General features: G+C 36.7%; 4 protein-coding genes and 1 long non-coding RNA gene across 26 annotated transcripts in view; 3 read left to right on the forward strand and 2 right to left on the reverse strand.

Moving 5' to 3' along the window:
* The first annotated feature begins 19,587 nt into the window (after positions 1 to 19,587).
* ptger4c (prostaglandin E receptor 4 (subtype EP4) c) lies at positions 19,588 to 24,068 on the forward strand. Its single transcript, NM_001281996.1, has 2 exons — positions 19,588 to 20,481; positions 23,475 to 24,068. Exons 1-2 carry the CDS (start codon positions 19,615 to 19,617, stop codon positions 24,066 to 24,068), a joined length of 1,461 nt encoding a protein of 486 aa, NP_001268925.1. The 5' UTR covers positions 19,588 to 19,614.
* Positions 24,069 to 35,105: 11,037 nt separating this feature from the next.
* Positions 35,106 to 73,910, reverse strand: artnb (artemin b). Of its 2 annotated transcripts, XM_087240643.1 has the most exons (5): positions 73,751 to 73,910; positions 38,840 to 38,932; positions 38,527 to 38,713; positions 38,069 to 38,421; positions 35,106 to 36,445 (listed from the first exon to the last, which is right to left on the reverse strand). In XM_087240643.1, exons 1-5 carry the CDS (start codon positions 73,898 to 73,900, stop codon positions 36,434 to 36,436), a joined length of 795 nt encoding a protein of 264 aa, XP_087096769.1. In that variant the 5' UTR covers positions 73,901 to 73,910; the 3' UTR covers positions 35,106 to 36,433. The 2 variants fall into 2 exon arrangements, with proteins under 2 accessions (XP_087096769.1, XP_087096768.1); XM_087240642.1 differs by lacking the exon at positions 35,106 to 36,445 and having other exon boundaries at positions 37,535 to 38,421.
* A 27,989-nt stretch (positions 73,911 to 101,899) lies between these two features.
* LOC147837060 (uncharacterized) lies at positions 101,900 to 105,073 on the forward strand. Its single transcript, XR_015478375.1, has 2 exons — positions 101,900 to 102,802; positions 103,479 to 105,073. It is a non-coding gene; the product is annotated as an uncharacterized LOC147837060 (long non-coding RNA).
* The window catches only part of st3gal3b (ST3 beta-galactoside alpha-2,3-sialyltransferase 3b), a 165,918-nt gene continuing 125,944 nt past the window's right edge, over positions 104,206 to 144,179 (reverse strand). For 17 of the 18 annotated variants that reach the window (XM_087239188.1, XM_087239199.1, XM_087239198.1 and 14 more), the window contains 3 exons: positions 122,775 to 122,921; positions 111,488 to 111,634; positions 104,206 to 105,782 (listed from right to left, as the gene is read on the reverse strand). In XM_087239188.1, coding sequence (XP_087095314.1) covers positions 105,693 to 105,782; positions 111,488 to 111,634; positions 122,775 to 122,921 — 384 coding nt within the window. In that variant the 3' untranslated portion in view covers positions 104,206 to 105,692. The remainder of the gene's footprint in view (positions 105,783 to 111,487; positions 111,635 to 122,774; positions 122,922 to 144,179) is intronic. The other variant, NM_214785.2, reaches the window with a different exon arrangement.
* LOC147837061 (uncharacterized) lies at positions 126,113 to 130,301 on the forward strand. 4 transcript variants are annotated; one of them, XR_015478374.1, is made up of 3 exons: positions 126,390 to 128,733; positions 128,996 to 129,130; positions 129,252 to 130,293. XR_015478374.1 is itself a non-coding variant. In XM_087240644.1 (2 exons), the coding sequence occupies exons 1-2, from the start codon at positions 128,358 to 128,360 to the stop codon at positions 129,368 to 129,370; spliced, it is 495 nt and encodes a 164-aa protein (XP_087096770.1). In that variant the 5' UTR covers positions 126,390 to 128,357; the 3' UTR covers positions 129,371 to 129,885. The 4 variants fall into 4 exon arrangements, 1 of the variants encoding a protein (XP_087096770.1); XR_015478373.1 differs by having other exon boundaries at positions 126,113 to 129,130; positions 129,252 to 130,301; XR_015478372.1 differs by having other exon boundaries at positions 126,113 to 129,151; positions 129,252 to 130,290.

Here is a 144,179-nt window from a genome sequence, read left to right on the forward strand (position 1 = left end):
GTACAACTTTTTTTTTTACATATTTGCTCCACAGCAGGCTCAGAGGACATGCTCCTTTCTCTTGCACCTCCAGCCTTTTTACAGGATCCAGGGAGGAAGGTAAGAGCTAATCTCTTTTTTTTTTCAGCTCTTCCTCGGGACACACCACTTCCCGGGGTGAGCACTCCCCACCCAGGAGCTGCCTCACCAATGTTGTCGCTCCTTTGCTCTCTGTCAGTCTGGTTAGCACTGCCCAGCCCATCATAATGGCTCTTCTGGACAGACAGATTCAGCTCTGCCTCCTGTTTATTTTTGGTCAATGCTGCAGCCGCCCATGTCTTGCGCAAGGAGATTGTTGTCCTGGTGAAGGATGCTCGGTCCCTCCAGCCAAGATGAAGAGCGGGTTTTACAGCATGTACTTCATTGTACTCAATAAGTGGTAAAACCCCAGACATGCCAGATCAGTTTTATGCTCACCTTCTTTGAGGATAAGCTGGAGCAAAGGCTGTAACCCTCCACACTGAAGGTTTTACATTGCTGCCATCTCCTCTCACCATGACATGGTGGGTGGCAGCATGCTGGGAAAGCATAACCCCATCATTCATTTTTCAAAGGGGAGAGGCATGAGGTGATACATCCTCCTGCCCTCTTTCTTATGCCCTCTTATAATCTGTCTTTAGCCCCAGTGGTCTGCAGTAAGGTCTGTATAAGCAATTCATGTCTGGATTTCTTTCCTTGAAGACAGCTCCACTGCTTACGTTGGCATCAATCAAGAGAGGGTGGTGGATCCAGTGACATTTTCAGTCAGCAAAGCATATTAGGAACTTTCCAGTTATCCTAAGACCCCAGCCCAGCTATGTACCCAAGGTTTCTATGAGACCAGGTAAGACCTTTGATGCCTAGTAGTAAACGTGAGCACAATCAACAGGGAGCATTGCCTCCTCCTAGGTGTAAGCACATGGAACCTCTCTAACAGACATCTGATGACATGTGGGCTGGGTGAAACCTAACACATTCGTGAGATCCATAATCTTTGGGTGGAGGTAGTTTCCTCCTGGTTACTGGGTAGCTCCAGTCAGTTGGGAGGAAGCTAAGCTCTGTGTTAAAACACGCTTGCAACATCATTCTTCCTAACCAGGAGATGCGTGCACTTATTTCCATTCTGATAGTTGGTTGCTCATCTGGTGAACCCTAGAGAGTTCCTCTGAGGCCCCCTACACCTGACTAGGCAGAGGAGATGGGTGCTTTTTCCATTACTTTATTGGTATGCCCGCTTGGTCAGCCCGAGTTCTAGGAATTAGTAACCAGCTATGTGTAATTCCTGATTGGCTATCCCATACGCATCATTCAGCAACAATGCAGTTCTCCCTTATCAGGCAGACCTGTGTCTTACCTACCCGCTAACCAACTTGTATGTATATGTAGGGCTTTCCCTACTTAGGGCTAGCCTATATGTCCATATTGTCACAAGGTCTCCCCAGATGGGAAGCAGGTGGCCTCCGCAGTGTCCTTCCTCTTTGGGACTGGCATGCTTTCCCATTGTACTGTCATATCATATAATCTCTAGTCTACATCCAGCTAGGTAAAGACTCATACGACCCCATTAAATTTTAATCTAAAAAAATGGCATATTCTGGTAAGTAAGGGCCTGGGACATTGGAAGGCTGTACCCTTGGTAATGATTGTGTGTTCACGCTTTGGTTGCTAAACTTCTCACCAAAGAGGGAGTGAGGCCCAGCTACTATGGTGCTTTCCATACACTTTCCCCAAAGTGTCATACCAACATGGCATTGGAGTTCTTGATCTGAAGGGGAACATCCTGATTATGAATGTAATCCATGCTCCTCAAAGGAGGGGAAAAAAACGCCATGTCTTCCTATCTCAATAGCTGGGTCTCCAGCTGATAGCTAAATGTTTGGCTTCTTCAGTGATAAAAACCTGGCTTGCTCTCCTACTGTGCTCAGCAAATTCATAAGCATTCATTAACCCATTTTCAAACTAGAAATTCCAGGAGTTCAGTCAAAGCAGGGTGAATCTGCCCTCAGCCACTATGCCCCTCACTGCTGGAATCAGCTTCCAGAAATGATCAGATGTGCTCCAACATTAGGCACATTCAAATTGAGACTGAAAACACATCTGTTTAGCTGTGCCTTTACTGAATGAGCACTGTGCTGCGTCCGATAGATTGCACTATTATGTTTTTTGTTTTCTTTTTCATTCTTTTATAACCTATTTTAACTCATTTTAATTTGTTTTTATCTGTTTTAATCATTTTTATTGTCTGCATTTTATGTTCCTAAACTTTTCTTTTTTATTCCTGTTTATGTAAAGCACTTTGAATTGCCACTGTGTATGAAATGTGCTATATAAATAAACTTGCTTTGCCTTGCCTTGCCTTTATATAAATTCAGCCTAAATATAAATACATTTTTTTTTCAAATATAAGCATAGGATATATAGGTCATATATAGACATAGATATATATAGACAAGGAAACCAAGCATGTTAACATAAACGAACTCGCCTTAAAGGGAAGTTGCAGTTCCCTGAGCAATAGTCATGGCACAATAAGCAAATCTGGATTTGTCACATTTTTGGGTCCTCTTAAAACATTTCCGCTGTGTTCCATGTTATTTGCACGTGTTGCACTAGAAATTGCAGGGCATTTTCATAATTTGTTTGTGCTGTGTGTTTGCTGGTGTTTTTTGTAATTGCATGTGTTTTTTTTTTAAATTGTGGCGCATTAACCCCTCTAAGCTGACAAATGAAAACCGTTCGACTAGTAATATACCAAATTAACAATACATTTTAAAGCTAATCCTAAAAATTGTATAGCTTGGTTTACCAAATGGCCCAAACTATGATGGCAAATTAACAGAAATTGGTTTTATTACTAAAGTCAGTATCCAAAGGAGATGTCCATTCATGTTTAATTAGAAATTGACTTCCAGGAATTAATCACTAGGACCAAACTGGAATCACTTTCACACATTTGCACCATCATTTATTTAGACAAACTTCAGGCACTGGCTGACATTTAGAAATGGATGCCACAGTTCATGAAGAAATAGCTCAGCAGGGATATTGAAGCTCTGTCATTAGAGAAGTACATCAAGATTATTGACCACTGGAGACATTAAATCAAATGTCTGCAGTGTTTAAGTTAAACAAGTGTGTATTTTAGCACACATAGTGACGGAGGTCTTCAATAGACTTTATGCAATCTAATTTAAACAAATCAGAGCTCATGTGAGCCGTTTAGCTGCTAATGTGCAAAACAGCCGAAGAATCACTAACTCATAAAACATTTGAGCTCAATGTTTTTGTTTTCTTTTCTTGAAAAAGTGTTATTAAAAACATTGCTCAATCAAAAAAAAATAATTGACTTACACTTCATTTTTTCCAAATTGACACTGACTTTTTGCTCTGTTAAACACAAATGAAGATATTTTGAAGAAAGCTGGAAACCTGTAAATATTGACCTCCGTATCCGTTTTTCCTACCATAGAAGTCAATACTAGCAGGTATTGAGCTTCGAAATGTAATCTTTTGTGCTCAACAGAATAAAGAAACTCATAGACGTTTGGAACCACTTAAGGGAGAGTAAATAGTGCATATAATTTAATTTCTGAACTCTTATGTTCACTGCAGCCGCATCAATTTGATCAAAACACAGTAAACAAACGGTAACATAGTGAAATATTGTTTTAATCTAAGAGAACGTTTTTCTCTTGTAACTTACTCCTGAGATCGTAAAGCTGATTTAGTAATCAATTCTTTTTAATGTTGAACATTGTTCTGCTTCATAGTTATTGTCCATATTTTTTTGATGAATAAAGCAACATTTTATTAAAGAAATTAAAATATGTTGTAACAATTTTCATGTATTTACTGTAACTTTATGAAGTTCGCCCTCATTTCATTTAATTTCATTTTCTTGTCGGCATAGTCCCATTATTAATCCGGGGTCCCCACAGCGGAACGAACCGCCAACTTATCCAGCAAGTTTTTTTAAGCAGTGGATGCCCTTCCAGCCACAACCCATCTTTGGGAAACATCCACACACACATTACGTTAAATTTAGCTTACCCATTTCACCTGAACCGCATGTCATTGGACTGTGGGGGAAACCGGAGCACCCGGAGGAAACCCACACAAAGGCAGGGAGAACATGCAAGTTCCACACAGAAACGGCAACTGAGCCGAGGTTCGAACCAGCGACCCAGCGACCTTCTTGCTGTGAGGCGACAGCACTACCTACTGCGCCACTGCCTCACCCCCACCCTGCCCTATCATCCCTTATTCTTTCTTCAATCCCAAGAAATACTGATGCCTGCTGTCAAAGGCTACATTATTTAAGAGCTTTCTTTACAACATTGATAAGATCAAAGTATGTTTCCTTTTTAATATTAAAATATTGTAATTTTAAAAGTTATATTAAAATTAGTATAAATGTACTAAATGTATATTTTCCTGCCAGGCTTATTTAAACACTGCCTTACCTGAACTTGCTGCGAGTGAGACGAAGACAATGAAAGCACATCAGCACAGAGTAAAAATCAAATGCTCAAGACGGAATCTTTAATATTATGCCATAAATTTTGCAGGCATCACGATGGCACAGTGGACAGCTCGATTGCCTCAGAGTAAGAAAGTTGTGTTCCTGTGGGTTTCCTCCACGTGCTCTGGTTTTGAATTAGTGTGAATAAGTGTGTATGGATGTTTCCCAGAAATGGGTTGCAGATAGAACGGCATCCACCGAGTAAAACATATGCTGCATAAGGTGGTGGTTCATTCCGCTATGGCGACCCCTGATTAATAAAGGGACTAAGCTGACAAAAAATGAACGAATAAATAAAAGATTTGAAAAAATATGACAAAGTTTGTGATAGGCTACAGCAATTTCAGTGAAGCATTAATTAAATCCTTACTGTCCACTGAATGAGACAAATCCACCCGCACAGCTGCGTAGTGGACAGACTCAAACAAAACCATAATTCATATAATTTTCTTGGAAAAATTAATTTTTATTTATTTAATTTTATTTATATATTTTCTTTTCATTGATATATTTTTGTGGGTCAGTTATCTACTAGATAAAAAGTAGAATGAATATTATTTGAGTTGAAATGCTTTTAAAAAAAAAAAGTCAGCTATATGGTTCAGTGCCAAAACAGGAACTGGTTTGTTAAATAAAATAATAGTGTAGCCCAAATAAAATTAAAGAGAAATATTCACTGTTTCAAAGAAGCCTATATTAAGCTGTTTTCACTGTTTATGACAAAATCATACATTGCGCTGGTCAATTACAGTTGAATTTATTCATTCATTCATTTTCTTTTCGGCTTAATCCCTTTATTAACCTGGGGTCACCACAGCAGAATGAACTGCCAACTTATCCAGCATTTGTTTTACGCAGCGGATGGCCTTTTAGCTGCAAACCATCTCGGGAAAAATCCACACACACTCATTCACACTCATACACTATGGACAATTTTAGCTTACCCAATTCATCTGTACCACGTCTTTGGGTGAAACCAGAGCACCTGAAGGAAACCCATGCGAACACAGGGAGAACATGCAAATTCCACATAGAAACGCCAACTCACCCAGCTGAGGCTCGAACCAGCGACCTTCTTGCTGTGAGGCGACAGCACTGCCTACTGTGCCACTGCGTCACAGATTGAGTTAATTCAATCAAGTAATTTAAATAAGCAGGTCAAGCGTTTACAAAGTATTTACAGCAGCAAAAACAATTGGTAGCGGCTCCATGCGAGGAGGCTGCGCAGCTGGCAACTTGATCTGAATTTTTGGTAAAAAAAAAAAAAAAGTAGACTGCGATCTCCACCCCGTGTGGGGATCAATATTTGTCTCATTAGTCTTAGGCCTTTTGTCAAATGTCTCAATTAGGTTTAGCTGTTTTAAAGAGCGTTTACTCATTTTAAACCCTGTTTTAAATAATAGCTATCTGAATTGTCATTCTGAATGTGTGGAAAAACCGTCAGCATAACTAAAGCCAATAGATTTCAATATCCATCTCCCAACATGCAAGTAGATACACACTTTAAAACACACAAACGCACTCCTTAACTTATTCTCAATCTTTCTTGCTTTGTCAATATACCATAATGTATACTGTTTCATAATCAATTTAAATGATGTAATAAATAAATAAAAATTGACACAGATTTGTGCCCTCTCATTGTAGGTATGCACAATGTGTACAGCCATATAGCTGCAGGCGCCACTGCTACAGCATATTTGTATTATTAACTTGTGATCTGATAAATAGTAATAAGTACTGTAGAATACTTTTAACTACTGTAAATTGTGGTGTATTTTATTTTTTTATTAGTTCTACTCCCCCTTTTGCCTAGATTAATTCAGAACAGGGCGGTATGGCACCTCAGTGGTTATCACTGTTGTCTCACAGCAAGAAGGTCGCTGGTTATAGTCTCGGCTGGCCCAGTTGGCGTTTCTGTGTGAAGTTTACATTTGAACTCAAACGGTTTGTTGCAATTGGTTTCCTCTAACAGTTTGAGTTGCCTTAACTTATTTGGTTTTATAGTACTCAGTTATGAGTTCTCTTTATTTATTGGGTTTTACCGTGCTCTAATTGTTTCTTTTACTCTAATAGATTAAGTTTACAGTATTCATTTGGATTCATTTTTTAACTTAAATGGTTTGTTGCAATCATGTTCCTCAAATGTTTTAAGTTATCTGAACTGTTTGGGTTTTACAATGTAACTCATTACTGCAAGTTCACAGTACTCATTTGTGAAGTTTATTCATAAACTAATTTCGAGAGGAGCACGTGATTATGATTGAACACGGCTGGTTCTGCATTAGCATGCATGATCCACCAATCAGGCCATTCCTAACCCACCATAAAGAGCCAGGGTTTTTACTACAGTCATCTTCGATTTGAAGAATCCCCCCTTCCTCCCCTACCTTTTCACCTTTCCCTCCATAGGGCAGCACGGTGGCCCAGTGACTAGCACTGTCGCCTCACAGCAAGAACGTCACCGGTTCTAGTCCTTCAACAGGCCGGTGGTGGTTTCTGTGTGTACTTTGCATGTTCTTCCCGTGCTTGCGTGGGTTTTCCCCGGGTTCTCCGATTTCCTCCCACATTCCAAAAACATGCACAACAAGTAAATTGATAAATCTAAATTTGCAATACAGGTAATCTTATAACGCAGCAAATCTTTTAATAGCATTAAATTTTTAGTCATCAGCTCTTATCAAGGGGGAGTTGTCGAGATCTACCTGAGCTCAAGGCTCCCCTCTCTTCCTTCAAACGGGAGGGAGCCCAGGGCTCAAGAACCTTCGAGCTCAGGGCTCTCTCCCGGGACAGCATGCCAAACTTGCTTATAATCAATCATCAGCTAAGTGTGAACTCTTGAAAGATTTTTTTTTTTAAAGTCAAATGGTTTGTAGCAATCGGTTTCCGCAAATGGTTTGAGTTGCCTTAACCTATTGGGTTTTACAGTAATCAATTAGTTTTAGTTCTCTTCATTTATCGGCTTTTACTGTGCTCAAATTGCTTCGTTTACTTAAATGGATCGAGTTCATAGAACTCATTAGGATTAGTTTTTATCTTAAATGGTTTGTTGCAATTGATTTCCTCAAATGATTTGATCTTAACTTTTTGGGTTTTACAATGCATGCTCACGTGGGCTTCCCCTGGGTAGTTTCCTACCACTGTCCAAAGATATGCACTATAGGTGAATTAAATAAACCAAATTCGCATGTATGAGTGTTTTAGTACTGGGCATTTGCCGCATATGCTTGTATAGTTAACAGTTCATTCCGCCATAGCAAACCCTAATAATCAATGAATAGGCAGAACGAACAAATTCGGGGGAGGTCTAGAGACCCACCTGAGCTTAGACTCCTCTCTCTCCCAAAGAAACAGGATGGAGCCCCAGGGTTTTCTAAGTTCAGGGCTCTCTCCCGGGGCAGCATGCCAAACACTTATCAATCATCAGCTAAGTGTGAACTCTTGAAAACATGATAGAAACACGTGAAGGATAAGTAAAAGATGACAGAATTTGAATTTTTGGGTGAGCTGTCCCTTTAAATGATGCTTAACAAAGAGATGTGGTTTTTAAACCCGTTTAACAATGAGTTTTAATAACTTGTCTAATTCATTTTTATTTTGTCTTTGCCTGTCTTTTGCCAGCATATAATATTCTTCTGGTTATTTTGTAGGACACTAGTATTCAGCTTAAAGTGCAATTTAAAACAGCTTGGTTAAATAGGTTAACTTGGGAAGTTTGGTTGATTATTGGACCAACAGTGGTTTGTGGAAAAAGATAAAAAAAAAAAGAACTCTTAAGAGGGCTAATAAAATTGACTATTATTTAAAAGAAAAATAATCTATATAATCTAATAATCTAATTTCTCAAAAGTGCTAATAGTTTTGCCTTCGCTATTTATGAAGAAAGCGTATAGCCACGACCAAATGCATTATATGAAAAATTCAGGACGCATTTCATGTCAATTTCCTTTCCATTATAGGAAGGAAATTGCTCCACAGAAATACGTGTCGTGTCTCGGGTCAGAGGTCATCTTCATTTCAGCCCTGTTTCTCTGAGTGTCAAAACAACTAAATGGTAACAAAAACATGATGCAAGCGGGCTCAGCTTCGTGATATTTCTATAGCAACAGCTAATCTTGTAATTTGTTGAAACGTTCTCCATTTATGTAATAGATTTTCTATCAGCATTCCTTTAGTTAAGTGATTAATCACCTTTTTTTCCTCTCAAGGGAATTGACAATCACAACAAGAAGGCAACTCAAAGGATAGCAATAAAAATAACTATTATAAACTATTAAAAAATAAAGAATATTAAAGATGTTTGTCAGGATTTGAGCACCCTCACTGTCATTTAAGTTTAAAAATAGTTTATATTTTTAACAATAATCATTTGATGACTCAATGTGCTGCCACAAATTACTGATTAACTGTCATTTTTCATCTTTATATGCTTTTTAAAAATATGATAACATTTATTATGATCATTTATGAGTATATATACTTAATACAGGGTTTCTGCAGATATCACAAAGTCAAATTGAAGACTTTAAAGACCTTTTTAAGACCACTATCAGTGAAATTTCAGACTTATACAGGACAAAATGCTGAGAGTGTTTTTCTAATGGCCAGTGAAAAAATGTTTTACTTGCCCCATTAAAATACAAATTTACTTAATTCTTAGCCACACTCTTTAAATAAATAGTGTAAAAACAAGCAAACAATTATATTATATACATATACTCTCTTCAGCAATACTGTTCTTAAACAAGTAAAGTTTAAAAACAATAATAAACTAAATTTACTAAAATTTAAAACCCTGGGTCATTCTGATAACATACCACCATAAACATTTATGTGAAATACATCTCAAGAACTAAGTTTTTTTTTTTTTTTTGCACCAATTGTACAGTGTCCACCCACTTCCCTAAACCCAACCGACAGTATTTTAAAAAGCACCAATTGACCAGCGCTTACCACCTTCCCTTAACCCAACCGATAATGTTTTGAAAAGCAATCCAGAAAAAGAAAAGCCCTCGCGGCAGCCAGATTTTGACCACATTATCACCCACTTATTTACTTGTCTGTTTTATTTGTCACCTTTTTTTTTTTGTCTTACCTGCTTTTTGGAACCATTATTACCAGACTCGAACCCCGTCGTCACGGTCAACTCTGCTCTGTGTCTCAAATCCCCATAGTGCGTTATTCTAAAGACGTATTATAGTGCTCATTTTAAAGACGAAAAGCAGCCATACGTAATTCTGGCTCCATAATTCACGATCTCCAAAAATGTTGCCCACATTTGGTACCTTTAAAGAGATAGTTCACCCAAAAATGAACATTAACTCTTACTTACGCACCCTCAAATGGTTTATTTCTTCTGTTAAACACAAACAAATGTATCTTAAAGAAAGTTGGAAAACTGTAACCATTGACTTACTTAGTATTTGTTTTTTCTACTATGGAAGTCAATAGTTAGAGATTTCCAGCTTTCTTTAACATATATTTTGTACTCATCAGAAGAAAGAAAGTCTAACAGGTTTGAGACAAGTGAAGGAAGAGAAAATAATGACTATATATGACTACATGACTATAAAGACTATAATAATGAAAATAATGACTATAATGACTAAATAATGATTTGTGTTTTTGGCAGAATTTTCCCCTTTAAATGTTTTACCTTTATGGTAAATATTAGAACCAAAACAGTGTACCTTGTTGTATACTTTAAAGGCTATAATGTGTTCCCTAAAAAAATTAATCAGGTAAGAGATTTTATTAAGAGCATTACAAAAAACTTCTTAACTGACAACAGCGCCGTGCACAGACCTTTTGAGAGTCATGTGCTGACACTGAAAAAGAGCTAAAAAATATATGTATAATTTTATTTAATTATGAATATAAAATTTTAATTTATAACAAATTAATCTGTGATTACACTTGTGATTACACAATTACAAGCATTTTTCTGACCAGTATCTTCTGACTAAAGTCACTCTGCTAATTGGAGAAGCTTATTCTGGATACACATCACAAAGCAGTTTAGCCGATTTCTCCCCTTTCAAAAACCCTGTCCTCAGTATTTTGGTAAATCTAAAGACTATCTTATCAGATATTATTGTTGTATGAGGTGTGTTAAGATTGAGTTAATCTTCTGGGAAGGATGTCAGAGGCAGGCACTCCTATCACAACATGTTGAATATTTATATTGGGGTGGAACCCCATGGACAAACACGCATACGAGCAGGAGATTATGACATGAAACTTAATATCTAATCAGAAAGCAAGCTGACAGCAACACAGTCATGGCACATAATTCAAATGAATTTATACAGCAGAGATGGAGAATCAGGTTGTCGATTTGTGGAAACAACACTGTGTCATGTTTATTCCAGCCTGATCTCAAGAAACATAACTATTTTACATTTTGTCAGGTTAGCACAAAATATTATTTTTTTAAAGGAGGAATGGTACCAAACCCCACCCCTAAACCCAACGGTCATTGGTAGATGAGCAAATCATAATAAATTCTACAAATGATATTGTACAAATTCAAATGAATTAGCCACTACATCAAGAAAATTGCCATGCGATCTCAAGGTTTTAATTTGGTAAGATATCTTGTGTTCATATTCAGGACTGAAAATCTGTTGGTGTGTGTTGTGCACTGTCTTTGTTGCAGTACACTACACACGATAGCAGCAAAAGATTATGTTTGTGGTCTCCAAGTTGTATCATTTTGAAAACCTTAAAAGATATTTTAAAAAAACACTTATTGTGTTCCCAGCATTATGCATTGTGCAGCAGGCAGCAACACCACATATGACCAAAATATATAAATACATCAGTGGTCCCCAACATTTTATCATTGTGGACTGGTCAATGATTGACAAATTTACTGCTGTCTGGGGTCCATGTATGTATGTAGATTGCTAGGCGACCATTAACAGTTTTGTCAGAGGATGACAAGCAGATAAAATATTGCTGCAGCCCTGACATAAGTTTTGTTTTTACAGAAAATCAAAAAGCACAGCAGTGTTTCAATAGTATCTGGATGCAGCCTTTATGATGCAAACTGAGTTTGTGTCACTTAGACACAAAATCTCAAATCTCAGACACAATAAACTCAATGGAGTGAGTGACGTCACTGCAACGGGTAGGGTTAGGGTTGGGGTTAGGTAAGCGCATTAAAAATCATTGGATGCAGCTCAGATTGCACTGCACACGGTCTGCATCCAGACCCCCCTCCTGTGTTTGGGTGTTCTGTGTTTGTGTGAGAAATGTGTACATTCCATACAAAGTATGAAGCTGATCAGTCAGTTCTTGACATGGGTATTCTGTAGAGATATTTTCAACTAGGTGCGCCTGGAAAGTTCAAGCGCATTGCGCCGCTTGCATGTGTCATTCACCAACATGTGTGCAAGCCACGTGCCCTTATAAAATGATGAACCTCCGAACAGAAAAGATGCAATATGTGAATGGCACTTAAGACCTCCAGCAGTTGATCTTTTTGAACAGACATGCAAACAGACACACGTGTGTCCTTCACTGGGCCTTTTCCCCTTCGCAAAAAAACTTTTCAAAGATGTCTGTTTTTTATTCATTTTGCTAGCTTGTAGGTTAAATTTTGGTTCACAAGCGAAAATACAGCAATTTTTCAAAATAAAGGATTTTTCAAAATAAATGATCATTTAGACTCAAATATTAAATAAAACGGAAATAATTAATGATTGTTTGTGCGACCGGTACCGGTCCCCAACACTGTGATTAAAGGACCACTAAAATACATAACCAGTAAACTATAACGATTAATTTTAAGCCCACATTCAGCACATTTAAAGTACAGCTAATGAAAACCTGCATCAAGTTTCAGTTTTTGTTATTCTTGTTGTAGTTCCAAGGTTGTAACCTGCACCAGCATCTAAATAGTTAATCTAGCTAAAGTAATTGATCTTTTCTTACAGAGAATTTAGATCTCATAGTGAAAAAAACAGCACAAAGTTGTTGTTGTTTTTTTCTGTGAAAACTTTAAGGCAGGCACGGCAAAGATAGCAAAACTTACTGGATGTAGAGTATGAGTATTTTTTTGTTCTTTGGTGCACTTAGATAGTGTCTTTAAAACAAACAAAAAATCTTTGCTTTCCAACAATTTCCTCCTTTTTTCAACACTCTTTGGGTTGCTTAACTTTATTTAAACTTTGTTTACTCTGTGCACACTCTGTCTGTCAATCAATTTAGAGCTTCTGCACTAAAACAATTAATAAAACTGTCCAACAGTTGTGGTTTTTGGGGGTGCCAGCCAGCCATCAATTTCAGATCGACCAAAACAAATGACAGTCCACTTGTTTGTTCATCACATCAATTTTATTCTCACATGATCTCTTATAACATAAACACATGATATTTCTTTTATGCATGTGTTCCATCAGAGTTTATGTACAATTTTTCTTATCGAATGAAAACTTTGTCCTACTCAGTTGTCTGCTTACATTTTTGGTCACACTTCATTCAATGTTTAATGATTTTTTAAAGTCACACCATTAACAACAAACCATTAACTGAGACTTTTAGCTTAATAAACTAATAATTAACTGCTTATTAATTGTTAGTAGGATGTCAAATATGATCACACTTTATAAGTGACTAGTACAGTTAATATCCTTAAAAAAAGACTGGTTATAAGCCATAATTGGTGTGAATTATTAACTTAACGGAAGTGTTAACACTTTTTTAGTGAGCATTTTGAAAAATGTATGCACATCTTGGCATTTCTAGTAAGCATTATTTAAACAATGAACAGTAATGACAGAAATATCATACGATTATTTTTTTTGTCAGGAATTTAAATCGTATTTTTGTGATTTTGATGGTCCTGGGAACTAAATGAATGATTTCACTCCAAGTGGGAAATGAGCAAGGTTAAAGATTTATGAGCCACTGTTTCTGCTATAAATGATTCGCCATAGACATTTATAGTATGTGTCTGCCCATAAAACAGATATCTGTGTATACAGTTTCCACACACTCAGCCAGTCAAACTCTAAACGTTAGGGCATAAGTGCCTCCCAAGTCCCATCCGCCTGTGATGTGGGTGTGAGAGTGTTGGCGTGTTTGGCCAAAAGGTTATAATAGTAAGAAAATATAAAGGCCCTACGGTGCCAAACGCTCACACACTGACTGACCACCGCCTGCATCACAGCACAATCTACTTACACAGACTTAAACTCCCTTAGGATGATGTATTCTTTCATTACCTCAAATTAGACCCGGAGCCCTGGCTTCACGCGGCTCTTGGATACCTGTGGTGGACAGACGGGGAGCTTTAACGAGATGCTGTGTGGATGCTGTCATCTTATCAACTCCCATAAGTACAGCAGCATATAGATCGCTACTGATTCATAACCCTCCCCTGCACTTAAAGCTCCCACATGGATTAGGAGATAGACGCAAAGATTTTCAGAGTCCAAACACAGAGATCAATACCTTCTACTGCTTATATGTCAGCATGCAAGAGACTTTTGTTCAGCTTTTTGAAATTTGCTAATAATTTGCTGAGTGAAATCACGACTGATTATGCGAGAAGACTTTATTCGTGACTAACAACAACATGTTTTCTTTGCTTAAAACGATGCCATCTGATTTAGTACAGCATAAACCCTTGGTTTTTGCAGGTGCAGTGATGGATGATGCAAGCACTGGCCTTGTCAGAGAGCTATACAAAAGATTTGTAATGTTAAGAGTTTTAAAGACAAAAGAAAAACAAAAGAGGTGAAAAAAAAAACAATAATCCTGTCTGACAAAAAAAGGCCCACAAAAATCAAAACAAAAATCAGTTCTCTCAGTTTGTTGCTAACTTTAAGATTGTGCTCAATGCATGAAATAATTTGAAATGACCACATACATACATATTGTTCATCTAATTTATAATTTTTTCATTTGACTTGCTCAGAGAGAGAAAATGTTTTTGTTAGATTTAGTCAAAAATAATTGTTTTGTTCAGTTAAAACATGAAATATTCTAAATAATGTGATGTTATTCAAGACCATTAAGTTGCATCAATAAGAGCAACAAATAACTTATTTATTTGTAAAAGTGGTAGAGGGTGTTTGTGCGGCCAATTACATTACAAACCACAGTAGAGGGCAAATTCTTCATCAGTATAGCGCTCCTTCTCATACTTCAACCTCCACATCAAAGTTCCCAAAAGTAAAGAAGATCAAGGTGCTCCAGGATTGGTCAGTCCAGTCACCAGACATGAACATTATTTAGCATGTCTGGGGTAAGATGGAGGAGGCATTGAAGAACTCTGGAAATCCTGCAAGAAGGCTTTCTTTGCCATTCCGAATGACTTTATTAATAAGTTACTTGAGTCATTGCAAAGATGTATGGATGTAGTCGTCAAATATTAATTATTTTTCCACTGCACTATGACTTTATACTTTTTATACGTTTAGCTGTGCCTTTACTGTATGAGCACTGTGCTACGTACGACAGATTGCACTATCATGTTTTTTCGTTTTCTTTTTCATTCTTTTATAACCTATTTTAACACATTTTAAATGTTTTTTTATCTGTTTTTAATCATTTTTATTGTCTGCATTTTATGTCCTAAACTTGTTTTTTTTTATTCCTGTTTATGTAAAGCACTTTGAATTGCCACTGTGTATGAAATGTGCTATATAAATAAACTTGCCTTGCCTTGCCTTGGCTTGCCTTTTCTACTCTACATTTTTTTTGTTAAGTGACAATACTTTTGTGTAAGCTAGATCTTTCTGTTCTAATTAAATCATTAAAAATCATGATTGTATTTTGATTTTGGTAAAATAAGCATAATCTATAGGCCTTTGCCTTTCATATAAGCCACTTCTGACACCAAATGATCAAAGAAGTCAAGTTATTATTTGTTGTTTCTAAAATTTGGATAGGCAACAAGACTTTTGTCAGGTAGTGTACTATTAATAGTGTATATATGACAACACCAACCTCATAAAAGTCTGATGAGGAGGAAACAGATAGAAACAGAATCTATTACCATTTACTTTTCTTCAGCTTGATCCAAACCCCTTTCTTCGGTTGGATCAACAAAACTTGTTTTCAAGAAATTTCCATAACCAATTGTAACCATTGATATATTATATATATATATATATTTTTTTTTTATTAACTATTATAATGGCAAATTATGTAAAGATCTGCACACATTTCATCAAGTTTAATTTTATGAGATTTTTTTTTCAATATAATCACACATTCTCTGTTGAGCTTGGCCAATCAGGTGCATTTACTGCAGATTAGTAACCACTAAAAACACTAGAGTTTTATTGAGTGCACAAACATTCACTGACCTAATTTTATACCCTCATAAATTCTATCATCATCATAAACAAAGGGCAGATGTGATGTAAGTAACAGTATATTTTTGCAAACCGATTGATTTTTTGGGAATCAGTTGGCAACACTGGAGCAATAGTGTTTGTCTGTGTAGCAGCCTAATTTGGACCTCTTGTCAAATGAATACCCTCTCATTGTGACTGTTTGCTGATTGCCTAGGGATTTTCAAATGAGTGTCTATAGGGAGCCACAAATCTTATAAATAATCTGTTTAATCTATATGCTTAAAACCACAAAACTCTTTAATAAGATTTGAAACAGCAACAATTTATAAAGAAATAAAAAATACATGTGTATACAGTTGAAGTCAGAATTATTTGCCCCCCTTTGAATTTTTTTCTTTTTCTTTTTAAAATATTTTCCAAATGATGTTTAACAGAGCAAGGAAGTTTTCACAAATTGTGAAGTGTTCAGATGCAAAAACCACTAAATGCCATTTGAATTTTTTTCCTAAAATGAGAATTTTTCACAGCCTCATATGTTTGTGCAATTTTTTTTTACTTTAAAAGCAATGAAAAGAACCTATTTGTCACTATAAACATACAATTACTGAGCCTACATACAGGAATCAGAGAAAGATACTAATTTTAAAAGAAACCATCAAACGACTTTTAGAGTTTTTGTTGCATCTAAACTCTTCATATACAGTTGAAGTCATAATTATTAGCCCCCCTCCCACCTTTTTTATAAGCTTCATCTTAGGTCAGACATTAAAATACACATAACATAGATACATATAGATATACGCACTGATACAATTCACCAAACAAGAAGTATATCACAATTATACACTAAATAAGTATATAATTAAATGTAAAATACCACATTTATACACAAAAATTCATTAATTTATTTTCTTGTCGGCTTAGTCCCTTTATTAATCTGGGGTCGCCACAGCAGAATTAACCGCCAACTTATCCAGCAAAATTTTACACAGCAGATGTCCTTCCAGCCATAACCCATCTCTGGGAAACATCCACACACACATTCACACTCACACTCATACACTACGGACAATTTAGCCTACCCAATTCACCTGTACCGCATGCCTTTGGACTGTGGGGGAAACCGGAGCACCCAGAGGAAACCCACACGAACACAAGGAGAACATGCAAACTCCACACAGAAACTGCAACTTAGCCGAGGTTCGAACCAGCGACCCAGTGACCTTCTTGCTGTGAAGCGACAGTACTACCTACTGCGCCACTGCTTCGCCCCTACACAAAAATATACATAATATAAATAAACAAATAAAAATAAATACATAATGCAAATAAAAGAATTGTAAAAAGGCAATTAAGATAAAAGTGTCTCCTTAATTTTTTTTTATAAAAGGACTCCAGAATTTCTGGAACTGTTCTGCTTTTGTTTTATTACACACCGAATCTTTTCCATCTGAAGAGCATGTAGGAAATCAAAATCCTTTGCCGATAAGAAGGGGGAGCTGCTGACTTTCAATTCATAAAAATAAGTTGTCTAGCCAGTAAGGTTACAATGGCTACACTATTGGCCTGTAATGAATTTAATTCAGCAAATTCTGGCAGGATCTATTGACAATAAAAAAAACAGTCGAAAAACACCTGAAGATTTTCCCCCAAAAATCAGACAGTTTTAAACACGACCAGAAAGCATGTAACAGTGTGGCTGGTTCGGTTATACAGCGAAGGCAATTTGGGTCAAGATCAGAGAAAAGTTTATTAATTATTAGCCGCCTTTTGAATTTATTATTATTTTTTTAAATATCTAGTCAAATAATACTTACTGTCATCATGGCAAAGATAAAATAATTCAGTTGTTAGTGATGAGTTATTAAAACTATTATGTTCAGAAATGTGTTGAAAATATCTCTGCATTAAACAGAAATTGGGGAAAAAGTAAACAGGGCAGCTAATAATTCTGACTTCAATTGTATCTATCATTTAATTTGTCACTTTTAGGGGGCACACTTTAACATACATCACAAAATGCTTAAGCAGTTATTCACTCTGCAGTCTTCATAAAAATGTATTTATTCATTTTCTTTCCGGCTTAGTCGCTTTATTAATCTAGGGTTTGCCACAGTGCCCTTCCTGCTGCAACCGATCACTGGGAAACACCCACACAACACAGACAATTTAGCTTACCCAATTCACCTGTACCACATGTTTTTGGCTTAGGAAACCCTCGCCAACATGGGAAAACCATGTAAACTTCCCAAAGAAATGCCAACTGACCCAGCCAGGGCTCAAACCAGCGACCTTCTTGCTGTGAGGTGATTGTGCTACCCATTGCGCCACCGTGCTGCCCTGTCTTCATAAATAAACTAATTAAATAATTTAAACTCAAAATAATCTTCCATGTTTATTTGACAAGTAACTGTCACTTCTAACATTCAAGTACATCAAGGCACATTTTTACACGTTTAAACTTTAACAGATGAAGTTGAAGTTAACTTTTTTTAACACAAATAAAACACAAATAATTCTTCTGAAGTCATAAGTATTATTTCTTGCAGATTATTTCTTGAATAAAAGCAGTTTTTAATAATTTAAAAAAAACTATTTTAACTCTGTTTTTGTTAATTCTATTTTTGATATTAGCCTCCTTAAGAAATTTTCACTGTATAGTTTTTGATTGTCTACACAACATACAAGTTATTCAATAACTTGACTAATTATTCTAACTTTCCTTGTAAACATAACCTAGTTAAGTCTTTAAATTACACTTTAATCTTAATCAAAGACTATAGAATACTTAAAGGGACTTTGTCTGTATACAACTATCTTGCTAAATAATTTGTAAAATATTATGCACAGACTGTCACCATGCAAAAGATAAAAAAGTAGTTATTAGAAATTTGCTAATTAAACTATTATAATTAAAAACGTGGCGGTTCATTCCGCTGTGGCGACCTCAGATTAAAAAGAGACTAAGCCGACAAGAAAAATGAATAAATGAATGTTGAAAAACGTGTTGTTAAAAATCATGTGTTTGAAGACTTGTGCGTTATGTCACGAGTAAAATCAAAAACGAATGAGGGCAAAATTAAACGAGTTGAATATTATTTTTACATGAGCGTGATTGAAAACTGGATCAAAGTTTTACATCTGTTCTCTGGTACTTGCCGACTATTTGTACGTTCAAGACTGCATTTGGGGTTAACTTCGGACGAATGCGGGGAACTGGAGTGCGCAGCAGAGCGAGAGAGCGCAAAAGCAGAGAGATATCGCATAAGACTAATTTTATATATCCTATTTTTAAAGAAAAATATGGTGAATCTCCAGAGAATGATCTTTATTTGGCTAATTTATCATTTCGGTTGAAAGCTCAGTTATTGAGCTAATCACTCACAAGAAACAAATACTCATTCAGGACACACTCTGTATTATTATTGTCCTCACACACACAAGCAAGCCACAGACAAAGATGTTACATGATGATGCACTTAAATATGTAAAACATTCGCCACTACTGCAATTCCTCCTTGAACTGAACTTGTTACATTAATAAACCCCACACCTGCGTTTACAGAGTGAGCTAAATCGGGATGGCTGCAAGTGACGTCACTCCTCATCGCTGACATCACACTGTGGGAAGAGGAGCTGAGGATTTCTATAAATGCACTGGCACCTGTGAGTCCTACGAGTCCAACCAAGGCCATGCGAGCAAACTTAAGAAGTAAACCAGAGACTCTGTCTTAAATATTTCGTCCACCGCACTCTGCACAAATGGAAAAACGAAGTGTAGACTTTGCGGAGCCACTTGTCAACCTATCCTACATCAACGACTCACTGCTGAATGTGTCCGAAGTTTTTGTGAATTTCTCCAACAGTTCCTCTCGTGCTTTGAGTCTGGACTTTCGCTCTCTCGTCACTTCGGCCACTATGTTTGGCGTCGGAGTCCTCGGAAACCTTGTAGCTATCGTGGTGCTTTGCATCTCCAAGAAAGAGCAGAAGGAGACCACCTTCTACACTCTGGTGTGCGGGATGGCCATCACAGACCTGCTGGGCACCTGCTTCACCAGTCCGGTTGTCATCGCCACTTATATCGCGGGCAGGTGGCCGGGTGGAGCGCTCCTGTGCCATTTCTTCTCCTTTTCCATGCTGTTCTTCGGGTCTGCTGGGATGTCTATTCTGTGCGCAATGTCCGTGGAAAGATATTTGGCCATAAACCACGCGTACTTTTACTCTCAACACGTGGACCGGGCTATGGCTCGGTTTGCGCTGATGGCAACCTATCTGGCCAATATCGTGCTGTGTATCATGCCCAGTTTTGGCTTCGGAAAGCACAAGAGACACTTTCCGGGAACTTGGTGCTTCTTGGACTGGCGCGCCATGGACTCGGTCGGCGCCTCGTACACGTTTCTGTACGGTGGTTTCATGCTGCTGCTGATCGCCGTTACAGTCTTGTGCAATTTCGCCGTGTGTCGTTCACTCGTCGGGATGAGTAAAATGAGTCGGATGGTAAGAGCAGAGGTACCCGGACACGCAGGGTCAAGGCGCGGATTCAGGTTAACATCTGCAGCGGAGATCCAGATGTTCTGGCTGTTGATATTAATGACTATTGTGTTCCTGATATGCTCCATCCCTTTAGTGGTGGGTGTTCTGCATGCTTTTCGTTATGTTTGAGCTGTAGATTAGATTGATAATCCTAGTCATGCTGCTGGGTTATAAACTACAGTTTATTCATTCATTATTTTCCTTCGGCTTAGTTCCTTTATTTATCAGGGGTCGCCACAGCGAAATAAACCACCAACTTATCCAGCGTGTGTTTTACACCGCGGAAGCTCTTCCAGCTGCAACCCAGTACTGGGAAACATCCTCACACACGCACACATACACTATGGCTAATTTAGTTTATTTAATTCGCCTATACTTCACCTTTTCCTTTTAAAAGTTCATCTAACAAAGAAAATGTGGGTTTCTTTTTTTACGTTTTAAATGCAAAGAGACACAATAACATCTGTTAGACGTTTGTCACTTTTTTCATCATCTTTATTTTTCATTCATTCATTCATTCATTCATTCATTCAATTAATCATTCATTCATTCATTTTTTTCGGCTTAGCCCCTTTAGTAATTTGAGGTCGCCACAGCGGAATGAACCGCCAACTTATCCAGCACATGTTTTATGCAGTGGATGCCCTTCCAGCCGCAACCCATCTCTGGGAAACATCCATACACATTCATTCACACACATACACGATTTAGCCTACCCATTTCACTTGTACCACATGTCTTTGGACTGTGGGGGAAACCGGAGCACCCGGAGGAAACCCACGGGAACGTAGGGAGAACATGCAAACTCCACACAGAAACGCCAACTGACCCAGCCGAGGCTCGAACCAGCAACCTTCTTGCTGTAAGGCGACAGCGCTATCTACTGCGCCACCGCGTCATCCATCATTCATTTAAATTTGAATAATAATAAACACACACAAAGTTCCTCCTGACAGAAACAGATAAAAACATCAATGTGAGTTTCAAATGAAAGGGAATTGTGTGATACAAAATATAACTATGTTTAAAAAAAACTGCTAAATACCTGTTGTTCAGCAATGTTAAATAATTTATTAATTTTCTTTGAATGAAATGTGTCATTCATTCAAATACCTCACTCTCCTTAAACAAATCTCAAAAACATACACTAGTCATATTTCTCTTAATCTATATTACCTCATTTTATATGAACGAGCTTTTCAGTCCAACATAATCTCACGAGAATTGATAACCTTTTGATTTAGTGGCAAATTTGTATTTAATTCATCCCACTCATTCATTTTAGTGTCATCCCCCATTGAGTAGTGTGTTCAGGGGTAGGGTTTGCCTCCTTTTAAAAATCTCAATTCAAATTAAATCATATAAGTTAGTACAAAAATTAGTATTATACAGTATGTAAAATAGTGTCATTTCTTTGTGAGATTGGGCTGATTATGATAGGGCAGTGTGATTTAATCGAGGTGATGTTCATGTGCATTTTGTCAGTAAAGCCACTCCAGGTAAACACATGCATTTAGATGGAGCACATGCTGGGTTATAAACAGCTGTTTATGACCGTGATAATTCTTTTCCGAATCAACCTCAACATCAGTTTAGTTTAATAGCCTGTCTGGAAATCAATTACTGCCTTCATTAGTGTGGTCATCATTAGTTCAGTATGAGAATCAGTGGCATCCCAGACCTCAAACAAAGCAAATAAACCAATATAATGAGAGAGCACTGACAACATTCTCTAAATTCATTGTATTCACTGTGATTTCAAAACAAAATATGCCTTTGCTGGTCATGATAACAAATGCTTTTATTTGTTGATTGATGTTGTACCCCAACATAGTGGGACTTTGCAGTTTGTTTGGAAATGAAAATTGGGTCGATGTCAGAACCCAAAGTCAGGCGGATGTCAATGTCCAACGTCGGACAGATGTCATATTTTGGTTATTTCCCAATGCAACCTAAAAACAACCAAGTATCAACATCTAATGATGTTACAGTTTGACATTATGTGGACATTACCACTATGACGTCTGTCAGACATTAGATTTTGGTTGCCATATCTGTCAAATAAAAGTCAGTATTTGACGTCAATATGATGTTGGTTGAAGATGTTGGCTGGACAACGAATTTTGGTCACTTTTCAACACAACCTAAAATCAACCAAATATCAACGTCATTTCACGTCATTATTAGATGTCCAAATAACATTGTCCACAGATGCTGGTGACCTAAATCAAACCTAATATTAATGTCTTATGACATAGTGTGTCTGCTGGGTCTTCAGAAGTCTAAACATTAGAACTGTTTTGTCTAAAAACAGATATATACATGTCTTAAAACATGGCATGTTTTTTAGAATTTAAAACATATAATTTCAATGCTCTAAATTACATTTATTATTTTAAATAGGGAAGAAATGTAGTTAGCAGAATAAAATAAACATTATATTTTACACAAAACACTTGCAAGAAGTCTGTTTTGCATAACTTCATCATGCACTTTCAAAGCAGTTTCACCTTTTCTTGAATCCCTGAGCTGTGTTTTTAATAAGTGTTTATCTGTACTATTTTAGAACTGTCAGAACTATCTCTACCACTGTAACAGCTTTTGCTGTTACGTGAAAATGAATGAAAGAGTGTCACTTCACAGCATTAGATCTTCACATTGCTTTCCATTTCCTTTTTTCACCTTTTCTATTTTGACAGTACCGAGTCTCCCCAGCTCACACGTCTCTGTTGAGCTTATTAATGCAGTATAACACACTGTAAAAAAGTTATATGAACAATTAGTCCTGGCAGCAAATGTTTTTAGGTCATTGTAACTTATTAAATTAATCCTCTTCTAACCTAATTTTATAAGTTACGCAAGCTGTTTTAAGGCAGTTTAACATAATATAAGTTCAGTGGACTCAAAAGGTTCATTTGATTCAGCGTAAAAATTTAAGGCAACCAATATTTTTTACAGTGCAGTTAGGGGTGTTCAGATTAGTCACTGTGGAGTTTGTATAGCGCTAACTGACCGTGAATCCTTATTGATTTTATAGTGTCGTGACCTTTTTTTGTGACCTTTGGACGATATTTCTGTTTAATTCACAGGTGCGCATCTTCGTCAACCAGCTGTACGATCCTGCTTATATTTCCTCAGGCAAAAGTCCAGACTATCGCAGTGATCTCCTGGCTATACGATTCGCCTCCTTCAACCCCATCCTGGATCCATGGGTTTATATTCTGTGCAGAAAAAATTTGTTAACCAAAGGCTGTGCGCGACTCAAGCGTACCATCAGACACAGGAAAGGGGATCACAGTCGTGTTTTGGGTTGGACGGATGGTCAACACTCACCTCCATCGTTGGTACAAAGCAACTGCACCAGTTACGCGTCACTACGCACAGCAATCTGTAGAAATGACGTGGGTAAACAGAACTGCATGAACACTAAATCTTATCTAGACTTAACCCTTCGCCAGGCGTGGGACTTTGATACAGCTCTCGCTCAGTTTCATCCTTTCAGTGTCGAGCAAAACACTGTAATGGGTTTTGATGAAGATGAAGCAACATCAAGTCCCAAACTCATCGCCAAGACTGTTATGGCATTACCAGCCACTCAAATATTAGAGAATAAAGCTGAAATAGTGACCTGCACATTCAGTACACCTAGTTCTTGTCTATCAGAAAAGTGCATGAGACAATGACCTAGACGTCAATTTAGATTTCTTCTGTGAAGCACTATGAGAGAAAAAAAGAGACATTTGTGCTTTAGGTAACATTCACAAATAATTCTGTGAATTTGCTTAATTTTGAACTGGATTGATCCGATTTTAGGATTAAACCATAAACGGAGGCACTTGTAATGTCTGTTTTGACATGAATGTGTTTGATGTGTGGTAAAGGATTTGATGCTTTTTCTTCAATACTGTGCCATGTTGCATGCTGGGTTTTACTTGTAAAACTGTGAATAATTTATTAAAGGTGCAATTTATTTTATCACAACCAAGAGTACAACTGGCCTACAAATGTCCACTTCAGCAATCTTAATATTCTTGAATTCTTAAAAAAAGAAATGCAGCTGGAAATATGTGTAGTCTTTCTGATTCGCTCATTCATTCATTCATTCATTCATTCATTCATTCATTCATTCATTCATTTACTTTTCGGCTTAGTCCCTTTTTTAATCCGGGATCGCCACAGTGGAATGAACTGCCAACTTATTCAGCACATGTTTAACACAGCGGATGCCCTTCCAGCTGCAACCCATCTCTGGGAACCAGTCTTTTAGATTCAATAACAAAAATGAATTCAATTTAGCAGAAATTCACCCACAAATGGTCAACAGTGCTCAGCATATATAAGTACACCTCTTACAAATCTATCTCCTAAATTCATCTTTATAATAGGAATCTATACAATATTATATATTTGTGCAGATACATTTGATTAATCAGTATTGAAGTATATTTGTTGAAATTTTGTAGTTTTTTTTTCTTTTGCAATATTTTGCTTGGATTTAATTGTATTATCTTTCAATTTCTAAATATGTTTGGTGACTAAAACATTATTTTAATAAATATATCTGTTTAATAAATATGTTTTGTTTAAATACACCAAAATACATTTCTATATTCACTGAAAATTGGATAAAAATGTTCAGTTTCAAAATGGGGTGTACTCAATTATGCTGCACTGTACATATGAGCCATGCATCTTTTGCCAGTTTAGTTACTTTATAAACATTTGTTAATATTTAAATTGCTTTGATTTATTTAAATATATGACTAAAATAAAGCATATAATACAATTATTACACGATATTTATTATTCTATTTATGCTAAATTATTAGTGTATGTATTTATATTAATGTTTTGATATTTAAAGCCATCAACCTATTGTATACAGATGAAGTCAATCATTATGCCCCCTGAATTATTAGCCCCCGGTATATACTTTTTTTCTAATTTCTGTATAAGGGAAATAAGATTTTTTTTTTTTACATATTATTAGACATAATAGTTTTAATAACTAATTTATAATATATATTTTATCATTGCCATGATATATTTGCCACTAGATATTTTTCAAGATACTATTCAGCTTAAAATGCAATTTAAAGGCTTATTTTTTACTTAATATTAAAGTTGATTTTTAGCCACACCATGTTGGTGTTTTTTAACATTTGTAACTTAATTTTTTACTATGTGGGTCGTTAGCACAACACTCAACCCCCAATCTTGAGGACCAGGACATACACACATACACTAGAGACAATTTATCTCACCCAATTCACCTATACCGCATGTCCTTTGAAATTACGGGGGAAAACTGAGCGTCAGAAGATAACCCACGTGAACATATGGAGAACATGCAATCTCCACACAGAAATGCCAAAAATTTAAAGGCTTATAGGGTAATTAGGCAAGTCTTTGTTTAACAGTAGTTTGTTCTGCTTTTATTCCAGCCAAAATAAAACAAATAAGAATTTCTCCAGAATATTTTTCAGGTATACTGTGAAAAATGTCTTGCTCTTTTAAACATAGTTTGGGAAATATTTAAAAAAGAAAATTCAAACGGGCTAATCATTTTGACTTCAACTGCATACGTGTGTAGGTTTTTTTTCTTTTTTAATTTTTTAAGACATTTAAAGTCTATTGGTTTTGATGGATTTTCAGTCAAGAATCAAGACATAATCAATCATTCTGCAAGAGTGAAAACAGACACCAAATTAGAAATCTTGTGAGATGTGTTTTGCAGTGTGTGTTTTGTCAAGATCACAAAAAGATTTGAGTAGTGTAGTAAAGAGATTCCCATATGGAATCTGTGTTGATTTTTGAACCTGTCATTTAATCTATTTATTCACCTTTGTAAATGTGAGTAAATATATAATTATCTATCAGTTTTTAACTTGAGTTTTAATCATATTATTGAATGATTTGCAAATGTTTAGATCATTTTGCACAATATAAATATTTAAGTAATATTTTTTTTTACTTCTAATGGATGGATTCTGTCTGGCTATTATTTTTTTACTATTTCTGCCACATGTTTTAAGCAGCAGATTCCCTTCCAGCTGCAACCCAGTGCTGAGAAATACCCATACACTCATATTCACACATGCACTCATACACTTTGACCAATTTAGCTCAGCAACCTTCTTACTGTGAGGTGACAGTGCTAACAACTGAGCCACCATGCCGCCCTTGCTATTACAATATAAAGCCTATTACTAATTGTTTTTATTTGTTTTCGTTAATTGAATGAAGAACATAAAGTATATGTTTATAAGGGTAAGAGTATTTGCACACACCTTTGTCACCCATTTTCTGGGTTTCTTCTTCCACCAAGCACGAATAAATGCCTTTGGCCAGTATTTATTATCTACTGTTTTTCGATTTTTGATGAAAATACTGTATTTTAATTGCACCAAGAGGATATTTTCCTACAAGGCAGCTTCAAAGTACAATAGCATACCATATACACATACATACATACATACATGCATACAGTACATACATACATACATACAGCTAAATACTGTAATTTACAATGAAATACAAAGCCCTTCTTCAAGCCCTTGCTTTGTTTAAGTGATACTATACTGTAAACAGAGTGGTCGGTCTCATATCACGCCAACATGCATTAAATATTTAAATCCATTAGCATGCAGCAGTTTTTCCTTTAAAATCAGTAGATTTTGTCAGTAAGCTGGAGGAAAAACTCAATGTGGGTGTTGTACATAAAGCTGAGGCAGAGCTACCTATAACGATCACAGTAAACTGTATTTACTTTGTAGTAGCACACTGTTCTGTTATACTGTAATACTTTTCAACCTTGTCTTTACATTTTTAACAAGTGGTCAATTATAATTGCATCAGAATATATTTTAGATGACCAAAGTGATTCATTCTAATATTAGTGTAACTTATATGGTTTATAGGTGTGCATACACCTTGCAAAATATGCAAAATGTTAATACTTGTAAGTTAAAAGGATCGTTAAATGGATTTATTTAGTATCTGTCACATAATGCTCATAAATTCAATAGTTTCCAGACACAGACTTGTATTTGCAAGCTGAGACTGCATATTTTAAACTTGCAATGTCAGACACAATGCAATTAATAGAGCTTTAGTGACATCACTGTGAGGGGTAGGATTAGGTGTGGGTGTTAAAGGCATTGCATGTAGCTCAGCTTGCAACTCCAGCAGGTCCATAAATTAGTTATACAAAATATCTAAAAATATTATGGGTGACAGTGGCTCAGTGGTTATCACTGTCTTCTCACACCAAGAAGGTTGCTGGTTCGAGTCCTGGCTGAGTTTGCATGTTCTCCCTGTGTTGGCGTGGGTTTCCTTCAGTTGCTCCGGGTTTCCACCACAGTCCAAAGACATGCGCTATAGGTAAATTGAATGAACTGGCTAAAGTGCATGTGTGTGAATGAGTGTAAATGGCTGTTTCTTAGTACTGGGTTGCAGCTGGAAGGTCATTCGCTGTAAAACATATGCTGGATAAGTTGGCGGTTCATTCCACTGTGGCAACCCCTGATGGATAAAAGGACTAAGCCAAAGAAAATGTACAAATACTCAACAAAATAAAATAACCCATATAAAAATGATTTTGGCAGATGATATCCATTCCTGCCACCAAATTTGGACTAAAATGCTATTGTTTATTTATTTTTTTAAAAACAATTTTTTTTAACATGGTTAAAATAAAATAAATTTAAAAAAAAAAAAAAAAGTTTTTTTGGTCACTGTTTTTATAGTAAGTTGCAATAAATTTTCACAAGGGGCCGTATGTATTTCATTATTAGTTTGTAATACACGTATAAGCCGTCCGCCAATTTTGCAACTGTCAAATCAGGTGGAACCCATGAGAGAGTATCGTGGGGGGACATACACACTTTAATCTTATTTAGACCGTTTACAGTGATTTTGTGCCAACAGGTGGCAGTATAGGGCTAAATTATGGCGCTACATTGATTCTATGTGGAATTACAGTGACACTACCGTGTCATTTTGTGCTTTAATGACTTTGGAGGGAAATTATACCTTACCTTACAGATCACACCGATCCCAAGCCTTCATTAACACACAAATGGAGGTCTTGGCCTCAGCGTGTCTATTGATTTGAGAGCTGTGTGGGAAAACACGTCACTCTTGGTACAGTAGCTCATTCACTTTCATTATATGGGAATATGCAAGATTAGCCTTTTTCCCTTCTTCTCCTTCTTTCTCCTCAACAGACTTCAAGATTTATGACAACATGAATATGAGTAAAAGAAGGCAGAAGGAATCATTTATTTGGGGATTAAATATTCATAAATATTCTTGCATTTTTCTTATTAGTGCCCCCATGTAAATTATGTAAATGTCAGTCTGTTTTTTGGATGAAACAGCTGTGTAAACTGCTTCTATGGAATTTTTTTTGACGCATGACGGTATATTTTATGACCCTTCATTAACACGAATGGAAGCCTTGCAGTCAATGTGTATTGATTTTTCTGCTGCTGTCTAGTCAAACATGTTTCTCTTGGTTACTGTATCTGGCAGGATGTGAAATGACTGTCTTGCTGAATGAGATATGAAGAACACTTATTGTTAAATGTCACAGAGGTCACCAAAATTATGTTTTCCCTTAAAGTTGTTGTTTATATGTAGAGTATTGGCTATTGTTATTTCTGGCTATTACACTGTCAGAAAAAATGTACGGGTGTTGTCATTGGGGCAGTACCTTTTGAAAAGATACATATTTGTATAAAGGGTCCTCTAGCATCTTAAAGGTACATTTAGAATGATTACTTTATAACTTTGAGGTATTGATAAATCCTTTGGTTACAAATTAGTACCTCTTGAAAAGTTACTGCCCCATTGACAGCTCCCTTACCTTTAATTCTGTAAGTGTACAGTAATAGAAGTAGAAACTGATGTTATGGGTTTATTATGTGTGGTTTGTCTGTTAAGTCTTATTATATCATTTAAGTAGATTTGCTAAGCTAAATTCTCAATATGTGATGAATGCCCAGCTGATAATAACTCACAGATATAGTATGTTATAGACCTATTTTATTTGGTTAAAAAATATAACATTTTTTGGTATTACTTTATTTTGAAGGTCCCTTTAACGAATGTTGTTGAATTTAAGTTATGTTGCATCCAGCGTTGCCAGCTTTGCAATTTTGTTGCTAGATTTAGCAACTTTTCATATTACCATAGCAACCTTTTTAAAAAAGCACCTAGCAACAATATTAGCTATTTTTAACAGTCATTTGGCTACTTTTAGCAATTTTTTAAAAGTGACTCAAAAGAGCAGTGGCTGCAGGCTTCACTCAGTAGAGTAAATTGCTAGCTCAGATTGTTTTTCATAAATGTTCATTTGCTAATATTTGTTAACATGTATAATTGTGGGTAATTTAGGTAGCAATAAATTACAATAGTGCTATAATTGTTGTCACTTCCACAATTGTATTAATTTCAAATATTAAAAAGAAGAAGTACACAAGCTGTGATTGTTTAAAAGAATGTAACTGTTCATTATCAGTCATATATATATATATATATATATATATATATATATATATATATATATATATATATATATATAGACTAATAATTGTATTACTTTTACAATTAGTCAACAATATTTTTCTATATTTGGCAAAATATAGTTTACTATATTTTTCATACAAATCTAAATGGACAGATTTCAAATAGTGTTTTTGCTGAGATGGCCTGTCAATTTGAGAAAACATTAATGATTTTGTATACTACATAAAGATGTAGTTTTATGTAAATAAGAACCTATTTATTGTGCATCTAGATGTAAAGTTTTAATATAACATAATACATGGCGCCTCAGACATGACAGGGTTACGCTTGTCAGATACTTTGTGATGACATCACTGATATGCAAATTAGTGTGTGCCGTCATCTGGAAACATTCAGCAACTTTTCACGCAGGCTTTAGCTCCTTTCATTGAAAATTGATTGCATCTACATGCCAACTATCTCAATAGATTATAATTAGACTGTTAGGTTGGGCTTAGGTTTAGTGTAAGTTGATATGTACTTACAAAGTTTCTTATAATCAGTTAAATGTCTTTTGAAGGAGCAGTATCAACAGATAATAAGCAGACAGTTTACTAACACTCAAATGAGAAGTAATTGGCATGTACTGTAGTTGCAATGCAACTTTTAGTCAACACAATGTGCAAGAGGGACCATCAAAACAAAGTCTTACCTTTTTTTACTATCATTTTCATTAAGTTTTGAAAACAAAATGTAATTTTTTTTTGTTTTAAATTTCAGGTAAGATTTTTTTTGTTTATGTGAGCATTTGAGAAACTTTCAGTTCTATAATTTTCTACTTAAAGACCATTTCGTCACATTGGAATTAAAAGGTTCTATCTGCATTCTGAATGATTTTGAGATAATGAGCTTTAAAGTATTTGCTTTCCAAAGCAAACAGCATGTGTGTAACTTAATTTTTTTAAGTAAAAATGTAAAAAAACTTAAAAAAAAAAATCCTATAATGTAAATAAGATGTCATACAATAAGAATATGTCAATAACTAAATTTTGACAAAAATTTCAGATAGAACCTTATAATTCTAATCTGACGATTTTTCTAGATTATGGGATAATTTGAGAAACATTCACACTTTTCAATTGTACAACTTTCAATTCGCATTTTCAATTTAAAACCATTTAAGCATTTTCTATATTAAGATTTTTTCTATTTTATATGAACATTTAAAAGGCAGTCCAATGTACATGTAAAAACACCATGAGATTTTTTGTTATGTTTGAATGTTTTCTCTACACTGAGATTTATTCGATATAGCTGATTGTTTTTAGACAATTTATTTTTCTTTGTAATAATCCATTGTTTGATTTTCAAAACATTGTGAATGTTCTCGGGAGATTTATTTTTTTATTTAAAATTCTCCTAAGATTTTATGTTGTTTTAGGAACTTGTTTAAGTTTTTGTTGTTTAAGTTACTTGTTTATGCGTGTGTTTAAAGATCATTGCAAATTTGAGAAACATATTTAAATGTTACATTCAATTGTTCTCCCAATATGTTATGATTTATTTATTTCATATTTTCTCATGCTTTTGCAAATTTTAGATGAATGTTACATTCTATAATTTTGGTAAACATAAGTAAATATAGGAATTTTATTTATTTATTAAGTTAACATTAGAGGACCATTTTTCCCAGTTATGTGAATGATAGTTTACAGTATTTATTTTATCATTTAAAATATATTATGGGAGTTCTGGCCTTTTATATAAACCACATTATTATTATTATTATTATTATTATTATTATTATTATTTATTTATTTATTTTTTTTTTTTCAGATTTTTTCAAAACTTTATTTGCACCAGGAACATTTCTTCTTGAACGTTAGGCCTGCACAATAAAATGAAAAGTAGAGGAGAGTGAGTTGCAGCAAGATGTATTCCTCTATTCAGGAATGAGCTAGAACAATACTATTCATACTACATATTTTCAGTTAGACTCTTCTTCAATCTGAGAGAAATCAGTCATATGTGACCATTACTTCAGTATACAACACATTTTTAAGTAAAAAAAAATTAAAAATACAGTTTTTTTTTAATGTTCAAAAAATGTTTCATACTGTCTGATCTATTTTTGTGAAATATTATTCATTCATATGATTTAAATCACTGTTTACTTAGTTTCAAATAGGTATAGCTATCAAGCGTTAAAGCTATTGTGCCTACCTAGCATAAACCGTTTAATCAGGGTTGACAGAGTTGGGACAGTTGCAACATGCTGTTGCATCTTTCCACAATTACAAAATTCACTTAAACGCTTGACATATTAACAATGTACAATTGTTAATTTTATCAAAGTTTCAATGTAATTTAATTTGAAAAAATGAACTATTTTATTAATTAATTAATTTCAAAATTCATAGGCGTATCTTAGTAAAGGTTCAGTCTAGATTTTCAGTACAAAATACTTTTGTTCAGTTTTTTTTAGGCCTGATAATTGGCTATTGGTTGTTCTTTTAATAGTCTGTATTTATATGGTCACTTTAACATATTTAACCAATTTATACTTAGTCTGTTTACAGAAAAATGAATTTTAAAAAAATCCAGATCTAATGTTTGCAACGTTTGACTTTAAGTTGAAATTCTGCATATTTTATCACATGTACACATATTAATCAATTAATCAATTGGGTAGGTGTCCAATAGATGTGGGTTTATTATATTAAATTTCGGGTTTAAAAAAAATGTTCTCTGAGGAACTGAAGAAAAAGAGTGTTGCAACTGTCCCCACTCTCCCCCACATCTCTGTTGACTGTCATGTCTTATATTGACCAGCAGATGTCAGCACAGTTTTTAAAAAGAACGCTTCGAGTAAACGATTAAATACATATTTCATCTTCTAAACGGTTAGAAAAACAACTCAAGATAGGCTATAGTTGTTATATACAACAAATCTGTCGAATCATAGCTCCTGTCACAAATATTCTTTCTTTCTTATTGCTGTTCATCTGCAAAAATGCTGAAAACAGCTCCATAAACTTGACAAAACCGTGACAAAAATAACAATGCCAGCATTAAACGTGTACACCACACCAACCATCTTCTTTCAACTCCATTCAGCGGTGACCGGTGATCGAGAAACCGAGTCAGTTAAGTTGAAGTCGATCAGAACAATTCCCAATCAAGTGCTCACTGATAAATGATTATATTTTGCACACAGTTGGAATATGAGCACCTGCGTGAATATGAACCTGTATTGTGTCATCTTGACGCTTACTTACATTATACGGTCATCCTACCTCATTGAGGTAAATTTGGTTTTATATTCGCACATTCGTTCAGTGACATGCTCCCTATATTGTTTACCCTGCTACTTTGATTATTCGTTGTGAAATCGCATGTAAGTCTCCTAGAATCAACATTAGCACATTTTTTTTTATTATAAACAATGTTGTACTTTGATAGTCATTTGTTGCTAATATGATTTTATGAGAATTTAAATGAAAATTTGCAAAAAATAAATAAATACTTAAATTATATTATTAAGGAGAAAATCTGAATGTGTGAATATAAAATCAACTTTTCCTTGTTTCTTACCTCAGTAAAATCGAAGAATATTGGCCAAACAGGTGATGCAGTGGCGCAGTAGGTAGTGCTGTCGCCTCACAGCAAGAAGGTTGCTGGTTCCAGCCTTGGCTGGGTCAGTTGGCGTTTCTCTGTTGAGTTTGCATGTTCTCCCTGCGTTCGCATGGGTTTCCTCCGGGTGCTCTGGTTTCCCCCACAATCCAAAGACATGTGGTACAGGTGAATTGGGTAGGCTAAATTGTCTGTAGTGTATGAGTGTGAAGTATGGATGTTTCCCAGAAATGGGTTGCAGCTGGAAGGGCATCTGCTGCGTAAAACAAATGCTGGATAAGTTGGTGGTTCTTTCTGTTGTGGTGACCCCAGATTAATAAAGGGACTAAGCTGAAAAAAAAAATGAAAGAAATGAAAATTGCCCAACCAGTCCCATTCCTTCATTATTACGCAAATGAAGATCTTGGACTCAACATGTCTATTTTAAGTGTTGTTGTGTGATCAAACAGATCTCCTTTCATTTTCATTTGTTTGATAGCAGTTTTTAAATATCTATAGTAATACATATGATAATGTTGACAATTAGGCCTAACTATTTATTTAACATGGTATAGCCTATGCCTTTTTTCATGTGTACACCTGTAAATTATACAAATGTGTTTCCATTCACCTATTTTTGTGCTCATTTTGGAATTTAGCGTAAATGAAACACATTTACTGAATAAACTCCAGCATTATCATCAGCAGCAGCAGCATTCCAGCACAGGTCACATTATCAGCACAGGTCACATTATATCTAAAATATCTGAAATGTTGTTTTGGTCGATCTAAAATCACTTTGAGGATGGATTTTGACTATTACCTCCCTGCACTCCCAAAGAGCATCAAACAAAAGCCACATTGCTAATCTGTTTTCACACAAGACTCTTAGTTATGATGTGTGGGTTACTTCTTTGTAACATTTTTGGACCTGTAATTTGCGCCCCCTTTTCATTGTCAACACCAAGCTGTACTCTATGCAAAATATAAAAAGTTGTATAAATATATTATGACTTCCATAAATAATTTTATATTGTTTCATAATAATTCAGCAGCCCATCATCAATGATTCCTTATATGAGGGTCAAAGATGAGTTCTAACCCATTGTGACCACACTGTTGCCGCCATCTGGACCAAGCAGTGCAGTTATCCGTTAACATTTCAGAAGAGGTTCCAATCTCCTGTTAATTAAGTTCACCCACGGTGTGAGAGGTGCAGACTCACCGCACAGATCGAGGCCCCTGAGCCAGAGCCAAGCTGGTCTGTGAGGGGTGCGCTCATTAGCAGCTCGACAACAGATGGAAACGTTCTTTGCACTTTAGCAGATGAGAGGTTCACCTAGGGCCTAATGGTGCTATAATGTACATACATGTCTCCAAGCAGTCTACCTGACTACCTGATGATTGCCATTAGCTGAACTGAGACATGAGGTCAATGGAGGGAAAAGCGCTGTGGTGCAGATGAACATAAAGCACAGAGCTATCGTTTTCATTAATATGTTTTTTTTCTAAACAAAGACGGCATAGTAAAGCAAACTTGCAGACAGATTTGACATTTTGTGTTTCTTGTTGCACGCAGTCAATAATTATTCACAATGTTTATATATAAAGAGCTTTATTCCTATACAGAAAATACAAAGTACAAAAATAAAGAGTAACTTTGCCAAAAAAAAACAGATGATAAATAAAACATGTAAAATACTGAAGCAAAGCAATTTATTGTTATCGGCAATATTTTTAAATGTCCTCATGGAGCAGCTTTTAATATAGAAACAGAATACAACATCAAGGTTCCTAAGGTCAGCAAATTGGGCTGACAGATGGACTAGTCAAAGCAATCCATCTCCCCCTCATTCCTGGTGTTTTGGAAGAAAACTATTTTAATTTCCTTTTCATAAATTGAACATGAAACTTCCCAGTAAGAGCTCTCAGAGTTTTATAACCCTTGGAGAAATAATAAACAAAAGCACCCGAAGAAATTCCTTGTCACGTGCTGACTAAGTTTTCCAAAAGGCCTTTCCAACTCAATGAAATCATTGGGTTAACTAGCTAATTTTTCACCACAATTACTGACCTTTACTCAAAACCTTGTTGTTATTCACAATAGTTCATCGTGAGATGACAGATTGCAGAGCACAGGCCAAGGTATAAACAATAAATATAATCACAAGACACTTGTGTAGACATAGTAATAAATAAATAATTTAAATGCAAAAATAAATATGATATCTGTTAGGTGTACAGTAAATGATACAGAATGCATGGCATCCATTTGGTAACAATAAGATAAACAATGGCAAATGCATTGTGGTCATCATCTGTGTTGATAAAAGAGAACATTAATGAGCACAATCTGGTAAACATCACATTATGCTATTGTTGTTGTTGTTGGTGTAGATGGGGGAAACCTTGTGAGGCAGGGGTGTCCAAACTCATATCTGGAGGGGCGGTGTAGTGCATATTTTAGTTCCAACCCCAGTTTAACACACCTGAACCAGCTAATCAAGTTCTTTCTAAGTGTACTAAAAACTAAAAGGAAGTTGGTGCTAAACTCTGCAGGACACTGGCCCTCCAGGACTGAGTTTGGACACCCCTACTGGATGTTAGTTCCAACCCCAATTAAATACACCTGAACCACCTAATTAAGCTTTTTCAATTGCTGTTTCTCAATATGCATTCTTCAGCAATCTTGCGTCCTCATGTTCTCGTGTAACGTCATCATCAACTGCCAAAGTTCAGTTCCAAAACTCAAGAACAGAGGACGCGTGAAAGTTCCCGAATGTGTTCTTGGTATCAAGGATGTGTCGATGTAGATTTGAGTAGCGAACTCCCTCTAGAAGTCCCAAAAGCCGTTACGACTGGAGATGGGAAGTGCAGCATTTTATGTAGATTGGTTATTAAGGTCCAGAGATATCACTTATTTGCCTCAGGAGTTTCCCTAAATGACAATGAAAAGGAAACATTCCAATGAAAATCTTAATAATGGAATAAACACATTAAGAGAGTTTATTTGCTGAAATTTGTATTAAAATCTGTTTTATTTGTATTGTGCAATGTATATTTGTAAGGTCCTTATGCATAGTGTATATCGTGAAAAGAGGAAAAGCAATAAATCAGTGTATGAATGCTGTGATGTTTAAATAATTTTTAGTTAAACATGTGTGAAGGTCACGTGACCATCAGGAAGAACGCAGCATTTCATTTCTCAGATTCTAATGGATCTCCCGAGTTCGTTCTTTCGAGGTGACCTGGCAAAACCAGTCTTCACAAGAACGCAAGTACTTTCTCTGCGAAATTGAGAAACAGACTAGGTGTACTAGAAACTACCAGGCAGGAATGTTAAAGGAAGTTGGAACTAAACTCTGCAGAACACTGGCCCTCAAGGACACTCCTGCTGTAAGGCCATAACTATGGCAGAATCATTATTTTATTGGAAACATAATCTATGAACAAAGAACTGACTTTTACTTTATGCACCTTTTATGCAGTCTTTAGACCAGTGAGAAATTATTTGTAGTTTATCTATTAATATTTGATGTACCAGCTTAAATACCCTGGGGGGTTGGGCGGGATGGGACTACTGCACTTTCAACTAGACTAGACAGTCCCAGTGGTTATTTAAATTCACTTCATATTCTCCTTTCTGTATAAAAACTGGCCTCGTGGAACATTAACCCTTTTAAAACCCTTTACTTAATGATATTAAAAAGGTTTAAAAATGTAAGATAGAAAATAGTTCATATATCAGTCCTGTAAAAATCCTGAGAAATGAAAATCCTACTGCAACTAAATTCAACCTTCTAGCTGAAAGGTAATACTAACTGGCCTTTGTGTTTTCTGTGGGCTAAACTTTTAATAATACTCCACATATGTTTGTGCAATTACATTGTAATTGCAGCAATAATGTGCTGTTAATAATGAACGATCCGAATGTTGCTAGTCTGGCTGAAACAAATAACATGCCAGATCGAAGGCCAGGAAAATGGGCACTGACATCCAGGATCAACAAATGGCTGACAAATGAAAAAGGATTTCATGCTTTATCCAAGTCTGATGAAACTCCTGGTGAGCAAATGCGTGTCGAGTTATAACATGTAGTTTTTGTTTATAGAGCTATTCAGATGGACCATCCAGTGTTGCTGTTCTTCCATCCTCAAACTCTTCACATTGAGTCTTTCGTCATCTGACTTGGTCAAATCGTATTCTGACTCCATTCAAACTTTTCTGTCGAGGTTTGGTGTGATGAAAGTTTGTATGTGCCGACTGTTGTGAATCACTCACAGCCAAAACCAAAATCCCTCACAGCATAACACCACGGCCAACCCAGCCCGACCTTATTCTGCAGCCATGGCCCAGGAGGCTTCCTGGTTCCTCCTTTCCTCTCTTTGACCGTTGCACCATTTCTTCAGGTCACGCTCCCCCTCCACTCTTTCAGCACACCTCATCCCACGCATTCACAGTCTGATGCGGAGAGTGACTTGATGGTCCTCCAGGTTGTGGTAGCATCCATAAAGGAGACCGGTTCATAGCCTGTGGGGCGGCAGCAAGGGTGCGCGCTTACCTTCCTGGCGGTGCGCTTGGGCAGACTACCGTTGGCCAGCAAAGCACGTAGAGCCAAGTCATAGTTCCCCCGAGACCTCTGGCAGGAGCCCACACAGAACTTAAAGAGGATGATCTCGTCCGATTCGAAACCCATATCAAGGTCCCGTACACGCATCTCACGTTTCTCGACACGGCAGTCCCGACTGCTGTGCCTTCCTCTGCTACTTTTATCTTTCCTCTTCCTTTCCTCCTTCTCTTTTTTCTTCTTTTTCTTGCGTGCACCTTTGGTCTGTATGTCAGAGGTATCCGGTGAGCGAGGAGAACGTTCCCATCGCGCTGGCTGCTGGTCATCTTCAATAAGAACAGATGGCTCTGTGGAAATAGACAAAAAGAAGAGATGCTTATCCCCTGCTCAGATTTGAATAATTCATTGTCGATTTATTTGCTGTAGAAATCATTCCCAGACATTTAACTCACCAAAGAGACCATGCCACGGGGAGTCACTGCCCTCCTCGAGCTCTTCTTCAACATCTGGAAAAGCCTCCAAGGGTGGATCATCAACTCCTGCAGCACCAAATCCCACCGCAGCTTCTGATTCTACCCGAAAACGCGACCTGCCCCCTGCCACTAGGGGCAGCAGAGACATCAGAACCCATACAAGCACCTGAGCAAACAAAGCAAAGGTGGATGGTAAACGAAAGGACGGTTTACAGAGTAATTAGAGCATCTCCTGGTTACTTGAGTCAGTAGATGTCCGAGCAAAGATATCGCCCCTTTACACAGTACACACCTGCCAGCGTCTCCTTTGACATGGCTCACTGGTGACGGATGGCATGGAAGGCATTGCTCCGATCCGACTACTCGGCCACCACCAAACTCCCACCTGCATTAGAGAACAAGGAATGGCTTTATTATACAGCGACCTATGGTTATGCATGTTCATACCAAGGTAGGTAATGTAAACTGGAGAGAGCAACATGCGGGTGACACATACACACGCATACAAACGTACAATCAAAGCTGTCCCATTCATCACGGTCACAATGCCTTTAGAAACCATGCTCATTGTTGTTATAGAATGAGACCGGTGTGATCTCTGAGCATGGCCGGTGCTGACTTGCCTGCGGACAAAGCTACAATGTTAAAAGAGCAGTTGTCCGTCAAATAAACAGCCTTGAAGCAAACGCTGTCAAAAGCATTCTTGACGTGGTTAGATTGCAACGAGCAGAAGGAGCTCCGTGCTGCAAGCCACAGAGAGATACAGAGAGGTTGATAAGAGCTCTGAGCGATGCAGATGTTTATTGACTCATTGCAGTGTGTGACTGTGTAACCTGTGCTAGGGGCTCTGATTTATATCAGGGTCAGGAACAGGGCAGAGTGTCTCAGTTAACACCGTTCAAACAGCAGGACTCCGTCAAACACAGCATCCCAAAAATGATTGATGAGGACAGGCCAATTATTTGCTAGGGGAAAAGGGATGTGCTCTGCTTATGTTTTGCCATAGTGTTATATTGTTCCTGTTTTACAGAGTTGACTGGATTCCTTTCTTGCGCTCAGCTCTGAGAGATCCGCTTCAGGAAGAACTGAACTGATGGCACACTTAAGCCCACTTTACGAGAATTAACTGGCAATAAAGCAGTTAGCCGCAAGAGGATGTGCTTTAATTTTAACATGGTTACAGGGTGTTGTTAGACACAACATGTTTCTGGTGGTGTGAAATGCCTGAAGGGTTCGTTTGAAAGCCAGTTTTTAAACTGCAAACTGTTTTGAGTAACTATTGTACAGTTTTTGCAAGATTTGTGTGTGTCACAAACAGTGTAGGAGTTAACAGACATAGTTTCAATTTACTAGAACTTCTATGCTAAGCTGCTTTGGCATCATCCACATTGTAAAAGCTCTATATACATAAAGATGAACTGAATTGAATAACGCATTACAAGTAACACGCGATGACAGTAACGAGTAAAGTAACGCATTACTTTAAAAAAAGTAATAATATTTGAGTTTTTTTTGAAAATGTGATGCAAGTTACTTTTTAGTTTAATTTGCTTTAAAAAATAAATTGGTGAGTTAAAATTATAGCAGTCACAATAAATCATGCAGTCAATGAGACAATGTGTTCATTGTTTTGAACAAATCAAAGAAAAAGAAAAGGAGATTGAAAAGGAGTCTCAATGAACAATTTTTTTACTTACAACAAATAGTACAAAAGTAGCAAACACATTGCTTTAAACTTTCAATAATCTGTATATACGACACATATACTGCAGCAGAAGTTTTCAGATAACATTATCCTAATATATATATATATATATATATATATATATATATATATATATATATATATATATATATATATATATATATATATATATATATTTCATTTCTAATAACTGATTGCAGTACATAATATTTGACTAGATATGTTTCAAGACACTTTTATACAGCTTAAATTGACATTTAAAGACTTAACTAGGTTAATTAGGCAGGTTAGGATAATTAGGCAGGGGGTGTATATATATACATGTTTTGAAAAAAAAAATGTTTTTTTAAATATAAATGGTGTAAAATAATCAGATGTTTAAATGTACCATTTAACAATGCAGAGAATTTGGTGAGCAAATCAAGTCAAAGGCAGATTCTGCTTGACCTGTGTATTCAGCATTGAACTCCACTGTGTTATAAATGTGATTGTTAGTTTTTGTTTCATTTTAAAAAGTTATACTGCATTAAATAATACAATTTAAAGTAACATTTTCACCAGTGGCAACTTTATCGTAGGGCGTCACTGTGGTGCAGTGGGTAGCACGATTGCCTCACAGCAAGAAGGTCAATGGTTCGAGCCTCGGCTGGGTCAGTTGGCATTTCTGTGTGGAGTTTGCATGTTCTCTCTGTGTTTGGGTGGGTTCCGGTTTCCCCCACAAGTTTAAAACATGTGGTATACAGTAAGTGAATTGGGTAACCTAAATTGTCCCTAGTGTGTGTGTGTGAAGGAGTGTGTATAGATGTTTCCCAGTGATGGGTTGTGTCAGGAAGGTTATCAGCTGCGTAAAACAAATTCTGGAAAAGTTGGCACTTCATTCCGCTGACCACTGTGAACTCCGATTAATAAAGGGACTAAGCTGAAAAGAAAGTGAATGAATGAACTTTAATGTGATGTAGTTTGGTATAAATATCTTTGGCCCACAGCTCTTTGTTTTTTTAGCCTTTCATTTGAAAATGTTTGGGTATGACATAGTCTAAAAACAAAATACACAACCAAATTGACTAACTGAACCAAAAGAATACCTACTTGATACTTACTAAAGAGAAGATTTATTCAACTGTGTATATTTTAAAAGATTAACCTCATGAGATCAGTAAATGATAGCAAAGATAATGTAAAAACGATTTAGACAAATAATAAAAATACAAAATCTTATCTTTTTCATTCTGTTAAAATTAATGGTGACTTTGACTCTCCCCGCTCTCACTTTCAGTTTATCTTATTTGGTGTTTAACGCAAGAAAGCAAGCTGTACTGGCTGGGAATGACATGAGGGTAGATGATGACAGATATTTCATTTGAGGTGAAACTAACCCATTAAGCCTGCTTTATGGAAGTACTTGTGAGACGTAATCTAATGTCAGATCACTCTATAGCTATTCTTTACATATTGGATCATTTAGTGATGACTCTCATGATGTTAAAGAAAGGTCAGTGTAAAGTTTTATGTGTCAGAATCTTCTGCTAAGCATTTCTCAAGCAGTAAGTTGCCACTTACAGCTCACCTTTGGACTTAAATACTCTTAAATGATATAAATCTTCAGTCAATAAAATAAAAAGTAGCATCTCATGTGCTCCTCAGGAACATTAAATACATCTAATGCTTTATCTTAAGATCTTCAGTCATCTTGGTTTATTGGCTGCTTAAGGGAAATGTAAAATTTATGTCTTCTAAATCCAGCCAAATAAATATGAACCCGATTTCAACAGCTTCAGGACATATTTATAGCATCTCCAGAGGCCGGCTTGAGCTGAGAAAGACCACATATGACCGGAGATGAATGTGGACATGCTGTCAAAAGGCTTTACGGCATGGATCCCCATTGAAATGTGCCTTCTACTCTCTGCATGTGTTGCATTAAAACCGAAGAGTTGTTTATGCGCGAGGATTTATTGTATTCTGACGATTTTCTAATTGTAACTGTATACATCTCCGAATCGTCTTAAATATGTGGCACTTCATCTAAACTGTCATAATTGCTTTGATCATAAGCGACATAAAAGCATACGCCCTGAGCTGCATATGTGATTGTTTGTTTATAAATGGTTTGCGTGCGTGTGTATGAGTGTTATGGCTGTGACTCTGTGAGCGCACACATCTGCGTTCCTGACCACAACAATCATTCTTACAGTCTGGCCGGCTTCCCTCCTTCACTCTTCAGCTTCTATCCAGCTGAATGTATAAACCGAATGCAGAAACGCCAGGCTGACCGTAACAAGCAAATCAATATCAGACACCTACGGAGAAACGAGACCAGCTCCGCCGCAAGAATTCGGAAATCTATCCATTGTGGACTACGCAAGTGCAATCTGGCTAATAGGTTGGACTGCGCTGGGGTCTGTGCGGCTCATTTCGCGCTGTCAGTTTCTAAACAAGCCCCTTGGCCTCTGGTTCCCTGTCGACCCCCCACCTCACTGCTTCCTGTAAGCTGAGCTGGCATGCTGGAGCGCAGGCCAGAGGTTATGATAAGAGCACTACCTGCCTCTCAAACACCCAGCGGGCCATTACCTTCAGATATGCTATGAAGGTGATCCACGACGCATCGGACTCACACCACATATGCAAATTGTTAGTTATTTGTAAGGCCGATATCACTACTCATGCTTGGATTATACTTTGCCATTGCTTATACTTTCAACCTCCAAATATTCATCTTAAATGATTAACCTCTCTCATAAAGTGCCTCTGGACAACAAAACCAGTCATAAGCGTCATTTTTTTTTAAATTGAGATTTATACCGCACCTAAAGTTAAAGATATAAGCTTTCAATCGATGTATGGTTTCACTGTAAGAAATTTTATGATCAATTAGTCCTGACAGCATATGTTGTTAGGTCATCGTAACTTACTAAACTAAGTTAATCATGTTCTAACTTAATTTTATAAGTTACACAAGCGGTTTTAAGTCAGTTTAAAAAAAGAAAAGTATAATAGAGGGCAGCACGGTGACGCAGTGGGTAGCTCAATCGCCTCACAGCAAGAAGGTCGCTGGTTTAAGCCCAGACTGGGTCAGTTGGCATTTCTGTGTGGAGTTTGCATGTTCCCCTCCTTGTTTGCATGGGTTTCCACCGGGTGTTCCGGTTTCCCTCATAAGTCCAAAGACATGTGCTATAGGCGAATTGGGTAAGCTAAATTTTCCTTAGTGTATGAGTGTGAATGAGTGTGTATGGATGCTTCCCAATGATGGATTGCAGCTGGAAGGGCATCTGCTGCGTAAAACATATGCTGGATAAGTTGGCAATCCGCTGTGGCGAACCTGGATTAATAAAGGGACTAAGCTGAAAATGAATGAAGTTCAACAGACTTATGGGGTTAATTTGATTCAGCTTGAAAATGTAAGGCAACCAGCATTTTTTACAATGTTGTTGTGATAGGACTACTCAAATATCTGGAATCTGAGGGTTCAAAAACATCTAAATACTAAGAAAATCACCTTTAAATTAGTTTAAATCAAGGTCTAGTAATGCACATTGCTAATTAATGATTGTGTTTTGATATAACAAGTTACAATGATTTATACCATAAAAGAAAAATGGACCATTTTAAATTATACATAGTATTTCTGGCCTTTGCCAAAAAATATACCTGTGCAACTTGACTAGTTTTGTGGTTCAGGATCATACAAGATGTTATGCAACAGATGCAAAGGATATTTTAAATCAGGCGTATCAAAACTGTTATAAGCACTTGAAGTGCTAAATTGGGTGAAAATCTGATGATTCAGGTTGGCTGCATCTGAAATTGCATTTTTCTATACCAGGGGTCGGGAAACTTTTTTCAGCAAAGACCCAATTCTGTTTTTTTAAAAAAAAAAATTATTTAAAGAGCCATTTGGATGTATATACAGTTGAAGTCAGATTTATTAGCCGCCCTGTTTATTTTTATATATTATATTACTTAATAGTAATAGTAATTTATATAACTATTTAACGAAGAGCAGATTTTTCCAGCACATTTCTAAACATAATAGTTTTAATAACTCATTTCTAATAACTGATTTATTTTATATTTGCCATGATGACGATGATAAACTAGGTTATTTGGTTAACTAGGCAGGTTAGGGTAATTAGGCAAGTTATTGTATAACAATGGTTTGTTCTGTATAGACTATTGGGGAAAATAGCTTAAAGGGGCTAAAAATATTGACTTTAAAATGGTGTAAAAAAATAAAAACTGCTTTTATTCTAGCTGAAATAAAACAAATAAGACTTTCCCCAGAAGAAAGAAATATTATCAGACATACTGTGAAAATTTTCTTGTTCTGTTAAACATCATCTGGCAAATATTTAAAAAAGAAAAGAAAAAAAAACACTGGGGGCTTTAATTCTGACTCAAACTGCCTCTTTAAAAATGCATTTGCCACTGTATTAGTATAAATTACTAAAAATTATTATAGTATTACTACTAATACTATATTATTATTAATATAATATTACTATAAATAATACAGGTTTTAACAAAACCTTAATTTATGTCCATGCACAACTCAAAAATAAACAAATATGAAGCATCAAGTGTTGAGCAAGTCCATGAATGAACAAATAACATTCATTCATTCATTTTCTTGTCAGCTTAGTCCCTTTATTAATCCAGGGTCGCCACAGCGGAATGAACCACCAACTCATCAAGCAAGTTTTTAGACAGCAGATGCCCTTCCAGCCTCAACCCATCTTTGAGAGAGATCCACATACACATTCACACACTCATACACAACAGACAATTTAGCCTACCCAATTCACCTGTACCGCATATCTTTGGACTGTGGGGGAAAACGAAGCACTCAGAGGAAACCCACACGAACGCAGGGAGAACATGCAAACTCCACACAGAAACGCCAACTGAGCCGAGGCTCGACCCAGCGACCTTCTTGCTGTGAGGTGACAGCACTACCTACTGCACCACTGCCCCGCCTTAAAGAAAGAACAATTTAGAGTATATTTATTTTCATCATCGCCACTTATGAATGTTGTTTGAATATAAGTTACCATAGAAACGTAGGTTGTTTGCCTTTTATTAGTGTCACAATTCAAGTTTATCCACATTGCAAAAACGCACATTGGTCAAAACGTCCTTTTATTGTTAACTGAGTTCTTATTCAATGTGCTGTATAAAATTACTATTTAAAAGGGGATTGTAATTGTATTTTCGATAGTAAACTGATTTTTGATGATGGTTATAGTTTTTTAAACAGTAAAATAATATTGAAGGAAGGCAGCTGGAGAGCCACATATTTTGGTCAAAGAGCCACATTTGGCTCAAGAGCCTTGGGTTCCCTACCACTGTTCTATACTATGCAAACAGAAAGACAGAAGTATGTCTGAATTTACAGTATTAACATACACTGTAAATGCTGCTGTTGTCATTACTAAAGATTACTTAAAATAACAAGTTTTTGGCATCAAAACTTAAACAGGTGTGTTTACCTTACTCATTAGACAGCAAAAAAATGATTCAAACGATTCACAATGTCAGTGATTGGTTGCGCTTAAAATTCTGCCTTGACAACCGCGCTGATTATGCAATATGACACAAGGTGGTCATTTTGCTTGTGATGCTGATTTTTGCTGAAGAAGCAGCAGGACAGAGGCACTACCTGAACCCATCTGAGTTAAATTAGTAAGTAGATATTTAAATGCTTGCTGTTTATACATTTTTCCTAATTGATATGCACACAGGGGCGGCACAGTGGCACAGCGAGTAGCACTGTCGCCTTACAAGAAGGTCACTGCTTCGAGCCTGGGCTGGGTCAATTGACATTTCTGTGTGGAGTTTACATGTTCTCCCTATGTTGATGTGGGTTTCCTCCAGGTGCTCTGTTTTCTCCCACAAGTCCAAAGACATGAGCTATAAGTGAATTTGGTAAGCTAAATTGTCCCTAGTGTATGTGTGTATGTCGTCATCCTCCAGGTTGGGGGTTAAGCGTCGGGCTAAAAAATTTGATGTTATGAAACACCGACATGATGCGGCTAAATATCAACTTTGATATAAACGGCCCCGGGAGTAAGTAAAGAATATAAAAGCTTAAATTTTTGGAAGTTTAGTCTAGTAGCTATTTTAATTCAATGAAGAGATCACATTTGATCAACTCAATTAATTGAGTTCTCGATTTCCCATTACTCATACGAACTGAGAGAATCACTTTCCTCAAATGATTTGGATAGTCTCAACTTATTAGGGTTTACAGTGCTACTCAGTCAGATTCATAAGCTTTCATGTAAGCACATCAATCCAGAAGACATTTTGCTATAGGATTGGAATAGGTGGTGTTGACCTGTACATCTAGGCAAAAAGTATGCAAATGTCTGAATCCGACTGTCTTCTCTATCAGATTCAACATACATTATTCACATACGCAGTGCCACAAAGCATGTGTTTACATATGTTTTACATATTACAGATGTGTCTATTGTTTGGTCTTTTGTCTTATGTACTGATGAAAGAGGAGACTGAATATTTTAATATTTGCATATATGATATTTTCATTCATTCATTTTCTCTTTGGCTTAGTCCCTTTATTAATCTGGGGTTGCCACAGAGGAATGAACCGCCAACTTATCCAGCATATGTTTTACGCAGCGGATGCCCCTCCAGCTGCGACCCATCACTGGGGAACACCCATGCACACTCAATCACACACACACACTACAGCCAATTTAGCTTATCCAATTCACCTACAGCACCTGTCTTTGGACTTGTGAGGGAAACCCACGCGAAAACGGGGAGAACATGCAAACTCCTCACAGAAATGCCAACTAACTGTGTATGTATATAAACTAACAATATATATATATATATATATATATATATATATATATATATATATATATATATATATATATATATATATATATACATACAGTTGAAGTCAGAATAATTTAATTTGCCCCCCTGAATTATTAGCCGAGCAGAGCAGATTTTTTCGACACAATTCAAAACATAACTTATCTCTAATAACTGATTTATTTTATCTTTGCCATGTTGACAGTCAATAATATTTGACAAAATATTTTTCAATATAATTTTGCCAACCTCATTAGTAAATTATATTGCTTGTTTTAAGGAAAAGCTCACTTCATTTTGCCATATTATTTCTTAAAACAAGACAAAACTTTTGCCTGTCAAGAAAATGTTAATTGACTTAAGAACTCTTAGATATTCAGACTAGAAACAAGACAAAAAATCTAAGAAAACATTTTTTTTTTAAATCTACAGAATCTAAGCAGCTAAATTACTCTGAGCTGTTTGACTTTGCGATTGTACAAATTAGTTCAGATGAGAATAAAAATTTATACAAATTAGCAGAAAATTCTGAAAAATGTAAATTATTAACATTTTCCAGTGACATCTTTGTGGAATTCTCTAGTTCTGAAAGCTGTTACTGTTTATTATGCATACGCTTATGTTTAGTAATACATGCAATTCACAGCAAATTCTAATTAATTTGTGAATCCAATTACAAAGTTTAGAGTTCACATAAACAACTTTGTGAATATATAATCAAACCAAATTTATTCAGATTGATGCAAATAATGGATTTTACCATACCTAGTGTGAAGTGAGGTTTGCATGAGTACTGTAGCAGACATGGGGTTCGTAACAAATTTTCATTCATTCATTCATTTTCATTTTCTTAGTCCCTTTATTAATCCGGGGTCGCCACAGCGGAATGAACTGTATACTTATCCAGCAAGTTTTTACGCAGCGGATGCCCTTCAAGCCGCAACCCATCTCTGGAAAGCATCCACACACACACACACACACACACACATACACTACGGACAATTTAACCTATCCAATTCACCTGTACCGCATTTCTTTGGACTGTGGGTGAAAACGGAGCACCCGGAGGAAACCCAAGCGAACGCAGGGAGAACATGCAAACTCCACAGAGAAATGCCAACTGAGCCGAGGCTCGAACCAGCGACCTTCTTGCTGTGAGGCGAAAGCACTACCTACTGCGCCACTGCTTCGCCTCGTAAAAAAATTAATTAAATGAATTGTTAATATAATTACAACATTCTAATGGTTCCATTAATTATTCGTTTAGTACTTCTAAGAAATTTATAGGGGAAAATGTAATGCCGTTGTCAAATAATGAGACATAATGAGACCTAACCATTACAGGTAAATCATTTCTAGCTGAATAACTTTTCAATTGATAAACACAATCTAAGTTTTGCTTTTAGCTACAAATATAATAACATTATCAAAGAAGCAAAACATAACATATGTCCATAGATTTTTCTAAAGTACTTAAATAAAATGTAATTTATATAAAAGGTAAAATTTGTCAAATTTATTCATTAAAATCAACAGTTTTATATTTTTCTGATGATAATTATCACAAATGTTTCAAAGAACATAAATCTAGAGAAATAAGACATTTTAGCTAGTGAGACAGACCACGCCTTGTGTTACTGTTAAGGATGTCACACACCCTCAATATCCAGTTTGATTAAATTGAGAAAACAGATAATATATGCTTTGATATGTTGTGTGTTTTATCTGCAACGAGCAGCATTAAAACATACCCTGTATTTAGTATGATAAAACAGTACTGCTTCTTTCGCATAATCATGACCAAAAGAACTAAAAGCAGTCAACAGTGGCATAATAAAAGCTCTGCTGTTTTTGTCTCTCATCAGCAATTACTTCCTCTGTCTTGTTTTACTTCGACAGCTTTCAGCTTTACTTCATACTACCATTAAAATTTTGAATACTTTAGCTTATCTATGATTACTAACATGATTTGTTCAGGATTCCTTTAGGATGTAATGAGGATGACAACTCCCATGATTCCACACTCAGTGACGGCATCATTAAACTACACATTTGTTTTGAATACATGTTATACTGTGCCTTTTAAAGCTACACTACTTTAGGCTTCACACTGAATTGGAAACTGTGTGTGGTTGATTGACACCTAAAAGTACACTCTTAAGAGTCATTAGGTCAGAATTTGTGCTACATTAAAGGGCCATGACACCCCCCACTTTCGGTTCAAGTCTACCTCAGAATTTTTTCAAAAACTGCATCCTAATGGGTGTGGAGCTCCATGATCAGAGGCAGGAGTGGGCGTGGCCAGCAGAGCAGAGGAGAAAGAGGGAAGCGAACAACTGTTGTCAGTTAGCTCACAAGTTGATGTTTTATAAACAAATTTCGGGAGGAGCACGATCAGTCTTTGACGAAGCTAATTCATCCCACACACAATCATTCTATTATCCAATCAGCTCAAGAGCAACCCCTATAAATAGTCAAACACGTCATACCTCCGTTTTCTTTTGACTTCAATGTCCCTCCATCACCTCAACTTCACACTATTAAACCAGATACCTATTTAAATCTGAGGGGGGAGCGTTCTGGAGCCGGGATAGACTTTGCGCTCGGACCCTATCTCTCTTTATCCTGATAGGCAGAATAAGAGGAGTTAGGGTGTCTTCCAGAGCGCATTTTCTATTCAGTCAAATATCTGTGAGTGTGGACTCGTAAAATGAGACACAAACCATGAGGAGAAGCATGCTTTTATAGTTTAGAAAGCTAAAATGCAAAGAAATAAACAGTAATTTAATGCCCTGCTACATTTGTTATTTGTAATTTCACAAACACACAACCACAGTTCATACAATTATAAAGATAATTGTGTTCATATCAACACTATAGATGAAGACTTTTCCCTCAATCCCGGGTCTAAATGCAGACTCAGTGCAGCAGGTCTCTTGCCGTGCTCAACCATTAGCCCTGCTTGTAATCTGGAGGATTTAGGTGAACACAGCAGAACGGCGATGTGTCTAAATGTAAACAAACACCACTGACAAAGGACAAAGTCCGGCATACTCCTACTGCTCTCCCGACAAAAATGCTTGCTGCACACAAACAGCTTTGCTGTATCGCCCCTGACAGCATCAAGGGGGAAAACATGCAACAAACCCTGTGGATCATGGAAACAAACACATACAAGCCTTTATGAACTGCTAAATACTGTGTGCCGTGGGTCCGTGGACACGGTATCACCCAGTCATCAACATGGGGTCTCACAGCTTGGCAATAGTCTGTGTCTTGCCTTCGGAAAGCACACGCAGTCATGAATAATTAAGAAGCCGGCTCTTCTTATTGGATAAAAAAACTTTGCTATGAATAATAATGAGAAACCGACGCGTCATCTTTGCACTTGCAGTTTTGAGCTATGTCACCGACTTTGATCCCGTCCCAAAAATCATTTTAAACCCGGAAGATGAAATTAGCTGACAAAAGCTCAAAATTATCCAGTTTTTCACACAATTAAAGCTGACAGGTGCTAACATTGTCTTAACTAATGCTCAACACACAAATCTGTTAAAATATAAAAAAAGTACTCCAGGGTTTCTTGAACCTTTAATTCTCTTAGTAGAATCATGACAGTGTTTAAAGTGACAGTCGACCCAAAACGGACAACTCTTTCATGATTTACTTAAACTTTACCTGTTCTAAACCTTTTCTTGTTGTAAACATTGAATAATTTGAATAAAAACATTTCAAGATGGCTGGAAAACTGTGACCATTGTCTTCCACAGTATTTGTTTTTTTTTCCTTATATGAAATTCAATGGTTACAGGTTTTAAGCCTTCTTCAAAATGTCTTCTTTTGTTTTCAACAGAAGAAAGAAACATCATAAGTGTGAAACCTTGAGGGTGAGCAAAGTAAGTATTCTTTCAGTTTTGGGTGAAATCTGGTCATGCTATTAGTGTTTCTAACGTTACACATCATTGTATATTGTATGATCTTCTGCAGTCGCCATCCTTGCACACAAGACCACACATTCACTGGCTTCAAATTATATTTAAATGTATTCATTTTCAGAATCCGTATTATTAACAACAATATTTTGTATTTTTTCCCTTAAACTATTAAAACATTCTGTTCAGACTTATTTTTTGTTCCTCATTTAAAAAAAAAAATCGATTGCTTTTATGCTTAAGAGTCAAATAGATTAAAATAATTTGCCTGCTAACATCCGTTCCATTGCATCATTTAAAATGTTTAAACAAACTTTGCTGTCATATTTTACTTGGGACTGTACTTGTTTTCCCTGAAGATGTTATTATTTATGTGGTGATTTGATTCACTGATCTGTATATATTTTTATACTATGTATATGCATGTATGTATACTACTTCCCCTTTTGTTAATGTTTTTTTTTTTCTATTTTTGTGTTTTTTGGATGTTGTGTAATTTTATTTTTTGTTTTTATCTTCTGGTGTTATTATGTGATGGTGATTAATTGTGGGACCCTCTTAAAAATGAGATGGTATCTCAATGGGTTTATCCTAATGAATAACTAACTACCTAACAAAGAGTCCAATGGAAATAAATAAAATAAATTACATGTTGTTGAATTCAAATAGAAATAATTGTTTAGACAAACTCCCGAAACAACCTCTTGCGTAAAACAACAACAACAACATTTCCACAAATATCAAAGCAGTCCAGATAATTAGCATCGCTTAAGCAGACAATCAGATTTACCTAAAGGCTGCAAATTTACATCAACGCAAATGAGACGCAAGAACCCTCTCGATTTGGTTTCAGATTTGGTTAGGGAAACCCACATCTTCCTGAGAGTACATAAACTTAGGCCAAAAGTCAAGAAAGTGCGGTTTAAGAGGAAACCCACAGTCGCAAACCCAAACCAAACGATATGCAGACATCTTCCTTCACAGTCTCTCTGATAGATGTGCACCTGGTTGTGTTTACAAAGTGCCCTGAGCAGTGTCTTTGTTGGCCAGTTGCTCTGTGTGTCCTGCATCACGCGGGCTGAAGGTGCCTGAGGGACAGAACTCCTCTTGAGGATCTCCAGAGCGCCGCTGACGGCCTCAGTGCTGGGACTCTCATTGATTAAAGACATGCTTCAAACACACTACAACCTGCCCTCGGGCACATACATGCCACCGGTGAAGAATATGGGAGAATCACAGTGGCGTCATTGTGACTATCATGGATGCAAACTAGCATATGCAAATAGAGTTTGTGCATGACTCAAGTGATGTGCAATGGAAAATCTATACTATGAAAAAATAAAAGAAAATGAATTGTTAGTTATGATGTTAAAGGCACTGCAGGAATTACAGGGCTTTTATATGACTGTTTTGATTTTATGACATCTACCTTCCACATCTTTTTATTGTTTCAATAAAAGTTCTTTATGCCTTGGTAATTATGATAAAATGTTATTAACTTCAAAATTCTCATATGGTTCACATACTTTAAAAAATAAAGGTAATTATTTTGCCTTTTGGTTTTCTTAAAGGAAAACTTTCCACCACAAAAATGATTGTGTGTAATCAAAAAAAAAAAAAGGAAATTTAAGGAAAATATTGAATTGCAATATTTTTTATTTGATTTTGCGATTTAATTTTGTAGTCAACATCAGCTTAATAAGCTGTATTGTAGCTTAAATGCAGTGAGTGTTTAAAAATTTTAAATATTCATAAATTAAACTAATTTCTCTAAAGCAAACAGTAAACACATACCTTACTGTGCTGTAAACAAGTTCAACTCAAATTAGGGAGATTGTTTAGCTTATTATACAAAAAAAAAAAAAAAAAAAAATATATATATATATATATATATATATATATATATATATATATATATATATATATATATATATATATATATATATATATAAATGTTGCATATATGCAAAATTGAAGTGCATACAGCTGAAGTCAGAATTATTAGCCCCCCCCTATTTATTTTTCCCTAAATTTCTGTTTAAGGGAAAGAAGATTTTTTTTAACACATTTCTAAACATAATAGTTTTAATAACTCATTTCTGATAACTGATCTATTTTATTTTTGCCATGATGACAGTAAATAATATTTGACTAGATATTCTTCAAGACACATCTAGCTTAAAGTGACATTTAAATGCTTAACTAGGTTTATAAGGTTAACTAGTCAGGTTAGGGTAATTTGGCAAGTTTTTGTATAACAGTGGCATGTTCTGTAGACTATTGAAAATAAAATATAGCTTAAAGAGGCTATGAATTTTGACCTAAAAATGGTATTTAAAAAATTAAATACTGCTTTTATTCTAGCTAAAATCAAACTAATGAAGAAAAAATATTATTCGACATACAGTGAAAATTTCCTTGCTCTGTTAAACATCATTGGAAAATATATTTTTTTAAAAATCAAAGAGAGCTAATAATTTCGACTAAAACTGTATGTGAATATACAGGTCATATGGGTCTCCTGTATTGCTTATTTATATCCACAAATAAGCCCTATATGTACATACAAGATATGCCTCCTATATAGCTTATATCTCACTTTGGCAACTGTCATACATGATGCCTAGCTTTATTTCTATTATCAAGGCAATAACTAAGAACTAACTAAAAAATGCAAAGAACTTGAAATTGATATCACTTGTAATTGGCATGTTATGGAATTTAACAATGGCAAATAAGTAAGTTATGATGTCTACAAATTTTCCTGAAACATGTACATGGTCAATTCTTTCTTTTATGAAGACAGTGGAAAAGAAGGAAATAAGTAACAAAATGGTTTATATATTTTTTTTATTTAGTTTTTTTTTCCTGTTCAGTTTTTGTCAATTTTTTTTAACTATATATTTTTTAAATTAAATTCTACATTTTGCTTTTATTTATGTTGTCTTTAGGCAGCAGTCACGCATTTGCCCTGGGCAGGGGAAATTAATCATTTATATTTCAAATCGCAGCCTCATTTTAATATTTCGATTCAATTTCGATCAATCGCAAAACTCTACCATGAATAACAATAAAGTAAATAAGTGTACAGCTTTTTAATACACTTCATCTGTTTGCATCTGTAGATTTCTCTTTTAAATAATAGATTTTCTCTTTTAAATCATCTCTTTTTACAGTAGGCATACATAATTTGTCATACAATAAAAACATTTTTTCCCCTGCATGTAGTAATTTCTCATTTGTCGAAAGATTAAAAAAAAAAAAAAAAAAAAAAAAAAACACCAAAACTCCAAAATGGTAAAAACCTGTAACTGTAACATCAACAAAATAGATCAAGAATTTTCAAGGCTTTATTCAACTTTCAAATTTCTCACTTTGCAATGCAAAATTCATGCATATTTATTAATACCTAATCTTAATAAAGTAACAGAATTTCCTAAAGAACTTCACTTATTGTACTCTGATTGATTAATCAATAAAGGTTTTTTATTGGTATTGATAAAAAACTTTAAAATTGAAGATCCATGGAACCTGTCTAATCCTTAACATGTTCTTGATAAAAAGTGCAAAACATTCTGTATGTTTTTTTTAGGGAAGCAAAATGTTTCATCTATTGCATTAAAGCTGCTTTTGGGACATTTAAAGTATTAGTTTGCTTAAAAATGAAAATTCTGCTATAAATTACTACTATGTCAAATACTCCTTATGTCAAATTAAGATATTTTAAAACAAATCAGAGAGCTCTCACACCCCCCATAGAGAGCACTAGTACAGTGACATTTAAAGTCCAGAAATTGAACCAAAAACAGTCAAAACATTCCACGTGACTTCAGTGGTTCAACTATAATCATACCAACACCGGCTCATTTTGAAAACTATATCGCAAATTATGTATGTTGATTTTAAAACGAATGCTATAGGGCGGTATGACGCTGTTCCTTTTTGTGCTTTCTAGCAGACCACTTACATTACTTCCGAATGGATCACTGTTACCAGTTTGTTCAATCAGCTCACATGTCGGTGGACTTGAGAGACAAAAAGGAGTTGACGACAAGATTCGAGTCCAGCGAAGAACAGTTCCAAATATCGGGTAAGACAAAAACAAAAGCCAAAAAACAAAATAAAAAACTGAGTAAGAATATGTTAAGATCTGAAAATGTGGTTAAAAAAAAGGTGAGGGCTTTTCTTTTTCTGGATTGCATTTTAAAACTGTTGGTTGGGTTTAGGGAAGTAAGTGGGCGGGTCAATCTGTGCTTTTGAAAACACTATTGGTTGGGTTTAGGGTTTACGGTAGATCAGTCCATCAGTCAGCCAGTCATATCAGTCGACCTTGGACTCCAGAAGAGAAGATCTCGAGAAGATCCAAGTGCATGACACTCATGAGAGAAATTTGAGATTCCAAAAAGCATACACAGCGGCCTCTGATGGATTAGCAAAAACAAATGCTGCAAAAAACCTTACCTCCTAGGAAGTATTTTGTAATCTTCAGAAATGTATATAGCGATTGATTTTCAATATGAACCTGGGTTCAATCGTACATAACTCCAAGAACACTTGTGTGCAGCAAAAGAAAAAACTAGTCAAAACATCTAGCGTTTATTATCGGCAATACAATGCTTAAAATTAGCAACGTTAACTCTAATGGCAAATGCACTAAACTGGCCGTAGGATACAAGTTCCCTGACTTGTCGTGGTAGACATGGGTTTTCATGGTGTACAAAAATGTCTTGAGGCCTCGTCTGACTATTAAACCATTGAATGTATGTTTTGACAAAACGTCTCAGGACTTTTGCTGTCTATAAAGAATGAATGAGCACCTGGATTTCATCCAAAATAACTTAATTTGTGTTCCAAAGATAAATGAGGGGGATTTATAATTAATAACATGATTTAATTTTGTGGGCAAACTAATCCATTAATAATGACCCGGGAAAATGGTGATTTTAGTTTTTTATACCCTATTCACCTGCATTGTCTTGCATTAAAAGTGAAACCTGACATATCATGTTTTCTTGTAAGTCCAGTCATCTAGACTGGACTCATGGAGTAGAAGCGAGACTGCATTATTTCACTGTCCCTTCTCCATCTCAGAAAGATCCATTAGAGGTTTTTGATGTGCCAGCTCTACCTGTCATTAATGATAAGACACAGCGCTGTGCGATAGGCCACACTAAATCAGCCAGCCAATAAAAGACACCTGGTGAAAGCAGAGATGCAAGGTACACTTCACCAGGCCGGCCTGCTTGATCATTGCCAGACATGCTTTTATGCAGGGGGGTGTGAACTTCAGCCGTGAGGTGCGTGTAATATATCTATCCATGTTCCCTCCGGCACAACTTCTGCTTCAATCCCGAATCCAGAATTGGCACATGCAAAGAGCAAGCGGCGTACATGCCCTTTCAAGTTCATAGGTCTTTCCTTCCAACAGTACTTATTACATACACCCCATGTACATAACACATTGGACTTGTTTCAACAGACTGCATTTTGGCTATTTGCAGATATCCCAGACACTGGTTTTATCACATTTTAATGTGCTCATGCTCCAGAACCTGATTTCAAGCGCAGCATGTCTGAGTGCGTGACATTCAAGCGTATAATTCAATAATCCTTCTCTGGCAAAAGGTAAGTTCTCATTACTGTCAGAGTCCAGCCACTGGAGAGGTGAAGAGAGAGCATACGCTGCCAAGAAAACCAGCATTACCTGTTTGAAACCCTTTACTCTTTAGTTCCAGGATCCAAGGGGAAAAAACATGCTGATTATTGGATTGTGAACACATGTGGTTTTCGGACCACCATTCATGTCTTTGAGTGAACATGATAGCAAAAACAACTTCCTTTAATTGCAAAGATCCATCATTCAGGTCTTTGCTGCTTTCAGTTTCTCTCTTGGAAGAAACGTCCAATTACACACACTTGATGTTTCCAGAAAGGCAAACTCTTCCTATTGTTGTGCAGCATTACACAGTTTTTAGACTGTGTGTACTATAATGGAAGTACAAACCTGAACAGCAAACCAAACATGAGTGCCTCAAAACATGAACAGCCACAAATCTGGTACTGTTATATTGATGTCACAGAATTATTATTTTTTGGTTCTCCAAAGAGTCCTTCAGTATTTTTTTTAAAGAACCATTTATTTCTTGCTGTGAAGTAGATTTAAATTATCCAAAGAAACATTTCCACTTTAAGGAACCAATTAAAAAACTTTATTATTTATGGAATCTTTCTATTGCATTATGTTCTTGTCTAGTCTCAAAATATTTAAAAGGGTAATATATTAGTTTACATTTTTTTTTGCCAGTGACTGAACAGCAAACACTTCCTAAATTATTCATGAATACCTAGACTGGGTTTTATGTAAATGCTTTGTAGGGTTTTACATTTTCTCAGCTTCTCTTTCATTCTACAACAGGGGTGTCCAGCTCAGGGGCACAATTTATTTCCAAGCCTGCTCAGGCCCCGTTTACACTAATGCGTTTTAGTTTAAAAACGCATAAGTTTTGCTACGGTTACGCCAACCATCCACACTACGCCGGAGTTCTCAAGCGCCGAAAACGGAGCGTTTCGAAAACGCCGGAGAGGCTGTTTTCATTCTGAAACGCTGCTGCTCCGTCTCAGTGTGGATGAGCAAAAACGGAGACATCTGAAAACGGAGGCGGGGCTGCAGACATTCGCCTCTCTGATTGGGGCTTTTCTCAATATTAAGTAGCCTAACAAACACAGTTCAGTCCTGCATCCTCTCCTTGTAAGTTCAGACTTCGCAAGTTTGATCAAGGCTGCAGTCGCCTCTTCTCAGTTTGATATGGAAAACAGACTATACCGAGGACACGGGTAAATCTTCAAAGGGAACAGTGTACTTTATAACTTCATTCACATCACCCTGGCTACGTTGCTTCACTTTCTCAACAATAAAATGTAAACATGATTTAAGGAACTGGCTATTTTCATTTTAATATTACCAACTCACAGACAGCAGAAATGTTGAGGCGTTGTGCTGCATTTATGAGCGTCATCTTCACTGTGTGGATATTTATAACAAAACGGAGCCTATAACAACAGCCTCCGTTCAATTTCAGTGAAAATACGAAACACACCCTCTCTTTTGCTGAATATCAGTTTTAATAATCGATAATGGCCATTATAAAAGTATAACATACAATAAGTTTATACATTATAGGAAATAAAGGCAAGCGATCAGTCAATATGCAGAATGTACGTGCTTACATTAATCATTAACTTATCTTGCGCTCAGCCAAAACACGTTACCTGAGAACAAGTAATAGATTTCAATGACCAAAGTCAGGGAATATGTCGTTAGATAAAGACAACAAGATGAATGATGAATGAAATATCCCGTTTAATAAATATAGTGAGATTAGATCCAGCGGGAGATGCTTGATGAGCAGTCCGACTCACAGAGCTCTCATCTGGGTAGATGGGCTGCAGCGCTTGCCTGAGAGTTTGTGTGTGGTCACGTGATGTGCGTTTTCAGCGTTTTGGTGTGGACGGAGAGCAGTTCAGAAACGCTGGGTAAAACGCGAGTGTGGACGCGAATCGTTTTCATTCTAAAACGCCGTTTTAAAACTAAAACGCACTAGTGTAAACGGGGCCTAAGACACACTTAAGCTGCAGTCACCCTTGAGTTTGAGCTTGCGAAATTCTGTCGTACGGCGCTGCGAAAGGGGGCGGGATTAAACAAGATGATTAGACTTTTAAAAAAGTGCACGATTGTTTCATGGTTTAAATTTCTGTCCAGAGAGGTCTTGTTTTGATCCTCGATTGGTCTTACGCAGTCAAGTGATGCGATTTCGTAGGTCAGAGTTCAGCAAGCTTGAACTTTGCACCGCAGCAACCTGTGAAACTTGAAGCATTTTCCCTGCGTTTCCGGTCTGACGCATTCGCGTGCGTATGAATGAAAGTCTATGGGAGAAAACCCCAGTGTGACCGCAGCTTTAACTGTAGGTTTCAAACGAGCCTGAAAGACTCAATTAGTTTGACCAGGTGTGTATATTTAGGGTTGGAACTAAACCATGCAGAGCTGTGGCCCTTAAGAAACTGAGATTGACACCCCTGTTCTATACTCTAAAAAATGCTGGTTTGCAATAACCAGGTCACTTAGGTCAAACATGGGCAAACCTAACATTGTTATTTTTTTTATTTAAATTTTAATGATACATTTTTACCTAATAGTTGGGTTTGTCCATTTTTGACCTTTTTTTAGGAACATTAAGTTAAAATAAATTTGGGTTACAACAGGAGTCACCAATCTCGGTTCTGGACAGTCTCAATGTCCCTGCAGATTTTAGCTTCAACTTGACTCAACACACCTATTTTGAAGTTTCTATCAAAGCTTATTGGAGGCAAACCTTAAATCATTAGCCTAAAAACCATAACGGCTAAACAAAAGGCAGGCACACACTGCAATTTTTTATTTATTTATTCAAATTTTTTTTTTTTTAATAATCCTAATTCACAGGTGTCAAATCAGTTCCTGGAGGGCCACAACTTTGCACTAATTAGGTCCTTCATGCTTGTTTGAAACCAAGAGGTAATGTCGAGTTCAGACTGCATGATTTTTAAAGTACTGCATGACTGCATGACCATCTGGGCTAGCATTTTGTCGCTGCTTTGTTAACACTGCCAGATGGTTCGGCGACAGGGGCTTTCACATTGCATGACTTTACGATAGGATGAATCGCTGACAACTTCATCTAAACTACGTCTCACAGCCAAAAACACATAGTATATCTTTTGTTATTAACTGCATAACGAGAAAGAAGCCTTTAATGGGGTAGAAAATGTACATGTTTGCTCAACTGGGTTTGAAGGGAATTTGAAGGGGCTATTTCTCCTTAACTTTCTTTATAAACTTTCTGTATTAACAGAAACATTAAACATTAAACAGACACGCGTGCTCCTGTCAAACCTACACTAGTTTTTCCTCCATTTCTTGGGTCTAAATAAACCGAAAATGAGCTTTTTTAAGTTGTCCCTCAACCTCCCGCTGGCCTGCAGGTACACACACGCAAGTGAATGCTGCTCTCTTATTCGCCGTAGGCGATCGCCGATGTTATTTTCAGTCAAAACTCATTTCACACGGCATGACATCTGGCACGACAGCTCCAGATATTTAGCATGCCAAATATCTCACAGACATCAGCGACTCATCTGCGATTCTCTCAGATCGGGTCTTTGATAGTTCATACTGAGTGATTGTATGATTTGCCTGTGATTACAGACATTTGTCGGCGATTTCTCAAAACCTGTCGGCGAGTCAAAATAGGGGCTAAAATCATGCAGTCTGAACTCGGCATAAGTGTGTTGGAGCAGGGTTGGAACTAAACTGTGCAGGGCTGCGACCCTCCTGGAACTTTGAGGGCGCACTCGCATTAGGTACAGTTGCACTTCTCGAATGGCTTAGTCACGGTTTGGATAGCTTAATGTGAGAGTGCCCTGACACCTCTTTATTAAACGATTGTAGCATGTCAGAAGAATAAAAAACAGTTTTGACATTTTCCTGCAGCTGTTGTCACATTGCAGAAAAATGTCTGAAATCTTCTGAAACTGCCGGAACTCCATCGTAGAAAAAACCTGACCACAACGGGTATTAAGTGGCCATCTGTGAACATATCAAAACAACGATCAAAGATCACAGATTTTAGCCTAGGATTTCAGGAATCTTTTAGGATTTCCGAAATTTACCTCAGATGGCAAAATCGAGGCTGAAACTCACAGTGTAAGCAGGGCTTAATGTTAACGCTGCTTCTATGGCAGCACACAGGGATGAAAGCTAGGAGCAATTTGATCCAGGGCTGTTTTTTTATATCGAAGTTGATATTAGGGTTGGGCCGATAAACAACACGATGATGAGCCAGCATTGCTGATCCTTCGCCCCACCCCCATCGCAAACCCGCTCGCAAAAAATACACACTCAGGCCCCGTTTAATCCAATATGTCTTAGTATTAAAATGGCATTTCAGAACGAAAATTATCCACACTGCGTTTTACCTAGCATTTCTGAACAGCCCTCCGTCCACTGCAAACGCACATCACGTGACCACACACACACAGCCACACACACCGTCATGCGCTCCTCTGAGCTCAAGAGAGCACTGAACATCAGATAGTTTATCAAGATTGTACCGCTGGATCGCGTCTCACTATAGTTGTTAAACGTGATAACTAATTAATCTTGTCTCTATCTAAAAACTCTTCTGTCTTTTGAATCTATCAGGTAACAGGTCACAGCATCAGTACACTGCTTCAGTCTTTCACTTTTGTACTTAGTAATTTTAGTGAAAACCTCTGCTACTGTTGCCTGTGCACCTTTTTTACCAACCAACCTCCTGCGGAAAAAATGATTTACAGGTGGTAACTTGTGTGCAACTTATTTTTTTTTATTTATGATTTGTTTATGGGTAAAACTAAGACCATGCGGGTCAGGTAGTTAAAAACGGTAGGCTACAAATAGTTAATTTGTTATGAATGAATTAATTATTCATAAATAATTAATTCACCTCCGCCTATGAGATGATGCCAGGCATTTCCATATTCCCCATAGTAAGAGAATATCTGTTTCAAGTATACCTAGTAAGACCTTGATTAGCTTGTTAAGGTGTTTTTGATTATGTTTGGAACTAAACTCTGCAGGACATCAGCCCTGCAGGGACAAGCTTGGTGACCCCTGGTTCACAACAATAGGCTACACATTATTTATGATGCTAGAAACAAATGCTTTTGTTCTTTTTTTACTGTAATCTCAAAGTCATGTAAAGAAAGGGACTGATCTAAACTATAGCTTATATATTCATAGGTGTATAGAATTTTGATTACAAGTGACATACTGTAATCTGCACACTAAAAATAATAATGCTGATTTGTATTAAGTCAATGCTGGATTAAACCCAACTGTTAAGTTAAAAAGTCTTTTAATTTGATGCAAACATTAGCTTAATATTGTGTTGTTGAGTGTGGTGGGTCTAGATGTTTATTAGTCTTGTACACTAAAAAAAAAGTCCACTTTTAACTGTATTGTCCTGAATAACCTTTTTTTTTTTTGGTTAAATAAAAGTAATGAATAACCCTGAATTTGTGAGATTGGGGTTCTTTATTTCCTTTTTATTTGTTAAATCTGTATCTGACCAAGCACCTGCAGCTCATTACTGGTTTTCTGGAGCTCCACCATCAGCTAAACTGACTGTCAACACTCTCTCAACAAGTTGATTCATTCTTTCTTTAAATGTTTGTACTTTCAAAATGTAACTTGTTTTTTTTTTTTTTTTTATTTACATCAGCACAGTTCGGTTAATGATCCTCCTTTTTCACTGATTAAGTAAAATAATTTTTTGTTTAAGTCACAAACAAAATGCAAAAGATATCCCATGACTTCAGTGTTCTTTTTAAAACTGTAACTCTATTACATACTGCCCCCTTTTGATATTTTTTTGTCAATCATAAACTTAATCCCAGCTGGCAAAATTCATGTGGCTCAAATCTGGCACACACCAGACACATACATCCAGCCCACATACCGCGTGGAATGATGACACTTTGGCAGTCTGCTCCTGTTTGGCAGATCTGGGCAACAATTAAGCCATGGCGATATCACATATCAGCCAGAATTCAAACAAATGAACCAGAACTGACCCTATACTGGGCCAAATTTTGCTTTTATTTTGGCCCAGATGTGGCACACACTAGGCACTTACATCTGGACCACATACAAATGGGAATGATGGCTCTAGGCGGTCCGCTCCTGTTTGTCAGATCTGGGCCACAAATAAGCCAAAGCAATACCACATATTAGCCAGAATTCAACCAAATCAACCAGAACTGATCCTTTTCTGGGCCACAGTTTGCTTTTGTTCTGACCCAGATCTGGCCAATTACTTCTAATAATGGATTAAACATTGAAAAACATCAGGGAATTATATTATTTCATCACAGGTCTCACTTCATTTTGTTTGCTGTAACAAACAAACTTTTCAAGCAAAGTTCTTAAAAGTTACAGCAGCGCAAAATAAAATTTACTTTAGGAGTTTCAGGGCTATGAGCCCAACCAAACACTTTTCTCCATGATGGTGACTTTAGTCATATTTTTTAAGATAACTGGGTCACATTTGCCATATCTCCTCTGGGCCACTTTAGGCTCACAGCCACATTAGCCAGAGCTAACTGTACCAAACATTCACCAAAAGTGGCCCACATATGTTTTAAGATAACTGGGCCACATTTTTCATATCTTCTCTGGGCCACTTTAGGCTAACGGCTGCATTAGCCAGAGTTTACTCTACCAAATATTTGCCAAAAGTGGCCCACATATGTTTTAAAAACCTGGGCCACATTTGCCATATTTTCTCTGGGCATATATTAGGAGGTTCAGGGCTATGAGCCCAACCAAAGCAAACACTTTTCTCCATAATGGTAACTTTAGTCTTAGTGTCCCACATATGCTTTAAGATAACTGGGTCACATTTGCCATATCTCCTCTGAGCCACATTAGGCTCACAGCCACAATAGCCAGAGCTTACTGTGCCAAATATTTGCCAAAAGTGGCCCACATATGTCTTAAGATAACTGGGCCACATTTAGCCACTTTAGGTTTAGACCCAGATTACCCTTAAATGACTATGCAACATTTTTACCAACTGTGGCCCACATTTGTTCTCTATAATTTGGGCCAAATTGATCATTTTCCACATGGGCCACATTAGGCTCACAATCAGATTACATTTTGCCATAAGTGTCAAATCTTTGCTTTAAATGGTCCATATATGAATTTGAATCTTTAGCAACCCTTTGCCATTGTACCGGTGGAACACTTCAGGCTCACATTCTTTTTGTCTGGGCCGCAGTAATACCACTAGTGCCGCATAACTGGCTAAAATGGCCCACATTTGTATGCTATCTGGGATGTAAATAAATAGAAGAGATATACTTGAACTTCAAACTCATTTTTGTATTTATAAATATATATTTCTTTTTTTCTTCTTCTTTATGAATCTATTTATCTTCAAGGGTCGCCACAGCGTAATGAACCACCAAGTGGTTATAATATTTATGGAGCTAGATCAGTCTCAAAAACAATACGTTTGCAAAATGAAAACTCATATATGTGCAGCACAATTCATATTCATCTATTTATATTAAAGAAAATAGAATTATAGAATTATATTAATAAAATAGAATTGTGTTTTGAATTTACAAATTGGATTTGTGCATTTATAAATGGTTTTGAATTTAAGAGTTGCATTTCGTAAAAATGAATTGTGAATTGTAAATGTATTATTTTTGAGACTAATCTGGCTCCATACTTATCCAGCATTTGTTTTTCACAGCAGATGCCCTTCCAGCTGCAACCCAGTACTGGGAAACACCCATACACCCTCATTCACACTTATACACTAGAGCTAATTTAGTTTTATTCAGTTCGCCTATAGTGCATGTCTTTGGACTTTGGGAGAAATCTGAGCACCTGAAGGAAACCCACAAGAACACAAGGAGAACATGCAAACTCTACACAGAAATGCCAACTGACCCAGCAGGGATTCGAAACCAGTGACCTTCTTGCAGTGAGGCCACAGTGCTAACCACTGAGCCACCGTGTTGCCCATTAATACAGTACATTATTAAATAATATATTAAATAATATTAAAATTATAACATTCATCCAATAAATCCTTTTGTTATTATTATTATTGCTAAGATGTATACAAAATAAATAGGTTATATTTTAAGGTGCCATAAATATCACTTTTAAAGCATGATTCTTTGTGGAGCCTACTGAACAGAGTTCTGATTAGTACCAAAAAAAAGTTGTGCTATTGTTACAAGCCAAAGAACCCTAATTTGGTACTTTTTAGAACAATTATTGATTGAGAGAGCAAAAGACTTGTTCAATAAAAGGTTGGGAAACCTCACTCTGAAAAAATCATCTATTGTAACCTTCATTTCAATTTGTAAAAGTTTATGAGAAGTAATGCTCTCTTGTAATCAGTTCCATCTAAAAAGACCTTTTAATGAGATGAATTTGTCAACACAACACTGACGCGGTCAAATCAACATAAGTGATGTGCGCACGTCCTAAGTCGTTCCCTTTTGACTTCTTACGGTACGAAATTCCTGAATTCACGGTACATCTGCAAAGAAATCAGCAGTGTTGGAGTTAGAAGCTGTGAGCCTTGACAAAAGAGGCAGGTTGGTTGGCAGGCTTTATTTTTGCTACGCAAATGCAGTGGCCACTGTTTGCATTCCAAACCACGCGGCTGCATCACGAGCCTGTCAGTCGGAACACGGGAGCCGTCCCTTCATCAGCCGATCCTCAACTGAGGCTCAAGCCTGGACCACACAAACAGCTCACTAAGGCACCTACCAGCATGCACGAGCGCACACATATATCACTATACAAATGGCTCAAGTTAATCTCATTCTTTTATGGATAATATTATCATTATTCGACTTCAAAACAGTTTGCAAATCTTTTTTTTTTTTTTTTGTCATTCATGACTCCGAACATATTCAAATCATTCAGTATTTTAACAAAAACACTTGCCCACTCAAATTGCATTTCAAATCTGTCAAAATAGTTTTGTTCTTGATGCCAAAAAGCACAGTTTTTTTTTTTTTTTTTTGTTTTTTAAGGAGATATGCATGACATTGTGCTAACTGTGCTATTTTACAGTTAATAAGTAACAAGTTGTTGTGCCCTTGTTAGATTTCATGGACTTACTAAAGTAATAGCAATTTATTAAGCATAATTACTTGCAATAACCATAAACCAAACCTTATTCTTAATCTCATAGATAAAATTGTGACTTAGTAAACATGTTCACTAATTAAATCACTTTAAAAATAATATAGTTCATAATATGCTCAAACTTTAAACATGTAACATGTATTGTAACTGCTTTGTGAACTCACAGGTCTGTAGGTTATTGTTGAATTAAAAAAATAATTTTTTTTTAAACTAATTTTCGTTTCACTTTAACACTTTTGACCTACGTCAAAATCAATATAAACTTTTAATTATTCAATAAATTAGAATGCTGTCATGCATAAAATTAAAGGCATTGTTTTTTAAGATTACAGTTTTACAATATTTAGACCGTTTTATATTAGGCCTTCAGTATAATGTTGTTACAGTGTTTATGTATAACAGGAAAATTATTTTAAGGATAGTGAGTTTGGGCACAGAATCTGGGCTGTAGGAATTCACTATTGTCTATTTATGATCAGCCCAATTATCAGCTTATCAGTACTGGCCGAAATCATCCCATTTAAAAGTTAATCTAAAAGAACAAAACAAAAGCAGCTTTCTTTTTTTTTTATTCAAGTTTTAATTGCAAAGAAATACAATATATGTTAGAAAATTGCCTCTTTTACATGATCCTAAATAAAAATTTGAATAATAGTAAACAAACACAAGGTTCCTCCTGACGGAAACAGATCAATACATCTATGTGGGTTTCAGACAAAAGAGAATTGTGTGATACTAAATATTTCATGCTAAATATGTTTAAAAAACTACTAACTATTGTTAGTCAGCTATGCTAAATAATGTATTCATTTTCTTTTAAAATGTGTGTGTCATTCATTCAAATACCCCACTCTCTATAAAAAAATCTCAAAAACGTACACTTGTCATGTTTCTCTTAATCTACATTACCTCATTTTATCTGAATAAGCTTTTTAGTTATCAACAAGTCTGACATAATCTCACGACAGTTCAACCTTTAGATTTAGTGGCTAATTTGTATTAAATTATAAAGTCCCATTCGTACATTTGAGTACGATTTACTCATCTCCCAATGAGAAGTAGGTTTAGGGGTATGGTTTGCATCCATTAAAAATCTTAATTCAAATAAATCATATAAACTTATACAAATTAGCCACTTTTTCTGACAGTATTAGTATAATTTCTTCATGAGATTTGGCCGATTATGATAGGGCAGTGTGATATTATCAAGGTGAGTTTCATGTGCATTTTCAGTAAAGCTGGTTCTAGTAAACACATGCATTTAGATGGAGCACAGTTCACTACACAAAGTCATAGTACACTAATAAGCTATGCAAAAAAAAATTATTTTAAATTCACAATTCAATAGACCAGAGCCATATCACCCTGCTGCCTAATGCCCCAGAATAGTGAAAGGGACACTATACTGTCAGTAAGCCTGTCCTGGCCAAATTGCCTCTATCGGCCCTTAGCCATTATGGCCTCCTAATCATCCCCATCCACCAAATTGGCTCTATCACTGTCTCTCCACTCCACTCATAACTGGTTTGTGGTGAGCACACTGGCGCAGTCGTCCTGTGGCTACCACCGCATCATCCAAGTGGATGCTACACACTGGTGGTGGTGTGGAGAGACCCCCCTCTCATGATTGTGAAGCCCTTTGAGTGTCTGTCCATACACAATAAATGTGCTGTATAAATACACATTACTTACATTCAGTTTAATTGGTCGGTAATAACATTGTGATAATCATTCTGGAATGACGACAGCTGTTTGCGTTGCTTCTCAATAATCACCTAATAACAGTTGAGAAATAAATCCTTCTGTGAGACTATTCCATAGTCGTGTGTCTATAATGGCCCGTTTCCACTAAGTGGTATGGTACATTATGGGTCGTACAATTTTATGTCTGTTTTCACTGTCTAAAGGTACCAAAAAGCGAACAGTACCGTACCACTTTTTGGGTACCCTTTGGAACTTTGGTACCTAGCACAACAAAAGGTGGAGCTAGACGCATAGCTGAACGCTATTGGTTTACAGAGAAACATTAGTGTGTACACAAGCCAGGATAATGAAAACAAAGGAAGCACCATTTTATATATATAATATGAATAATGTAATAACAAGCCATGGTCAACCTGAGCTCAAACAAACCTTGTTGTCATCTTGATGAACAGCCACAAAACCAAGAAGAGCAGAATCTGTTGTGTGTACTGTTGCTGTTTACGAGGCTGTCTAAAAGGGTGAGTGCTTTCACTTTCACTAGAGAGTTCACGTGCACTCGCCATGTGTCTATATTTGAAATAACAAAATTGCGCTCATAATAATAACGTGCACATGATTATTGAAGTGCTTCTGATAGCCTTTCAGAAATGGACAAATGCCAGAGTAAAGAGCAAAAAAATAGAGAAGCCCAAAAAAACAAAGTAGCAAATTTGTAATTGGCAAACTTTTAGAGACTGTAAGTCTCTGTATGTGTACATAAATGTTTTTTTTTTAAACTTATTTTATATAACTGCAGATGTTACTGTAGGCTATTTTGCATTATCATTAATCTGAAACTATAATCAAATCCTGTTCATAAAAAAGGTTAGTAATGAACATGTATTTATACATAAACATTTATGTATATAAAGCATTTGTTTAGTAAAAAGTGCTTCTCATACAATATGTTGACTGCAGCTTTCTGTTGAACACCATGCCTACCAAAAGGATACCATGGTACTGTTTGGCAGTGGAGACAGACTGATAAAGGTGACCCGTACCAAACCATACCATGCAGTACTGTACTACTCAGTGGAAATGAGGCACAAGTCACACTGAATCAATGAGTTTGGGGATTTTCCGCAAGAGCGCCCTCTAGCCTTCGGAAGAGATTTACTACAAACACACCATGCATTGTTTCCACTAGGGTTTCTTCAGCTGTGTCGCCAGGCCTTTTTTACACCGATCTACCAGCTACCTGTGGTGTTATTTCAATGACAAATGTCGTGAGCACAATATTACACGTCGAGATCGCATTTATGTAATAGCCTACAGCATGCGAATCTCTTTGCTTGCGTGCTGATTTCCTCTGCTCATGCACAAAAATTCTTAAACGCCCCCTCAAACATACGCTGCTCAAGCAGATCTTCTTGTGCGCTCTCAAATAAACGCTGCTGAAGAGCGATTTAGTGCGTTTATGTAACAAGTATGTGTCCAACATTTATTAGATTTGCTAGGAATATTTATAAATGTCTCCAACAGACCTTCAGAGCTGTATTTATGGGTCCTGATGTAAAGTGAAACGGCTAAACGTTGTGTTTGCTTGCCTAATGCATCACGCACCTGTCAGTCAGCCAGTCAGTCAGCATGTAACCGTAAAGGGTTAAACAAATCACACACAGCACTAGGTTTACAGAAAAGTTTGCGGTTATAATTCACTTACCTTTTACTACGTTTTGGTGTGATTATCACCCGCTATTAAAAAAAATAAAAATAAATAAAAAATTACTGAATGTTTTGAATAATAAGCTGTAATGTAGCGCTGGCGGGATCAATTTTGGCGTAGCGCCTCGCCATAGAAGAATGAATGTAGCAGGAACCATGCCATGCTTAAATGACAGGATGTGTACAGCAATCACAGCTTTGTTCAATTGTGTTCACGATTTCAATTCGATTAATCACCCAGCCCTAGACTATGGTATATAGATTTCCCGAGGCCCATAGATCTGCCCTTTTCATTGTGGTATTTAAATCAAAGCTGGAGATTTGTAGTTTGGCTATTGGTTAATTTGTGTACATTCTCTTTCATTGTTTATTTGTCTTTTTTATGGTTTATTTTCTTTCATTTTCTAGCTCCAACAATGTATTACTTGTTTTTACAGTACTTTGTTAAACATAATTGCTTTTAAATGTGCTTTATAGAAATGAGCTCGACTCAACTAGATTTACTCATTCACACTTTATTGTTCACCTGGCAAAAGACTGTTATCAGACTGATTTTATACAAAGGGGACGATTATAAAGACTTCCAACACAGAGAAGACAATTAGAGCTGACAGTGATCAGTCATGAATGTAATCTGTCAGATTATTAGTATATAAACTTTATAGTCAAGATGCATAAACTCTGCAGTAGCTAATGTCGTTTCCTGTTTGAATCCCACCCTGAATAACAGCTTTACCTTCTCTTCACTAAAATGTCCTGCCTTTTGCTTTGATAACCAAACACAGCCAGATTAAATACATTTAAAAGGGAACCAACAGAGCGAGAACACTTGGACGAACAAGTCCTTAAATGGGAATAAATTAGGGAAGAGAGGGTAATGGTGAAGATAGTATTTCACTCCTGAGGCTTAGCCTGAGCAGTCACAGCGACCTCTAAAGAGGGAGAGAGAAAGAGAAAGACACACTGAATACTCTATAAAAGGAAGCCAGCACAGTTACCCTTGAGATAAGAGTTGGTGGCTGAAAAGAGAGAAGCTTCATCATTGGAATCAGGTATCATATGCAAACCAGCTAGTATGCTAACCTTTAGCTACCCTACGCACTCGATCAACTCTCTTAAACCAACAACCCGGGTGAAAGACGACCCGAACCTCTTGCTTTCTAAATGAATCCACAGGTAATTATTTGAACCGGGGCAGTGCTCAGGCACAGAGGCCAGTCCATCCTCACAGGCCTTTATACTGTAGCTCACGTCTCATTTGTTCAAATTAAGCTCAGGGAGGGGGGAAAAGCAGCTATTAGTGTGTCTGGATGAACTAACGACATCCAAAGCGTTTCCATGTCGCCCAGTTGAGCCCCAGACGGGCTTCGAGTAATGACCTGGCCCGCTCTTTCAAAGGCACCGACGCCACCATGATTAATGCATCTGACCTGGCAATTTCAGAAGAATACAGCTTATTGTATTAAAGACTGCTTCCAGCCACAAACATGGGTGTACAATAAGTCCACTTAACATTCTTTGCTATCAAAAGTTTGGTAAGAGATGTTCGGATAAAGAGAAAAAGGTAATATCCCTCATCAGTGTCATGAATGAAGTCTTGAGCGTGCATGCATTTCATCTGGCAAAAAATACCAACAATTAAGCGAAAACTGAGGGTCAGGCTTGGTAAAACTTTTCTGTGTTTAGAAATTTGGTTTTATTGCATAAGCAATAGTCTGAGTCTGAGGGTCAACATTTAAGCAAATCGCAAGATCTGATTTTCTACGTGCCACAATCAGCGTAAATGAATAAGCTGTCATAACAAATTTGTGTGTGTAAAAAGTTAGAGCTGAAAAATCTGCAGAGTATGAGCAATGCAGCGATTGAGCTATATCAAAATGGGTGTCTTTAGCATATTGTTTTGTGGTAACCACAAGGGGGAAGAGGACGTTCAGTACATTTTGTAAGAGGGAAAGTGGATGATCCACAATGTTAGGTAAGCATAATTATATCAATGACAGTCTGGGCAATGCAGCACAGGACCTGCTGGCACCAGAGTTTAAATTACAAAGAAATTTGGAGTCTTTAAGGGATAGTTCATCCAAAAATAAAAAATTTACTCACTCTTCATTCTTTTGAAGAATGCTGAAAATCAAAACCATTCACTGTTTTTCTGTAGGAAATACAAAAACAGGTTATTTATGTTGTATTTCCCAATAGAAAATCAATTCAATAAAGGTTTGAAACAAGTAAAGGGACAGTAAAAAATGACAGAATAAAATTTTTTGGGTTAAATATCTCTTTGGACATAAAGAGCTCAGCATATATAAGTTATATATTTGTGCATATACCTTAGATTATTCAGTACTGAAGCAAAATCTGGAGCTTATCTAACAAAATAACTTGCAATAATGATCCAAAAACTAGTACACCCAAATATATATGTTATAAAAAATATTGAATACACATTTTAAAAAGTCAAGAAAAGCAAAAAAAAGAAAAGATGGATTCCATTTTCTTTTTTTTTTTTTTGCAATATTTTGCTTGAATTTAAATGTATTATCTTTTAATTTCTAAATATCTTTGGCGGCTAAACTATTATATTAACAAATTTATCTGTTTTATAATTTTTAAAAATAGGAAAATTATTTTCAAAATAGGGTGTACTCAATTACACTGAGCACTGTATGATCTCTCTCTCTCTCTCTTTAAGCAAATACTTTTTAAAGCTTCAAAAAAAATTAAACTTTATTATTGTTTTAAAATGTTACACTGAAGTGTTGTAGGTAACTGAGTTGAGTTGACACAACACTAGGGGAGTGCTAAACAACAATAAGGCTCCCTTGAGACACATTTCAACAGACCGAACTTCCTAAAATTCCATTTTAAAAGCTGATGCCCCTAAAAGCCACTGAATTATTTGCACAAAGGCTGGCACCATGATGAATTTTCTAGGAAAGAACACAGAGCCCCATTCAGATGGAGCCCAGACAGTTGCACTGACCCTTAAAGAGAATGAGCTCAGGTCAGCTAAGGCCAAAGGATGTGGACTCTGCGGTGAAGTTGCAGGACACTGTGAGATATCTCAGCATTCTCCTCAATTGCACAAACGCATTCTTTTTCACACACGCCTGTACGTTTCTGTCTCATTGAGCCCAGCTTATTGTGCTTATCTTCTTCATAGGTCCTCCTGAGGCCAACCTCTATATTTTGTGCAAATGTGTCATCATTTAAAAGTTCCCTCCATGCTGCGCTACAGTTCGGGAATGTGCACTTGAAAACACAAGGCGGAAGGTGCCACATCAACACCGCGGGTTCGAGAAAGCATTATATGACATGAAGAAGTGAGGTGAAAGCCAGGTCAGCTAACACAGGATTGACCGAAGACATGGAAGGAAAAAATCTAATTTGTGAGAATAAATGAAAGTACTTTGCTCTTTTGGCTCTGCGTGTCAGTGGTTCTCAATCACGGTTCTGGAGGACCTCACTGCATACTGAATGTGTCCTTTATTAAAAACACCTGATTTGTATCATAAGCTCATTAGTTGACTCAATTGGGTGTGTCAGATAACGAAGACATTTCCGTCTGGACATCAAATTAAAAACACTAGTCTATATTATTGTGAGATAAGTTAAAAAACAAAGCATGTAAGCTATGCAAAAAACACACATGGATATGTCATTTAGGTAGGTGCGGCGGTATTCCAGGGCTGATCTGAAAGCAAAGATTCCAGAATGACAGCTCTGAAAATGGAAATAAGTGCACTTTCGGTGAGTATGAAACAATTAGAATAAATCGACTCACATGTGAAACTTATTTGCATATCTTAAGTGTATGTAAATAATATAAATTCTTTTTTCTTTAATAGGTCATTTAAAAGTGTTAAGTTGACCCAACAGGAACTGTTTTTTCTATTTTGTTAGAGACATATGGTAAAAATGGTAAAATACACACTTCAAAATAAAGATTTAAATAAAAATATGTTTCTTTTTACCAAAGTGAGCCATGGAAGAATCATTTTATTTATTCATTTTCATCTTCTTGTGGTTCTATGAATTTCTTTATGAAACCACTGAGCCATATTGAGTCAGTAATAAAACATTTGTGAACAACATTTTGGTGGGACATGAATGGACTTTTTGAATCTAATAAAAAGACTATTATTTTGAACTAAAAAATAAAGAGGGAAAAGTGTTTCATAAAAAAATAAAACCCGTATTTAATTTCAACTTTCACAACATGCACTATGAGAAAATCATCTCCAATATTAGGCCTATAATTAATAATACAAAAAATCTAATATTTTAGATCTATACGCACAGTTCTTTGAATCTTCAAAATCCTCGATCAATTAAACCAAGTTTATTTGCGTGAAATGAACAGACAATGAAAAGAGAGTGACTGACAGGATGCCTCAGACCACACCTGATGACACCCGGCAAGGAAAAGTTTCAAATACACAGCAGCCGTCTAATGTTTATTGCCTGAGGGGACATATTACAGAAATCTGAATCTGACCCAAAGCCGCTGACAATAACACTTATCAATTCAAAAAAGAGATATGAAGCTGAAGTTACCGTGCGTTCAGAGATGGAGAGCTTGAGGCGCGCCAAATCCGTACAGCCACGCGCTTCTCGCAGGCAGATGAGCGTGTCTTCGCGGGTAAAATCCACACGCGCTTCTTTAACGCAACATATTTTTCGAGCAACTGACTTTCTCACGGGCATGTCCTCTTCTAAAAGCCAGAGAACAAACTCTTCAAATGCGAGGAGGACGGTGAAGCGCCTCCCTCCGTGGCCAAGCCTCTCTCTCTTCTTTTTGTGAAGCACCTCGTCCTGAGGGGAAAAAAATCAACGCCAATGGCCATGACGGCTTAACAGTCACGGTAATAAAAATCATGCTAATTACTAAAATACTATCAGTAACAATAACTACAGATATAACGTCAATATAACTTTATGTGTCTAAAACTTGCCGACATATGGTTTAAGGCTGCTTTTTTCAAAATTAATCAACAGTCATACTAATTTGTATAGCACAGAAATAGTATGGGCTATAGGCTACTCATAAGGTGAGTTTTATAATACATTGGTATACATTAAACAAATCATGAATTCTAGTTAATAAACCACTCCAAACGCTGATTTGAAGCAGCTTTAATGTGATTTTAATCATAGTTGTTGTTGTAGCAATTCATGGTCCTGTAGAGAGACAGCGAATGTGGGCTGTGAGCGAACACATTCATCATTTCATTAACCTCATCAGTTTCAAGAGCGAAACTTTACTAACAATATGCTTATTAAATCTTAATGTTGAATATGAATGACATTTTTCTGTAACTAAAAATCTAATGTCTAATGAAATAAAGCATGATATTAAGATTTATTGGACGATTAATAGCCTATTTTGAATTAATATGTCATTACGTGAGCAGATGAATATAGACTAACTTGAACACAATTTAATGTTGGCCTTAATAATTTCCAGATGTAGCTTATATTCGTTTATATTGTTTATCATAAAAACATGACTTTCATAAAAAAGTCTTTAAAAAGTCTGCTCTTTAAGAGTCAGACACATAACTTTATTAATAAGAAGTTGGAAACTCATTTATACTACGTTAGAAACAAGTATTTGCAAACCCATGAAAGGCATATAGGATTTTTTTTTTCTCGCTGAAGCAATTATCTTTACATAAAATATATTTAATAATACTTAAAATATTTAACTACATTCAAGAAAGATGGACTTAAGGGCTGAAAATATGTATTTTTCCCACCTTCATGTCTCATTCTGACCCATATTCGACTTCTTTTGTTTGGTCTAAAAAAAGATGTTAGGCTGAATGATAGCATCCGTCACCATTCACTTTCACGAATCTCCCACATATACCGAACATTGATGATTAATAAATGATTACAGAGTGCCAATTTTTATTCTACAAACAAATTCCTGGTCATCGATTTCTGCATGAACTCAAACTGGTAACATTTCTAAACACTGTTCAAAGTAATATTATTTCTTTTAAAATCTACTTTTAATTTTTAATTTAGGGTGAATTTACACATGGCAGGTTAACTTTGGGTATATTTGATTCAAATTAACTTTGTTGTAATTGCTTTGTTAGTGCAGTTATATTGAGTTAAAGGTGAAAATTTCCAAACGGCCACCGTTGTGTGCATTAAACAAGCAGATTCCTTAATGCATTTTAATAGCTCTTCACAAATATTCAACTGATGACTGCATCATGTGTAAAGCCTTTTCAGTATGCAGCCTTGTTTTGGATGTATGGTAAGTTTTGAAGTTTCTTCAGGTTGAGTTTTAAAAATGACAATGAATGAGGACTAAATGCATTCTTACTGTAGGTCTGGACCAAATGAACACGGGGAACAGAAATAAAAGTACACGAACACACCCTTCAATGTCAGATATCTCTGTGTATTATGATTTTAATTACATTTGATGCTTTTATATTCAAGCATATACGTGTTTAAATGAAACTAAATTTTAAAAAGGCTTCATAGAGCAGACACATCTGCTTCTGACACAAATCCCCCAGGTCCTTGCAAAACCCCTTCGCCCACTCTCACCTCCTCTAACATCCATCTAATCTTCAGCGGAGTTCCCTCCGCCCACAGACATGCGCTAACTTTGGCACTCCTTCCACTACAAACATCAGGCTCAAAGCACAAAGACTGGCCAAACAGGGCCTTTCTCGTTTTCGGCTTTAACAAAACACTAAAACAAATTCTGGGAGGCTCTCCTGTGCTCTATTTATAGACCGAACCAACAACACACGCAACCGAGTGAGGGATGGAGGAATGTGAATCATCACTGGTGATCCATAAACAATGTTAAAGTTCAAGTTCAAAAATACTGATTGGGAAATCTCTCTTTGTAACCGGGGTTTTCTCCTCAGGTAACCCCTGCTTGAGCCACAATGGATTGCAATTTTTATTTAAAAAGATAACATCGCTGAGTATGTAACCGTCAAGATATTTTGAAGTTTCCTTTCAGGAGCACCACAGCATGTCCCACACAGGATTTCACCAGGTGCACCCTAGGTATTTTCCAAGCTAGAACATTTCAGTCTTTCTAATGTCCTGAGGCAGTGCTCAGCTGCTGTTTCACTTATGCTCTTTATAGAACAAAGATTTACTACTTACAATGTTTTAAGAACTGATTACCTGCTATTAAACAGCTGGAAGACACCAAATGTCAGCCTATCTTGATGAAAGAAAAGATGCACAGGTGCCTGTTTTCATTTATACGGTTGTGTATAGAACTAAATGCACTACTGAAGGAAAATAACTATGGGTGTGAACTAAGAGTTTCTTGTTAAATAACAAATTAAATAATATTTTTAACTGGTAATAAATTCTGTATTTGCATTAATTCATTCATTATTAAAAAAAAAAAAAACTATCTATGTTACATCCACCTATTTAGGCATATTTTGCACTATGGCTTAAAAATACAACTGAGAAGGATTTTTCTTTTCTGTCTGGAGCACGGTGGAACAGCATTAATGCACAAACAAGCTGACCGACCACATTGCACAACAGCTGAAATGCTGTTTTGGTCATTCTAAAATCCCTTAATCAAAGTCTGTCATCAGAATCGTTTGGTATTATTACCTCCCAGAACTGTTTTGAGCAGCTGAGCTCCCAAAGAGTGGTCTTATGTCTCTAAAAACCAGTTATTCATTCTTTGTGTTTTTTGATTTGCTTTCCTTCCACAGCAAATTCCAGTTTTCTTTTTGACATTTGGTGCCATGTTCTCCCCGTGTTCATGTGGGTTTCCTCCAGGTGCTCTGGTTTCCCCTACAGTCCAAAGACATGATGGGGTGAGCTGTAAATGAAAGGGCATCCTCTGCAAAAATCATATGCTGAAATAGTTGGCTGTTCGTTTCGCTGTGGCGACCTCTGAAATAGAGACTAAGCCAAAGGAAAATGAATGAATGAATATTTGGCGCCAGTTTATCAAGAAGTGACAATTTTGTCCCCTTTGACTCCGAATGTAAACTGTGTGTTATTTGCAAATGTTTTATGTGATATTCCTATTTTGTGCACACGTTTAATTCACATATTTGGATGTAAATGTAGCTAGTGTAAACATTAGCCATAGTAATTTTGGGGCTTCTAACTCAATCCCTCTAGCACTAACAACTGTCACAAGTTTAAAGCTGTACTCATGTTCAGCTTATGTACCATAAGGACAACATTATCAGCCACAGCCACAAGTTGAAACTTTTAAAACATCCTAATAGCTTTAAATAAATTCCTTGGTCATCAGTATCAGTTGCGTAAAATTGGATGAAACTCCTGTCAGCATGTTGAGGATTTCTTCAGACTCCATTTTTGTGAAAATTGAACCATATTATCATCAGCCCATGTCAGCAAAAAAGTCTTTGATTTTGTGTAAATAAAAAAAGGTTTTTGTTTTTCACAGCGATTATTTTAATGACATGATTCCAAACTACATCTAAAGCGGTTTAAAAAGCTTTGGCAGATTGAAACCAAACTTTGTGTCCTTATTAGAGGTTTTCACGGGTCCAAAAATTATTACCTGAAGCAAAGAGATCTATAAATATGCTGCACAGACCCAACTCGGACCTGTATGTTATTTGAAAATGAGACTTGAACTCGTTCAGACCCAAGATACGCTTTAAAATTGCCTAACCCTACGCGGACTCAAACTGTGTTGGAAGGCCCGACTGAACTCAATCATTACATATCGACAGCAAACTGCTACTGACAAGTATAAATAAGCTGCTAAAAAAAACTTTTCGCTTTAACTTTTGTTAAATGTCTTCTATCTGACTGCAGTACAGTGCATGTAATGTGTAATGTGTGTATTTATAAAGCGCGTTTATTGTGTATGAACTTACACCCAAAGCGCTTCACATTCATGAAGGAGTTCTCTCCACTCCACCACCAGTGTGCAGCATACTTGGATGATGTGACGGCAGCACAGGACAACTGTGCTAGTGTGCTCACTACACACCAGCTATAGGTGGAGTGGAGAGACAATAAAAGAGCCAATTTGGTGGATGGGTATGATTGGGAGGCCATGATAGTTAAGGGTCAATGGAGGGAATTAGGTCAGGACACCTGGGTTACACCTCTACTCTTTATGAGAAATGCCATAGGATTTTTAATGACCATAGAGAGTCAGGACCAACGTCTCATCCGAAAGATGGCGCTCACTGACAATATGCTGTCCCCTTTACTAAAATGGGGCATTAGGACTCACACAGACCACAGGTTGAGCACCCTCTGCTGGCCTCACTAACACCACTTACAACAGCAACCTAGTTTTCCCATGTGGGCATAACACTGCCACACTGTTACCAGGCAGCCAGATGACCCATAGTTATAGGTGGAAGAATGCTATATATTTATTCATTGATTGTTATCCATGTAAATATGTAAAAATAAGGCGTCCCAAAATCTGAAAAATCCAGCCTGATCTCACGAGAAAACTTAAGTATTTTACGTTTTGCCAGTTTAGTGGCTAATTCGTACGAATTCATACGATTTCAGTCGTACGAAATGATACGATTTTAAAAAGTAGGCGTGGCACCTAACCTCACCCCTAACCCCAACCGTCATTGGGGGATAAGCAAATCGTACTAAATTGTACGAATTAGATCGTACGAATTCATACGAATTAGCCACTAAATGAAAAAGTTACGAATTGCTGTGAGATTGTGTTGGAAAAATCGGATCATCATCCTTATCATGGTTTACGGTACACTTACAATACCAAGGCAATGACTGACGCATTTGTATTGCATTCCTATGAGTTTCGTTATCACAACTGTTGAAAATGAAACTAAAGCTCTGCTTTTTACAGCTGAGGCAGGGCTCGAAATTAACCTATTTGCTTGGTAGCACCGGTGCTCCTAACTTTAAAAATTTAGGCGCATCAGCCAAATTTAAGTCGCACCCACCAATTATGAGCACCGTTACTACAAGTTTTATACAAACATATTGATTGTATTTGAAATCAACACTAATCAAACTAACAAGCAAAAAAAAATTCATATATAACGTTATATGCAAGCGTGAGGAAAATATGTCTCAACAAAATCCCGTTATCACAAGAAAATAGATGTTTATAACAGAACTGAGTGACCAAAGCATACACGGAGCACTCACCGTACGGTATAACTAGTAAGATGTGTCATTATTTGTAATTGTAGATGCCATGGTTTCTAAAAAAAAATCTGTCAAGTGTTATGTTATCTTCATTCTCATCTTCAGCGCTTTACAATTTTTCATGGTTGTAGCTCTCTCGTCATCCGAAGCCAGAAGGCGCTGAGTGATTGACAGCTGATATTAACCAATCATTCGCGGTTAGTGCTAGAGGAGTGGTGGGCCAATAAGAAGAGCGCGAAGCCGGGGCAAGCATTACGGACTTGAATTTGTTTACTGCAGCAAGTTGACATGACAACTGTTTTAAACCATTCCCGAGCGCTGTGTTTCACGTTTCAAGTGCAGACAAAGAGCTTAGAGATGCATTCTGCGTGTATGTCTCCCTCATCCGCGCATGTGCTGAACATTTTGCAGTAAAAACTGGTCGCACACTACAATTTTAAACACTTGCAGAAATGCTCCCAAATATATTTCATGGTCGCATAGATAATATTTCGGGCGCATATGCGACCAAAATGGTCGCAGTTTCGAGCCCTGTGAGGTCATGTGTGTTTTAACCACCTTATTTCCTGCTAACATCCTATCCTAACTTTACAAGTTGCAAGTTACAAAACACATGCAAAGTGCCGTCAACTGATCACTGGTCGATGGGTTGTTCTCAGAGCCTGATCACCTCAGGTATTACACACAGACTAGATGTGTTATATAATATATTGAGACCATATAGACAAATTCATGTGTGCTTGAAAAAGAAACAGAACTAAAAAATGAATTATTTTATGACTGAAAGCACACCTGATCTGTCATAATATGTGGCTGTCTTTGTGAGTGATGAATATGAATGTGCACTATTGTGCAGGGTTGAAGAACACGTCCTGTGTGTGCTCACAGCTAAGCCGATGAGCACATGAACAACAGATACAGGCACCCAGTAAACAAACCGCTCAAACACTATCAAGGATGACTGAGCCATGACAAACACTACTGACACTTGTCATGCATCCCCTCCCAACTGCATCAATGCTCTCAGCAGGCTGTTTGCCCTCAAAGCTCCAGCTTTTAACTTCAGGTTCATCTTTGTCACAACACCACAGTGAAAGATGCCATTCACAGTAACACTTACATCTCAGACAGTATGTCTGGTTAATCTCGAAGCCTGTGTGTGGTTCAGAAACAAAAAGTTGAGAAATTGTTACAAAAAGTCACATAAACTGTAACAAAGCTGCAGTTGTAAGATTTAAAGTCACAATTATATTACAGTGGTCCCTCGCCATAACGCGGTTCACCTTTTGCTGTTTCGCAGATTTTTTAATGCAATTTGACTTGCTTTTTTTTTTAAACAGCCCATTGTGTTCTGCTTCCTGATTTGCGCATTGTGTTGTACGTCCTGATTGGCTGTAGACCACTGTCTATCAATCAATCTCCTTCCTGCTGTGTCTCCTGCAAAGTACAGAATGTGTTCAGCTTGCTAAATTTTACATCAATCTTTGATCGCTAGCTAGTGAAGTGCAGCACTGTATGTTTGCGAGTTTTCTTTTCAACAAACCCATAATGTTGACAAAACATTCTACACCGTCAAAAGCACCTGCAGTAGCACCTAAAAGGCTGAGGAAGAGGCTAACCACACACAAAAGGTTGGACATCACAGGACATACTAAAAGGAAAGTAGAAAGTATGCGAGTGTTTAAACAAGAGAAAAAAAAGTGTTAAAATGTTAATGCCCATCTGAGAATAGTGAAGGGTTTTACATCCTTAAAACATCTATAATAATTAAAAATAATAATACTGACTTCGTCGCTGATTTCACTTATTGTGGGTTATTTTTAGAATGTAACTCCTGTGATTAACAAGGGACCATTGTTTAGGGCATGATGGCGATTTTGGTTTCTTTTATGGACTTTGAATGTCTTGAGACTGTTGCGGTCTATGGAGGATGAGGGAGCTCTTGGATTTAATCTAATGTGGCGGAGTGGACAAAGCTAAAGTGTGTAAGGTTTGCATACTTTGAACCACAACCCACAACTCTTCTTAATTTACTTTTTATTTAATATCGACTACGCCATCTGGGATTCAAACCCAGGAAAAATATAAAAGGTCTCACAGATTAGTCTCTTATTACAGTTTAAGGAGCAGACAGGAGACACGAGTATGTACAAAATTACAAAAGTTTATTCACAATAATTATTTTAAAAAGACAAACGCTAAAATAGGTCCTGATTGACTGTCAGCTCTAAAGGCCTTACTGACGAAAAGCACTGAAAGTGATTAACATTCAACCCACACATAGAAAATACCCCAGATAGCATACGAATGTGGGCCACTTTAGGCTGTTATGAGACACTGGTGATATTCTTTCAGCCCAGACAAAATGAATGGGAGCCTGAAGTGGCCCACCTGTACAATGGCAAAGGGTGGCCAAATATTCAAATTCATATATTGGCCATTTAAGGTAAAGATTTGGCACTTATGGCAAAATGTAATCTGAATGTGAGCCTAATGTGGCCGATGTGGACAAAATGTGGGCCACAGTTGCCAAAAATTAGGCATGGTCATTTAGGGGTAATCTGGGTCTAAACCTAAAGTAGCTCACACGTGTAAGTGCAAATGTGGGCCACTTTTGGCAAATTTTTGGCACAGTAAGCTCTGGCTATTGTGGCTGTGAGCCTAATGTGGTCCAGAGAAAATAAGGCAAATGTGGCCCAGTTATTTTAAAACATGTGGGCCACTTTTGGCAAATATTCAGCACAGTAAGCTATGGCTAATGTGGATTTGAGCCTACAGTGGCCCAGAGAAGATATGGTAAATGGGTCTAGTTATCCTAAAACATGTGGGACACTTTTGGCTCGTGTGGGACACTTTTGGCAACTATTTGGTACAGTTACCTCTGGCTAATGTGGCTGTGAGCCTAAAGCGGCCCTTAGGAGATATGGCAAATGTGGCTCAGTTATCTTAAAACACATCTGGACCACATAGACAAAAGCCACCATCATGAAGAAAAGTGTTTGGTTGGGCTCATAGCCCTAAACCTTAAAGTAACTTTAAAGAACTTTGCTTGAAAAGTTTGTTCATTACAGCAAACAAAATGAAGTAAGGCACAACCTGTGATGAAATAATGTAATTCCCTGATGTTTACCAAATGTTTAATGCATTATTAGAAGTAATTGGCCAGATCTGGTCCACAATAAAAGCAAACTGTGGCCCAAAATAGGATCAGTTCTGGTTCATTTGGTTAAATTCTGGCTAATATGTGGTATTGCTTTGGCTTAATTGTGGCCCAGATCTAATAAACAGGAGCAGACTGCCCTAGAGCCATCATTCCATCCAGCATGTGGTCGAGATGTAAGTGTCTGGTGTGGGCCAGATCTGGGCCAGATTAAAAGCAAACTGTGGCCAGTAAACCCTGGGTCATTTCTGGTTCATTTGGTTGAATTCTGGCTGATATGTGATATTGCTTTGGCTTAATTGTGGCCCAGATCTGGCAAACATGGAGCAAACTGCCCAAATGCCCTTATTCCATGCGGTATGTGTGCCGGATGTAAGTGTCTGGTGTGTGCCGGATTTAAACCACATGAATTTTGCTAGCTGGGACTCAATATCATACTTTCAATTCAATGTTCTCAAATGGAGGCATTAACTCAAAGGACTGGGGCTACCCACAGGAGTGATCACTCATGAAAGTTATCCACCATACACTTTAACACCAGAGCACACTCGAGTCACACACGCTGATGCATCAAAAGTGTCCCACAGCACACACTGGCAAAGCAGCACTACCACCAAAAAGGTTCCTTTACACGTGGACCCCCAGATCCTGCAAGATAAAGAAAGAAAATACTAACAAAAGCCAATAATGGGCCAGTTAATTAACCGTTTAATTTTACACAAACCACAGATACAGAAATGAGTAATTTAGAACTCAATACACATTGATAATGATGGCCTCTTGAAATGGATTTACTAATTAATCACAGAAAAGTCACATTCACAAAATACATTTTGATGCAAATGAACATGGACACAACTTCACCACATCAATGATGGATCGCTCAAAGTTGTCAGCTCCAGGTCTGCAAACGCGACTGGACCTTCTCTTCACTTTAAAATACAGTAAAAAGGGTTTTAGACAGAGTTCAGTCAGCACTCAGACAGTAGCGTTGCTTTGAAAGTTAAATTAAATGCTTCGGAATTGTAGCATGGACGTTCCTGAACAGCAGCATCAGAAATGTGGCCTTGTTTACTATCCAAACGAGAAAGATAATCCAAAATGAGGTGCTCTAATATCAAATTCGCCAATCGATATAAAGTTTTCAACCGCACTAAAACTGACAGTAGGGCAGTCAGTTGACCTATCAGTCCAAACACTGACAGAAACACACACATACAAACCAGGCAGGCTGGAAGCCATTGCCGGCACACACACACCCACACAGGAAGTGTAATTCAGAACATGCCTCACGACAGGCTAAATATGGGAATACTCTGCACTGATTGGTCATTGCATATGTCAGTCACCATCACTTACCTCATGCACCCTATCACAATCAAATACCTTAATTTGTTTTTCAAAGATGAACAAACCAGGCAACGCAGTGGGGCAGTAGGACGTGCTGTCACCTCATAGCAAGAACATCGCTGGTTCGAGCCTCGGCTGGGTCAGTTGGCATTTCAGTGTGGAGTTGGCATGACCTCCCTGTGTTCGCGTGGGTGTGCACCGGTTTCCCCCAGAGTCCAAAGATATGCAGTACAGGTGAATTGAGTAGGCTAAATTGTCCATAGTGTATGTTTGTGAATGGATGTTTCCCAGAGATGGGTTTCAGCATCCGCTGCATAAAACTTATGCTGGATGAGTTGGCAGTTCATTCCACTGTGGCGACCCCAGTTTTATAAAAAGACTAAGCTGAAAAGAAAATGAATGAATGAAGATGAACAAACCACTCAGGGGATTGAAACAACATGAGGGTAAGTAATAACGGAATTTTCCAACTAACCGTTTAATCTGAGGTCCATAGTCATACTGTGAGCTACAAAGTCACATTACTACATAAACGTATATGTATGGCTTACGCACATTATAAACAGAAATAAGATTATTGTGGCTTCATAAAATCACAATTGAACCACTATAACACATGGACTGTATTGATGAAATTCTTGTTACCTTTTTAGACTTTTTAGGACATTTTAGGACCCCTGCTGAGCTCTAGAACTCTGTAATCTAGAGCTCTTGGTTTTCATCAAAAATATGTTAAATTAAATCTCTCCTCTGAAGATGAAGGCACTGATGGCACATGGATCTTTTCAGTCTGGAACAGTATGAGAGTGAGTAATTGATATTATATACATTTTTGGATGAATTATGCCAGTTAATATTTATTTCATATTAATTAAGTTAGAATTGTGGGATTTACAATCACATTATTACTTATAAAGTCACAGTAATGTTATTTGCATAAAAATATATCAGAGAAGTCCCGATTGTGTAATTAATTTTTACATCATAAGTTAAAAAGTCACAGTGATACAGACTGGTACACTCACCGGCCACTTTGTTAGGTTCACCTTACTAGTACTTGGTTGGACCTCCTTTGCCTTTAGAACTGCCTTATTCGTTTGTGGCATAGATTCAACAAGGTACTGGGAATATTCTTCTTTGGTTCATACTGACATGATAGCATCATGCAGTTGCTGCAGATTTGTCGGTTGAACATCCATGATGCAAATCTCTCATTCCACCAAATCCCAAAGGTGCTCAATTGGATTGTGATCGTGTGAATGTGGAGGCCATTTGAGAGCACTGTACTCATTGTCATACTCAAGAAACCAGTCTGAGATGATTCATGCTGTATGACATGGCATGTTATCCTGCTGGAAGTAGCCATCAGAAGATGGGGAACTGTGGTCATAAAGGGATGGACATGGTCAACAACAATACTCAGGTAGGCTGTGGCATCAACACAATGCTCAATTAGTACTAATGGGCCCAAAGTGTGGCAAGAAAATATCCCCCACACCATTACATCACCACCACCTGCCTGAACCGTTGATACAAGGCAGGATGGATCCATGATTTCATGTTGTTGATGACAGTTCTGACCCCATTATTTGAATGTTGCAGCAGAAATCAAGACAGCAACAACCATTTTTCCAATCTTCTAGTGTCCAATTTTGGTAAGCCTGTGTGAATTGTAGCCTTAGTTTCCTGTCCTAAGCTAACAAGAGTGGCACCAGGTGTGGTCTTCTGCTGCTGTAGACCATCCACCTCAAGGTTCCACACATTGTGTATTTAGAGATGCTCTTCTGCAGACCTCAATTGCAATAAGTGGTTATTTGAGTTACTGTTGCCTTTTTATCAGCTTGAATCAGTCTGGCCATTCTCCTCTGACCGCTGGCATCAACAAGGCATCTGTGCCCACAGAACTGCTGCTCACTGGATATTTTCTCTTTTTCGACCCATTCTGTAAATCCTAGAGATGGTTGTGCGTGAAAATCCCAGTAAATCATCAGTTTCTGAAACATTCAGACCAGCTCGTCTGGCACCAACAACCATGTCACGTTCAAAGTCACTTAAATCACCATTCTGATGCTTGGTTTGAACTGCAGCAGATCATCTTGACCACATGCCTAAATACATTGAGTTGCTGCCATGTGATTGGCTGATTAGAAATTTGCATTAACGAGCAGTTGGACAGGTGTACCTAATAAAGTGTCCGATGAGTGTAAACACTAAAATTTCTGGGTTGTTGCAACTCAATATTGAGTCAAATATGGACAAACACAACGTTGGGTTTAATTTTTGCAATTACATTTAAATGACACTTTTTAACACAATATTTGGGTTTTTTCATATTTCACCTAACATTGGGTTAAACTACAACAACCCAGCATCTCAACTGTGATCGTGTAACGGTTGTTAGAAAATATATTTAAAAAAGGCAGAAATTTTAGAACAACAATAAACCTTTTTTATTAGTATTACAAGAACAGTCCTGATTGTTTCAACTAAAATAAATGTGTTTTGCATGTCTACTACTGTCAGGATGGGCTCCACCTCCCCTGGTATTCATTTATGTACATTTGTGTTAAACCCTCAAAGTAAGAACAGGCTGTACCCAATAGTAGGTTGTAAATGTCATAAAGAAAGTGAGGCTAAAAGACTGAGCTGTTCACAGCCACATCTAACAGAACAAGCTCACACGCAGCAAAACAAATAGAGCAACACAACAGTGGCACACATGGACCTCTCTTCCTTTAACATTTTCTGACTATAAAGCCCATCTATTTTCTTAACCACACATGATTATTCTAATTATGCTGTAAACACAAGATCATTTTTTCCTCAAACATTCACATAAAATCTGAGAGAAAACGTACGCTCAGCTAATCCACCAGTTAACAAAATGTTGATCATCACGTGCACGTCTGGGTATCCTTAAGTTATTAGACTGGCAGTGAAACCTTCCTTTGACTTACGCCAAGTTATCCAGCTAATTCTCAAAAGCGGAGTACATGAAACATGGTTCCAGATGTGTAGGTCAGTTAAAAGTCTTTCACAAGCAGTTTGGTTTATGTTCAGATCTTCTCCACTGTGACACATTCGCTCAGACAAACTAATAACCTTCTCTCCTACTAAGACAGAAAGACGGAGGAATTTGTAGTTAGATATAAAGTGTAAGAGGGATCGTGGGGGATGTAAAGTCACATTATTAGTCGACTCTCCTGAAAAAGTCATATTGAGAAAATGTATAAAGGTAAAGTCTCAGTTAACGTGTGCCAATATGTGAGATATAGTTGCAATTGAGAGTTTAAAACCACAACTGCAACTGAAGTCATATTGTTAATTATTAAAGTATCAAAGACACACAATTAAGTTTTAACAAAACATTATATACACAATATTGCAAGATACTCTATAAAGTGACAACTACGAGACAAAATCGTAAGTTATAAAGTGATATTCATGAGTCACAATGTGCAATTTAGCGACAATGGCAAGATAAAAACCCACATTGTTAGCTATCATAACCTCATGTGATCTCAATCTCATGTGGTTTTGATGTTTTAACAAACGATTTGATTACTTTCGTGTGATAATTAATTTCATTTTTAACTTTCACCACATTATAGAAAAACAAAAACACTTGTTTTTAACACATTTATAAACACAACACTGATGACTCTGAGCAATTCTTCTTCTTCCACGTGTTTTTGTTGGGTTATGGACAGGTTTGGTGGTATGGGTAGGTTTTAGGGGGGGTTAAGGTGTAGGGAATGGTCAGCAGTGTATTTACAAATGTAATTACAGAAGTTATTACAGATGTATTTACATACAGGTAGTGTCTCTCTGCCATCTGAACACTGTAATAGGTAAAAACAGTCTTCAAAGCTGTCATGCATATTAATGAAGTTGCACCTCATTCACAAGAGCGTACTGATTGGCGATCTGGAAAGACTTAGAAGTATTTCTTATAAATTAATACTGAAATCTCAAAGATGTCACGTTGTGCTCGCCAGTACAGTCATCCAGTCAACATGCTGGAATCCATACAAGGATCTAATCTCTGTGTTGTTGCTCTAAAATTTATTTTCAAACCGGAAGTACGAATTTGCTCGAAATAACGCATTAACAACCAATTTTAACTTTGTGAAATATATTTGTCCTGATAGTGTTTTTAGCAGCGTGGGACACATATATGACTGTCAACAGTTCAAAAAATGTGTTTTGGTGTTTAGTGACCCTTCAATTTATGTCTCAACTGTAAGCCAACTTAAGATTTAGTCACAGCTAAAACCCTAATTTTTTATTTGTATTCATGATGAAAAATGTACTTTTTTATTTTTGATATCCATATTCTCATCCGAGTAAGGATACAGTTATTTACTGTAATTACAGTGAAAAGATTATGTTTGCTGTTTGTTCAAACTACTTATTTAACATTAGATAAAACAACACAGTTCTTGAGTTTTTTTCAACAACTTACTGTAATAGTTGCATGTTCACTCCATTTCAATTTGGAAAAACTAATAAGTTAACTTAATTCCTTCATGTTGTCCCAACACAAATTTTCGTGTGGAATGGAGCTTTTTTTTTTTTTTCAACAGAACATGAAGCTGTTCTTGGACATTACCAATGAAAGTAAAATATATAAGAAAATCATGGAAAAACATTACATTATTCCTCCAAAACAAACATGTTTACTTTTTAATAATAATAAAAAGTATAATAAAAAATAATGATAATAATATCAGAACGCTAATATTATTAAACCCCCTTATTTTAGTGTTTACCACATTACTGCAGACTGTTTGGTAAAGTGATTGTGCCTTTAGCATTATTCTTTGAAACAACAGGGACAAAAGTGAAACATTATGATTATTTTAAGCATACATTCTGGTGGGTCATGGCTGAATAACTATAGGCACGTTACAGTTGAAGTCAGAATTATTAGCCCCCCTTTGAATTTATTTTTCTTTTTAAAATATTTCCCAAACGATGTTTTACAGAGCAGGGAAATTTCCACAGTATGTCTAATGAGATTTTTTTTCTGGAGAAAGTCTTATTTGTTTTATTTCGGCTAGAATAAAATCAGTTTTTAATTTTTTAAAAACCATTTTAAGGACAAAATTATTAGCCCTTTTAACAGCTTGAGACCCAAAGAAAATTTTTATCTGTTTTTGTTTGGTTTTTCTGTAATTTCCTATATCCTTTGGGTTAAAAAAAAAATCTAGAATTTAGAGATTTTACATTTTGTTTTTATTTTTAATTTTACAGCATGTCCACAGTAGTAAACCACAGGACCATTTTAGTTCATAATGACCACCTCTCAGACAACAAAACTCTACATGATATGGCTGTAAAGGGATATGAATCCACTATTAATGTAACAAAAACAAAACAAAAGCCTTTTTTTTCATTTGTATTAAAATTCCTGAAACAGTTTAGTCTGAAAGAGAGCCGAACTAAATAAATAAAGAAAGAAAGAAAGAAAGAAAGAAAGAAAGAAAATAAAGAAGTGGTTTTAATCCAAAACAAATTAAACATAAAAGCAATTTAAAACTTTTGTCATTCTCTAATTGTCTTTAACTCTCTAATTGTCTGATTGTCAGACTCAAAGTCAGAGTCTCCCTCAACTATTTTATGAAGAATCCTCTCTGCTTCAGTTCTGCCCCCTACAACATGCAGGCATTAATTACATTAAGATGGCCCTGGTGTCTGCTTTAGTGGACATTTAAAAAAGGATGATATTTTAAAACACAAACAAGTTAACAGCTTTGAAAGCAATTCAGTGGCTACAAGTTTCCTCAAAATATTCTTCACATATTCCTCTTCATTCTTTAAAATACTTTTCAAAAACAGAAGAAACTGTTCAAGCTCAGAACAAGGGTAAGGTGAGTAACTAATGACAGAATCGACACACAGTCACAAGCAGCTTGATTTATGTGTAGATCTCACACAGTTGCTCAAATGAACCCATACTGTTCACTCCTACAGAAAACTGAGGGATTTATAGTCATACTGTAAGATATAGTCTCAGTTGTCATATAAAAGAACAGCAGCATAGATGTTTGGCTCTAGACGGCTGGCTTTGTTTAACAGGTGCAAGAAACTTGCTTTAGAAGATAAATGGGAAATAGTTGAGAAAAGGTCACCAAATAACTCCAACGAGAGTTCACTTGACTCTGAACATTTTCACACTGAAAGTTTCCAGTAATATGCAGCAGTCTCACGTGTCACGTTAAGCGAACAGACCCTTCAGTCAACATAATCGCCAAACGCCTGGGATGTTCTCTGCTTGATGGACAATTTATGGGCCATTTCTCTCACCTTTCTGGATTTACAAGGCATCACCTAGAGACTTGTGTGGTGGATTGCTTATCTAGGAGGAATCACAGCTGAATTTACATTGAAGAAATCAAAAGTTCTCCAACAGAAAGTGTGAGAGCTTGTATTGTGCTCAAGGTTTTGCGGTTGCAAAGGGACTGTTATGTCATCTTAAAACGATCTGCCAAAATACATAGCTGCATTTTTGTGCCAAAACATTGAAAGTTATATTACTGGCCTGTATTTACAGTGAGACATACATTACCGCAGTCACTTTAAAGGGCCTGAGTGTCACCCTATCAGAATACAGTTATAACATCCAGCAGCTGCACTGCGGTGCTCCTCCTGCCTGAAGCTCAGCTGAGAGCACGTCCCGAAGCTAGAAAGGGAAACGAGATCCTTTTCAAAATGACTCCAGAGCATTAAAAGAAACAGAGCGAAGGAGAGGATAAAGTAAAGCAATATTTTGCCTTACTTCACTCTCACACAGTCTCTCTCTGTGTAAGGTCCTTGCTGTTCTCTCTTGTTGACAGATTCATCAGGATCTTCTGAAATAAGACTCAAATAAAAAGTGTGACCGTTGACAATAAAACAAGTCAGTTTTATGAAATTGAGATTCACCTGAATTAATATTCCTTCCATTTATGTAAATAGAACAATATTTGGCTAATATACAGCTATTTTAAACATGATTAAGTTGTTTTGAAATCATCTAAATCAGTGGTTCTCAAACTTTTTTTCACCAAGTACCACCTCAGAAAAAATTTGTCTATCCAAGTACCACCATGATGACCGGTATTGAAATACAGTAGCGTTGTAGACCTAATTAAATAGCTACAGCTCTGCACTGTTCAGAATTGTGGCAGATTAATTCCCATTATTATGAATATTTATTATTGGCAGCCACTCTTACCATTACAAATAGTTCAAACATTAACACTGCACTGTGATTAGAGGTAAAAAAATTAAAAATAACTAAAACGTCAATGTTTAAATTAAAATGTGATTTTAAAAGTTAATTAAAAATGACACTGTTCTTAAAAAGTAAAAAGAAAACTGCTGTACTTAAATGCTCATCGGACCCCATAAATATGTGTCTTATTGATAAATAAACTATTGCTGATCCATTTTGAAATAAATGTTGAATATATAACTTATTTGTATATCTTTGAATTCTAAACATTACCTTGTATTTTAGATAATTGGATTTACATATTTAAATTAGAAATTAGATCTGCTTACTGTGTGTTAGAGTAGGCATTGTGTCTTAGAAAAGCAAGTGATTAAACTATACCTGTCAATATGTAAAAACTATATAAAAATACAGGATACACCACCATCAACTGTTACAAATATGGGGAGGAAATTAGCTTCAAATGATAGAATACATAACAAACGTTAGAACATTGAATACAAAACAAAAGGTTTAGCCTATTAAAATCAATTTACTGATCACATTGGTGTTATGGTATGTGTTAAATGGGTAAAACTGTGTTCATTTACTTTAATTATTCAGTGATTCCCCTGTGTACCCCTAGAAGGAAGCCTGCATAGAACTAGTGGTACGCGTACAACAGTTTGAGAACCACGGATCTAAATGAAGTGGTTTGCAATACAAGTTACAAATTAAAAAGGGAGTCAACGTACAGTATTTACAGTAAGAAATTTCTAAAACATCTCCATGGAGCATGATCTATACTTATTATTGTAATGATCGATAATTTTGACCCCTTCAATGAAGTCTACTGCCAAAGAAATATACACAAAGACATGAGGTTTTGTGGTCCAGGCTCCAAGGCCAAATACATGCTCAAAACACACTGAACACTTGATTAGTAAAAAAACTAAAATGTTCCTGTGTAAATCTTTCCTCCTGCTTGTCAACGCTAATTTCTAATCCGTCAATCACTTTGTCAGCAACTTAATGCATTTAGACATGTAGAGCTCTATCATGGCGGTCCATGCGCAAAGTGCAGGGCACAAACAATTTCAGGGCTTGTCAGAATCCACTTTTGTAATATAAGGACAGAAAAATCCGCTTTGCGCCGTGGCACATGGTCTAAGAGGGTTGAGTTCATTTTCTTAATGAGTTATAGGTGCGTTTGGAGAATAAACCAACCCGAGTCTCATCTCTCATTCCCTTTAAGAACCAGTTGCGTCACGCCATAAGCGCATTTGCTATTTACATGACATAAAGTAAGTGGAAGTGAAAAAACTGAGCATTTCACTAGCAAGAAAACAGTTAAACAGAGCATCTGCAGCGTGAGAATTAGAGATAAATGATCTACTTTCACTTTCGCTCTCGTGGATAGGGAAACCTTGTATGCACAGACATCAATTACCCTTATAAACAATTAATTTAGTTTGTTAAGCGCAAAGATTTGTTTCAAAACTATTTCTAAATTCAGTTCTAATTTCCAGCAAACGAATAAATAAACAATAAACAATAAAAAACTGAGTTATATCCAAACACACATGCTGTGCCCATGCAACCTGACAGGTGGGCAAATCTAAGCTTGTTTTTAATAAAACAAATATAAATATGGATTTATTAAATAATACTGCTAATAATAATAATAACATTATACAAAATATAGCAAATTGTTATGAATGAACTGAAAAAGCCTCCTGAGATGAAGGCAGTGGTTTTTCATATTTATGTAGGCTAGAAAATAATATGTTTTGTAATATTTTAATCCTTTATAATTATATCCTGCATATATCCTTAATATTTAATTTTTTTTCATATGTAAAGATATTTGCGTATTGCTCTACATCTTGTGTGTATTAAGCAGTGTGTAAGCGAGGCTCAAAACTTACGCGCTCTGCGCTGTACTTTAGACCGGCTTTGTTTTGGTCTATTGAAAAATCTATTATAGTTTCTCAAAATAGCAACGTGCCAGCGATGCACCTCAGAACGCCTTCATTTTTAGACCAGAACGCCTGTGGGTACACAAATGAGCGCAAATGCATTTGCTATTTAAACAGTGTGGCGGAAAACGTCAAAACGACTCTTGCGCCAAGCTAAAATTAGCAAACAACAATTGCGTCATCATTTCAATAAGGACCAACATCTCTAAGGATTATTTCCTGTACCTTGCTGAATCTATGCCACAAAGGATTAAAGCAGTTCTGAAAGCAAAAGGGGGTACCTAATAAAGTGGCCAGTGAGTTTAGTATGTAAAGAATGATTAGGAAAAACAAACTTGCAGCACTGTAAAGGAGATTTTGCAAAGTAGCCTAAATAACAGAAGATCCATAAGGTTTGCACTTGTTTACTCTACACATAACTTTTAACCCTTAGTAAGGCAAAGTTTCTTGTAAATCATTAGATGGGTTGAGACTACTTTAAAAAAAAAAAAAAAAAAAAAACATTTCTATCTCCATGTCCTAAATTTTGAGTCACTATTTTACATTTTGACCAAAGTAATAATCTTTGTCTAATCTTACTTGATGATTTATGTTAGGCTAAGCTATGTGCTCCTGCCAGATCCAGAGAACAGCAAAATGGATAAAATAATGGTTCAAATGTTGTACAATGTCAAATTGAGTTGCCTCAATTGTGGGCAACACTTTACTGTCTGGAGTAGTATCCGTGTCTGTGGAAGACACAGATAGACATAGAGGAACACTTTGTTAGGGCGGTATAGCAGCACCCCTTCGCTGGTAATAAGGCAGCGCCACCGGCATTTCAGCTGCCCAATCGCCTGCTCTATAACTGATCAAATGCGAGAATGGGCATCATTGTATCTGCGCTCTTGATCAGTTTGTGGGCTGATGAGGGGGGTTAACAGCCACGTTTTCAATGGATAACCACGGTCTACTGATATGCAGTAAATAATTACGCTCAATAAAATAAAATACTTAGCTGGAATAACATCTTTAAAAACATCACTTACCAAGAAGCCACACATAGCACACCCTGCCACCTTGGAGTGTCCTCGCTGTCTCTCTTTACAAATTTGGACCCAACTTAGCACAAAGCTCCAAGAGGATATCTCTTGGAAATTTTAAACGGCTAATAAGCCAGTCATTATTGTGGGCCAGAAAATCACTGTGATCCCTAAAAATGAGTTCACTTCGGATTCGACCATTGGCAATGCCCTTTAATAAGGCCAACACTGCTATTGCCATAGACCAGGGGTGGCCAATCCTGTTCCTGGAGAGCCACCTTCCTGTAGATTTCAGTTGCAACCCATATCAAAAACACCTGCCTGTAAATATCATGTGGTGTTCAGGTCCTAATTAATTAGTTCAGGTTAGTTTGATATGGGTTGCAACTGAAATCTGCAGGAAGTTGGCTCTCCAGGAACAGGATTGAGCACTCCTGCCAAAGACTAAGGGTTGTTTACATTTGCGAATGCTTTTATATGTTCTATGTCATATAATTGGTAAAAAAAAAAAAAAAAATTATAAATATATATATATATGTGTGTATGTATATATATATATATATATATATATATATATATATATATATATATATATATATATATATATATATATATATATTACCATAATTGCCTCTAGGAGTCGCTAATGGAAATAAAACAAACACACACAAGAAATACACGTAGGCCAGACATGAAGTTGGCGTGGACCAACGCACATTCTCATGTTAATTTCGTCGTTAGTAAATCCAAATGTGTGCGTGAAACCTGGCGAATGCAAAGTTTTTGTGCGTACACAGCGTTGATACATGAGGCCCCTGAACTTTTCCATGACACAGTTGGTTTCATATGAAGAGTTTAGATCCAAAAACCTCTAAAAGCTGCTTGATATTCTCTTCTAAAATTAGCATTTTTTTCTCTGACTCCTGTATGTAGGCTCAGTAAATTAACTTTTTATAATGACGAATATTTTCTGTTCATTGCCTTTCAAGTGAAATAACAACATAAACATAGGAGGCTGAGAAAAAAGCTCATTTTAGGAGAACATTTCAGACGGCTAGAGGTTTTTACATATATATTCTAGCAGAAACAGAATCATCTATAGCAGCAGGTCATAGTAAGTGCAGCTGCTTTAGGATGCTCTGTCGAGTCCTGGACATCGACTTCCCTTCCTGGAAAATCCCATTCGTTATTAGAGGAAAGTCTACTCTAAATATTACAGTGATGAATCACTTCTGTTTAGACTCTGAATCACAGCAGTGATCTATCACTGACCTGTGGACACTGTTACTTACTAACAATCACAATATTTGCTTTAATATTCCACGCATGCTTGTATTTATTTGTGTGTTCATATGTTGTATAACTCATTATTGAGAAAGTAGGTTGTCTAAGCAGAAACTCTGAGATTTACTCAGGGTCAAATAACGATATAGATGAAGTCTATCATTCAGTAATATAATCAATATACAGCTTTGTTAAAGGGACAGTGCATCCAAAAATTAACCTTTAATGCTATTTAGTCACCCGTAGTGTTTCTTTAAATCTTTATGAGCTTCTTTGTTATGCTGAACACAAAAGAAGATATTTTGAAGAATGCTGAAAACAAGTTACTATTGGCCTCCACAGTGTGAAAAAGAAATAGTGGTTACAAGTGTAGCGGAGGCCAGCTAGGAAAGTGCTGTATGGGTAAACCTCACTCCTCTGTCCTCTAAAGGTACCTCTAGAAACAGACGCTAGAAGTCATGGTCTTTAGCCTTCTTGTTAGAGCAACGGACTCCCATGCAAAGAATCGCCAGATCAATCCCAGCGTAGAGTGGGTTGTGTGCAGTAGGACCAGTGGGTTACACGTAGGGGCTCATCCGAGATGGGAGTGAGGTTTAGGGGGGTGAGTGTAACAGAGGCCCGCTAGTGAAGTGATATGCAGGTAAACCTCACTCTGACCTCAAAAGTTGCTCTAGCAACAAAGACATGGTCTTTTACCTCCTTATTAGAGGAACTGACTCCCAAACAAAGAATCAAAGATTTGATCCCAGCTCAAACCGGGTTGGGTGCAAAAAGACCGGTGGAGGTACACTTGGGGGTCATCTGGGATGGGAGTGCGGTTGGGGGGTGGGTTCAGCTAGCAAAGTGCTATGCAGGTAAACCTCACTCCTCTGACCTCAAAAGGTGCTCTAGCAACAAACGCTAGAGGCCATGGTCTTTAGACTCCTTGTTAGAGCAACTGACTATCATGCTAAGAGTTGCCAGTTCAATCCCTGCTCAGACCAGGTTTGGTCGAATAGGACTGGAGGGTTACACGTGGGGTCTTGTCTGTAATGAGAGTGAGGTTTTGGGGGGTAAGTGTAACAGAGGCCAGCTAGCAAAGTGCTATGCAGGTAAACCTCACACATTTGACCTCTAAAGGTGCTCTAGCAACAGACGATAGAGGCCATGGTCTTTAGCCTCCTGAGGAACTGACTTTCATGCAAAGAATCGCAGGTTTGATCCCAGCTCAACTCGGCTTGGGTGCAAAAAGGCCGGTGGGTTACACTTAGGGGGCCCTGTCATACACCCGGCGCAGTGTGGCGCATGGCGTGGCGCAATAGTCTTTTGGTAGTTTCAGCTTGGCGCAAGAGTCATTTTGAGGCGTTGCGCTACGCTGTTTAAATAGCAAACGCATTAGCGCTCATTTGTGCGCCCATAGGCGTTCTGGTCTAAAAAGGAAGGCGTTCTGAGGCGGAGCGCTGGCGCGTTGCTATTTTGAGAAACTATAATAGATTTTTCATTAGACCAAAACTAACCCGGTCTAAACTCCGGAGCAGAGTTGCGCCTCGCTTACGCACTGCTTAATACGCACAAGAGAGCAATAGGCAAATATCTTTACATATGAAAAAATTTAAATATTAAGGATATTTATAGGATATAATAAGAATAGATATAGGATATAAATATAAAGGATTAAAATATTACAAAACATACAATTTTCTAGCCTACATAAATATGAAAAATCACTGCTTTTATGTCTTCTTCATCTCGGGAGGCTTTTTCAGTTCATTCATAACAATTTGCTTTTGTATAATGTTATTATTATTAGCAGTATTATTTATTAAATCCATATTTATATTTGTTTTATTAAAAACAAGCTGAGATTTGCCCACCTGTCAGGTTTTAGACCATATGGGGCACAGCATGTGTGTTTGGATATAACTCAGGTTTTTGAGCACATTTTCTTGTTATTGTTTATTTATTCGTTTGCTGGAAATTAGAACTGAATTTAGAAATAGTTTTGAAATTAATATTTGCGCTAAACAAACAAAAGTATTTATTTATAGGCTAATTGATGTCTGTGCGTAAAGGTTTCCCTATCCAAGAGCGAAAGTGAAAGTAGTTCCATTATCTCTCATTCTCACGCAGTGGATGCTCTGTTTAACAGTTTTCTGTTAAAAAACTGTTAACTGTTTGCTTGTGAAATGCTCATTTTTTCCACTTAGACTTACTTTGTGTCCTGTAAATAGTGAATGCGCTCTTGGCGCGATGCAGCTGACTCTTAAAGGGAATGGGAGATGAGACTCTAATTGTTTTTTTCTCAAAACACACCTATAACTCATTAAGAAAATAAACTCAACCGTTTTAGACCATGCGCCATGACGCAAAGCGGATTTTCCCGTCTTTAAATTAGCAAAAACGCGTTCTGACACGCCCTGAAAGCATTTGCGCCCTGTGTTTTTCGCTGTCCGCATGGACCGTCAAAATAGAACCCAGGGGCTCATCCGGGATGGGAGTAAGGTTTAGGAGGTTAAATGTAACAGAGGCTATCTAGCGAAGTGCTATGCAGGTAAACCTCACTCCTCTTACCTCAAAAGGTGCTCTAGTGGCAGATGCCAGAGGCCATGGTCTTTAGCCTCCTTGTTAGAGCAACCGACTCCCTTGCAAAGAATCGCCGGTTCAATCCCAGCTCAGACTGGGGTTGGTTGCAGTAGGGCCGGTAGGTTAAACGTGGGGGCTCGTCCAGGATGGAAGTGAGGTTTAGGGGGTTAAGTGTAACAGAGGCCAGCTAGAGAAGTGCAATGCAGGTAAACTTCACAGCTCTGACCTCAAAAGGTGCTCTAGCAACAGACGATAGAGGTCATGGTCTTTAGCCTCCTTGTTAGAGGAACTGACTCTCATACAAAGAATCCCTGGTTTGATCCCAGATCAAACCGGCTAGGGTGCAAAATGACCGGTGGGTTACACTTGGGGGATCATCCAGGATGGGAGTGAGGTTGAACCACATGAACCACAAAATACAAAAAAAAAAAAGATAATTTATGCATTTTTTAACACCACAGTAACTATTTGTGAGAATAGCTACAACTAATTACTTCTTTCAAGAGTTCACACTTAGCTGATGATTGATTATAAGCAAGTTTGGCATGCTGTCCCGGGAGAGAGCCCTGAGCTCGAAGGTTCTTGAGCCCTGGGCTCCCTCCCGTTTGGAGGAAGAGAGGGGAGCCTCGAGCTCAGGTAGATCGCGACAACTCCCCTTTGATAATAGCTAAAGACTAAAAATTGAATGCTATTAAAAGATATGCTGCATTATTAGATTACCTGTATTGAAAATTTAGATTTATCAATTTACTTGTTGTGCATGTTTTTGGAATGTGGGGAAAAACCGGGGAAAACCCACGCAAGCACGGCAAGAACATGCAAACTACACACAGAAACGACCACCGGCCTGTTGAACGACTAGAACCGGTGACGTTCTTGCTGTGAGGCGACAGTGCTAGTCACTGGGCCACCGTGCTGCCCTATGGAGGGAAAGGTGAAAAGGTAGGGGTGGAAGGGGGAATTCTTTAAATCGAAGATGACTGTAGTGTAAAAACCCTGGCTCTTTATAGTGGTTAGGAATGGCCTGATCAAGCATGCTAATGCAGAACTAGCCGTGTTCAATCATAATCACGTGCTCCTCTCCAAATTAGTTTATGAATAAACTTCACTTAGTCAGTTTTTGTTTGTTTTTAAGTAATTATTGACATATTTTTTGGATGAGCCATCCCATTAAGTATCCTAGATATTATATACGCTATATCCAATGCCCCATGCCAAAATAAACCAGATATTTTAATATTTCCGGAACCCAGCATAATCCTGAATTTGGCTTGTTTAAAAGGGCCTTAACAAGGCCTTTTATCACCAAACTACTGTAGCTATAAACCTTTTTTTTATTTGAACATCTTTTAAAATAGCACGGCAGAATAAATACAAGACACAAAGATACAAATACAAGATACAAATAAAGACACAAAATTGTGAAATTCAATTTAGGGCGAAAACAGCCCAACACATTTATTTTATTACAACTTGAAGATATATTTATATTATTTATATATATTTATATATAATAAAAGAAACAATACTTTCTTATTTCCTTCTAACTCCAAACGATCATCATAATAACGCTGATTGGTGTCATACTGCACAGTAAAAATGCTTCATTCTACAAGGGCAAAGAACTCTTCTGATATGTTTCAGGCAGTCAGAATGAGGAGAGTACCAGGTGTAGTGAACATGTGTGCTGTGTGGTGGAGCATTATGAACTCTGTTGGCTATAGTGCAATGGTGGCTTTCAGTCTGCTGCAGCAAAATCTATAAAGCACTGGTACAAGTGATCCTTAAAATGGCCTTCAAAAAAAAAACGAAACGTAGAACAATACAAAAAATTTTTTGTAAATAAATGTGAAGGCTCTAATCTTAAAATGTTTTGACTGAAAAATTTAATTCTTAGTGTACTGGTTTCAACATGCTGCCTTTCGAGGGTAAAGGCAGAATACAGGATGGCAGTGTACCATAACGTCAGGTGGTTTTGAGGCCTGTCTAAATAGATACTAGGGATGCACTGATTCGATACCTGGATTGTTTCACAACCATACAGACATTTTTGATCAGGTATCAGTCAGAAGTGAATGATCTGATACTGTGTGTAATCCAACGTCAAGTAAAACAAAAACATTCTAGCTTTTACCATAAGTTAATTAAAGCCACTGGACAGCCTCAATATCTTGCAGCCTATTTCAAAGAGCTAGACTATATTTGTGTGTGCAATCTCAAAGGGCAACATCGACTTCTCAGATTCCCGATGTTGGATATACGTCATTATGTGAATTATTTCTCTGAAGTCTATTGCGGTGTTTGAATGTTGTGGTTCTTGGTGCTTTGAGGGACACAGACTGGAATGTTTAATGGAATGTTGACCCAAAATTGAAAATTGACTCTCTATTTTCTCACCCTCAAGTGCTTCCAAACCTTTATGTGTTTCTATCTTCTCAACACAAAAGAAGATATTTGAAGAAAACCTGTATCTGTCGACTTCCATTGTAGGAAATATAAATACTTTCCGCTTAAGTGTGACGTCACACAAAGCAGCTTCTGGGTACAAACGCTAAATCAGACTGTATGGGGAGACTCGACAAATGGTATCGACAAACATGGTATCAATACAAAGCGCTCTAATACTTTCGAAAATCACAATCGCAATATATACTGTTAGGTCCATAAATTTGTGGATGGACACAATTTTAAAGTTTTTGACTCTATACAGCAATACAATGGATTTGAAATGAAACTACTGTCAGCTTTAATATGAAGGGAGTTGCATCCAAATCAGGTAAACTATGTAGGAATTACAACAGTTTGCATATGTGCCTCCCACCTGTTAAGGGTCCAAAAGAAATTGGACAGAATATTAATCATAAATCAAAATTTCACGTTTTATTATTTGGTTGCAAATTCTTTGTCAATTACAGCCTGAAGTCTGGAACGCAAAGACATCACCAGACGCTGGGTTTCATGCCCAGTCGTGCTCAGCCAGGCCTCTACAGCAACTGTCTTCAGTTTCTGCTTGTTCTTGGGGCATTTTCCCTCAGTTTTGTCTTCAGCAAGTGAAATGCATGTGAAATCAGATTCAGGTCAGGGGATTGACTTGGCCATTGCATAACATTCCACTTCTCTCCCTTCAAAAACTCTTTGGTTGCTTTTGCAGTATGCTTTGGTTCATTCTCCATCTGTACTGTGAAGCATCGCCAAATAAGTTCTGAAGTATTTGGCTTAATGTGAGCATAAAATATTGCCCAAAACACTTTAGAATTCATCCTGCTGCTTTTGTCAGCAGTCACATCATCAATAAATACAAGAGAACCAGTTCCACTGAGAGCCATACATGCCCACGCCATTTCTTAATTAGAACTATGCTTCACTGCTTAGGACCATGAGCAGTTCCTTTCTTTCTCCATACTCTTCTCTTTCTATTACTCTGGTACAAGTTGATCTTGGTCTCATCTGTCCATAGGATGTTGTTCCAGCACTGTGAAGGCTTTTTTAGAACTCTCATCTGGTCTTCCTGTTTTTGAGGCTGACCAATGGTTTACATCTTGTGATTAACCCTCTGTAGTCTTCTCTTGATTGTTCTTGATCTGGCTAACTGTTGTGAAGGGTGTTTTCTTCAGCAGGGAAAGAATTTCTTGGTCATCCACCACAGTTGTTTCTATAGTCTTCACTGCTCATTGTATTTGGGATAATGAGGGAATAACACACCTGGCCATGGAACAGCTGAGAAGCCAATTGTCCAATTTCTTTTTGGACTCTTAACAAGTGAGAGGCAGATTTGCAAACTGTTGTAATTCCTGCAGCGTTCACCTGATTTGGGTGTAAATACCCTTAAATTAAAGCTGAAAGTTGCAATTAAAGCACGTCTTGATTGTTCAATTTCAAATCCATTGTGTTGGCATATAGAGGCAAAAATGTTAGAATTGGTCGAGATCCAAATATTTATGGACCTGTATATGTATACTGTATATATCCATACCTAATTTCCAATAACCAGAAAGTTATTAATTTTTTAATAAATGTTAATAAATGTTAACATATTGTTGTCTATTGAGACCTTAAATGAATATTTTCTCCATTCAATTGAGTAGCTACTTGGACCCAGAAACAGTATTCCATTAGTCACCGATACGCCACACCTTACAAGAGGATGGAAGTGTTTAACAGGAGAACGAAATCCATTAAGGTTTGCAACAAGAGTGAGTAAATGATGACAGAAATGTCATTTTTGGCTAAAATATTGCTTTAAAAGGCCACAAAAAGGCTAACCCCATAACTGTTAAATTGGACTAGCCAACTTACAGTAAGCCACGGTCACAGTAGATTTTGTGCTTGTGAAATTCTGTCATACGGCGCTGCGAACAGAAGCGGGTTTAAACGCGATGATTAGACGCTGATGAAAGCAAGCGATTGCACCATATTTTAAATTTCTGTGCAGTGAGGTTTCATTTAGATCTTCTATTGATCTAACGCAGTGTTTCTCAACCACATTCCTGGAGGACCACAAACAGTGCATGTTTTGCATGTAACACTGCATGTCTTCTTTGTCGGTCACACCCATTACAGGTCTTTCAGTCTCTGCTAATAAGCTGATGATCTGAATCAGGTGTGTTTGGTTAAGGAGACATGGGCTGTTCCTCAATTCCAAAAACGCAGAGAACGGAAGACCTGTCTTGCAGGTCATCTCGAAAGAACGAGATCGCGAGAACACAGAACACTTCCTGTGAGAAATGAGATGCTGCATTCTTCGTGATGGTCAAATGACCTTCACATACTTTTAATGGAAACTTATTTAAACATTACAGCATTCATACAATGATTTATTGTTTTTTTTTTTCAACTTTTCGATATAAATAACAGGAACAGAAACACAATACCAATAAAACAGATTTTAATACGAATTTAAACACCCTTAATGTGTTTATGCCTGTAGTAAAATTTTCATGTTAATGTTTGCTTTCACAGACTAATTTAGGCAAACTCCTGAGAAGAATGTTTTATCTCTGAACTTTAATAATAAATATTAAATATTAAATGCTGCGCTTCCCACCTCCTTTATTCAGTTGCAATGACTTCTAAACTTCTTGAGCAAGTTCGCTGCTCAGATCTGCATCGGTGCATCCTCGATATCAAGAACACATCCGGGAAATTTGACGCATCTTGCATTCTTAAGTTTTGAAACTGAACTGGCGGTTGAAGATGATTTTACATGAGAACACGAGGACTCATGATCGCTGAACACATAGTTAGAAACAGCCAATATGCGTTCTTCAGCATTCTTGCATCCTTGTGTTCTCATGTAAAGTCATCATCAACTGTTAAAATTCAGTTCTAAAACTCAAGACCGCAAGAACGGAGGATGCGTGAAAGTTCCCGGATGTGTTCTTGGTATCGAGGATACATTGTCGCAGACTTGAGCGCGAAACTCTCTTGAGTCCTAAAAGTCATTGCGGCCTGCAACCTGTTTATTATTAAGGTTCAGAGATATAACTTATTTATCTCAGGAGTTTACCTAAATGAGACAGCGAAAGTAAACATGAACAATAATAAAGGCATAAACACATTAAGGGTGTTTTCTAGAGTTCACACTTAGATGATGATTGATTATAAAGCATGTTTGGCATACTGTCGCAGGAGAGAGTCCTGAGCTCAGAATATCCTCAAACCCAGGGCTCTCTTAGAGCTCAGGTAGGTCTTAGGAATAGCTATGAGATTTAGCTGACTAAGAGTTGTCTATGAAGCCACTTTGAAATAGTCAAATTACTTAATTGTATGTCTTTGGGAAAACCCACGCAAGCACAGGGAGAACATGCAGATTCCACACAGAAATGCTGACTGGCCTGGTAACAAGAACCAAGAACCAATGGCATTCTTGTTGTGGGGCGACAGTGCTAACCACTGGGCCATCATGTCGCCCTATCAGGAGAAGGGGGAGGAGTAGGAGTCAAATGGGGGGACTCTTTGAAGACGAATCAATTCGTCTGATTGGCATGACATGAGTAGCTAAGAAACACAGCTGGTGGTCCTCCAAGAACATGGTTGAGAAACACTGGCCTAATGCAATCATGTGATGCAACTTCGCAGGTCAGCGTTTACCAGGCTTGATATTTCGAACTCATTGAATTTTAAGAACAATTTAAGTCAGTATAATTAGTCCCCCTGTTTATTTTTTCAACACATTTCTAAACATCATAGTTTTAAAAACTCATTTCTAATAACTGATTTATTTTATCTTTGCCATGATGACAGTAAATAATATTTTACTAGATATTTTTTTTCTTAGTGTCATAGAAAACACTTCTAAACAGCTTAAAGTGACATTTAAAGGGTTAACTAGGTTAATTAGATTAACTAAGCAATAATTTTGACCTTAAAATGTTTTTTAGGAAATTAAAAATTGCTTTTACTCTAGCCAAAATAAAACAAATAAGACTTTCTCCAGAAGAAAAATATTATCAGACATACTGAATTCCCTTGCTGTCATTTACAAAATATTAAAAAAATAAAAAAGAAAGAGAATTTAAAGGGGGGCTATTAATTCAGACTTCAACTGTACTTGCGTTTCTTGTCTGACACATTTGCATACGTATAAATGAAAGTACAGTATATGGGGTTAAAAGTGTAGTGTGACCGCGGCTTAAGTATTGATCTCATCTTACATGAACTGTGGCAGTGGTACTTTATGAGTGTCAGTAATGTTTGTAGTGGACTAGTTTACAGAGATGTTTAACAGCTTAAAAAAGAAAACATGGTTCCCAATAGGTTTAAATATGTTCACCCTGGTCCACTAAGGGACACATCAAAAAAAGAAAGAAAAGAAAAATCGCATTTTATTAAGAACATTTTCATTTGTTTGGGTTTTTAATACTGGCATTCTTAGATATTAGAATAAACTGAAACAATACTTGTAGTTAAGTAGTGTATTTTTCATCCTTCATTGCCCGGTAAGCCTAGTATGAGGAAACATTACTACATATATTACTACATTACACATCACTTTTAAATCAACTGCCCTATCAATTACTAACAAAGTGAGGTAGCGGCCAATATCAGAAATTCAAGTCTTGGAATCAAAAAGGGCATCGGTGCATCCCTAATAGGTACTCCTAAAGCAAAGTGTGGTGATGGTTATTTAAAACAAGTGTCATTTTGGAAATGGGGCTTCAAAAACACACACACACACACACACACGCACATAAAACAAAGGCCTTCATTTGTGCACCAAAATAAATAACTTATAGACTGAGCTCCTTTCCTCTACAAAAGAAGCTTTACCATAATAAGCTCACATTCAGGAGATAAAGAGCCTCCTGTGCTCAGGTGAAGGGCTGAATCAAAAGACCTGCCTCTGCCCTTCCACACACCGGGGAAAAGGATACGCACTGAGTGCACTGGACGGAGAACCGCGTGTGAAGGCAGGACCCTAGGGGCCATAGCAGTCTGATAAAATGCACAGTAAAAATCTTTGATATTTACACCGTTAATACATTCAGGCAGGAGAGGAGGGGGCGTCTCCTCTGATAGAGGTACATTTGGCACAATCAGTTACTGTTGCGACTAGTTCCTCAAGCGCTGTTTGTGGCGGTCACTTCAAAATCTTCCATCCTCCAACACTCCATCAAGGATTTTCTCCTGAGACATTCAAGAAGCCTTCAACATCCCGCTCAGAGGAAGCCTGTCGGTTTAGAAGGCACGTCTTAACTGAGCCATCGCTCCCACTTCTGAAATCTTGCTTCTCACTGTTGTCTGGTTCGGCGGCTCCCAGGACGTCCCGAGTCCTCCTAGAAAGGCACCCACCTTGGGAGGTTCAAATCCCATTGGTTAAGTCTGTAATGATGTTGGCCTTCACCAACTTTCGGAGAAATTCCTTTTCCTTTGAGATGTTGTGAGTCCATGACTGTAGGAGAGACATGAACAGAATTAAACACACGTGTGCTCATTTACAGAGTAGATGCAAATATGCAGACCAAGCATGAAGAGAAAGCTTTGCATTGTATATCTGAGACAGGCAGATTTTTGAACAAAAAAGTGGGACAGAACTTGACTGGCTTAGTACTAGGATTGAGTATCGAAACCCATACCTACGTAACCGGTATGCACTGAACTGAATCAGCATATGACTTCTGGTGCCACTGGTGCAGCGACAAGGACTTAAAAAGCATCAAGGGGAACATCAAAGGCACACCTTGGTATGCGTTAGGTCACACCATCTTTAAACATTTAGTTCTAAACAACTTTGAAGGATAGGGACACTGTCGGCGATGTTAGGCGTTTGTTCTTGTTGCTTAATGCACACACATAGGCAATTTTTATGACAGCCTTTATACAGCACAGTTTCCTCTAGTTTTTTTTTTTCCACCTGTGGCGGCAGGCCTTTTTTACACAGATCTACCAACTACCTGTAACGTTGTTTCAATGACAAATGTCGTGAGCACAGTATTACATATGATCGCATTTATGTAATAGCCTACGAGCAAACAAATCTCTTTGCTTGCGCGCTGATTTCCTCTGCTCGTGCACAAAACTTCTTGCACGCCTCCTCAAATATATGCTGCTCGAGCGCAGATCTTCTTGTGCGCTCTCAAATAAACACTGCTAAAGTGTAATTTAGTGCGTTTATGTAACAAGTATGTCTCCAACATTCATTAGATTTGCTAGGAATATTTATAAATGTCTCCAATAGACCTACAGAGCTGTATTAATGTGTCCTGAAGTAAAGTGAAATGGCTATACGTCATGTTTGCTGGCCTAACGCATCACGCACCTGAAGTTGTAATGTAACCATGGCTGGATAAATTTTGGAGTGGCACCCCGCCATGGAAAAATGAATGTGGCGGAAACCATGTTTATTAAACAAAGGTTATTAGTAAGTTAATATAATGTTAATTGAATAATGCAAATCATAAATTAACGCAAAAAAATGATCAAAAGAAATGTATTATTGCACTTTAATTCTAATATATAAAATATGAATGTATTTATACTTTTTATTTTTACTTTAATTATATTGTTCAATTAAAATGATAAAAAAGAATAAATAAAAAAATTCTCAAATAAAAGATTTTCCTTTAGTCATGCACCATAATTCTGTGGCTCAAAATATCGGTTCAGCCACTGGTATCATTTTAAAAGTTTCAAAGAAGAAGAATAAAATAAGAAAACATCAGTTTGCAACATTAAGCAGCATAACAAGCTGTTTTTAACATCTAAATATGAATGGAAATGAATGTGACTGGAAGTCTCAAGTTAGAGAGATTCAAATGTCTGTGCATGCTTATACGCAAACAAAAAGGTTAATAGCAAGAAGGCATTTTCCACTGCAGGTGACATCGTCACATCAAGCAGATCTGTGCTGTCCACAGAAAAGTATTTCCATATATAAATAAGTTGCTGCAAAGAAGACAACCCAGAAGATTGGTCAGGTATAGCTCAATCAATTTTCAAAAGAAAAGAAAAGATTACACGTTATTATCTTCAAAATGTGTAAAAAATAAAAGAAAATTATTTCTTTTGTACTACACCACTGTCGTATCAAAGAGAATGGTGGATTTTATGAAACAAAACACCACTAACAAAAATATTTTTTTGGTTTTTTCATTTTTTTTTGTTTGTTTACAAAAAATATAAGGATAAAGGTCCTTAAACGTAATCATCAAAAAGATGTAAGCAGATTGTATGTAAAAGATGGAGTAAGGCTTCAAATGGTAAGAAATTGACTCTAAAACATGTTGAATGTGATCTTAAAATGGTGTAATTGAATACTTTTCTTACTTGGCCTGATACAACATTTAAAACATTTATGCAGGAACAGGATTCAAATAAATAATCAGGTAACCGTAGAAAAGTCTAATCTGAGCATGATCATACAGTAGCTGATGACAACTGAATTTTCCTCATGTTTCAACACTGCATTCACCATAACACTCTAAACAGCTACATAAAACTATTAAAAAGTACTAAAGGTGATGCATTGTTTAAACACTTTTTGAGACTTCATGCTCATAAAGGTCCCGTGAAGTGTTTTAAAATGTGCAGTTTCTCTTTGATGTTTGACGTACTCTCAACTGAAAAAAAAAGACCATAAATTAGCTCCTCCCCTTTAAAAGAAGAGCCAATAGCTTTTTGTTTTTATCCCAGCTCTGCCAGGGAGAGTAGTTGAGCTCAAGGTCATCAAATGAAAAGCAAATGAGAAGCGTCTTGAAGGGGGCAGATGTCAGATACTAGAGAGCATTTGACTGGTCAAGATTTAAAGAGAAACTGCAGTATGGGCTGACGTGACAAACAAAACGTTGATCCATTTAGGCGGAGGTGACAAACTTCAAGCTTTGAATGTTAATCAGTTTTATATCTTCTACAGGCAGATTTTGTCACTGCTTTGTAGCACACTAGCTAATAGATATACTTGAAACTAACAAACTGAAACTAACATCTAAAATGTTTACATTTATTTCATGGGACCTTTAATGAAAGATGTGGACTTTGACTTTTGAGAATTTCTGTAAAACAGCATTAAAATCTATCTGAACATGCAGATTTTTTTTAATCGGATTTGTGGCTGAGCTAAGTGCTTAGGTCAATATCCATCACGGTTCAAATAAAAACCTCAATTCTTACATCTACTAGCACTTCACTTCTACTAGCAGATATTTTATTACAACAATAACAGAGCTCTGAGTCGCAGGAGAGGGATGAAGACTGTTTTGGGATCAGAGAACTGTATTTGTATCGACTCCTGTGAAACCCATCCTCTCCAGGTTTCCTTTAATATCCCATTGTTCTTTGATGTGATTTTCAGACACACAACACCACAGCAGACAAACTGCAGGCCAGGTGAAACTGGATGAAATTAGAGCTTTGGGTTCCTGTGAGAGGTTCTCGGTCCGAACGGATGGGACCTCACAACTGGCCCTAACACAAGGTTCTGGACCAGCTGGGGCTGAGATATTGGGCCAAAAGCCTCTCAACAGAGTCTCTGGGCTGTCTGCTACAGCTTGGTCAGCCCTGGTGACAGATCACATTCACCGAAAACCAAGCAGATCCAGGAGTAAAGTTTCACTCTCCATCAGAGAGAAAAGGGCACAGGCCAAAACACATGCTGAGTTAAGAGTCTCCTCTGGACGAACTGCCTCAGGGTAAGACGATCTGAAACAATTTCTTCCTTATGCCTCTGTACTTGGGAGTTTTTTTTTTTTTTTTTTAACTAAGTCTCTTTAAGAGATACTAATAACAATTTCAAAACAACGGTGATGGCAAAACTCCAGTCTTTAGTGGTACGTAATCCTTCAGAACAATATAATATTATAAACATTTTAAATTATTATTATGTCTTCAAAACAACTAAGCTGCTTAGTATTTTGATGTATTTTGGTTAATTAAATGTAAAAAAGAACAGCTTTTGACTTAGATGGAAATGTTCTGTAACAAATATATTATGTAAACATTTTACAAGGTAGATGCATTTTCCTTTTTTTATTAGAATTTTTTTCCCGTCTGAATCCCTTGTGATGATTTATAAAATGCAAACTAATATATAAAGGTAAAAACAGTAATAACTGTGGCAATGCATTGAAGTCTTAATTGAAGTTGGGTATTCATTTTGTTTTGGTCTTATATGGCTTATTTGGACTTATCCTATTATTTCATATTATTAATAGGTAATTAATAATTCCTATTATTATTCTATTATTTATCTATTATTAACTGTTTACAAAGCTAAGAACGTTCCAGAATTTTTCAGAAAGGGATCATTCACACATTCAAAATACCAGCAAATTCCGTCATCATTGACCAAAAGAAAGAAAAAATAATGAGCTTTTTATTAAACATGAAAGGGGGTCAAGTCTTTTTCTTGATGATTATTTAGAACTTTAGCATTCATGTTTGTCCCAGAGATAGACCAAATAACTAGGAAAAAAACTGCTAATGTTACCATGCGGCAGAAGCGCTAACCGTTTATTCTGATGAATTGTGAACAAATTTGCAAAATGAGATGCACATTTGAGTTTGTGTTTAAGCTTGTGAGATCTCTTCTTGTGAGAACTTTTTATAACAAAAGACTACCGGTGCTGTAGGTTAATCAAATCTGACTCATATGAGCTTTCAGGTAAAGTCACAGCGGTTTACAATAATTTTATTGATAATTTTTTTTCCACAGTTCGCACGATCATAGAAAAATTAACTGACTATCAAACAGCAGCAACTGTAAATGTGTCAAGAGAAATGATTTAAATTTAAAATGTGTCTAGAGAAGCATGTGAATTTGTTTGATTAGTCGGAGTAGATGTCATGTATACGTGAATGCGCTTCCGGTAATTTTTCTTTTGTGTTCACACAGAGAAGCATTCCAGGAAATTATCAGTAATGTTACCACTTCTTAAAAGTAAATCAATAAAAAAAATTAACAATTTAATTAACTAATATCGTGTCCTAAGTAACTACCCACAACACAACACTACTACACATGATAAAAGCCGTATTGTCCATGTTAAAAGGAGTTTTTGTCCCAACCACCTGCTAGAGCAACATGCATGGTTTCTATTTTATAAACGTTTTTTATTTCTGTGAAGTCACGGCTGGATAGCATGAACTACAATGACAATGATCACCTCAGGTGCCAATCATGTGCTTTATTTGGTGTTGAATGCCAATGTGAGTTTGAATTACAATTTAAGTGACATTTTATCCATACCAAAAGCGCCAGTAGATAGTCAGAACTAACAACTATTCAGCTGGAAGTCCAGTGCACAGGTATACGCTTCTAACTTGTGTGCTATTTAAATACTTTTGTCATGTTGTCTAGTGCGGACAGACAAAATCTGCAAATGTTGTCATGTCACACGTTGTTAGGACTCTAACTGTCACTTTTGATCAATTTAAAGCATATTTAAACAACATTTTATTTATTTGGTTACAAATATATTAAACTAACTCTATTACTGTTCCTTTTAACTTGTCTAGAGAGTGACAGAAAGTTCAAGTTATTTTATGCAAATATGACATTTCGCCCAACAAGCTGATGAAACAACCGATTACAAATCCTGGCATTCACTAGTGAAAGTCACAAGAGTAAATTTACTGTTGGAAGAAATCCCTCAAATCACAGCTGGGATGGGGACTGCCAAACCTACAAAGACAAATACCATGTACTGTTCTACTGTGGGTCAATTACTCACTCTACAAGCCAAAAGCTTAAATCCCATTGGCTTTACATAGAGCGCAGGTCTTAATCCTACAGAATCAGGAAGAGACTGTGTTCTGCATGAGCGCTACCTGACTGTGATTTGACAAGGATGGGCGGCAGAGCAGTCAGGAGCTAACTGCGCGTTAACAGCTCAGTTTTATGAGTGCACTTTTATAGACCTGGCAAACAGAGAGGAATTTACTAAACATAACAACAAAGTTATCTACATGAGCACTCATTCGGACCCCGGGACGACCTACCAGTGACATCATTGTAATTTTCCAGAAAGTGAACAGACTTGGATCAAACAAAGATATGAGAAATTAGCTCACAGTTGTTTGCTATAAAAATATCATCTATTTGAAAAGAAAGAAAATTATTTAACATTTTTTTAATTAAAGTAATAAACAAAAAACGCTTACCTCTTTAATGGCAGACATTTTGACTGATTCGTAGTAGTGCAAGGGTGCATGAGGGGTGTTCATGTCATAGCCAAATCCAGCAACAGCGACCTCATCGCAGTTATGTAGGGCCATCGTAATGGCAACGGTGCCCAACGTTGGAATGTTCTAGAAATCAACAAAGAGTGCAGAACAATCATTTATATGTAATGTATTTTTTATTTAGTGCCATGTCAGCAACCAAGGCTATTTTCATGGCAGGAATCTTTCAACAATAAATATACAATTTAAAAATTAACAAACAAAATAAAACAAATTAAATAAGATTTTTTGTGTTAATACATGATAAAAATTCTAAAATCTTTTCTGGTTTCACTTTGTCAAAAATGTCCTCAAAAGAGTTCATTTCATAAAAAGTCCTTCTGGAATCAGTAAAAGCAGGACAGTCCAGTAAAATATGTTTTACAGTAAGATGAGTTTTGCAGCACAAACACTCAGTAAGGTTTTCACCTTGGAGCAAAAAACCATGTGTAATTCTCGTATGCCTAATACGACATCTGGTAAAAACTACTTGATCAAATCGACTCTTAAAATGTCTTAAAATTCTGTGTGAAACTTCAGGTTGGATTTCATGTAGTTTATTGTTTTCTAATGCATCCCATTCCTTTTGCCACTTGTTTAAAATGTAAGCGTTGATAAAAGATTTCATCTCTGACGGAGGAATTTGGCATTTGTTCACTACTTGCTTCAAAGCATCTTTAGCAGCTGCATCAGCTCGCTCATTTCCTAAAAGTCCGACATGTCCAGGAACCCAGCAAAAAATGATGTGATAAAACTGATTTTGTAGTTGGTGAACTATAGTTAAAATATTATCAAAGGATGATTATTCGTTGAAGATTCCATAACTTGAAGGCATGATTTAGAGTCTGTAAAAATGATGGATTTCTTTTGTTGGGCATTTTCTATATACTCCAATGCTAAAAGTAAAGCGCGGGCTTCAGCTGTGAATATGGAGCATTCTTTAGGCAGACTGATTCCATGACTTTGTTCCCCTGTCACCATTGCTGCTGCTACATTACTTTCCATCTTTGAACCATCTGTGAAGATTGGTATGTGCTGAGAATATTGAGTTCTGATATCCAGGTATTGTTGTTTGTACATATTGGGATGAGTAACACCTTTCTTCTGATGTCCTAGCTCCATATTGATTATAGGCGTCTTTAAATTCCAGGGAGGCAATGAGTTGAAGTGTATTTGTTTTAAAATGTCCAGGTTTAAATTTAGATTTTGTAGGTGTGAATTGATACGTAAACCAAAAGGTCTGATGGTTTTTGGCTTACTCTCGTATAATTGTACAAACTGAGGTTCGAAAACTGCAGTATAAGCTGGGTTGTTCTTATTTGCCTTTAGTTTGATAGCATATTGTAGTGAAAGTTTCAGCCGTCTATTTTGAAGTGAGGGTTCGTTAGCTTCAATGTACTGACTCTGAACGGGTGATGTTCTGAATGCTCCTAAAGCAAGCCGCAATCCTTGATGGTGGACTGTATTGAGGATTTGTTTATAAGATTTCTTGGCAGAGTCATAAATTATGCTTCCATAATTCAAACGAGATCGAATGAGTACTCTGTACAATCGTAAAAGTACAGTTAAATCAGCACCCCAATTTGTTTTTGCCAACACTTTGATTATGTTCATAGCTTTGAGGCACTTGTTTTTCAAAAATTTTAAATGAGGGATAAAAGTCATTTTGTTATCAAAAAGGAGACCTAAAAACTTGATTTCTTTAACAACCTTGATCATATTTCCATTGATAAAAAGTTCTGGATCATGATGAAGTGATCGCTGGATACAAAAATGTGTAAAAACAGTTTTTGTTTTAGAGAATTTAAAACCATTTTCGACAACCCACTGGTTAATTTTGTGAATATTTAACTGTAATTGCCTTTCAATTGTATTCATGTTCTTCCCTCTGTAACAGATACATAAATCATCCACGTAGATGCTGCAGAACATATTTGGAGCAATGATTTCCACAATGCTATTTATTTTAATACTGAAGAGTGTGACCGAGAGTATACTTCCTTGAGGAACTCCGAGTTACAATCATTTATAAAGGAAGTCATGTGGTCACACTGTTACAGACCAAATAAAAAAGAAAGTACATCATTACCTATTTGATTCTCAATAAGGTGCTAACATTCTATAAGCATGTAGCATTGCCCCAGTACAGACTCTGTTATGTTTATTTACTTTAATATTTAGCAGAAACATGTCACCACTTGGACTTAGTGCTAGGCCATAGTACAAAAAGAATTATCATGACATCACGTTTCATATCATTTGATATTGATAATTATTGAATATTTTTAATCATCCATTTAGGAATATTAGGATTTTTTAAATACTTTATTTTAATTTACCAACATTACTGAGGCAAATAGTTGAAAACAAAAATATTTAAACAAAATATCTGATCTCTTTATAATAAAACAAACATAAGAGACTCTTAAAGAAACTAATCAAATCTGAGCATTCAAATAAAGGAACCAACCATCATTATTTAAATACATATTGCAACATTACAAATTGTAAAGTTGAATGACTACATTACCCACTACACTAAAAACCTTTCAGATAGGAAGCTAGTGGCTAAGATGCACAAGAAAAGAAACCAAAAAGCCACTCTGGCTACATCCTTTTTTTATTTACAATCTCCTCGCTGCTGCTATACGGCAATCATTTTCGAATGTGTTGTTATTCTGACCTGAAGTAACAAGTGCAAGGGCGTTAATTCCTTATCCATTTTCTATGGCGTCTTGTATCTAGGCGACCATCAACCGATTTCTCAGAGGATGACAAATGGACAAACCATTGCTGCAGGTCTGATGTAAGTTTATGGAGAAAAGTAAAAAGCACTGCAGTTTTTGGATACGCTGTGTTTAATTAGTCTACTTTTATGACTGAAATGTGTATATTCCATAAAAAGTGTGAAGCAGATTGAGTACTTCTACTTGCATGAATTGTGGTGTCACTCACGGCATTTGGAAAGTTCAGCTGTTTTTCAACTATGTGCACCTGGAAAATGTGCGCGCGTCACATGTGACGCCTCCATTGAAATGACAAACTTACACTCTGAAGCTAATTGACATTGCTTCCAAGGCGTGCACTCAGCAGTCACATTTTAATAAGACTATAGAGCTTCATACCGAAACTTTATACTGAACTTTTTTTTATTATTGATACTGACAATGGTGTTCGGTCAATAAATAGTTTGAATTGTAAATAAACAATGCTGTGTGTAAACCATTATTTAAAACAGTCATTCTTTAAATGACTTTAACTGTCATTATTTAAAACAGTAAAAACATGGTAAACCGTTTGGTAGAGTGCTAGTCAAAGGGATAAGAAGCATTAAGGGCACACATAGGTATGCGTTGTGTCATACCATCTATAAACATTTTATTCTTAACAACTTTGAGGGTTAAGGACACCATCGTCGATGTTAGGCATTTGTTCTTGTTGCTTAGGCAATTAAACAAAAGTGCACTGAAAAATTCTACATGATGGTAGTTTGACTAAGGTGTTTACATGTCTGTTGTGTAATTCAATAATGCCATTAAAATATGTATACCCCACATGTCTTAATTTGATTTTTGTTTAGTTTATTTATGACTTTAGTTAGACTAAGACAACAAAAACGTTTACATGGTAGACTCTTAATCAGAGTATTGTCTTAATCATTAATTAATGAAATTCACATTGGTAGTATTTGTGTCCATGTAAACGTATTTAGACGACTCAAACCTCAACCAGTATAATAATACAACTAAAATATATAAAATATGAATTGATGTATACTTTAAATTTTAATTATTTTGTTCAATTAAAATGATTGAACTATTTTTTTTGTTAGATAAAAAGTTTTTCCACCATAAATTTTGTGGTTCAAAAATATCGGTTCAGGCGCCGGTACTGTTTAAAAAGTATCGATTTAGCCCCAGTAATAAAATAACCCCAAACAATACTTAACCCTACTTGCCATAATAAAACATTTTTTTTTGACTATGAAACATTAAAAAAATAATAAATAAATAAAATTATTTCATAGATTTTTCATACGTTTTATAATTTTTTCACACATTCCATAGTATAATGCATTAAAAAATCTACAATTATAGTGCATGTTTAAATTTAATACATAATATCCATTGAGAGATAAATGATTATGAATAATGAAAAAAGTCATTGAAGCCAGTATGTGTAAAACCACAAACAATCTGTGAATAACTATGATGCCTGTGCTATTTCTGGATTAATGAAACGTCGCTGTCTGTGGTCTGCTCTAGACCATTCTCACTCCTCAAAGTCTAGATGGCATTGTGCCTGAAGGACTCCTGGCTTAGTTCTGGTCCGCAGTTGTTAACTCATCTTGAGCTGCGTGTGATTAACAATTTGCTTAAACAGACCCCCACCCCTGACACGGCGATTTCAGAAGGCAGACCTTCACTTCCTGATCTCCCTGGAGGAGTCAACTATTCTAAATCATTAGCTCGCAGTGGCCTGGAGTCTGATTCACACATGCACACAAACACACACACACACAAACTAGAGCTGCACGATATTTGGGAAAAAAAATTTATTGCAATATTTTGCATTTATGCAATGTAAAGTATACTAAAACTTCAAATCTATTTTACTGGATTGCAGTGATTTTGTAGTATAGTGCATCTGCAAAAATATTAGAAACTATAGAAATATAAAAAACAATACAAAAGAGAAACTTATCGTGCTTTAGATATTTTTTGGCAGGTCTTAGTAGTCAGACATAAACATTGAATAAATAAATGCATCAATCTGCTATTACTTGACTGTTAAGCAATAACAAAATGGAATGTTATTACTTCAAGGTAATTTAGCTTTTATTGTGGGTTAAAATAATTTTCATTTGACTAATTTTCATATTTTTACTTTTGTAATGTTTGTGTACAACACTGTGGTCAAATCTTAGTATTAACTTGTGCTTTACAAATAAAGTAAACATTGAACATTGTTAACAGAAAACTATTGGAAGTCAAGAACTTTAACAATGACTAAACATTGCAATTATTTTTAAAATTACATAAAGTTGAAGTCAGAATTATTAGCCCCACTTGAATTATTGGCCCCCTGTTAATTTTTTTATTTTTTGCCAATTTCTGTTTAATGAAGAGAAGATGTTTTCAACACATTTCTAAACATAATAGCTTTAATAACTCATTTTTAATAATTTATTCATTTTATCTTTGCCATGATGACAGTAAATAATATTTGTCTTTTTCAAGACACTTCTATACAGCTTAAAGTGACATTTAAAGGCTTAACTAGGTTAATCGGGTTAACTAGTCAGGATAGGGTAAAAAGTTATTGTATAACCATTGTTATGTACACTGTTGAAAAAAATGTAGCTTAAAGGGGCTTATAATATTGACCTTAAAATGGCTTTTTAAAAATGTAAAACTGCTTTCATTCTAGCCAAATAAAACATTTGGAAAACATTTAAAAAGAAAACAAAAGTCTAACGGGGGCTAATAATTTTGACTTCAACTTTATACAGCATACAAAATCTGTTTCCCCAGACTGCAATGGTTTTGTAATATAGTGCATCTATATAAAATATTATAAACTGTATAAATACATAAAATAATACAAAAGATAAAAACTAATCATCCTTGATTTATTGCATTATTATTACATATGGCATTATTTATTACATTATCACATTATCTTTGCAAGTCTTATTAGTCAGACACTAGGCAAATCTCAATTTGTTTTTGCTTAACATCAAGATCTCGATTTACTCACGATTCTCTAGCCGTAAAATAATGATCAATATGAGTAGTCTATTATTATTGTAATTCTCAAACATTGTAACACAACACTATTAGGCCTATGCGTAGGTCTACTTTTGGTTAAAATGCTAAATTTTATATAGATTTAGAATGACTTTAAATACTTCAACTTTAAATACTTCTACAGTAAATTGATGCCATCAATATAATTATTCATAATTATACAGTTGAATTATTATGTTTCGAGACATGTGCTTGTCATTTGTCTTTGACAACATTATAAGACCATTCTTTTCATTGGTAAAACAAAACATTTGTCATTTTGAGATTTCCTCTTGCATTATACTCAACATTATATGGGCTAGAGTAGATATACTGACACAGTAAACATTTGCTTTCAAGCATAACACTTTGTGTTGGCTATGAAAGAAAAAAAAAAACATATCAAATGCTTGTCATAATCATAACTCTAAAATGACATATGATTATTTAAATGATCTGCGCGATTTCACTTACACTTTCACTGCCGAGAGCGCTCATGTCATGTCTGTCATCACTGAGATCAGTTTGCAACAAACTGTATGTTATTTATAATTTTATTACCTATTATGCACAGCATGTGCAGGTTCTGTTCACTAAAGTAGACATCATTGGCGGCCACGCGTCCTCTCGGTAGCTCATGTGTGATTTGAAAGCCGCGAATATGTCATTACATGAAAACAGTAATGACATTTTTGGGTGTATTATACCTTATAAATACAGTATGTGACTCTTTCAACACAATTTGGAGGTGTCTTTGTTGCCGAGCAGTGCATATAAAACAATGTGAAGATTTGTGTGACCGACTTCTCTCCTGACTGTAAAAATAAAATTGGCTCAATCGCAAAAAGACTTAAGAATTAAGATTGTGTGTATGGTTGAATCAAGATCACAATCTTTTTTCGATTAATCGTGCCCTATCAGACGCATATTAAATATTTAAATGTAACAATCTGATTGCTCAAGCATGCTTTAAACTCACTTATGTTAACACAGTAACAGAAAAACAAAGGCAAATTATGATCTTCAACTCTTAAACATTGCAATTAATAAAAAAATTTACATGTATTTTAAATTGTAGTGACTGGCCACCTATAATCCCTACTTGACATTGCGAGTCCTGTTACATGACCATTGCAGAAGTGCACATTGCAATGTTAAGGCTGAAACGATATATTGTGTAGCCCTAGCCCAAATGCACACACAAATACACAAACATACACACTTAAAAAATAATTAATGGGATTTATAATTTTTGGTTTTTAAGGGCTGAATTTAAACAAATTAAATTTAGTTATGTTCAACTTCATTAGTTTGATTAATTACAGCCCATATAAATTGTTTGCAACACCTTAACAAACCATTTCAGTATTAGACTGTGTCAGAGTACGCAGCCTTAAGCAGGTGGGTGTTTGGAGTGCTCAAAGGGGGAGGCTGTGTCAAAATGTATCCCACCTTGATCAATACCGTATGGGACGGTTTCCCTTGTGCGCTGCCCCCCTGCCTACCCAAACCTTAGGGGCCTTTGGCTTAGCTCCACGTGCACTGCACATGTTCCAGCATTCACAGGAGGTCTGAGGAGGTGGTCAAGCTCAAACACACAGACCCTTGTCTCCACTCATGCCATGATGAGATAGCTGAGAGCTTCATCAGGCTATGATACTAGTGTGGCATTTATCTACTTTCTCAAGTCCAATTTCCTGGGACTGGAATGAAAGCGTGTTGTTGATGGGCTCCTAGCAGGTGAGTAATCATTGCTGTAGGCCATGTTTTGAGGGTTGATGAAAGTCACACAAACGCTTCTTTTAAGACAGTGCTAATATCATGTTTTCTCCGTAGGCTAGAGTACACCCAACACCCATGTTTTAGAGAATGTCACAAAATGTTTGCTAAAGGGGTGGAGTTTCATAGGCATGGAACATTCATGATGCAGTTCAGTGGTAGAATTTAGCATGTGAAATTATATACATTGCTCCTACCCCTTTAAAGCCAAAGGTTTTAATCAGTTTAAATCAGTTTGATTGAAAAAAAAAAAAAAAACTCAGATTTGTTTTGTTATTGCATTATTTAGCTTTTTTTAAATTCATATATATATATATATATATATATATATATATATATATATATATATATATATATATATATATATATACACACACATCTCAGAAAATCAAGTTGCATTTTAATTTTTAATATATACAACATGCAATAATAGTCTCATGAGCATCCCAAGGTACAGTACTTGGACCATCAACTTTGACAATGCATTTTCTTACCCCTAGGAAATATTACTGTATGGTAAGTTACTTTTCACTGTTAGACTAAACATTAGCAATGAACGCACAAATTTTGTGATAATTTTAAAAACTGTTAAGATTTTTGACTGATCATTTTCACCAAACTACACTACCTGACAAAAGTATTTTCCAACTTTTAGAAACAACAAATAATAACTTGACATCTTGTTGATCATTTTATCATTTTTTTGATCGTTTATCCTTTTGATTTCAGTCTAGATTATGCTTATTTTACCAAAATAAAATATGATCATGCCTTGATTTGTAAATATTTAATTAGAACAGTAGGGTTTGACTCTGCTTGTCACTTAACAGAAATAATGTAGAGTATAGAATATAAAGTTCTGGGGTCTCATGTACGAAGACTTGCATGGAAATCATACTAAAACATTGCGTACGCCGAATCCCACGCATATTCTTTGTACATCCAAAGAATGTGAAACTGAGCACAACATGCACGAGCGCAAAACCCCTCCCTTCCTCCTCCCCGGTATTAATATGCTATTGACTCTACTTTGGCAAAACCAAACGAAAAAGCAATGGCAAAAGCAAGCAAAAAGAGAAACTTTGAACAGAATGTAAATTGGAGGTGCTCCTTTCTGGGGTAGACCGGAGGAAAACGGTGATATTTGCAAGTTTGTTCTCCGGAAAAAAGTGGGAGTAGGAGAGTTTAGCTGATGCGGTTAACACAGTTGGGTCTGAACATCGCGCTGAGTGGATTAAAAAAAGAAATAGTGAGATGTAAAAGTGCAAAATGTTGCAGTACCCTTAGCATTCTGAGTGGCGCAGCTCATAAAACGCATGTCATCAGGTTAGACACATTTAAGCATGAACTCGATTGTCTGATGAAGTCATTCTTTTTTCCCCCGCTACATATCAGATTTTGCCAACTATTTATCACGAGGAAGACAAGTAGGAATCATTAATAAGTTTGTGCATCATATTTGTACATTTATTGAATGGAAATGTTTCTGATTCACGCATGCAAATTCATCTTCAGATAGTGTCTTTATAGCAATGTGTGTGCAGCAGATCACTCCGATTACATTGGGAAACTGGCGAACGCTGCAAATTGCGCTTTAATGTTTGGCTGGTCAACTGCATGGTATGGAAACCTTATATACCTGCTAGATGAACCCGTCTCATACAGCTGCCATTGCACGGCTCAAACACACTTTGTAGAATGCAATTTAACACAACTGCCTCTAGGAATCGCCAATGGAAAAAAACAGACACGCACAAAAAATGTGCGTACGCCAGCCATAAAGCTGGCGTGGAGCTGCGCACATTCCCATGTTCATTTCATCGTTAGTAAATCCAAACGTGAGCGATTCTGAGTGTGAAACTTGGCATACGCATATACATTAATACATGAGGCCCCTGGTGTAGTGGAAAAATAATTAATATTGTGTATTGTAACTCCTATGAGCTTGGAGGACTGCATCCATACATCTCTGCAATGACTCAAATAACTCTAATTAATTAAATTAGACTAATTAAAGTCATCTGGAATGACAAAGAAAGTGTTCTTGCAGGAATCCCAGAGTTCATCAAGATTCTTTGGATTCATCTTCAATACCTCCTCCATCTTACCCCAGGCATGCTCAATAATGTTCATGTCTGGTTACTGCGCTGGCCAATTCTGGAGCACCTTGACCTTCTTTGCTTTCAGGAACTTTGATGTGAAGGCTGAAGTATGAAAAGGAGTGCTATCCTGCTGAAGAATTTGCCTTCTCCTGTGGTTTGTAATGTAATGGTCAACACAATTGTGTTAATATCTCTGGCTGCTGATGTTGTCATCTACTTTGCAGATCTCTCGCACACCACCATACTAAATGTTCTTAGACTAGTTAATAATAAGAAAAGTGACAGATTTTTAGTTTTTTATGATAAATATTTTGGAAAAAGCACAGATACACAAGTCCTATTTTCCTCTTGCTGTATTTGTGTTATGTATATGTTTAATCTTATTTATTTATTTTCTTTCTTTTCTCTCTTTTGTTTCTCTTTTTATTTAATTTTTAATGTTTATATTATTTATCCTGATCTGTTATTATCATTGTGTTCTTTTGTGTAAATTGAATTTTGTATGTTTGTTATTAAAGTCAATAAAAAAAAAAAGTGGAAAAAAAAAACCATACTGTATGTAACCCCAAACCATGACTTTTCCTTCACCAAACTTGACTGATTTTTATGAGAATCTTGGGTCCATGTGGGTACCAATAGGTCTTCTACAGTGTTTGTGATGATTGGGGTGCAGTTTAACAGATGATTCATCAGTAAAATCTACCTTCTGCCACTTTTCCAAATGGTAAATTTGAAGTCAAGCTATTATATGTTGTTCTTACAACTGGGATCAAAGACAAGACTTTGTAGGCAGTGTGTAGTGTATACCTCCCAGAACACTAGGAATATACAACACATAAATGAAATAGTTGTTTTATATTTTCGTGACCTAAAATGTTTAATGCTGGTCAGTATTCATTTCCATTATATGAAGAAAATGGAGTTTGTTTTTACATTTCTCTTTTAGAGGTAAGAAAAAGAAAGAAGGTCTCACATCATTAATGTTTTGATGTCAACTATATCTAAAAGATAAAGCTATAAAATAATGAAATTAAATAATAATTAAATATTAAATATAAATTAAAGTATTTTGAAAATCAGATGGACTGATTGAAAATAAAAGTTGAAATGACTGATATAACGGCCTTAATTATTCATTTCTTTTTGTTAGTATTTGTTATTATTTTAGGCCAACTGAAAATACTGTGCTATTTTAAGATGTGAGACTTTTAAGACTAATGTTAAAACAGCTTCGTCCATGTTTGGACAAACTGCACAGCATACACTTTCCAAACCCACTGGATTAGTCAAGCTACCTTTGACCTGTAGTGATCTTTATGGTAATTACAGGCTAATTGAGGAAACACGTGTCTAAGGCTTCCTGTGACCCCTATTAACATAAGATTGACTAAAAGTATTGCTTGCCATTTTGCTTCAATAAAGCAAAGGTTTCTTCTTGGTTCAGCAGTTCCTCTTGAAGAGCTACTGGTTTCAGCAGCGTCTACTCGCTTGCATTCAATGCATTTAATAAAAACAACATTATGAAAAGCACTGAAACGGAACAAGAATGTTGCTTACCCCTTTACCCATGAGGCCATTGTTCTGTGGAAGGCCAATAAACTGAAAGGCAGCCTCTTGTATAAAGTAGGGGTTGAGAATCCGTATTTCTGAGGGTTCCCGGGGAACATATCGTGCTACAGACTTCCAGAAGCCCTCTGTTCCTTGCTACAGAAGATAAAACAGAACAAAGAAAAAATGTTACATGGACAAATATGTCTACACATCCAATTTTCACATCATGAAACAGGCATGGAACATTTTTATATCATCTTACAACAGATGTGAAAAAACCATCTCTTCCATAATCATGAGTTCAGGCCCAAAGCCTATAAGTGCCATCACTGCATACTGATGGCGCTAGCGTAGACAGTTTTCATTAAAAGTGAAGCAGGCCATCTAGGTTGGACAAGCCCACAGGAAACGGACAAATGAAATCCTGACCTCCAGGAGCGTTTGGGGAGCAGCGGCCCCCAGCTTCTCCCATAACAATTACTCAGGAGACCTGCAGAGTGCCATAGCTCAGCAATTATTCAATCTGCGACCTGGCACTGAGATCATCAAGTATTAGCGTCCCAACTAGACGAGCTCTGCGAAGCCAAGGCAGCACTGCTGGCAAACAGCCAGCCAGGTCAGCAGACTTAATGGGAGTCACCTGTTCAAATAAGCAGACTCTGCCTTTGATATAGTCCAACAATAGGCGCAGCTATTGAGTCGGACGCATGGCTTTGAAGCAGTTTTGGAGGGCCCCGCGCCCACAACAAGCCATGGCAAGAAAACATCATCTCTTCTGTCAACAGTAGGGTTTTGCTGAACAGAAGCAAAAATTCTGGGGAATGCTTCAACCACAAGCAGGTGTAAACAGGGAAAAACTCCACAACAACAATAAAATATGGGTTTGTATACTGTATGTAGTTTTTTTAATCAACTTTAAGAGTTTTTAAGACACAAAAGGCACAAAATAATGTAAAAGACGTAAAGACAAAGTAGACAAATATAATGGGGACTGAAGGTCTTGAAAGGGGTGGGGTTTTATTTTAATTGCTCCAACTCTCCATCTTTCACTTACAGCAACAACAGTTGGAGAGGAGTGGTTATGTGTATTGTTCTATATTTCCAGGTGGGGATACTTATCCCGAGACCTCTAGAGATTGATATGATCCAAAACCTGTGAAGAGATGATGCCAACCATCGATGACCTTAAGGACAACACATATGAAGAGATGATGTCAACCATAGAGACCTTCTAGAGGTATCCATAATCGTGGACCAGGCCGTATCCTGAACAGATACTGTGGCAGTCATAGAGCAGAGCATGAGACCTGACAGACGAGTCTCTGCATTGATCCTGTGAGCCAGACTGTACACCTGCCAGTGACCTACTCACACCTGCATTTTCTCCAAAATGGACGCCCAGCATTCTCCAGCCTCCAGAGCCTATACTGCTGCTATGCAGAAAAAGTTTGGACAGAGGAGAAATGGTCGTGCCCAACCGAGCCTGGTTTCTCTAGAGCTTTTTTATCCCTTCACTTTCGTCAATTGGTGAAGTTTGCTCCTCATCATGGTCACCATTGATTTACTTGGTTTAAGACTTGTGGAGCTGCAAACCGATGGGTTTGCTCTTCAGTGTTTGGACTTACAGCAGTGGAAATTAAACCACACTGAACTTAACGTCAACTCCGAAAACTGGACTTACACGGTTTCAATTTAATAGAACTTCTATGTTAAGCTAGTGACATTCTACATTTTACAAGCGCTATATAAATAAAGATATATTAATAATATATAGATAAATAAATATAAAAGTTAAACTGAATGTGTCAAATACTGTCCAAGTTGCTCAGGTAATGACTAATGAGTAAATGAGAGTGTTATTGCTAAATTATGTTCAAGGATCACTAAGGCAAACCTTTTTTCCCCTTCTGGATTACCTTGCACTCAGAAATTGTTCACCAAAAGAATAGAATTAGGAGTAAAAGTTGGTCATTTAGATTTCACCCAGTCAATTTATCCCACCTCAAATTTGAAAAGTTGGTAGCACATCTTGAAAATGAAATTTGCAACGTATCTGATTTTAATGTTGAGGGATGTAATGCGAGGCCATAATATTACCCCAAACACTAACTCTAACTTAGGAACTATTCAAATATAATGTTGGTAGCATAATTCCATGGGTATAATGTAAAGTCAGGACTTTATATCACCAGACTTTGTCAGAATTACAGTAAGCAAGTATAATTAAAAAACCTAAGTTAACATTTTCATAAGTTTTTGATTGTAGAGTTGCTTAACATAAATGTGCAGTATCCATAGATCGCAAACTGCTATAAGCCTGTAAAACGAGTATCCTGTTGTTACTTTTAAATGCATTATCACTCATATTAACAAGCTCATTCATGACATTTTTAATAAATCACTTTCAGTCATTTTATTTAACACTCCATGAAGTTTTTTTTGAGTTGATAACATTTAATTAAAGATTTCATGGAACAAACTTCAGATTTTAATATTTAAAGTTTTTTTAAATAGCTTTCTAAACCTCTTTGTCCTGTTGACAATATTTTATATCTTGAAGTAAGCAGTAAAGGCCTAATCTCTAAGTTAATGGTCTGCAGATTTTTGAAATAGACCAAGATACATGGGAAGCAGCTGTAGACAGGGTTAATTTCTCATCTATATGCGCACGTCATTTAGTGTAAAGTAGTTCACCAAGTACACTGGTCAAAATGTAGGCGATCAACCCAACTATTGATCCGGTGATACGTGTCATTCAGGTTTAGGCACTTTAACTCATATGTTCTTGACATGTCCAGCTCTTTCCTCATTCTGGGGTTCAGTATTTCTCTCTCTTTCAGCCAACACTTCTATGCCTATATAACCATCCTCTATTATTGGCCTGTTTGGTGTGAAGCCTGGTAATTATACATTAACCACTTACTTTTTAAACTTTGTGGCCTTCCTTTGCTTGCTAGACGTGTAATTTTATTAAACTGGAAGAGCCCCCAGCCACCCTCTTATGTGCGGTGGTTGAAAGATGTTTAGTATTTTGTAAAACTAGAGAAGATTACAGTAGATACTCCTTTCAAAGACTTAACAGAACGATTTTTAAAATTTGGAAGCTTTTTTTTTCTTATGTTAAAACTCTCCAACTGGATCTAGATCACCCTTGCTAGCTCCTGACAATTACATTTACATTTAGTAATTTAGCAGACACTTTTATCCAAAGCGACTTACAAATGAGGACAAGGAAGCAATTTACACAACTATAAGAGCAACAATGAATAAGTGCTATAGGCAAGTTTCAGGTCTGTAAAGTGTAAGAAGGAAAGTATTAGTAGTATTAGTATTTTTTTGGGTACAGTTGGTGTGATATCCAGAGAGGCAATTGCAGATTAGGAAGTGAAGTGGAGACTAAATAGTTGAGTTTTTAGTTGTTTCTTGAAAATAGCGAGTGACTCTGCTGTTCTGATGCAGTTGCTGTTCGTTCGCAAAAGTGATTTCTTCCCTCTTTGGGATGGAACCACGAGGCGACTTTCATTCACAGAACGCAAGTTTATAATGCATAAATGAAAACATCTGCCCTGCATTTAGTTGTGTTTAATTGGGTTTTATTCTATTTTATTTTTATTTCATTTATCTATAATAATTTAATTTGGTAACTATAATTTTTATTATTATGTAATCCAATATGTACATCCAAATGAAACAGTATATTTAGTAGAGGTGGGGGTTTCCTTTTTGGCTATAATTTCCTTATAGCAAACTAACGGTAAGTGGGGTGTGGTTAAGAATACTGTGGCTGAAGCCATCAAATTGACCTCAACAAAGAAGGACCTACACCACTACAAACACAGAAGCAAAAATGGTCAGACTTTCCTTGAAGATTACCAAAACAAACTTACTTTGTGTGGATTAAATTCCACAGATTAGTGTGTGCTAGCTAAACATTGTACATTTTGATTTCACACAGACTTTTTAAAGACCCCTGAATTCCCAATGTGTGACAATGAGAATAGTATACCGAATTCATCTTACCAAGCGAAAGTATGGCTCCTTGTAGATTATAAAAGGATTTAAAATAGAGTACAAGTAAACAGACAGAAGATATGCTGGCATTCAGCGGCAGTCATGTTTGGTGTAAGAGTGATCAGTTGTTTGAAGAAGAAATGAAACAGGAAGTCTCTGATTGATACTTTAAATGTGCTTAGAACAAAGTCTCTGTAAAGTCTCAACATTCCTTCCACTGGTCAGGCATCTCAGAGATGGTAAGATTGTTTCCTACTTAAAGGGCAGACTTAATACTGTAGGAGCTCCTCTTGTGACTTGCATAACTGAGCTGCTGTGGAAAAAAACAATAACATTCCTGGCTTGATGTTAAATGAATGGCATCAAGGCTACTATCAATCTGTCATCAAAATCATTTAGATTCTATGTAAAGCTCCCTTCAAACACTGCAAGATATTGTACTGATTTGCTTGTATATTCGTTCACAATATCATTAGATGAGATGTAAATTACAGCATCTTTAGAGTAATATTACAGAAGACATGTGGAACCAATAGTCTCATAGGATTGTTGAGGACTGTGACTTTTATAAGCAACTATTAAACATGCCAGACAAACACTCTTGTGTTCAGTGGGACAATAAAATATTACATGTTTACAGGTTATACAATAGCTTGGATGAACACAAGTTAGCCAATTAAATGGTAACAAAGTTGCTTTAAAGCAAGTCATTTCACTGAGTGACCATGAAATGCTTCTCAGACACGCAAGTGTCTATCTCTTAGAATGATGAAATTACTAATTACTAATGTCTTTGTGTTTTTTTGTATGCGAGTTCAAGCAGCCCCTATACATATCATTTACTGACCTCACCAAAGCCTCTGACTTGGTCAGTAGAGACAGACTTCTCAAAATTCTCCCCAAGATTGGCTGCCTACCAAAACTGCAGTTTAATTGAATCCTTCCACACTGATATGAAGGGAACAGTGCAGTTCAGCGGCAGTTGCTCCGAGCCTTTCAGCATCAGCAGCGGCGTCAAGCAAGGCTGCGTTCTTGCCCCCACATTGTTTGGAATCTTAAGACATGCCTTTGATTCAGCAACGGAAGGAATCTACCTCTGCATCAGATTGGATAGCAAGCTATTTAATCTCTCTCACCTTAAAATCAAAACGAAGGAACGCGAGACACAGATTAGAGATATGCTATTTGTTGACGATGCTGCAGTCACCACACACACCCAGGAAGAACTACAGTCGCTGATGCAACGTTTGTCCATGGCCTGCAAAGACTTTGGGCTGACCAGCAGTTTAAAAAAACCAAATGTCTTGAGCCAGAACACTGCCACTTCGCCAGCCGTCACAGTAGATGACTACCAGCTTGATGTCGTCCACCAGTTCACATACTTGGGATCTACCATCACCGATAACCTCTCCATGGATGCTGAGCTCGACAGGAGGATCGGGAAGGCAGCCTTTACTCTAGCCCACCTGACAATCCGAATGTGGACAAACAATAGGTTGACAACTGTAACAAAGATGGCAGTGTACAACGCCTGCGTCATCAGCACTCTGCTGTACGGGAGTGAGACATGGACAACCTATGCAAGACGAGAGGAGACTGAACACCTTCCACCTACAAGGTCTGCGCCGCATTCAGAGCATTAGCTGGCAGGACAAAGTCTCCAACAGCGAAGTTCTGACTCGAGCCGGTCTTCCCAGCATGTATATCATGCTCCGACAACATTGCCTTTGCTGGCTTGGCCATGTACGCCGCATGGAGGATGGGAGAATCCCAAAGAACATCCTCTACGGACAACTCTCATCTGGGAAGAAAACCATAGGGCACCCAATTCTACGATTTAAAGATGTCATGAAGAGGAAGATGAAAGCCCTCGACGTAAACACACAGTCCTGGAAAGACCTGGCAGCAGACCGCCCGATATGGAAGTGCACCCTGACCAAACAGCTCAAGTCAGGTGAGAAGAACATGATGCGTGTGTCAGAGGACAATAGAGTTCGCCAAAAGGTGCAAAACAATGTCAGCCTGGGAGCCACCTATCAATGCGGCTACTGTGGCAAAGAATGCCTCTCCCGTATTGATCTCTTCAGCCAACAATGATGCTGTCTCATTCAATTAGTCATGCCTCAAGATAAGAATTAGGATACGTCATCCATGGTCAACACTGTCCGCTTACTCGTGACTGTGTTTACTGACAAATATTCTCTAATGTTTTTAAGGAAAATGTAGTATCATAACCTGAGACTGATGCATTGGTCCTTGGTAGCCAAAAGCTATAACCTGGTTATCAAACACAAGAATGAGGTCAGAGAACCTCATGGCTGATGCGCTGTCCAGATCTTGCAGTGTTGGCGGTAGGAGTAATTAAATTATAGGTATTGTAATTATGTATATAATTGTTTGTAGATAAACTTTTTGTGTTTGTTTTCCATTTCACTTTTTCTCTTTCCCATTGTGTATTTGGTTCTGCCCTAGATGAAGAAGGCTCGAGAAGGCTGTCACTCATCCTCATGAAACCACTCGGAGCACCAATCAGGAGCTGGTCTGCTGCATTTAAAAGGTGTTCGCTCACACTGATCGTGAGGAGCACCTGATTCAGCACCAAACTCCTCACTTGTGTCAACCAGCCTGTTCTTTCATGTTTGTATTCTTTTATTTATTTATTTTTTTTTTAGCTTGTCTCCTGTTTAAGTTATTTTTTTAGTAAAATAAACTTTTGTAGCTCAATTTACCTAAATATTAGGAAGTCGAATTATCTTTATGAGAATTGTATTATCAGATAAGCTTTTGTTAAGCTAATTGCTAACAATATGTACTTTATGAGAACTCTAGTAATTCTGAATAAAATTTTTTTTGTGTTTGTTTATGGAGGAGTTACCACACCTGCATTGCATACGCTTAAGATTGTTTTTTTTTCTACATTTTTTCATTGGTTAGTTAGTTTAGTGGGTTGGGGTTTAGTTGGATTGTTTTGTTATATTTATTTATTTATTTTTTTTTTTTTTGCAACACTCCTGTTTTTCGTTTGATTTGGTCATTTAAATTACAATTCAAATTCATATATTCATTATTTTATATGATTGTTCATAAATTGTTATTTTTGTTTCACATATCAGTTTGTTGTGATTTCTGTTATTTTCACCCAGCATCATTAAAAACTCACTTAAAGTTACGTCTCATCCAATATACAGTAACAACATAAATACGTAACGCATCAAATTCTTTAAAACTGTTTGCTGAGCTTATGATAAAACTTTATATTTGGAATGACCATTTAAATTTAACAAATGTTTAACAGTTTTATTTAGTATCTAAACATTTGAATCAAACAACAAAAAAAGAGCTTTTTTTTTTTTTTTTAAAGGTTTCCCTATGTAATGCGAATGCATACCCAAAGCGAACATGATCGCGATACTAACATCTATTATGGCCATTTTTGGAGGACGCGTACAGGTGTCATTCAGTCAATCAAACAATGCATTGTAATGATCAATAAACTTACACATTACACATTATCATACTCTCAATAATGTCTCGTCTGTTTCACTGGTTCACTAGAGTAACTTTACATTACTAATGGCAAATCTACTTCAAAGTGACAAGCAATTGCTGTCGCGTGACATACAATTGAATGGTGGAGGTGGGAATTCTTGAGGTCAGTAGAGAGACTGTTTTTATTTTATAACACATCAAGACAAATTTATTTTAACTTTTTTACACGCAGGAGTTAATGTCACTCCCAAAGCAACGGACCAATCAAAACAACTTGAAGGGCAGGCAAGCAATTAGCGTTTCTGTTTACAGTAGCAAGTTGGCATGAAAACGGCAACATTTGCTAAACCTTTTCTATGTGCTCACATTTTCAGATGCAAATGTGCAATCTTTGTAAATGGCTGTAAAGTTTTTGAACTGCTCTGGTCTATTTTGACATAATCAAGTGACTGGACTGACACTCCTAAACTGAATGTATTCATCGTAGAATTCGAGATGAATACATGTAACGTTTACATACTATATGATAGAACATCAGACACACGATGCCATTTAAAAGTTTGGCGTCAATAATTAATTAATTATTTTAATGCTTTTTTTGCACTCTTAGAACATCTAATTACAGATTAGAAAAAACTGATAAACCAGGCTCAAATCATCACCCCAATGAATCAGCAGGACCCAACAACACAAGTTGTTATCAGTTGACATGAATCCACTTCAGATCAACACATAATCTAGCAATACAAATAACAATAAAAAAAAACAGTTTAAAAAAACTCAAAATACATCAGAAAAAAATCTTTGAAATTAAAAATTTTCTTTTATACTTTGCGCAAACAAAGTAAAAAATCCAAAAAGCTTCCGACTTCTTCCTTAAATAATCAGTGTTGCCACCCCTCCAATTCAACTCAATCTTCTTAATTTTGAGAGAGAGAGTAAAGTTGACATTTTATAGTTATATTCACAAAATATATTCACAAAATCGTTTTGCAACAGGGCTCTTAAAATCTTTTCTATTTATATTTATTTCTATTTATTTTTTTTAAATATTTTCTATTTATTTTTCTATTTATTGCACTTCTATGCATTCCTTTAAATGAACACAATTTTTCACCATCATAAATTTTGTGAAGAACTCAATAGGAATATGCAGATTGTCTGCCAAAACATAACAGGACAAATAAGAGGCTCCAACACCCCCACAACTTGCAACATTCAAGGACTTCCTCAATATTATCGTGAATCATTTGACAATTTAGCCTTTTGTAGATTTTCTAATTAGCAACAGTTTTCAAAGCACTGCACCAGCCTGACTCTGGTTTGCGTTACAATCCCCCCAAAGTTAGACAAGGTCATTCTAAACATAGCTCCATTGTTGACATCTTCTACATTGGTTCTGCCTGGCTTTACTCCAGGCCTCTCATCGGCATTCCAGGGAATCACAGCCATGAGTGCAGAGAACGAAAAAGAGAGGGAGTGATAGCCAGATTGATCACCTCTCCAAGCCCTCAAAACCACAAGTCGCCTACAGTGCAGCAACTTTAACAACGGCCACACTCTTGTCAAACTGTAACTGATCCATCCAATAAAGCAGCAGGTGAGTGAGGCCTCTCAATTCCCCTATGGAGCTCCAGCACGCCCCTTAACAAGCTTCCAGCATGGCCGCCGAGTGTTAAATCACTCCATAAAAATCACGGGCCACAACGGCGGCCTCTCATTCCATCAGCCGCTGGAAATGAGAGGTCAGGGTGAATGTTCAGCGGTGGGAAAACCTGCTTCTGGCTGCAGATGTGCGGTGGGAAAAATCTTCCCAGAAAACACTAGAGGAGGGTTTCGGTAATGCCTACAAATATTAGCACTGATATGCAGTATAGTATAGAAGTAATAATGACAGCATGTGACATCCAATTATACAAGAAGATCTTTTCTTTCTTTAGTGATCCTTATACAAGATGTGTTCACACTTGTAGATTTTATCCCCAATTTTCACTCGCTGACAGTTTTTTAGAAATTGCCGACAAACGCCTGAAATCACAGGCAAGTCGATGCTCATCCCTGTGAGTAAAGCCATGATCAAAGACGCAATCTGAAAGAATTGCAGATAATACCCAACAGATATTTGGCATGCTAAATATCTGAACATGTCAGTAATTCAAAATCATGCCGTGTGAAATGTATTCTGATCGGCGATTACCTACAGCCAATGAGAGAGCAGCATCTACTAGTGTGGGTATCTGTAGGCTAGTGGAAAGTTGAGGGAAAAGTTAAGAAAGCCCTATTATAGGTTTTTGAAAATAACCTTTCATGCAGTGTGTAACAGCTTTAAGTGAAGTGAAATATCCAGCTAAGGTTTAAACCTGAAAGTGCACCGTGTTTAAAACTATTGATTCATCTATAAAATAGTTGACTCAGAGTAGTTTGAATGAATCATCTTGATAACAAATCTTTAGCCCTGTCGGCGTGACATCGATACAGAACTCAAACCCCGCCCATTTGTTGCACGCACAGACCTGAGAAAATTGAAACCCCCAGCCCCACCCACAAATACTGTAGAAAGAAAAAGACAAACACTATAGCATATCCCAGTTGAATCAAGTCGTGAAGACGCTGTGCTCTGAAGTGTGAGGAAAAGTTAGTGTTATTTTCCCTACCCAAAGATGAAACTGTAAAGAGTCAGTGGTTGAAGTTTATTTCAGCAAAAAAACCTCAGCATTATAGCCCAGCCTTGTGCTGCGTTCCCGTCATTTTTCTGACAAGTGCTTCTAGAAGAGTTCTTTTACATGCTTACAACCAGGGATTCGACAACCGCTTGTTAAAGAAAGGATTAGAAAAGACTATTTATGGTTGGGACTTTGTCAGGAACTTTACAGTACACAGTTCATGGATAAGTTCCTTCTTCCATTTCAGATTTAAAAAAAAACTCACTACTTACTCTCCCTCATGTCACTCCAAACCTTTAAGAGATTCTTTCTTCTGCTGAATGCTAAAGAAAGTAGTTTAAGAAAAAATAAACACTTGTAACCATTGAATTTTATAGTGGGGAAATCAAATATTATGATAATCAATGGTTACAAGTTTCCATTTTTCAAAATATCTTCATTTGTGTTTGATAGAATAAAGAAATCAGGTTTGAAACAAGGATGAGTAACTATCCTTTTACAGTCAAACTCTTTTACTGACAAAATGGAGTCTTTCCCCTAATCTAAAAAACAGATGTTTGTGTTCGTGAAACGCAGATCAATCAGTTGAAAGTACTATTTTTGTTTTACTCGTACGTGAGCTACATTCCACCTGCTGTCACACGTTGAGTTCAGATTGCTTGAACTAGCAGCAGTAACGTTAACAGGCCAAGATGAGTGGAGTTGAAAAGGAGGATGCCCAATCCTCTTGTAAGTCGGATGTCTGGTAACATTTCGATTTTGCAGTCATTACTTCAGACTCGTCCTCTTTTTGACACGCACACTGGGTCAAACATAGCCAAAGTTTTAAAGGCAGCTATTCATGAGTGGGGACTTAAAGGGCTGTTCACAACATTGCTGTTGTTACTGACAACACGCGCAACCTGGACATAGCAGCAAGAGAAGCTGGATTGATGCCTCACATTAAGGGCCCTATCATACAACCGGCGCAGTGTGGCGCAAGACGCGGCGCAAAACTCTTTTGGTAGTTTCAGCTTGGCGCAAGAATCGTTTTAAGGCGTTGCGCTACACTGCTTAAATAGCAAATGCATTAGCGCTCATTTCTGCACCCAAAGGCGCTCTGGTCTAAAAAGGAAGGCGTTCTGAGGCGGACTGCTGGCGCGTTGCTATTTTGAGGAACTATAATAGATTTTTCATTAGACCAAAACTAACCCGGTCTAAACTCCGGCGCAGAGTTGCGCCTCGCTTACACACTGCTTAATACGCACAAGAGAGCAATAGGCAAATATCTTTACATGTGAAAAAAAAAATATTAAGGATATATATAGGATATAATAAGAATAGATATAGGATATAAATATAAGAGTTAAAATATTACAAAACATATTATTTTCTAGCCTATATAAATATGAAAAATCACTGCTTTTATATGTCTTCATCTCGGGAGGCTTTTTCAGTTCATTCATAACAATTTGCTTTTGTATAATGTTATTATTATTAGCAGTATTATTTAATATATCCATATTTATATTTGTTTAATTAAAAACAAGCTTAGATTTGCCCACCTGTCAGGTTTTAGACCATATGGGGCATGGCAGGTGTATTTGGAAATAACTCAGTATTTTGACCAGACTTGGTCATTTTTTGTTCATTTATTCGTTTGCTAGAAATTAGAACTGAATTTAGAAATAGTTTTGAAACAAATCTTTGCGCTTAACAAACGAAATTATTTATTTATAGGCTAATTGGTGTCTGTGCGTAAAGGTTTCCCTATCCAAGAGCGAATGTGAGAGTAGTTCCATTATCTCTCATTCTCACGCAGTAGATGCTCTGTTTAACAGTTTTCTGTTAAAAAACTGTTAACTGTTTGCTAGTGAAATGCTCATTTTTTCCACTTAGACTTACTTTGCATCCTGTAAATAGCGAATGCGCTCTTGGCGCGACGCAGCTGGCTCTTAAAGAGAATGGGAGGTGAGACTCTAATTGGTTTATTCTCAAAACACACCAATAACTCATTAAGAAAATAAACTCAACCCTTTTAGCCAATGCACCTTGGCGCAAAGCGCATTTTCCCGTCCGTAAATTAGCAAAAATGCGTTCTGACACGCCCTGAAAGCGTTTGCGCCCTGCGTTTTGCGCTCTGCGCATGGACCGTCAAAATAGAGCCCTAAGTGTTAAGGCTAGTACACACCAGAATGCTTTTCGTTGGCGTTTAATGTCAGCATTAAACGAGACGTTTTTCAGCATTCAAACCCAAGAGATTTTCACTGGCATCAAGCAAAAGAGTATGCTAAATCACTTCTTGACGTTAGATGGTGCTACACAACTTTAAGCTTCTGACACCCCGCTTATAACACAGAAGAAGAGGAAGAGAGGAAGTTCACACGCTTGTTGTTAATGTTACTGGTGACTCGAACAAGCATGGATAGTTCAAATAGCAGCTCCTGCTCTAGCGAGGAAGAAATGATTATTGTGCAATAAACAGCTCTACGTTCATATTGCCTCTGGGCATCTTCTTCAATGTGCGCTCGCATTGACAATTTTGAGCTTAAGCGCTTCCAAATGCTGTTTACTGTAACTTCAGCAGCTCTGAGCACGTGAACAAAAGTGTCAACCTGATTGGTGGAGAAAGCTTTGACGTGGCACATCAAAACAAAAAAAACAAAAAAAAAACAAAAAAAGAGTATGAGGCGTTTTTTTTTAAATCACGGTTTTGTACCTGCCGTTATGCGTGTTGGTTTGCACAATCACATTGACGCTCTTTAATTAGTCACGAGGTGTTAAAAGTAGAGGGAAAGCGTGAGCAAAACAACGTCTCAGTGTGCACAGGCCTTTATGCTCATCCAATAATCTCGCATCACAAGCAGGTTTGATCAGGTGTTAATCGATTGCTTGGTCAAGTGAGAAAAGCCACTGCAACAGTTGTGCTCGTGACAAAGCAAAAGATGCTTAAGATTGCACCACACAAGCTTATCATGGATGTTGCTACTCGATTGAACAGCTTAATGGATATGCTGGAACACTTTCTCGAGCAACAAGCTGCAATAACGGCAACTCTTTTGAGCAGAGGTACGCAGAAATGCAAATCAACTTGATACACTTAAAACCTGCTTACACCGCTGGCAAAAGACTACAACTGTCCTGTCTGACGAAATAACAGCCACCCTGTCACTCATCATACCCTTGAAATCTATGATAATACAGAGCATGACATGCGACAAGAAGGATTCCACAACTATAGATAACATGAAGACAGCCATCCATAAAAACCTCTCAGACAGATACACAGAAGTTCAGGATTATCTTCTAGAAACTACAGCTGACTACCTGAAAATGTAGTTGTTTAAATGTTTTTACAAAAAAAAAAAAAAAAAAAAACTTACAAGTGACCAAGCAAAGCTTTAAGCTCTTACTGTTAAATTCACTTGAATAGAAAGCTATATTTTATTCTTGCACCTTTACTTATTTAAGAAGTTGTGCCTTCATTTTTTGTCTGTCACTTCAATAATATTTTATAAAAAGTTAAAAAAATTGTTTTATTTTCCAGAGACAGGCCTATGTAATTAATTTCCTAAAGAAGGTTCAGTTTAAATAAAAGAAGTTTAAACAAAAGAAATACATAAAAAATTGTTAACTTGGTAATTTTTGAAATAAATCTTTTATTTGCATTTCAGTTTTATATTCAATTTTTATTCCAAATATTGTGATGCATATTGAATGTAGATCATTATATTGTGATACACATTATATCGTGAGCTGAGTGCATCGTTACACCCCTACTCTTTAGTATTGTTAGTTTTCACTTAAAATTAATTTAATTTTTAGTTGATGGAAATCGTTTTTGATAGTTTACTTAACAGAAACACTGCATGAAAAATGATTAAGAATAAACACACAGATACATGCAAGCTTTTTAAACAACTTCTGCATTCCTTAAGGATATGAAACTGTATCCATGTAACTTAATGCTTATTCCTTGTGGACGAGTAAAAAAAAAAAAACTAAAGTATTGCTTTGATCATATCATGATCTGACATGATCCGATTCGATGAGAAACCCCTGAACCAGGACTATCTTTCAAAAATGATGTCCAAGGAAATCTTATCTGGTCATGGAGGGTCAACAGGCTGTGAATGGACCATTCCACAGGTGCTCAAAAGAGGAAAAAATAGCCAAGGGCTTCTTTGTATTATGCAAAAAATGTAGATGTTCTCAGAAATAATCACAATCTTTTCTCTCCATCTTTTCAGATACCTCATGCATGCTTAGGAATACATGGGCTATTTTGGAAAAAAAAAGTTTCCTGTTTATCTTTAGGGTTATATTTAAAAGGTCAATAAACTTGGGAGGTACACCGTTAAAGTGAAATGATCTGTTTTTATGGTGTGTGCTCTAGCCGACTGAGATGCAATTCTAGAGGCTCAGGCACGCTGTCGGACAGATGTTGTTCTTGCTGCTCTAGTTGCCATGCTCTGAATGCCTATAAACATATCAGGCAGGATGATGAATCTGGCTGTGACATTTCAACATGCAAATTTATACCACCACTGCTAGAGCCCAAGTCTGATAAGAAGTGTAAACCTGCGCTGGCGAAGCATTTCAGCCCAGAGCGCTGTATGATTCATACGAACTTCAGTTTGTATATAAAGCGTTGAAGGTTTACTCTGAGGGCCCCAGTCGAAATGAGCACATTTCGTGAAGCACTCATCCAGAGCAGGTCAGGTTCATGAAATCTAGATTCAGCTGCTCTTGACCGGGTCAGGAATCCAAACTCTATAGCATACTCAGATGACACTTCTTTTGTTCACAGGAATCTGAGCTATTTGCTCATTTTTGTCGTCTTAGTCCTGGTTCTGACCTCTTTCTGACATGAGAGCTGTGATTTTCTGAACTTAGTTAGGTCAAATGTATGGGCTTTGCACATTTACACTTTATATGGCCGCAAACAAGTCAACGGAGGCACTCAGTTGGGGGAAAATCACTCAGGCATTGTGGGCAAAAAAAGACTGTCAGAAGGCACCCAAAAAGCATGGTGTTTGAAGGGAAAAATGTCAAAAAGGTCCCAATTAGACACATGGGGCACTATTATACACCCGGCACAATGAGGCACAAGGCAAGACTTGTTTGCTAATTTCAGCTCATTTGTGGGCCCATAGGCGTTCGGATCTAAAAAGGAAGGCTTGTTGAGGCGCATTGCAGGCATGTTGCTTTTTTGAGAAACTATAATAGACCAAAAACAAAGCCGGTCTAAAGTCCAGCACAGAGCGCGTTAGTTGTGCGCCTCGCTTACACAATGGTTAATGCAGACAGGATGTACAGCAATATGAAAATCTCTTTACATAAGAAAAATAGTTAAATTATTAAGGATCTTATATAGGATATACATTTAAAGGATTCAAATATTACAAAACATATTATTTTCTAGCCTACATAAATATAAAGACTATACTTTCATGCCTTCTTCATTTCGGGGGGCCTTTTCAATTTATTCATAACAATTTGCTTTAGTTAAATGTTATTATTATTATTATTATTATTATTATTATTATTATTAGCAGTATTATTTATTATATCCATATTTATTTTTGTTTTATTAAAAACAAGCATAGATTTGTCCACCAGACAGGTTTTAGACCATATGGGTCATGGAGGGTCATATACACACACACACACACAAACACACACACCCACTGTTGCACTGAAGTTCAAAAGTAAAAGAATTTATGTTACTTATTACTTGATTGTTCAAGCTACCGCACAGAAGTGCTCTAATTGCCAACAGAGTTGTTGAATGTAAAAATTAGGTTAAATAAAAAATAAGGAACATTCTTGATTTTTTTCTTCACTATTATTTATTATTTTTTTATGTAATTATAGAAGTATCGGATAAGATTTCGGTATTAGCAGATACTCAAAATCAAATGACTCGGTCTCAGACTCAAGGACAAATATCCTGATCAGGACATTCCTAGTTAAAAATGTAACTAGATCACAATGTATTGTTATTAAAATACCTTCAGAATCAATTTAAGAGCGAATTGCAATTAAGAGCTCCAAGATATATAAAAAAAACTAACATTGTGAATTTTTATTCTGCGATATGTAATTGTGATATGATTTAAATTTCATTAGATGAGTTGAATAACTGTTTAGAAAGAATTTAGAATTGTATATTGATTGGGAGGATTCTGTAGGAAAAAGCATGTGCATAAAATATTTAGTGCCCCTCATATTTACTTACATGGTTACTTGTTTACATGACAGAAGTATCCGTGGTGCAACAGGATGAAATAGAAAGGACAACAATGCAATTATAAAGGTATTTAAAAACAACTAGTAAATATAAAATAAAATTTTAATAATAAATTTAATTAATACAAATTAAATATAAAGTAAATGTAATTTACTATACGTTATATATTACTATAGACCAGAGGTGCCCAAAGTAGGTGGCCCATGGAAACCTTTATTTTGGCCCCCACCACATCTGAAAAAAAGAAAAGAATGACGGGGAGTCGGTAGGGATGATTGTCATTTTAAATTTAGCGTAACCTTTAGTTTCTTTGTTTAATTGAGGAGTTGTAAAAAATGTAATGCTTCAGTTAAATGTTGCAAATAAATAAGATTTTTAAACTGTGAAGACAGTTTGTTAACAGACAGTGGACAATGCACATCGGTGAGCAATTCCATGCAGAGGCAGGAGCAGTTGACAAGGTATTCAGCATCGAACTCCATTGTGTTATAAATAGAACTGTTTATGCTTTTACTATAAAATGTTTATTATACGATGTCAAAAAATTATACTACATCATTATTTAATATGTTTTAAAGCAACATTTTATTTTGAATTATTAGCAAATAAATTACTCGTGTCAAATTAAATGCAATATGGTTAGGTATATTTAACTTTGACCCACAGCCCTCAATCAAGTTTGGTTTTTGGCCCTGTATAAGAAAAAGTTTGGACACCCCTGCTATAGACATTATTATAAGTACTATATGTGCGAATTGAAATGTACACCAAGTATGTTGTTAAATAAATAAGTCTATAATTAATGATGTTTTTGTTTCCTCACGTTGGCTTCGTCTTGGCCAAAAAGCTGTGCTTGAACAAACCAGAAAGAATGAATGTGACAACAAAATAAGGCATTTATGCAAGATATTAAAGGGATAGTTCACTCGAAACTCAAAATATACTCACTATTTACGCATCCTCAGGTGATCCCAAACCTTTAGGAGTTTTCTTATTCTGTTGAACATAAATAAATATGTTTTGAAGAAAGCTAAAACCTGTATCCGTTTGTCCTCCCATAGTAAACAAATTCTGTGGAAGGCAATGGTTACAGGTCTTCAGCTTTCCTCTTTGTATGTTCAGCAGAAGAAAGAATCTCAAACAGGTTTGGAAAAAGCGAAATGTAAATAAATAATGGTGACAGAATATTTGTTTATTGAAGAACTATTCCTTTAGCCACTATTCCTCAAAATAGGACTGCAGCTCTTATACTTTTGAAAATCACGCTGATAGCTTCATTCAGGCGGCTCAATCATGATGTTATATTCATGTACTGGAATGCTGATGTAAGGTGATGTAACATCTGTGTTTGTGTAACATCTGTGCCTGCTTGACTTTGCTTGCTTTCATCCCTTTCCCTTTTATTCTGTTCCTTTTATTGTATTCTATTCAATTACACAAGACTGAAACTACCCTTAACACGTCACTAGCACTTTTTTTAAACCAAAAATATCAAATGTACGTCAGATTATCACAAGTGACTATTTAACTGGTTTGAAAGAATAAAGCCTAGCTGTTGGCATGTTTAGAAGCAAACATCCACATGTTTGCTTGTCAACCTCTGGCTTGCTGCCTCATTTGGGTCAAAAGGAGACACGACACCTGCATCAAACTCTCAAAACAGACAGGTTACTACAGAAACAGCCCTACAAAGGGCAGGAAAATGCTGACTCTGAGTCTGACCCACAAAGAGGTCTGAAGTGAAATCAAAAGCCAGGAAAGAAAACAGACAAATAAAGAAAGCAGTTTCAACTTGCATAGTTTCAAAATCAGTATAAAGCCAGCCGATTCGAACGCTATCACACGATCAAATGGGCGTTATTAGTGGTTATCAGCTGATAGATATGGGTCAGTAGGGGCTCAGAAGACTGTTATCATCCATGCACATGGTTATTCAGCTATACATATGGATAATCAGCTGATGGACAATCAGACAACAATCATCACAAGAATCATTTATATTATTTATTAAATTTCCCATTAATTGTATTTTATTAACGTCTACCCCTACCCCAACCCTAAACCCAAACTTTACAGTTACAGTTACAACAATTACAGTAATGTAAAAACAGATTTGGATATGCAGTCTTCTCTATTAGTATAGTTAATTAACCATGTGGATGAAGGATAACAGCATTCTGGGCACAGAAGGCCGCTACTGGTCCTATATCCATCAGCTGATATAGTATTGCCAAGCATCTTCTCCTTCTAGTGGTCTGTTACTGAACGAATGACTCATTTAGAGAAGTTTTGTGAACTGAATTAACTGATTCTTTGCACAGATCACACATAATGACTCCTTTTTGAATCAGTCACCACTATGTTTTAATAAAAGGCAGGTGATGCCAACAAATATCTGAGCGTTTCTACATCAAATATATTATTTGGCTATTTGGCAAAATAAATTACATCTCATATTACAAGGGCCTCATTTGGCATTTCTGTGTGGAGTTTGCATGTTTACGTGGGTTTCCTCTGGGTGCTCTGGTTTCCCCCAAGTCCAAAAACATGTGGTATAGGTGAATTGGGTAAACTAAATTGTTCGTAGTGTATGTGTGTGAATGACTGGAAGGGCAACCTTTGCATAAAACATGATTAAGTTGGCGGTTCATTCCACTGTGATGACCCCAGATTAATAAAGGGACTAAATTGAAAAGAAATTGAATTAATTAATGATTACCAGGGCCAGACAGAATCTGTGGACATATTTTGCTATTTCGGCGCAGAATTCTGTAAAAAATCTGCAGATTAACGTGGAAGTATTTTGGGAGTTTGGGAGTAATATATGAAATAAAATAAAAATATATGTTTTAACTTATTAAATTAAATAAATAACATTTATTTAATGTTTACAATGCAAATCCAACTATCCACTTATTTGGTTAACAAAGCAAGTTTTTTCATGTAATATATCTACTAAAAGACATACTTCACAAACTGTATTGTAAATAATTCATATGAACGTTTTCATATTGGTTTATTTTACTGTAATTTAACAACTGAAAAAATATAAAAAATTTTAAATATAAATATTTAAAAAATAGACTCAATGATTGGCAAAAAAATCTGTGAAAAGTTGTGGATTTCTGTACACAGATTTTTTGTGGGCTTACATATTACTACTTAATGTCATTTTTGTCCTCTCTGCTTTCATTATAGTCAAAAGATTGGCAAGGATTGTTTTTAAATTCCTCTGGATGAGTAAACGATGACCAACTTTATTTCCATGCCTGAACTATCCCTTTAAGAGCTTGCAAATGTGTCATGAGTAATCTTTCCTGAAGGTTTCTAGAGTAAACAAAGACATGCTCTCCACAGGCGTCAACAGAGATAAAGTCATGTACACACTGTGTACTCCGGGACTTGCATTTTACCATCTAAATAAAGCTACTTCAGACTAAACCACAAAATATAACCGTTACACAAGAACATGCAACACTCCGACGCTAGGAATGTAACTTCAATAAAAGCCAAAGCAGGAGCCTGAAGGAGAAGTGACACACTTTTGCCCCGCTCTTACCATGTAAGGCTGAAATAATAAGGGATTAAAACGTATAGAAGAAGAAAGTGATGGGTAAATACATTCGGAGGACAGAAGCGGGAGGATTACCTAGTCAACAGTATTCTGAATGAAAATAATTATCGTGGGAGCCTCGTGCTCCTCTGCGACCTCCGGGACTCGTTAATTCAGAACGCTCTTATCGCACATGACGGCTGGCCCATTGCCAATTTTCAAATTAGGCTCCTTCACAGGTTTTTCCTTCAGTGACCTCTGAGGCGTTAATCCATTTTGAATGACTAAAACAGGTGAAAGCAAGAGAAAAGTGCACATTTCTGGAGAGGGCCGCTTGAACAAATCTGAGTTGTGTTGAGTGGCCAATATCAAAAGAACGGTTCAAAACAACTCAATGACAAGAGAAACCTAATTTTATTAATTACTATAATTAGTATTAATAATTTATTAAGTCGGGGGAGCACTTTGGCATAGTGGGTAAATCAGTCACCTCACAGCAAGAAGGTCGATGATTCGACCCCCGAGTGGGTCAGATGGCATTTCAGTGTGGAGTTTGCATGTTCTCCCCGTGTTTGTGTGGGTTTCCTCCAGGTGCTCCAGTTTCCCCCACAGTCTAAAGACATGCGCATAGGTGATTTGAATAAGCTATGGGTGTTTCCCAGTATTGGGTTACAGCTGGAAGGACATCTGCTACGTAAAACATATGCTGGATAAGTTGGGGGTTCGTTCATTCCACTGTGGCAACCCCTGATTATTAAAAGGGCTAAGCCGAAAAGAAACTGAATGAATGAATAAATTTATTAAGCTTTGGATACACCAAGTCGATGTCAAAGATAGGGCTGTGATATCACCTAGTGTGGCTATATGTCTGGTCATGCCTAGACCAAAAAGATGCATGTAAACAATAAACATATGGTAGCTGTTAGAAATGAGAACATGCAGAATAAATCCTGGTTTATACTTCTGCGTCAAGTGTTTGGCGTGACCCACGGTGAATGCAATGAGCATAGCCGTGCATTCATACTTCTGCACACCGATTCTGTTGCTCTGCAATAACACTTTCGAAACGCTAGGTGGCAGTAGATATTAATTTTCCTCTGTGTCGAGTTTCTTCGCTGGTGTTTTTTTTTTTTTGAATGCTTCCTTAATGTACAAGTGGTTTAAACTCACTCATTTTAAGGGCTGACGAGCAACAACTTTAACTATAAGGCAAACCCAAAACAAAACTTTTTTGGAGCTCCTTCATGGGACTCGACACCTGTAAACACTCATTCCAACGGACTAGCGTGTCTCTCGGCCCCGCCCACACTCATCAGCGCTACCAAGCCGACCAATCACAGAGCTTGCGATATGCATCGTTGCAACGTAGTTACATTTTTTTTAGAGGTGCCCATCAGAGACGGCCATGGCGAGGGCTATGCATACGTGTGCGCTTGACGCAGAAGTATAAATCAGCCTTAAAA

This window comes from Danio rerio, chromosome 2, assembly GCF_052040795.2.
Source record: "Danio rerio strain M-AB ecotype USA chromosome 2, GRCz13ab, whole genome shotgun sequence".
Lineage (NCBI taxonomy): Eukaryota > Metazoa > Chordata > Actinopteri > Cypriniformes > Danionidae > Danio > Danio rerio.

Bases quoted from the DNA above. Each gene is read 5' to 3' on its own strand.
- ptger4c (NM_001281996.1), top strand. From the start codon at position 19,615: ATGGAAAAACGAAGTGTAGACTTTGCGGAGCCACTTGTCAACCTATCC. The intron at 20,482-23,474 runs GTGGGTGTTCTG...TTTAATTCACAG, and splicing joins TATGCTCCATCCCTTTAGTG to GTGCGCATCTTCGTCAACCA.
- artnb (XM_087240642.1), bottom strand. From the start codon at position 73,900: ATGCCCGTGAGAAAGTCAGTTGCTCGAAAAATATGTTGCGTTAAAGAA. The intron at 38,933-73,750 runs GTAACTTCAGCT...TCTCTAATGCAG, and splicing joins TCTCCATCTCTGAACGCACG to GTGGGAGTTTGGTGGTGGCC. The intron at 38,714-38,839 runs GTGTGTACTGTG...TTGTTTGCTCAG, and splicing joins GTCAAAGGAGACGCTGGCAG to GTGCTTGTATGGGTTCTGAT.
- LOC147837061 (XM_087240644.1), top strand. From the start codon at position 128,358: ATGCAAGACGAGAGGAGACTGAACACCTTCCACCTACAAGGTCTGCGC. The intron at 128,734-129,251 runs GTGAGAAGAACA...GTTCTGCCCTAG, and splicing joins GACCAAACAGCTCAAGTCAG to ATGAAGAAGGCTCGAGAAGG.